Below are 144179 nucleotides of genomic sequence, written 5' to 3'. Positions count from 1 at the left end.
TAACCTACTCGTCAGCGAATTCTTACAATGTTGTTGATCCATCCTCAGTTTTCTCCTTTCACAGCCATTAAACTCTAACTGTTCAAGTTACCATTGGCCTTAAGGTGAAATCTGAGTGGTTTCCTTCCTTTCTGGCAACTAAGTTAGGAAGGACGCCTGTGTCTTTGTAGTGACTGGGTGTATTGATACACCATCCAATGTCTAATTAATAACTTCACCACGCTCAAAGGGACGCTCAAAGGGATAATCAATGTCTGCTTTTTAAAATTCTTTATCTACCAATAGGTGCTCTTCTTTGCAAGTCATTGGAAAACCTCCCTGGTCTTTGTAGTTGAATCTGAATTTAAAGTTCACCGGCTGGGGACTAAGGGACTTTACAGATGTGTGGGGTACAAAGATGAGGATGTCATTCAAAAATCATGTTAAACACTATTATTGCACACAGTGAGTCCATGAAACTTACGGTATCTGACTTGTTTGGCACATTTTTACTCCTGAACATATTTAGGCTTGCCATAACAAAGTGGTTGAAAACTTATTGACTTGACATTTTAGGCTTTTCATTTTGTATTGATTTGTAAACATGACGAAAAACATAATTGCACATCATGGGGTAATGTGTGTAGGCCAGTGACACAACAACATCTCAATGTAATCTATTTAAATCTAGGCTCTAACAGAAGAAAGTGTGAAAAATTCAAGGGGTGTGTATACTTCCTGAACACACTTTATGACCAGTGTAGAGTTTTCCCCATTTCTTACAAGACTCATGATTTTTCCATTTTTAACACTTTTAGCATTAACATTCTTTTGGATGTATAGAGCGAGGTATCGCCCAATTGATTTTCAATACTTTGTTTCATAAGAGCTGTAAGATCTCAAAATAAAAAAAATGTGTCTATTTTCTCTAACATGACACACAGACAGTGTAATTTGACAAATTAAATATGATTGGTTTGCGTCACAGTGCTAGAGGCATCACTACAGACCCGAGTTCGATCCTGGGCTGTATCACAACCGGCTGTATCGCGAGACCCGTAGGGCAGTGCGCAATCGTCGTCCGGGTTAGGTGAGGGTTTGGCCAGGGGGCTTTACTTGGCTCATTGCGCTCTAACAACTCCTTTTAGCGGGCCGGGTGCCTGTAGCCTGACCCTAGGTCGTCAGTTGAACAATGTTTCCTCCGTCTCATTGGTGCGGCTGGATTCCGGGTTACGCAGGCGGGTGTTAAGAAACACTGTTTGGCGGGTCATGTTTCAGGGGACGGCAAAGTGCACCTGTGTATTTATCTTTAATCAGCTTCTTGATATGCCACACCTGTCAGTTGGATGGATTATCTTGACAAAGAAGGAATGCTCACTAAAATGTTTGTTTGTGCCAAAAACAAAAATGGAGAAATAAGCTTTTTGTGCTTAAGGAAAACTTCTGAGATCTTTTATTTCAGCTCATGAAACATGAAGTGGAACCAACACTTTACATGTTAAGTTTATATTTTTGTTCAGTGTAAGTCTCATAACCCACATAACCAAAGCTATTTTACTAAAGCTGGGGTCTAGAACGTATGTTTATTACTTCTACCAAAGCCACATAGGCCATTTTCAACCAGAAAATGTAAATTAAATAAATCATAGAATATGTTAATGAAATAATAAATAATTCAATAATCATCAAAAATGTAAATGCAATAATACATAATTCAATAATGGTTTAAAAAACCATGAAATACATAATTAAATAGTGTAAAACCATTCAAATATTTAATCATTCGTTTTAATAATTCGCCACGAATCAAAATGTCACTTTTTTCATAGGGCGGCAGACAACTTAATACATTTTCCTGGGTGGTGTTTTTCTTTCTCAAAACTAATGAGGTGTTTTTGTGGATAGCATCAAGACCTCTGCTGCCACACTTTTAGTTGTGGTTATGTAACAGAGGCTTTTCTACATGAACTGATGAGGCAAGCTTCATCCTGGAAGGTTAGGGATTAAAAACAAGACAGCCTTGATGTTTGGTGTGGTCTTTTTGGCTCAATAAATCCTTTTTGGTTCAATAAGATCCCTTCATACAGTAGAAGTAATTGGGAACTGTCTGCATCAGTGGCGACCTGTCATTCAGGGCAGGTGGGGAAGAGCCCCACCTGTTTTAATTAAGCCCCACATTTTTAGCAATGTTATTTTGCCATTAATACGTGTCACATATCAGTACAATGTAGAAAATGTATACATCATTGAGTTGATAAAGTTGCATACAAACGTGGTCTCTTTTTTGGTTTCTTTAGAAAGGCAGCTCCAAAATGCAGGTGTTTCAGCCTAGCTCGGTGCTTTCTGTTTTGGTGGGGCAAGCCAGCAGAAAATACAGAGCGATGCGCCGTGATTGATTCAGTGTTCTGTCACTCATGGGGACACTACGTCACTGCCAAGTCTAAGGGTAGAGCTAGAACATTCTAGCCCCTTGTGAGCTGCCATAGAGTTACATTATAAGTGCCCATTCAAGAAGGCTCAAAGTCATTGGCCACAGATAAAATGACGTCAAATCACGTTATATGTAGAGTAGCTTTGATTGGACTGATCAACATCGTACTTTTAAAATCTTAGCTAGCAGTCATCATGAATCAAGTCGACAATTTACTGGCATATCATTTTAATCCTTGTTATATGAAGATAAATTATAGATAAAACGTATCTACGCTCACCGGCCATTGGACATAAACATTACAGAACAAGTTGCAAATCGCAAATTCAACAATGGGTGGTTTGGAAGGAATCTGTGACAGTGGCTACCTGCAAGCATTGCAAAGCAATCACTAGCCAGTATTCAGTAGAGTGACTGTGTGGTCCCAAAGCAGGGATTAAGGGGCTCTTTTCCAAGTGAAAAATTATAAACATTCAACACTGTCAATGAAGCATGATTTGTGCCACGCTCAAAACAACTGTCAACTCGGAACTTGACTTCAGTGAGTTCAACATAATTGTGAAGTTAGGATTAAATGAGCTCCGACTGGGAAAATACTTTTTGAATGATCATCCAACTCGAAATTGTAAATCTGGCCTCTTTCTAGCGCTGTGACCTGAAGATCAATGACATCATCATGATTCAACAATGAGGCATGAACTGCTGATATGAGGTTGGTAGACAGCATCAGGGGAATCCATCCCAACCATCCGCCCTCCGATCAGATTTTGGAGTGATTCATCATATCTGTCTTTCCAGAGAAGGTCCTCATGCCTACCTGCTCAATGAGGTAATCTGTAGAAATATTTCTGGAGTTAGGAAGAGAGAGAGAGAGACTAGTGATTAGAAAACATTGCAGCTTTGGGTGTGACGCAAGAGAACGGCTCACTTTGGCCTCTCTGTCCTAATTTTATATTTACATTGTAGCAATTTAAAAAGAAGCTCTTATCCAGAGCAACTGCATACATGCTGTTTCATGCTGGCCCACTGTGGGAATTGAACCCACAGCCCTGGCTTGGATGCACCATGCGCTAACAACTGAGCCACACTCTACCTTCTGCAGCCCTCGGATGGATTATGAGTGTTAGATTACAATCACTATCAGAGGTATACAGGAAGAAAGTGGGCTTGAGTTTCTCTGCTGAACAAAATCTGTAAAAATCATTAAACACCCAAATTTCTCCAAGAGAATCTCGTCCCTCTCACCTTGATGGTAAAAGGTGAAAAAGATTGAGCAAAGCAGGTATGATAAATAAGTGCCAAAAGGACTAAGGTTCTGGGCATTGATACACAGAGAAATGTGAGTGTCTTTGGAGCGTTGTGGGGCCCTGCATGGCAGGCCGGCACAGATGGCTCATTCCACAGGTTCAGATGCTCCATTTGGCCTGTGCTGCCATGCCTTCTATTACTGAGATTGGTTCTGCATGCTGAGGTCACGTCAATGCAACCTGCTCCCAGATCTGTTTGTACTCTTGCCAACTATAAGACAGCAGAAACCGACTCGCGCCCAGGCTAACATCAGTTCAGCCATCACCGCCTTCCAAGGCAACGTAGTGTCTGCATATGGGTGCCAGGAGGATTGGGAAGCGCCATATGGAGCTGGGCACCGGCTGCTGTGATGGGTCAACTTGTCACATGGATGGCACTGGCACCCTGCTCACTGTCAGTGTAGTTCGTGCTATTCGGTGCCATCCTACTGCATGTAGTGTCAAGGACAGACAGTGCAGTAAAAGGATTTGGTTAAATGGGTAGACAGAGCCCATTGGGCACAGACATCAGTTCAACGTCTATTCTACATTGGTTCAACACAATTTAGTTGAAGTGACATGGAAACAACGTTGATTCAATCAGTGTGTGCTCAGTGGGAGGTTAGAAGTGGGACCGTCAAATACAATTGGTTATCCATCCTCTATGGGTTCTGCCCCCACCTCCTCTTCCATAGTTTACAGTTGATGTTTATCATGGTTGCTTTATATTAAGTCTTTTTTATATATATTTTTTCAGTTTAGTTTATGACATGGAGGAGACCCTTTCATGGAACCCCTGCTGGGCTCTACTGTGTTGACATTCATATAGCTCATATATTAAAACAGAGAATACACATCTACACAGGGTTAGACATCAGGGAGGATCCTGCATGTGATACAAACAAACGTCTGGGCTTGGGGGGCCGCAGGCCGAACAAATATACATTTTGTATTTAGAAATAATAATAATAATAATATATGCCATTTAGCAGACGCTTTTATGGGTCTTTAAACAATAGCTATTGAGAAAAGGTATTGAAAAAAGGTATTGAAAAGTTCAGGAAAACATTAGGGAAGCGCATCAGGTAGAAGCGCTTCTAGCCTTTTTGGGCCCGAAGCGAGACTTTTTTGCAATTCGACCCATTTTCACATGGAGTGTACCGAAACTTTAGCTAATTTTCATGATGCAACGTCCATGTTCATATGAGTGAGAGCAACTAACAAAATCAAATGGGGTCCCCTTGGAGGTCAGAGCACATGGGCACATCCCCTGCATGCCCGGTTGTTAATGTGGTGATGATTAGCCTACCAGAAGGTTTAGATTGCTAGGTAAGGTAGTCTAGACAGCTATCTAAAAACATTCAGCTGACATGGACTAATTGAGTGGTTGTCAGTGACTGACATATGTGAAAAACTACTGATGCACTACCACATTTCGAAATTGCACCTTATGTATTCTAAATTTGTAACTTAACAGTAAATTGAGACCATGACTCAGTTCCTTCTGTAGGGCCAAACCGAATAATGTTGTTGCGGGCCAGGTTTGGCCCATTTTTTGGGGGACCAAAGTATTGGTTTTCAGACACTGCAAACTTTAAGGAGAGGGGCATTCAAGGACTTGGTCTGATGGGAATCCATGATGTCGTCAGCCTCCTCCTTGCTTGATAAACAATAGAGGAGCAATCGAGAAACAAAGAGGAAAACCCACTCCATCGTCTGTGTTATTTCATGACTTACCTGGACCACCTATTGTGGTGGCTTTTGTTATGTAAATCAGGTTTTAAATGAGGTGGAAAGGAGATTCGAGTGCCACTTTAAAGAAAAGTTTATTTACCGCAAGTTAAAAAGGCTTCCCAAATAGTGGTGAATCTGTTGCTATGGCAACTGAGGTTACTATCACCAACAGTATAGTTTTCTTGTCCATTGAACTTCTTTGTCTCCAGTGCAATCTATTATGTCTGCCTTGTTCTTGTGGTGTAACATTTGCATATAGAGTATATTATTAGTGTGATTTAGATGTTAGTGCTGACATTTAAACAAAATGTTATTTCTTTCCTTATTGGAACTCTTCCTTAAGGCTAATGCAGGAAACAACTTGTTTTTCAACCACTCCACAAATGTCTTGTTATTAACAAACTATAGTTTTGGCAAGTCGGTTAGGACATCTACTTTGTGCATGACACAAGTAATTTTTCCAACAATTGTTTACAGGCAGATTATTTCACTTATAATTCACTGTATCACAATTCCAGTGGGTCAGAAGTTTACACACACTAAGTTGACTGTGCCTTTAAACAGCTTGGAAAATTCCCGAAAATAATGTCATGGCTTTAGAAGCATCTGAGGTGTAGCTGTGGATGTATTTCAAGGCCTTACCTTCAAACTCAGTGCCTCTTTGCTTGACATCATGGGAAAATCTAAATAAATCCGTTAAGACATTAGAAGAAAAATTGTAGACCTCCACAAGTCTGGTCCATCCTTAGTAGCAATTTACAAATACATGAAGGTACCACCTTCATCTGTACAAACAATATTACGCAAGTATAAACTCCTAGAGATAAACGTACTTTGGTGCAAAAAGTGCAAATCAATCCCAGAACAACATTAAAAGGACCTTGTGAAGATGCTGGAGGAAACAGATACAAAAGTATCTATATCCACAGTAAAACGAGTCCTTTATCGTCATAGCCTGAAAGGCCGCTCAGCATGGAAGAAGCCACTACTCCAAAACCGCCATAAAAAAGCCAGTCTACGGTTTGCAACTGCACATGGGGACAAAGATTATACTTTTTGGAGAAATGTCCTCTGGTCTGATGAAACAAAAATATAACTGTTTGGCCATAACGACCATCGTTATGTTTGGAGGAAAAAGGGGGAGGCTTGCAAGCCGAAGAACACCATCCCAACTGTGAAGCAAGGGGGTGGGAGCATCATGTTGTGGGGGTGCTTTGCTGCAGGAGGGACTGGTGAACTTCACAAAATAGATGGCATCATGAGGGGGAAAATTACATGGATATATTGAAGCAACATCTCAAGACATCAGTCAGGAAGTTAAAGCTTTGTTGCAAATGGGTATTCCATTTGCAAGGTTTGATAGTGTAGCTGAAAGACTACTCAATTTAACTGACTGAAACCCCATACAGTACATTATGTTCCTATGTAAAATAACTGTGACAACTGTGATTTAGAAAATGTTTTATTTTTACTTCCAAAGTTGTGGAAAAATGGCTTAAGGACAACAAAGTCAATGTATTGGAGTGTCTATCACAAGTCCCTGACCTCAATCATATAAAAACTTTGTGGGCAGAACTGAAAAAGCCTGTGCGAGCAAGGAGGCCTACAAATCTGACTCAGTTACACTAGCTCTGTCAGGAGGAATGGTCCAAAATTCACCCAAATTATTGTGGGAAGCTTGTGGAAGACTACCCAAAACATTTTACCCAAGTTAAGCAATTTAAAGGCAATGCTACCAAATACTAATTGAGTGTTTCCACTTTTCCAGAGTCCAGTGGTGGCGAGCTTCACACCGCTCCAGCTGACGCTTGGCATTGTCCATGGTGATCTTAGGCTTGAGTGCTCGGCCATGGAAACCCGTTTCATGAAGCTCACGACTAACAGTTATTGTGATGATTTTGCTTGCAGAGGCAGTTTGGAACAAGGTAGTGAGTGCTGCAACTAAGAACAGACAAGTTTGACACGCTATGCGCTTCAGCACTCAGTGATCCCATTCTGTGAGCTTGTGTGGCCTACCATTTTGAGGCTGAGACGTTGTTGCTCCTAGATGTTTCCACTCCAGAATAATAGCACTTACACTTGACCGGGGCAACTCTAGCAGGGCAGAAATGTGACGAACTGACTTGTCCTATGACAGTACCATATTGAAAGTCACTGAGCTCTTTAGTAAGGCCATTCTACTGCCAACATTTGCCTATGGAGATTGCATGGCAATGTGCTCGATTTTATACACCTGTCAGAAATGGTTGTGACTGAAATAGCCGAATCCACTAATTTGAAGGGGTTTCCACATAGTTATGTTTAAATAGTATATGTTTTGAATTAAGTATTGCACTTCGCTACCTTTTAAAGCCATCCTACCTATCCTTATCCTTCTCCTCCTCTGTTCCTCTGGTAATGTAGAGGTGAATCCAGGCCCTGCAGTGCCTAGCTCCACTGCTATTCCACAGGCGCTCTCTTTTGATGACTTCTGTAACCGTAAAAGCCTTGGTTTCATGCATGTTAACATTAGAAGCCTCCTCCCTAACTTTGTTTTATTCACTGCTTTAGCACACTCTGCCAATCCGGATGTCTTAGCCGGGTCTGGATCCTGGCTGAGGAAGACCACCAAAAACTCTGAAATCTCCATCCCTAACATTTTTTAGACCAGATAGAATGGCCAAAGGGGGAGGTGTTGCAATCTACTGCAGATATAGCCTGCAGAGTTCTTTCCTACTATCCAGGTCTGCACCCAAACAATTTGAACTTCTACTTTTAAAATTTCACCTCTCTAAAAACAAGTCTCCGTTGCCGCCTGCTATAGACCACCCTCTGCCCCCAGCTGTGCTCTGGATACCATATGTGAACTGATTGCCCCTATCTATCTTCAGAGCTTGTGCTGCTAGGTGACCTAAACTGTGACATGCTTTACACCCCGGCCATCCTACAATCTAAGCTTGATGCCCTCAATCTCACACAAATGATCAATGAACCTACCAGGTACAACCCCAATGCCATAAACACGGGCACCTTCATAGATATCATCCTAACCAAGTTGCCCTCTAAATACACCTCTGCTGTTTTCAACCAAGATCTCAGCGATCACTGCCTCATTGCCTGCATCCGTAATGGGTCAGCGGTCAAACGACCTCCACTCATTACTATCAAATGCTCCCTGAAACACTTCAGCGAGCAGGCCTTTCTAATCGACCTGGCCCGGGAATCCTGGAAGGATATGGACCTCATCCCGTCAGTAGAGGATGCCTGGTTATTTAAAAGAAAATGCCTTCCTCACCATCTTAAATAAGCATGCCCCTTTCAAGAAATTTAGAACCAGGAACAGATAAACCCCTTGGTTCTCTCCAGACCTGACTGCCCTTAACCAACACAAACACATCCTGTGGCGTTCTGCATTAGCGTCGAACAGCCCCCATGAAATGCAACTTTCTAGGGAAGTTGGAAACCAGTATACACAGGCAGTTATAAAAGCCAAGGCTAGTTTTCTCAAGCAGAAATTTTCTTCCTGCAACACAAACTCAAAAAAGTTCTGGGACATTGTAAAGTCCATGGAGAATAAGAGCGCCTCCTCCCAGCTGCCCACTACACTGAGGATAGGAAACTGTCACCACCGATAAATCCACTATAATTGAGAATTTCAATAAGCATTTTTCTACGGCTGGCCATGCTTTCCACCTGGCCACGCCTACCCCGGTCAACAGCACTGCACCCCCCACAGCAACTCACCCAAGCCTTCCCCATTTCTCCATCTCCCAAATACAGTCAGCTGATGTTCTGAAAGAGCTGCAAAATCTGGACCCCCACAAATCAGCCAGGCTAGACAATCTGGACCCTTTCTATCTATAATTATCTGCTGAAATTGTTGCAAATCCTATTACTAGCCAGTTCAACGTCTCTTTTGTGTCGTCTGAGATTCCCAAAGATTGGAAAGCAGCTGCGGTCATCCCCCTCTTCAAAGGGGGGGACACTCTTGACCCAAACTGCTACAGACCTATATGTATCCTACCCTGACTTTCTAAGGTCTAGGAAAGCCAAGCTAAAAAAAACAGATCACCGACCAGACCATTTCGAATCCCACCGTACCTTCTCCGCTATGCAATCTGGTTTTAGAGCTGGTCATGGGTGCACCTCAGCCAAGCTCAAGGTTCTAAACGATATCTTAACCGCCATCGTTAAGACAAAGTACTGTGCAGCACTATTCATTGAGGCCCGGCCTGTTGTCCGGGCCTCTGGCAGTCTCTATGGGGGTGCCACATGGTTAAATTCTTGGGCTTACTTTCTTCTCTGTATATATCAATGATGTCGCTCTTGCTGCTGGTGAGTCTCTGATCCACCTCTACGCAGATGACACCGTTCTGTATACTTCTGGCACTTCTTTGGACACTGTGTTAACAACCCTCCAGACGAGCTTCATTGCCATACAACTCTCCTTCCGTGGCCTCCAACTGCTCTTAAATACAAGTAAAACTAAATGCATGCTCTTCAACCGATCGCTGCCTGCACCTGCCCGCCCGCCCAGCATCACTTCTCTGGACGGTTCTGACTTAGAATATGTTGACAACTACAAATACCTAGGTGTCTGGTTAGACTGTAAACTCTCCTTCCAGACTCACGTTAAACATCTCCAATCCAAAATGAAATCTAGAATTGGCTTCCTATTTCTCAACAAAGCATCCTTCACTCATGCTGCCAAACATACCCTCGTATCTTACCGATCGTTGACTTTGGCGATGTTATTTACAAAATAGTCTCCAACACCCTACTCAACAAATTGGATGCAGTCTATCACAGTGCCATCCGTTTTGTCACCAAAGCCCCATATACTAACCACCACTGCAACCTGTACGCTCTCGTTGGTTGGCCCTCGCTTCATACTTGTCACCAAACCCACTGGCTCCAGGTCATCTACAAGACCCTGCTAGGAAAAGTCCCGCCTTATCTCTGCTCCCTGGTCACCATAGCTGCACCCACCCATAGCACGCGTTCCAGCAGGTATATCTCACTTGTCACCCCCAAAGCCAATTCCTCCTTTGGCCGCCTTTCCTTCCAGTTCTCTGCTGCCAATGACTGGAACGAACTACAAAAATCTCTGAAACTGGAAACACTTATCTCCCTCACTAGCTTTAAGCACCAGCTGTCAGAGCAGCTCACATATCACTGCACCTATACATAGCCCATCTATAAATATCCCAAACAACCACCTCTTTCCCTACTGTATTTATTTATTTTGTTCCTTTGCACCCCAGTATTTCTACTTGGCACACTAATCTACTGTCAAATCTACCATTCCAGTGTTTTAATTGCTATATTGTATTTACTTCGCCACCATGGCCTATTTATTGCCTTTACCTCCCTTATCTCACCTCATTTGCTCACATTGTATATAGACTTATTTTTCTACTGTATTATTGACTGTGTTTGTTTTACTCCACGTGTAACTGTGTTGTTACATGTGTCAAACTGCTTTGCTTTATCTTGGCCAGGTCACAGTTGTAAATGAGAACTTGTTCTAAACCTGCCTACCTGGTTAAATAAATGTAAAATTTAATAAATAAAAAAATCCATTACAGAGTTCAAATTTGTATCTAATACCTAATAGTAGATCATGATGGCACGGAACGTTTTCGGTCGTAGCCAGCAAAAACTGCCCATATGGCTGAAGTGGCAGAGACCCCAGTGGATTAACCCCCTTTTTTCTACCCAATTTCATGGTATTCAATTGTTAGTAGCTACTATCTTGTCTCATCGCTACAACTCCCGTACAGGCTCGGGAGAGACGAAGGTTGAAAGTCATGCGTCCTCTGATACACAACCCAAACAAGCCGCACTCCTTCTTAAACAGCGTATCCAATCCGGAAGCCAGCTGCACCAATGTGTCAGAGGAAACACAGTGTACCTGGCAACCTTGGTTAGCGATGAGACAAGGATATCCCTCCTGGTCAAACTCTCCCTAACCCGGACAAAGCTAGGCCAATTGTGCGTCACCCCACAGACCTCCTGGTCGTGGCCGGTTACAACAGAGCCTGGGCGCGAACCCAGAGTCTCTGGTGGCACAGCTGGCGCTGCAGTACAGCACCCTTAGCCACCCGGGAGGCCTTAGCACATACATTGTTATTGATTTCTACACTTAGGGATGGTACATTTCATGCTAATACCATGCTTTTATTTGTGTTTGGAGCTCATTATCAGTTTATAAATTAGAATATTAAAAAGCAACATCTCTTACCTTGGGCTAAGAGCTCATGGGGGAGCTAAGCCCTCATGAGGCATTTAAGTTCTGAACAAGCCTGACCTGTGTTCCACCCCCAAGACCAGAGCGAATCGCACGCAAGCAGCAACACAGATAACTTTGCTGGTCTTGTTAGCTAAGTAGTCTTGTTAGCTAGATAGCTAGCTAGTTATCTATGTTGATTGTTAGCTTGCACAACTGATATGTGTATAATTGTAAGGGACACATCTACAGAGTGCCGTGAGCTACATTCCTGACAAGCTGATCAGATTCAATTTCAGCCTCAGAGGCTAACAAGTCAGGATGCTGCCTTGTAGGCTTTCTGCAAGGAACCTTACATATGGAACAGCCTACAAAGCAGCATCCTGATTTATCAGCCTCTGAGGCTGCTATTGAATCTGATCAGCTGGTCTGAAATGGAGCTCACCAACTGTAAATCAATTTAATAAAAAAAAAAATACAAATAAAAGTAACACATAATTAAATAGCAGCAGTAAAATAACAGAAGTGGCTATATACAGGGGATACCGGTACAGAGTCAATCAATGTGCGGGGTCACTGGTTAGTTGAGGTAATATGTACATGTAGGTAGAGTTAAAGTGACTATGCATAGATAATAGAGTAGCACCAGCGTAAAAGGGGGGGGGTCATTGTAAATAGTCTGGGTAGCCATTTGATTAGCTATTTAGGAGTCTTATGGCTTGGAGTTAGAAGCTGTTAAGAAGCCTTTTGGATCTAAACTTGGCGCTCCGGTACCACTTGCCATGCGGTAGCAGAGAGAACCCTATCACTAGGGTGGCTGGAGTCTGACTATTTTTAGGGCCTTCCTCTGACACCGCCTGGTATAAAGGTTCGGGATGGCAGGAAGCTTGGCCCCAGTGATGTACTGCACTGTATGCACTACTCTCTTGTGGTCAGAGCCCGAGGAGTTGCCATACAAGGTAGTGGCCACGTTGTCTCCTAGCTCATAACTGTGTGCAGCAGTATGTAAATGTTTTTAATAAACTCCAACACATATGAAGATGCAACTGATTGAACCATCGAATTAGAAAGCGACAATCTCCTATTCTCCTTATTCACAGCCACAGTATCATGAAGATGATGATACTTTATTAACGATTTGTAATCCGGTGCTTATTAGTCTGGTGATATTAAATGTGGGTCACGCCAGCCAGGCTAAGTGCTTAAAAGGCAGAGAGGGAAAATTTAAACTGCAGTGATGATCTACATTTCAGAGGATCCATTGAGAGCGAAAAGAGAGGGATAGAGTAAAATCTCAGCTATGAATGTTATTTCCAATCTCTGAAACTGGAAACACTTATCTCCCTCACTAGCTTTAAGCACCAACTGTCAGAGCATCTTACAGATTACTGCACCTGTACATAGCCCACCTATAATTTAGCCCAAACAACTAACTCTTTCCCAACTGTATTTAATTAATTTATTTATTTTGCTCCTTTGCACCCCATTATTTTTATGTCTACTTTGCACATTCTTCCATTGCAAAACTACCATTCCAGTGTTTTACTTGCTATATTGTATTTATTTTGCCACCACGGCCTTTTTTGCCTTTACCTCCCTTCTCACCTCATTTGCTCACATTGTATATAGACTTGTTTATACTGTATTATTGACTGTATGTTTGTTTTACTCCATGTGTAACTCTGTGTCGTTGTATCTGTCGAACTGCTTTGCTTTATCTTGGCCAGGTCGCAATTGTAAATGAGAACTTGTTCTCAACTTGCCTACCTGGTTAAATAAAGGTGAAATAAAAATAAAAAATAAAAAATTGTAAATTGAAAAGAAATCCTGAATACATCTCCCTGTTATTGTCTCAGATCACCACCGGTCAAATCATAGTAAGGAATTTGACTTTGTGGGATGGAGTGAGTTACACAACCAGAATATTATGCAAAGTATTCAATGGTATACTGCACTTCCCAAGAACCTGACTTGAGGGGAGAGTGTGAGCTGCCTGAAACCATTAATTTTGGGGGGAACTTGGCATACCGTCAAGCAGCTCACAGTAAGCTTCTGTGTTTGAGAATTTATCAATATACTGCAAACACAGTCTCATCCATAAAACTTTAAGTTCAGCACCCATGTATCTAAAAAAAATGTTTTTTTTAAAGATTAGCTGAAGAATAAGCAACTCCACTTGAGATCAATGTGTATTCTTAGAAGCAGAAAACCACTGAACTGTGGCAGACGAGTCTCATTCTAGATGCTTGACGTTATCTCGTCTGTTCCTGTTGTCTCAATGCTGAAATAAATTGAGTATTTACCTTGGGGTCTTTCGTTGCCTTGCACCTGGGTTTGTTGTGTGCATGCAATGAAGGGGGCAATGGAATATAGATGTACTATAGATGTACTTGAGGATAGAAAATATGGTCACGTCCTACTTAATAACTTAATTGAAATTATTTAAATATCTGTACAAATTATTCAACACTGTAAAGGGGTTGCCGTCAATTTGACAGTCACTTACAGGCAGCTAGTGAGGTATTATATTTCATAATGCAGTACAGCTACTGTAATCTAAATACAGTATCAAAGCAAGTACTGTGTAATGACACAGTACAGTATCATAAAATGTAATTTATTATACTATACAAAAAAGTACTGTAAATGCTACTGTACTTGTAATGAATGGATTAATTAATTAATGGAATTCATTGAGAGAAATGGTGTTTGTATTTCACAGTATTTTACTTTAATTACATGGGATTGGTGAAAGCATGTTGACTGCGAGGTATTGTGCTTACACATTACAGCATCTCAATGAATATTTGGTGTTTAATATCACTTGCACTTCTAGAGGCCTTAACGAAGGCTTCCAAACTGACAGTGTCCTACTTAGCAAAATGATCAACCATCAATGGGTTATTAAGACTTGCTGCCACTCCAATCTGTCCCCTATACATTTAAAGTGGATGGGGCACAACTACCACATAACAGCTAAATTGGTAAAGCACTCTCACCAACGGGGGCACCAAATATAACCTCCAACAAGGCGCAGGAAAAACAATACCATGCCCACGGTAGTGATCCAAAGTTTTTGGCACTTCCCAAAATATGGCATGGCACTGTATTCTGAAGGATGGAATGACAGTACCATTCAAAATGTTACTGTCGATAATACCCCAAATTACTATATCAATGACAGGCTTCCGTTGCAGTGAAGTTCATTCAAGTTTATTCAAGTTCACAGAAGTTTATTTTAGTCTTTATTTTCCAGAGGAGATTCTTTTTCTTATCAATTGTATGTCCTTGAGGATTAGACTTTGAATGTGGCCTAATTAGAATAACATTTGAATTCCCATTGAAAATGATGGAGGCTGACATTTGCTAACTGTTTAGAACACACACACACACACACACACACACACACACACACACACACACACACACACACACACACACACACACACACACACACACACACACACACACACACACACACACACACACACACGGAGAGAGAAAGAAAGATGCTACTAGAAGAAGCTCTATATGCCTTATAATTACTCTCTCTGTCCTGAATGGTTATTGAGGCAATAACATCTAGATCGGCCATACGTTCAGCCCGCATTGATGATTCTGGCTATGCTGGCTCCGTGCTGCCATCTACAGTTGTTTTTGTCCCCAACTATATTTATTATTGTCAAACACTGTAGCAGATCCAGCATGAACAGATTGTGGACTGAAGGACATTTCCAGAAGAATTTAACCAATCACACAATATCACACACATAGAGACATTTGTTGTTGAACCTTACATGGTCAAAACTGACCTGACTGATCAGAGAATCTTACAGTACTTGTAATTGATACATCTGCCACATTAACAGGTCTGTGGTCAGTGCCAATGAGGCAAACTACCCACTGGGTTGAAACTGGTTGAATCAACGTTGTTCCACATAATTTCAACCCAAAAAAACCTATGTAATGACTTTAAATCAACATGGAAAACTGATTGGATTTGCTAAAAGTCATCAACGTCAGGGCATTTTGTCTTTTAACCTAAATCCAGTGAAATGTTTTTTTGTTGATTTCATGTTGAATTCACGTTAATTGACAACTCAAACAAATGTAAATCAAAACTAGACATTGAACTGACACCTGTTCCCAGTGGGCAAGTCCTTGATAATCTAGGATGAACTCCTACATTTTAATGTATGTCAAGCAATCAGTTCTCTGACATTTATTTTTCCTCAGATTTCATCCTGTGAAAACACCCATATGACATGCCAAACAGTAGCAATCTGCAGCAGTTCAAACCAATTAAGGAAGTGAAGACCGGTAATGTGATCGATCTCTATTAAATAAAGTAAACACGAACATCGTGCCCCGATTAGAACACCAACTACACAGAGATTTAATGACATTAGCAAATAGGAATGACAATAAAAGTATATGACAGAGAGGCAAAGAGGGTCCATTTGATTGTGAAGGTTGCCGCTGACATCATAGCTCATCGGTTCCGTGAAGGGGGTCAATATTGTCCAGGGCTACATAAGGCGCCCGCTCAAAGGGACCCTGCATTCTCTCTGAGGTGAAGGTCACTTTTCTGCTCCACTTCGCTCCAGCCCAGGGTGAGTAGCTTACTGCCCTCATTCCTCTCTGTTAGATCTGGAGAGCCACCACCACCACTTCAGCTGAATGGAGCAGCTCAAGGTACTTCTAAGGCGTTGAGACTCTTAGTGCTAGTCTGGCGACTCTGGCCGCTAGGAACCGGGTGAATCGCATCTGGGATTGTTCGTGTTTCACTGCTGTGTTTGTGCTCAAATCTGGTGAAAAAGGTCTCATGTAGGCCTACAGTATGATTCATTAGACAACATCTTTGGTCAGATTATGGGACTTGAAGACTTGATATACTGTAGGACACAGGTGATTTTCTTGTTAGTCCCAAACTATTGAAGGATTGTATTTTTCCAAGGTAAAACCATGGCCTTTCTCATCACCTTGGGACAGATGCTACTGCTCACAACAGTTATCTTCCACCACACAGGATCCCTTCCTCTGTGGGAGAGGTAAGATTCTCTTTTCCACTAATTTAGAGATCACCTTCACTCCATTTGGTCCTCTGCAACTACATAATTTCAACCAGTTTTGCCCGCTGGGATCATACATAGGTAATATAATAATTGATTTGATTTAGCAGACACTTTTAACTTGGTGGTTCCGGGAATCAAACCCACTATCCTGGCGATGCAAGTGCCATGTTCTAGCAACTAACCTATAGAGGACCATGTGTAGTGGGTGTACGTAGCTGGTGTATGTTATCCGACAACATAATATCATATCATCTCATCACCACAGTAACCAAGGGGATCTGGAGGGGATCATCGGGAATGAGATCAGTCGTTTAAACACCCAGTCCCTGTTCGCCAGGAACTATGTGAATGCCCTGGTTGAAGCAAGACTGAGGTAAGTTACATGCTCCTCATATCAACCAGTCTCTCTTACTATGGGGGCTTCATGTGTGACATATAACTGCATTAGTTAAGTATCCTAATAAGAACATATGGGCAATATAAGCACGAGTACTCACGTTTTCACCATTTCAATTATCCCCGTTATTCCACTCAATCCAGATCGGGCCCACAGACGAGACAGTTGGGGGACATTGAGTTTTCCAACCGATACGCTGAGTACTTGAGGTCCAAAGCTAAGCACAGCTCAATCTGCGCGTTCCTCCGACGCATGCAGAGTGCTAAGAAAAGGTAACGTCAGTGTCACCCATAGAAATAGAACTACTATCACAGAACGCTGACTTGAGTGTGGATGTCAGTTGTATAGGTTCTAGTTCTGATGACGTCGCCAGGGTCATCATAGTGTCTCTCTCTCTCTCTCTCTCTCTCTGTAACAGAACATGAACTAAGTAACAGACATCTTCATGACCATGATGCGTTGGTGTTTCCTGCTGTACGCATCACAACTCGTAATAGTTTAACACAGGGATGGGCAACATGCCCTTTTTGTAGGCCCGCTGATCCCCCCCCCAACGCATCATGGTTCTTAACCAATCTTTTGAATTGGTAGGGTAAGTCTAGTCAGCCATCTAAACTTGTAGAAATCCTAGTCGAATTACTGACCGGGGGTTCACATTGAGTTTGTCACTCTCATTCAGATATCAACATTTCACTTAGGGCCCCCAAATGGCTAGGTCTGGCTCTGACTGCATGTGTGGGTGCAGATGTGGGTAAGCAGACCGGGCCGTGAGCCACTGTGGCTCCTCATGATTGGTTGATTTTTTTTTGTGGCCCCCACGACCATCAAAAGTTCCCCATCCCTGATTTAATATATCACTCTGTATGCTTGTCCACAGTGGGTTAGGAGGAGATACAGAGAAGGTCAACCTGCTGTTGAAGCAGTACATGTGTCCCAATGTCTACCACTGGGCAGCTGAGTTATAACTGGAGGACAACAGGGCTGGAAATGTGGGAAACGACTGAAGTCTCCAACCTGGACTACTATGGAAGCCTGACTGCCTAATGTTACAGTAGTAACCAGTGGGTTGTTTGAACATTTTAAGATACTATTCTATTAGATTATGTTTAATCAGTCATGGAAGGTTATGACATTTGGAGGTCTCAGAGGGTAATAAATATGGTTTATTAATTTGACTAATCTGTAGTTATTTGAATGACTTTATTCTTCCAGAAGGAACTTCAGTTGTGGCAAGTTGGATAAGATAAATCTAACGATATATAGTGAACATATAAACAGCAACATTCATACATGACAGATATAAAACGCTTACAAGGTAAATGTAAGTTACACAACTCTATTTAATTAAAGAGCTGTGCTCTACAAGACAAACACAAGTCACACAAATAAAATGTTCACTTAAAAGATGTACTGATATCGGTACAAAACTGTAGTGGCTCTCTTGGTTTAAAGTGGCTAAGAACCTGAGTCTGTGCCCTGATGGCAGTACCGTATATTGTCTGTTCAGTGGATGTGTAAGATCCAAAACTATTTCTTTACCCCTCTTACATGTGCACTCTTTGTAAACGTCTCAGAAAGCCATATCTATCTATCTCCTACCTGTACCACCAGTGTCAGTACCACTTTACAAATAATGACGTTCATGATTAAGCATTAACAAACTATTCATAACTATGTACTTTATTATCTGTAAGCATATGAAAACATTTATAAGCATGATTATTTATGAGTATTTAACACTTTTAAAAGTAATGGCTAATTTATGAAAGTTATTTAAAAAAACTTTACCCAAGAATCTATAGACTGGGTAGATAAAATGATACCCGAACCTGATACTACACTCTTACAAAAAAGGGTTCCAAAAGGGTTCTTTGGCTATCCTACATATGAGAACCCTTTTTGGTTACAGGCAGAACTCTTTTGGGTTCCATGGAGAATACCTGTGGAAATGGTTCTACATGGAACACAAAAGTGTTCTTCTACCTGGAACCAAAAAGGGTTCTTCAAAGGGTTCTCCTATGGCAGGGGTGTCAAAGTCAAATGGACGGAGGGCCAAATAAAAAATGTAGCTACAAGCCGAGGGCCGGACTGTTCGAATGTTCATTGAAAAATTTTTAAATGACGCATATAGTCTAGTGAACCTAATTGAACCTACTGAAAACCTAACAAATATATTCCAATATGATCAGATAAATAAAGCAATATTTTCTTATGGCTCTGTCAGTAATCTTTAATTTTCAACAGACACAAAAGACAAATTTCCTTTATATAAAAATCCCCATAACATGAACATTAAATGAAAGAAACCGGTATTCAAGGCACCATCAGTAGCCTATATTTTCTATTTTAGCAAAAGTGGGCTAAATTTACTTCAAAGAAAAAAACAATAATAGCAATTTTCTATCATCCACTCAACTTGGTTTTAAATGCCTTCACTGTACTGTACATATCAGAGATGACACGATCCCGACCCTGCAGCTGCAAGTTCATTGCATTCAGATGACTTTAATGTCACACAGAAAAGCCATTTCACACAGAAACATTTCGTCTCGGAGTTGTGTTGTGTCTTTCCCTTTGCTGTCCAAGAACAGACAAATCTCCTCACGAAGCTCAAACATCTTTGAAGCACCTTTCCCTGGCTTAGCCATCGCACCTCTGTGTGATAAGGCAAATCACCATGCTCCGTTTCTAACTCCGTCAGAAATGCCTTGAACTGGCGGTGATTCAAACCTTTGGCTCTGATAAAGTTAACTGTGCGCGTGATGATGCTCATTACATGCTCCATTTTCAAGGCTTTACCGCACAACGCTTCCTGGTGTATGATACAATGATAAGCTGTCAGCTCACCTGTCGCGTTTTCCTCTTGCATCTTTTCCCGTATCTTCCCCACCAGTCCGCTCCTGTGTCCACACATCGCAGGTGCTCCGTCGGTTGTCAAATAGTTTTTCCCAAGGCAGCTCCATCTCATTTACACATCTTGACACCTCTTCATACAAATCATGCCCCGTAGTTGTGCCATGCATAGGACGTAAAGCCAAAAACTCCTCTGTCACGCTTAGGCTGGAGTCCACTCCGCGGATGAAAATTGACAACTGGGCAATGTCAGAAATGTCGGTGCTCATCCACAGCCAAGGAATATGCAATGAAATCTTTTCCCTTTTTCACAAGCTGCTCTTTTAGATTGATGGACAACTGGTCTACTCTCTCGGCAATGGTGTTTCTGCTCAGACTCACATTTAAAAAGAGTTGCCTTTTTTCTGGGCAAAGTCACAAACTTTAATCATGCAGTTTTTGATGAAATCCCCCTCCGTAAATGGCCGGGCTGATTTAGCGATCTCTTCTGCCAAAATAAAACTGGCCTTGACAGCAGCCTGGCCTTGTGATTTGGCTTTTTGAACAGAGCCTGTCGAGATTTGAGGCCTGTTTTAATTCCTCTGCCTTTTGTAGCCTTTGTTCCATGTCCATATTCTTGTTTTTGTCCGCGTGTTTCGTTTCATAATGTCGTCTCAGATTATACTCTTTCAGTACCGCCACACTTTCTCCACACAGAAGACACACAGGTTTTCCAGCTACCTCCGTGAACAAATACTCCGACTCCCACCTTGTTTGAAACCCCGGTTCTCAGTGTCCACCTTCCGTTTTGCCATTTTTGATGGGTATCTGAAAGTTAATTTTACTGTGATGCTGACAACTGCTGTGCCAATAAATATTGAAATGAAGCAGCCTACTTCACCGTTGCATTGTGGGAAATGTAGTATTGGTGCGTGTAAAAGATCTGCGGGCTGCCGGCTTGCTGCGGTCTGCGGGCCGGTTCTAATAACAAATCAAGATCATCCCAGGGGCCGTAAAAAACCTTCTCGCGGGCCGGATGTGGCAGCACAGAGTTGTAAGTTACACAAATGTACAGTCAATAACACAATATAAAAATCTATGTACAGTGTGTGCAAATGTAGAAGAGTAGGGAGGTAAGGCAATAAATAGGTCATAGAGGCAAAAAAAAATACAATTTAGCATTAACACTGGAGTGATAGATGTGCAGATGATGATGTGCAAGTAGAGATAATGGGGTGCAAAAGAGCAAAAGGTTAAGTAACAATACGGGGATGAGATAGTTGGGTATGCTATTTACAGATTGGCTGTGTACAGGTACAGTGATCGGGAAGGTGCTCTGACAGCTGATGCTTAAAATTAGAGAGGGAGATACACCTGCATTGCTTGCAGTTTGGGGTTTTAGGCTTGGTTTCTGTACAGCACTTTGTGACATCAGCTGATGTAAGAAGGGCTTTATAAATACATTTGATTGATTGAGATATAGGACTCCAGCTTCAGTGATTTTTGCAATTATTTCCAGTCATTGGCAGCAGAGAACTGGAAGCCAAAGGAAGTGTTGGCTTTGGGGGTGACCAGTAAAATACACCTGCTGGAGCGAGTGCTATGGGTGGGTGTTGCTATGGTGACCAGTGAGCTGAGATAAGGCAGGGCTTTCCCTAGCATAGACTTATAGATTACCTGGAGCCAGTGAGTTTGGCGACGGATATGTATTGAGGGCAAGCCAACGAGAGCATACAGGTCGCAGTGGTGGGTAGTATATGGGGCTTTGGTGACAAAACGGATTGCACTGTGATAGACTACATCCAATTTGCTGAGTAGAGTGTTGGAGGCTATTGTAAATGACATTGCCGAAGTCAACGATCGGTAGGATATTCAGTTTTACAAGGGTATGTTTGGTAGTATGAGTGAAGGAGGCTTTGTTGCGAAATAGGAAGCCAATTCGAGTCTAACCAGACACCTAGGTATTTGTAGTTGTCCACATATTCTAAGTCAGAACCGTCCAGAGAAGTGATGCTAGTTGTGCGGGAGGGTGCAGGCAGCAATCAGTTAAAGAGCATGCACTTAGTTTTACTTGCATTTAAATCCATTTATGGGTGTTATATGGATGTAATTTATCCCAAATCATTTGTAGAGCCTGCTATACACTGTATAAAAAAGTGTTTTAAAAGTTGTATAATGCTGTAAAAACTAACACTAAAGTACTGTATGCATTATTTACACCAAAGTGTTGTAAATGGCTAAGCATTCTGGGTGGTTTTAGGCATAAAAAGGTAAATATTGGACCAGGTCTCTCTTGGAAAAGAGATGTTAACTCAATGAGGAAAACCTGTATAAATAAAAGGTAAAATAAAAAAAATGTATAATAACAATATTGTTAATTCCAAAGAACTGTTGGTTTAACAGCACATTACCATAACCGCACAGTATTGTTGAATTGGTAAGTAGCAACTTTTTCAAACAACTCTGACTGGATTGAGAGACATCAAGGTCTGAAGTGAACCAACCAAACAAAGTGCATACAACATACGTTTCATTTTTTTTTATCATACCGAATACTACACTGTAATGGAACACTGATTTATATGATAAATGTTTACATTCATCACCAGTAAAATACTGTGAAGCATTATACAGCAGCATACTGCAAATTATGGTGCATTGTGGGATGTTGTTGAGGGCGGGGAAAGAATTGCTGCGTTTAAAATGGTACTGTAATTCCACTCCACAGAATACAGTTCCGTACCGTATTTTTGGAGCCCCCAACACCTTGAAAGGCATGCCTTGAAAGAGGCTAAATTTGTGGTATCCGTTAATGTGAGTGCTGTACCAATTTAACAGATATGTGGTAGTACAATGTCTTGCAAAAGTATTCATCCCCCTTGACATTTTTCCTGTTTTGTTGCATTACAACCTGTAATTTAAAATGGATTTTTATTTGGTTTTCATGTAACGGACATACACAATATAGTCCAAATTGGTGAAGATGAAATGAAAAAGAAAATCTAAAAAATAAATAAATAATGGAAAAGTGGTGTGTGCATATGTATTCACCCCCTTTGCTATGAAGCCCCTAAATAAGATCTGGTGCAACCAATTACCTTCACAAGTCACACAATTAGTTAAAGAAAGTCCAAAGTTGTGCAATCTAAGTGTCATATCATCTGTCACATGATCTCAGTATACACACACACACACACACACACACACACACACACACACACACACACACACACACACACACACACACACACACACACACACACACACACACACACACACACACACACACACACACACACACCTGTTCTGAAAGGCCCCAGAGTCGGCACCGTCAAGCAAGCAGCAACATTAAGACCAAGGAGCTCTCCAAACAGGTCAGGGACAAAGTTGTGGAGAAGTAGAGATCAGGGTTGGGTTATTAAAAATATCCGAAACTCAGAACATCCCACGGAGCACCATTAAATCATTACAAAAAGAATGAAAGAATGTGGCACCACAACAAACCTGCCAAGAGAGGGCTGCCCACCAAAACTCACAGACCAGGCAACAAAGAGACCACAGATAACTCTGAAGGAGCTGCGAAGCTCCACAGTGGAGATTGGAGTATCTGTCCATAGGACCACTTTAAGCTGTACACTCCACAGGGCTGGGCTTTACCTAAGAGTGCCCAGAAAAATTTCATTTTGGCTCTAAAAAGTATTGACTTTGGGGTGGTGAATAGGTTTGCATGCTCTAGTTAATTTTGTTTTGTCTTATTTCTTGGTTGTTTCACAATAAAAAAAAGAAATCATCTTCAAAGTGGTAGGCATGTTGTGTAAATCAAATGATACAAACACCTCAAAAATATATTTTAATTCCAGGTTGTAAGGCAACAAAAGAGGAAAAATGCCAAGGGGGGGTGAATACTTTCGCAAGCCACTGTAATACTCCAAAAATGTGTATTGGAGGCAGATTGGAGTAGCAGCCAGTTGACACCTTTGTTAATTAAGGCCTATAGAAGTGCTACTGATCTGAAAAAATAAAAATAATGTAATTTCAACACATTACTTTGCAGCCAACCTGCTTGCAACAATCCCATGCAATTATAGTAAAATACATACCCCATTTCCCCTCAATTAATTTCATTAATTACAATTATTGTAAAAAGATTACAGTAACGCACTATACTCTTATGGTAAATTACAAGCAGCCAGATAATGTAAAAGCAACGGTAAAACATAATACAGTAACAGTATTGGCTACAGTAAGATTCAGTATGGTAACATACTGTACCTTTTTTTTACTGTAACTTACAGACAACTCACTGCATGTACAGTAAGTTACCGTAAAAACAACAGGAAATGTGTTACGGTGTAGTTAACAGTGATGCTTACATAGTCAGTAATATAGGCCTATCTGTCTCCTGCTTCTGTTCCCTCCTTATACGAGGCAGACTCCCACTGGCCAACGGTTTCCTGTTCTCTGTGTGCTTGGTTTGTGTGCGGTGCCACAGTAAAATCATATTGTGCAATCATTCGTCATGCTGTCCCTTTTCACAAAGTTAAAGCAACAAAAAAAACAGAAGATTTCTTGTAACTTTTGTTATTTGTTGTCTGGCTCATGGGGATGGTTGTTGTAGATTTACAGCACACAGGCATGACGTCTATAGCCACTGACTAAACGTGCCTCCACACATTCCTGTTTTCCATTATCCTTCAGAACTTGTGTCCTAGTCGTTCCATAATAGAACCATATATGGCCTTATTCCTCGTATTTTAGGAAGGTTATGCCTTACATCATTTCTTCATACAAGTTATTCACTCTACTTTAACACATGTTGGTTCAATTCCCTGTATGCTATAGCCTATAGGACTGGATACAGTATGCTCCCATACTGCCCTCAAAACGTGCACATTTCTCAAATAATGATCAGACAAATAGATCTCATCTCAATCTCAAAAACAGATCTGCTTTCATTAACTTTTTTGCAAATGAAACGGGAGTCATGCGGCTTGCATTATTGTCTGACGTCTCCAGAACAAATGTGTGTGTTTTATGAGTGGAAAGTCCACCATAGACATGCTCCTCTCCTCTGATCATAAAATAACAGATAAGCCCTATAGTTACAAAGGTTGGGACTGAAGTCAGTTCTCTCTCCTCAGGCCAGACTGACACTGCAGACAAGTACGAAGGCCACACTAGTCCTACCCATTTTCATTAGGATTGATAGTACAATTGAACAGGGCAATAGAGCAGGGCATGTTTTAATCTTGGATGTAGTATTACTCAGTTTAGTAATACTTACTCTGTTGAGCTTGAGTTGATCTGTGAAGCAAAAACACAAGCAGAAAGCTCAACATGGTCCTCAAAGAGAATTGTGGATATTTGACCAAAAGTACAGTATGTGGAGACCTGCTCGTCAAACATCAAATTCCAAAACCATGGCCATTAATATGGAGTTGGTCCCCCCTTTGCTGCTGTAACAGCCTCCACTCTTCTGAGAAGGCTTTCCACTAGATGTTGGAACATTACTGTGGGGACATTACTGCCACAAGAGCATTAGTGAGGTCAGGCACTGATGTTGGCCGACTAGGTCTGGCTCCAGTCTGCGTTCCAATTCATCCCAAAGGTATTTGATGGGGTGGAGATCAGGGCTCTGTGCAGGCCAGTCAAGTTCTTCCACACCGATCTCAACAAACCATTTCTGTATGGACCTTGCTTTGTGCATGGGTGCATTGTCATGCTGTAACAGGAAAGGGCCTTTCCCAAACTGTTGCCACAAAGTTGGATGCACAGAATCATCTAGATTGTCATTGTACGCTGTAGCATTAAGATTTCCCTTCACTGGAACTAAGGGGCTGAGCCCGAACCATGAAAAACAGCCCCAGACCATTATTCCTCATCCACCAAACTTTACAGTGGCCCCTATGCATTTGGGCAGGTAGCGTTCTCCTGGCATCCGCCAAACCCAGATTCGTCCATCAGACCGCCAGATGGCGAAGCGTGATTCATCACTCAGGAGAACACGTTGCCACTGCTCCAGAGTCCAATGGTGGCATCTTTAACCACTCCAGCCAACGCTTGACATTGTGCATGGTGATCTTAGGCTTGTGTGAAACTGCTCGGCCATGGAAACCCATTTAATGAAGCTCCCAATGAGCAGCTCGTGCTGACGTTGCTTCCAGATTCAGTTTTTGAATTCTGTAGTGAGTTTTGCAACCACAGACAGACAATTTTTACGTTCTTCAGCGGGCCCACTAGACATTTTCACTTCACAATAACAGCCCTTACAGTTGATCGGGGCAGCTGTAGCAGGACAGAAATTTGACAAACTGACTTGGACGGTGCATCCTAGGACAGTGCCGCATTGAAAGTCACTGAGCTCTTCAGTAAGGCCATTCTACTGACAATGTTTGTCTATGGAGATTTCATGGCTGTGTGCTCAATTTTATACACCCGTCAGCAACACGTATGGCTGAAATAGCAGAATCCACTGATTTGAACGGGTGTCCACATACACTATATACACAAAAGTATCTTTGAGGACCGTGTTGAGTTTTCTGCTTGTATTTTTGCATCACAGATCAACTCAAGCTCAACAGGGTAAATATTACGAAACAGATTATTATTGGTCATTGACAGGGACACAGCTTCTGAAATATGTTTCAGGTTGGTTGTCCAATTACTTTTGATACTCATGGATATATTAATATGTTGTGTTTTTTTTGTTGTGAGGTGTGTGTGTATATATATATATATATATATATATACACACACACACACACACAAAACTGTAATTTTACCCATAGAAACCCCATATTCATGGTAAAATACAGCATTTTTCATCAATCCTGTCATTACCAATTAAAGAAAGGCTATAGCCCACATGTATTTTCTCTCTATAATGTGTTACTTTATATCACTTTATACCAATTTCAGAAACACTTAGGGATCTGTTTTTTAGGTTCTATTTTCTGCTGGCATTATGCCAGCGCAATTGTCAAACTCGCGCTCATTTGCAATTTCGAACTGTTGAAAGCCAGCTCTCTTCTGTTTTCAAATCCTAGTGCCAGGATTGGTCAATTACTTGTCATTTACTTGTCACTGAGATCCACCTGCAACATCCCCTGTTCCCTCAACTCCTGAAACTAACCCCATTCCGCTTCGCCAGATATCCATCTCCCGCTGTATCTTCCACCCATATTCCTACCATACACATGACTGGATAGTGATCGCTATCCACTGTAGGTTCCTCCCATACTTGCCAACTACATGTTCCTGCCGTTGAACTTGAGATCAGAGTAAGATCCAGAGCCGATTGGATCGTGTATATATACTGTCGTTCTGCCCCTGAACAGGCAGTTAACCCACTGTTCCTAGGCCGTCATTGAAAATAAGAATTTGTTCTTAACTGACTTGCCTAGTTAAATAAAGGTAATAAAGAAGAAGAAAAAATATGAATTTCCGGTTACTGGGTCAACTCTGTTTCCCCGGGGCCGTCATTAAGACTCACAAGCCCTTTCTCATCCAGGAGTTCCTCCAACATTTGTCCATTTACACCAGTCTGTGACCCTCCCCAGAGCATATTGTGGGCATTAAAAAATCTTTGCCCGTCTCCTATCTTGACCTTCTACATTCCCAAGGGCCACCAACTATAGTCTTAAAACGGGATGTAGAATATCACTATTACCAGATTCCCCCCTCCCAACTTCTACCACTACAAACTCCTGCACAACTCCCTTTCCCACAAGGTATGCAGACCACTTCTCCACATTCCCCGTATGCCTGTTCTCCCCCACACTTCACACACACACACACATCTCCTTTTGCCTTTACACACTGTTGCCACATGTCCAAACATTTGACGGTTATAGCAACGCAATGGTTTTCAGGAACATAAGCTCGCACATATTAAATCATATACCCAATCCTAACTTTTTCTGGCAGTACCAGATCCTCAAAGTTTAGTAGTACTGAAAGGTTATCCACTTTCTTCCTATTTCGTGTCATCTGGAGGCTCTTATCCTCAATAAGAGAGCCTCCCTTCAAGTGTTCCTTTATTTATTTTCCCTGTTAACAATTTCTGGAACTCCTGTAATAACCCACTGCCACGCGGTTTTATCCGGCACTCTATCAACCACACCTTTACATACCTGCTTGAGTTGGAGCGCCTTCTCACGCTGTTTGGCATCGACACACAATGCCACCAAACTTCCATTACGAAAAATGTACTCTTCAAATCACTAGTCAATTTGATCGGACTCACTGCCGTGACTCCACCAACACCTTGAATTCAAGTTCTCTCCGTACAACACTGCAAACCAAAACTCTGTCAACCCTACTCTCCCCTGACGCGACCTGCAGCCACAATGATGTCCAATTTCTTTGATTTCCATGCTACGTGAGCCATGGAGTTTATCACAGTTGCAATGAACGCCACAGAATCCACTTTCTTCACGTACAGTATGTCTGGTTCTTGGTTGACAAATAGGCCTATCACTATGGGCTGTGCCCCATCCACTACTATTTCTTCAACTTCACTTGCTACCTCAATTTCTTTGATTGCTTCCCGATTGGAGATCCGATGGACCACCATATATTTTGCCACCTCAACCTCCTTCACTCTTACAGGGCACTCGACAAACTCTGAGTCATGATCCCCACCACAATTGCAACATGGCCGTTCTTCATTCCAATCTTGTGTATACTCCAGCTGTCAGCACACCCTTGAAACATGGCCAAATACTTTACAATTTCCTTTACAAACCACACCTGGGATTTTCGTCAGGAGGTTTTCTTCCTTAAATTCCACCGACACCCTTGTGAGGCCCACTGCCATCTTCCTTTGTTCCTCAGACACACCATTTATCAGGATAAGCCCACTGCTGGACTTTCCCAACATACGATACACCATCTTTGAGACCCCAAACGGATCTCCCGGGTAAACAGCCTCATCGAAAAAATAATTACAATAAATAAAACAATTATAATAAATCGCACCCCATCAAGAAACAAATCCTTGTTTGAAATACACTTGACATCCCCTTCAATTATAGACAATTCTATTTCATTCCATTCTTCGATGTCTGTTCATCTTCTCCAACTCCACTCGACACACATCTCGTTTCAAACTTGGCATTCACTTCCGCCAATATTGGAGGCCCACTAGGACTTCTTTCAGCTGTTTTCTTTTCACAAGCATATCTACAGCCTCACATGAGTCTCTCTGAGCCAATGAACATTTAGCAGGGACTGTTACAAAAATAGGTCATGTAGTACCACTTACATCCACTGTATGGCAGTATGATGCACACCATTGGGAGCACAGCGGAGAGCTGAAAACCAACCATGTCATGTTCATGTTAGACTTTTCAGTTTTACTCAATACATTTTATTTTATTTATTTACACAGCCTAGAACCTGTTTTTGAGGACTAGGATTTTTTGTCAGCTCAAGAGGTACCCATGACCAGTGGTGTAAAGTACTTGAGTAAAAATATTTTTACGTTTTTTGAGTATCTGTACTTTACTGTTTCCCTGACACCCAAAAGTACTCATTACATTTTGAACGCTTAACAGCACAGAGAAACGGTCCAATTGGCACTCTTATCAAGAGAATATCCCTGGTCATCCTCACTGCCTCTGATCTGGCTGACTCACTAAAGACACATGTTGTATTTATAAGTGTGCCCCTGGCAATCCATAAATGAAAAAACAAACAAGACAATCATGCTGTCTGGTTGGCTTGAGATAAGGAATAAGACATTATTTATACTTTTAATGCTTAAGTATATTTAAAACCAAATACTTTTAATCAAGTAGTATTTTACTGGGTGACTTTTACTTGAGTCATTTTCTAGTCAGGTATTTTTACTTTCACGCAAGTATGACAATTTTAGTGCTTATTCCACCACTGCCCATGACATACCATGGGGTCAAAAAGTCTACTTCTCGAGCCAGTCAATAGCACAGACTTAATTACATTTGTTGCTGTTATTTATCACTACAGTGTTTGTCAAATTGTCATCGAATTGTAATTGCAGGTAGCATAGCTATTAACGTTGCTGGTTCGAATACCTGAGCTGACAAGGTGAAAAATCTTAGCAAGGCATGTGACAATAATATGTGACAATAAAACATATTTTGTACATTTGTGTACTCGGTCTTGGACAGTGAGGACTCAATTTTCAGCTTCCATTCAGTCAGGGCAATATAACCACTTTGCCAGGACAAATATATAAAGTATTTTCTTTAAGCACTAAGTTCTTAAAGGGCTTTATATCTATTATAGACATGTTTGCGCAATGGCAAACCTATAGGACTTGAGTGTGTGACAGGTTTGTGATACTGAAAGGACAGCAACCGTAATACCAGCACACTCATGTAGGAGAGTGCACTTTCTTTTTTGCTGCGTCCATTCGGGATGCACTGTTTCAGTTTCAATATTCTGGGCACAAACAGACAAATGTAACTAAGGCTGGGATTGTCAATTACAATCAAACTAGCTAGGGCAATGATCACAAGTCAGTCAAAACTTGGCCAATAGGCTAGAATATCTAATTATGTATCATGCAACAAAAAAAAAATGGAGCTTAATGTTAGCTGATAGATGAATGTCATGTCATGCCATATGAGGAGTGGGTGAGTGACTGACTCTTCCCACTCATATCGTTTTTCGGTGGCTACACAGCTAGAGATGCAGGTGTTATTTGGTTAGCTAGCAAGAACTTGAATGACTTATGCAGTTAGCATATCTCTTGCGGTCGCAAATTCACTCTGGCTATCTACTCCGATTTCAAAGCACTCTTGTCTGAGTGTGCCAGAGAACAGAACAACTGATGAATTTATTAACGCTCAACACCTTATGAATATGACTGGTGTCAGTAAACTTAGGCAAAAAAATGAATAGTTTGTAAAGAACACTCTAGATAACATGTAAACAGCCTAACCAGCTTTGCTATGGTGAGTAAAATGGTCAAAGGGAGGTGTTCTCTCATTTGTGTCTGGAATTACCTAGCTAGCAAGCTAGCCAACTTTAGCCAGTTAGCTCGGGTGCTTGGTTGGGACAAGCATACATAGGCAGGCAAGCTGCAGAAGGACAATGAGGCTATAATTCCCCATTGTTTATCAGTGCAATTTTGACAGCCAACTGAAAAAGTTGGAGGGTTTATCTAATGTTCCTTCGTTAGATTTTAGCTCATTTCGCTCTGGCTAGCATTAGTTGTTGATCTTGTTGTTGATGTGCATAACTGAAGGAGAGAGAGCCTACCTTTTCAATAGGACTGTAAAGTTCCCAAATGTGTGAGGACACCTATGGTTACATATTTGCAGAAATTCATTCAGGTGCATTTTGTGGTGAACACATTCTAATGATCTAAAGGTGCGCTGTTGCAACTGCCTGTAAACACACAGTCCAGTTCAAAGTGAATAATGGCAGGCCCTTGTGGCATACGGCATGTTTGTATAAAGGCCTACTGTAGCTCTGATTGGCTATAGTGCACATGTCTGTGTAGACTCCGGTCCTGGACAAGACAGATTTACATTTAAGTCATTTAGCAGACGCTCTTATCCAGAGCGACTTACAAATTGGTGCATTCACCTTATGACATCCAGTGGAACAGCCACTTTACAATAGTGCATCTACATATTTTAAGGGGGGGGGGGGGGTGAGAAGGATTACTTTAGCCTATCCTAGGTATTCCTTAAAGAGGTGGGGTTTCAGGTGTCTCCGGAAGGTGGTGATTGACTCCGCTGTCCTGGCGTCGTGAGGGAGTTTGTTCCACCATTGGGGAGCCAGAGCAGCGAACAGTTTTGACTGGGCTGAGCGGGAACTGTACTTCCTCAGTGGTAGGGAGGCGAGCAGGCCAGAGGTGGATGAACGCAGTGCCCTTATTTGGGTGTAGGGCCTGATCAGAGCCTGGAGGTACTGAGGTGCCGTTCCCCTCACAGCTCCGTAGGCAAGCACCATGGTCTTGTAGCGGATGCGAGCTTCAACTGGAAGCCAGTGGAGAGAGCGGAGGAGCGGGGTGACGTGTGAGAACTTGGGAAGATTGAACACTAGACGGGCTGCGGCGTTCTGGATGAGTTGTAGGGGTTTAATGGCACAGGCAGGGAGCCCAGCCAACAGCGAGTTGCAGTAATCCAGACGGGAGATGACAAGTGCCTGGATTAGGACCTGCGCCGCTTCCTGTGTGAGGCAGGGTCGTACTCTGCGGATGTTGTAGAGCATGAACCTACAGGAACGGGCCACCGCCTTGATGTTAGTTGAGAACGACAGGGTGTTGTCCAGGATCACGCCAAGGTTCTTAGCGCTCTGGGAGGAGGACACAATGGAGTTGTCAACCGTGATGGCGAGATCATGGAACGGGCAGTCCTTCCCCGGGAGGAAGAGCAGCTCCGTCTTGCCGAAGTTCAGCTTGAGGTGGTGATCCGTCATCCACACTGATATGTCTGCCAGACATGCAGAGATGCGATTCGCCACCTGGTCATCAGAAGGGGGAAAGGAGAAGATTAATTGTGTGTCGTCTGCATAGCAATGATAGGAGAGACCATGTGAGGTTATGACAGAGCCAAGTGACTTGGTGTATAGCGAGAATAGGAGAGGGCCTAGAACAGAGCCCTGGGGGACACCAGTGGTGAGAGCGCATGGTGAGGAGACAGATTCTCGCCACGCCACCTGGTAGGAGCGACCTGTCAGGTAGGACGCAATCCAAGCGTGGGCCACGCCGGAGATGCCCAACTCGGAGAGGGTGGAGAGGAGGATCTGATGGTTCACAGTATCGAAGGCAGCCGATAGGTCTAGAAGGATGAGAGCAGAGGAGAGAGAGTTAGCTTTAGCGGTGCGGAGCGCCTCCGTGATACAGAGAAGAGCAGTCTCAGTTGAATGACTAGTCTTGAAACCTGACTGATTTGGATCAAGAAGGTCATTCTGAGAGAGATAGCGGGAGAGCTGACCAAGGACGGCACGTTCAAGAGTTTTGGAGAGAAAAGAAAGAAGGGATACTGGTCTGTAGTTGTTGACATCGGAGGGATTGAGTGTAGGTTTTTTCAGAAGGGGTGCAACTCTCGCTCTCTTGAAGACGGAAGGGACGTAGCCAGCGGTCAGGGATAAGTTGATGAGCGAGGTGAGGTAAGGGAGAAGGTCTCCGGAAATGGTCTGGAGAAGAGAGGAGGGGATAGGGTCGAGCGGGCAGGTTGTTTGGCGGCCGGCCATCACAAGACGCGAGATTTCATCTGGAGAGAGAGGGGAGAAAGAGGTCAGAGCACAGGGTAGGGCAGTGTGAGCAGAACCAGCGGTGTCGTTTGACTTAGCAAACGAGGATCGGATGTCGTCGACCTTCTTTTCAAAATGGTTGACGAAGTCATCTGCAGAGAGGGAGGAGGGGGGAGGGGGAGGAGGATTCAGGAGGGAGGAGAAGGTGGCAAAGAGCTTCCTAGGGTTAGAGGCAGATGCTTGGAATTTAGAGTGGTAGAAAGTGGCTTTAGCAGCAGAGACAGAGGAGGAAAATGTAGAGAGGAGGGAGTGAAAGGATGCCAGGTCCGCAGGGAGGCGAGTTTTCCTCCATTTCCGCTCGGCTGCCCGGAGCCCTGTTCTGTGAGCTCGCAATGAGTCGTCAAGCCACGGAGCAGGAGGGGAGGACCGAGCTGGCCTGGAAGATAGGGGACATAGAGAGTCAAAGGATGCAGAAAGGGAGGAGAGGAGGGTTGAGGAGGCAGAATCAGGAGATAGGTTGGAGAAGGTTTGAGCAGAGGGAAGAGATGATAGGATGGAAGAGGAGAGAGTAGCGGGGGAGAGAGAGCGAAGGTTGGGACGGCGCGATACCATCCGAGTAGGGGCAGTGTGGGAAGTGTTGGATGAGAGCGAGAGGGAAAAGGATACAAGGTAGTGGTCGGAGACTTGGAGGGGAGTTGCAATGGGGTTAGTGGAAAAACAGCATCTAGTAAAGATGAGGTTGAGCGTATTGCCTGCCTTGTGAGTAGGGGGGGAAGGTGAGAGGGTGAGGTCAAAAGAGGAGAGGAGTGGAAAGAAGGAGGCAGAGAGGAATGAGTCAAAGGTAGACGTGGGGAGGTTAAAGTCGCCCAGAACTGTGAGAGGTGAGCCGTCCTCAGGAAAGGAGCTTATCAAGGCATCAAGCTCATTGATGAACTCTCCGAGGGGACCTGGAGGGCGATAAATGATAAGGATGTTAAGCTTGAAAGGGCTGGTAACTGTGACAGCATGAAATTCAAAGGAGGCGATAGACAGATGGGTAAGGGGAGAAAGAGAGAATGACCACTTGGGAGAGATAAGGATCCCGATGCCACCACCCCGCTGACCAGAAGCTCTCGGGGTGTGCGAGAACACGTGGGCGGACGAAGAGAGAGCAGTAGGAGTAGCAGTGTTATCTGTGGTGATCCATGTTTCTGTCAGTGCTAAGAAGTCGAGGGACTGGAGGGAGGCATAGGCTGAGATGAACTCTGCCTTGTTGGCTGCAGATCGGCAGTTCCAGAGGCTACCGGAGACCTGGAACTCCACGTGGGTCGTGCGCGCTGGGACCACCAGATTAGGGTGGCAGCGGCCACGCGGTGTGGAGCGTTTTTATGGTCTGTGCAGAGAGGAGAGAACAGGGATAGACAGACACATAGTTGACAGGCTACAGAAGAGGCTACGCTAATGCAAGGAGATTGGAATGACAAGTGGACTACACGTCTCAAATGTTCAGAAAGTTAAGCTTACGTAGCAAGAATCTTATTGACTAAAATGATTAAAATGATACAGTACTGCTGAAGTAGGCTAGCTGGCAGTGGCTGCATTGTTGACTTTGTAGGCTAGCTGGCAGTGGCTGCGTTATTGACACTACACTAATCAAGTCGTTCCGTTGAGTGTAATAGTTTCTACAGTGCTGCTATTCGGGGGCTAGCTGGCTAGCTAGCAGTGTTGATTACGTTACGTTGCGTTAAAAGAACGACAATAGCTGGCTAGCTAACCTAGAAAATCGCTCTAGACTACACAATTATCTTTGATACACAGACGGCTATGTAGCTAGCTATGTAGCTAGCTACGATCAAACAAATCAAACCGTTGTGCTGTAAATGAAATGAAATGAAAAATGTGATACTACCTGTGGAGCAAAGCGGAATGCGACCGGGTTGTTGAGTGCGGAAGTTCTATTCAGTAGACGTTGGCTAGCTGTTGGCTAGCTAGCAGTGTCTCCTACGTTAAGGACGACAAATAGCTGGCTAGCTAACCTCGGTAAATTAAGATAATCACTCTAAGACTACACGCTCTAAACTACACAATTATCTTGGATACGAAGACAGCAAAGACAACTATGTAGCTAGCTAACACTACACTAATCAAGTCGTTCAGTTGAGTGTAATAGTTTCTACAGTGCTGCTATTCGGTAGACGGTGGACGTATGCTAGCTGGCTAGCTGCTGGGCAGATAGCAGTGTAGACTACGTTAGGACGACGAAATACGTAGTTGCAATAGAAGTGCTGACTGTTTCACTTTGTTGTCCTCTTTCTTTTCCTTTTTCTTCTGTCCTTCTTTTGTCCTTATTTTGTCTTCCTTTCTTCTGTTAACTAGATATATTTTGTTGTTATTCTTTGTAAGCTAGCTAGCTTCTTCCAGGAGAGTCCCTAGCAACTGCTTAGCAACAAGTAAACAATTCTGCTAGCAATTCAGCTAGCTAAGATAACTGTACAATTTTATGAAAAATAGTTCATTTTTCAAAAGCCTGTCTTTTTTGGTTTGTTCCTTGTTTTGTCTTCTATTGAGTCTTGCAGTTTTCTCTTGATTTTTTTGATGTACTTCACTCTAAAAAACATTTAAATCTCAATATATACAGGAGCTCATTTTTCAGCAGCTGCTCAATTTAGAACTCCGGAACACATTTAATTAAGTAATTGACATGCTGACTGCTGGAATGTCCAACAGAGTCGTTGCCAGAGAACGTAATGTTAATTTCTTTACTATAAGCCGCCTCCAATATCGTTTTATAAAATTGTGCAGTAAGTCCAACCGGCCTCACAACCGCAGACCACGTGTAACCACGCCAGCCCAGGACCTCCACATCCGGCTTCTTCACCTGCGGGATCGTTAAGCCAAGCAACCCGGACAGCTGATGAAACTGAGGAATATTTCCGCCTGTAATAAAGCTCTTGTGGGGAAAAACTCATTCTGATTTGCTATGCCTGGCTCCCAAGTGGGTTGGCATATGCCCTCCCAAGCCCATCCATGGCAGTGCCCCTAGCCAGTCATGTGAAATCCATAGATTAGGGCTAATGAATTGATTTAAATTGACTGATATGAACTGTAACTCAGAAAAATCTATGAAACTTTTGCATTTATATTTTGGTTCAGGATAGTTCCTTTACTGGGCTCACCTTCATCGTCGTCAAAGGTGTTGCTGTAGGAATCAAGGAATAGATGACAGAAATCCCTTTCTGAGTCAAACATAGATTGCCTCAAGGTCTTGAACTTTGTGAAGAGAAAACTGGATAGCAAAACAAACAGAAATGGTACACAGGATGCTATAAGGATCTCCTCAGTGCCCCTAGGACCTGTCGAGCCTTACGAACAAAAAAGGTCCTTAAACTACTAATAATGGTTCAAGCAGTATCATTTTACCATGATCTGCAGAAATCTTATCTTTGTCACTACATAATTCATATATAATTCCTGCATAATATAGGCACTGTCCAGTTGCTAACCAGACATGACTAATGCAGTTAATAGTACACTCCACCAATGTTTTATGAATTAACTAGTATTTTATTTTTTAACCTTTATTTAACTACAAGTCAGTTAAGAACAAATTCTTATTTACAATGACAGCCTACACCGGCCAAACAAGGGCCAATTGTGTGCCGCCCTATGGGGCTCCCAATCACGGCCGGATGTGATACAGCCTGGATTCGAACCACGGACTGTAACATATCTACTTTGTATCTTACTGTAAACGAGTGACTCAGACATCAAGCTGCTAATACACAGAGATTTCAAATCTTTATTTTTAATTTATTTATTTGTTTGTTGTTTATGCAAGTTCCGATGGCTTCTCTACCACTACTGTGGTGTTCGACTGTAAAGGATCCATACACTGGACACAGTCTCTCCTGAGAGGTGTTCATTGCACATCATTGGTTACTTGTTGCTATTTACCTGTCATTCCTGACACGCATCACATGACTTATCTGAGGCTAATTCACAGGTTCAAATATTGGAGTTATGGTCATCCTTATTTACGAAGGCTATATGCACCGCACCACCTGAGGAAAATTGTGTCAATCAGAATGCATTATGTGCTGCTCTTGGAGTTTATTCACTTTTTGTAGTTTGTAAAAATGAAATAATCAAGATTAAAGGAATATTTAAATATTTATTTACACAACAATCTGTTCAAGCAGTTGGTTTATTGACATACTGAAGGTGGCAGCTGTTGTATGAATGATAAAAATGCTGGTGAGGTAAAATAAAACTCGAGACAAAAAGCATACAAGAAAGCTTTCATCCAAAAATGTAACAGAAAAATACCCAAACATACATCTTCTTCCCATCGGTCTGCCATCCATCATGACATTGCAGTGAACCCCTCCATGTGATACAGGCCATCGAGGCAGAGGATGTGCGGCCGTACCAAGTTAAGGATGAGGCTACGTGGGGCTCCGGCCAGGCAAAAGGCCTCATCCACAAGCAGTCCCCAGCCTCGTAGAGTCTTCAGGGCGCTGGCACACACATCCCTGGAGCTCCATACTGTCATCAGTCCGGTGCAGAGGGGGCTTCCCTCCAACCCAAACCTCCTCCTCATCTCTCCCATCAATATGGCAAACTCTTTCACGGAACCCTTGAGTACAAACAGCAATACTTTAATTTAGTGAAAGCGAGTAATTAATCCAACTCACATATAGTAAGTGCATTATCAATGGAAACCCATACAGTATTATATACACTGCTAAAAATAAAAGTGTTTTGCAGTTCTAAATAGAACATTTTTAAAGGCCATATGAAGTAAGCCATTGAACCCGTTTTGGTTCTACGTAGTCATGTCTTCTAGAAGGATAGGACAGGTATGTTGTTATAGGACGACTACTGTACCTTTGCAGTTTTGAAGCCCTGCAGCTGGGTCTCGGTGAAGCCCTGTTCTCTTAAGCCATGCAGCATCTCCTCTGAGGATCCAATCACGTCTCCCGAGAACACCACTTTGAGCTGATCCTCTGTTTGATGATGTGGGTCTGTCTGACGGTACAGTAGGGCTGCTGGAACACCTGACGCAATGTCCAAAGAAACAGGCAAATTTAACAGTTGGTCTGAGGGAAAGATTGTGTGTGTGTGTATGTGAGAGTGAGTGAGTGAGGGCGGTATTTAATTCAAACCTTTACGATAACAAATGCTCACCAAATTAAGGTTAGTTTCTGAGTTAATGTAAGACTTCGAAACACCATACCTTTTTGTAAGGCCTTGCACACATCATTAGTATCCGTTGACAGGAACAGTTTCACGTTGTTTGATTGCAGGCTCTCAATGGAATCCTCCTTGTTGCAGAAGCAAAATCTGCCAATATCAAGACCTTTTGGGGAGTACAAGAAATACAAAATAGTGATTAATCTTACATACAGTACATACCCCTTATTGTAGGCCTAATTCGGAGTGTATGCCGTACCATAATGTTTTGCACTGGCAATGATCCGTGAGTGTTTTTCTTCGCTATCATTGGACAGCAGAATCACATCGAACAGCAATGTCTCATCAGAGTTCAAGGTCAGCAGTCTTTCATTCACTACCTGGATGGCCTGATGAGGAAAGCATACAAAACCATAAACATATTAGTAAGGCCAACTATATTTCTGTAAAGACTGTAATTCCATTTCTATGTGCAGAACACTTTTAACTGACACTTTGTAATACTGCTACCTGTGCATACATTATGGGTGCTTAAAACAACGAATATTCACCTTCATGAAAGAAAAAGCATCTCCCTTTCTCAAAGGTTCTGTTGCTCCATGGACTTGCTCAACTTCTGGGTCAAAAATTGCGTCTGATGACACTGCAACAACCACAGCCTGAGCTGCGTCTCTCTAGAGACAGACATAAACATTCAACAGCAGTGCTCAAACATAGACGTATACAAGTCGTTTTTTCTGTTGACGATTATGAAAATACAGTTTTGCCGCAGGATATCTGACATGTCTCACCTGCTTGACATCCGGGTTGCGCACCATTGAATCCATCTTGCTTGATAAAGCAGTTTGAAAGATAATAGTTTGAAAAATAATGACGCAAACAATCTCCAAACTCTAAAGTTTCTTCACCATGAAAACGAAAGTACAAAGCCAATTGACTTTCAGGAATACTTTAGAATGCATTTGGTCTTGCAAAATGGTCTATTTAAATAGGCTATAATGACAAACTTCCACATATGTTGAACAGATTATACAGCATAAAGAACCATTTGAAACCAGTAGCCTAAGAGTGCTTCCGAGTGCCTAAGCAAGTACCGTAAAATTGCCCTCCCTTTCTACAGTGTTTTTCCGTAAAAAAAACATCTCAGATATTTATCCAATACTGCCACCCGCTGTACAGGAGTAGTAGGACTAGCAAAACTCCACAAATTGAGATTATGTTGTTTATTTGTCATGGCAACCATATTTATAAATTGCATATTTATAAAACCAAGAGGACTCAAAAACTTGCAGCATAAATACAAAGTAGTCAGATGTGTGTAATTTGAATATAGGAACGTAATGGGATAAATATAAATAGTTAATGAGATGATAGGAGCAGTGACTATTCACTCATGGAGGGACGGACGGTTGTCACTTTGCACAGTGGTGTAACAGAACCGTTGATTCATATGTAAATGAAAATGCTTCTGTTTACTCTTGCTTTCCAACCAAGATGTTATTTGATACTATTACCCCATGTGTATAAAACACTTCCAGACTATTGTACTATATCTTAGTCAATCGAATGTCTCTCCTCTTCTAATCCTGAGATGGAGCCAAGCATTCCAATGTTGTGTGACACACAATCACCCGCATGCGTGCCCGTACGCACACACACACAAGCACACTGTGTGGTGTCACTGTGTGTACATGAGTTGTTGTAGTCACTGCCTCTGTTACATGTGTTAGGGTATACATCAAAGTGTCCTACAGTGGAGGCTGGTGGGAGGAGCTACAGGAGGACCCGGCTCATTGTAATGGCTGGAATAGAATCAATCGAACGGAATCAAACACAGGTTTTGATACGTTTGACGTGTTTGATACCGTTCCGTCGATTCCATTCCAGTCATTACAATGAGCCCGTCCTCCTATAGCTCCTCCCATCAGCCTCCACTGGTTTCCTACCGTACCTATCTACAAGTTGAAACAAAATAGAGGAAAGGGATGATTGGGATCAGCACACATCATTGGAATAACAAGTTCTGGAAACAAATGTATCTTTTATTATTGCACAAAAAGTTAAGTCAAGCAATATACCAGTGTAATATTTACACATTTAAAAGAAACCCACTCAAGCCTCTCCAAAATGTGCTTATCACGTGACTGTCTAACGGACATGATTTTTTGAGTAAAGTAATATAGTCAAAACCACGGGTGGTTCATTCTGGAAACGTCTTTGTTGTGTTACCCATTAGGTATACTGACACATGCATCAACTCTGTCAATAGATTACCTAAATGTGTGTTTTTAATGTGCAAACACTATATGGCTGAAGATTGAGTACTTAAACACTACAGAAAGATGTGTTTAAACCAGAATACACAGCTTATTGTGTTGTTTAATACTAGTAATACGCACACCTGTAACTTTGGTTACTCAACATTTTTATTCTAAATGAAACTGTGATACTGTAGTTGGAACAATATCAAAGGCTACAGCCTAACTTAGTTGGCCTTTATCTACTTAGCAATGAACTATGCAAAATGCATAATGGTATAATATTTATCTTGCCCATGTGATCACGTCTTCTTCTCACTGATCAACACTTCATACAGAACATTTATGGGCTGGTCCAGCCACTTTCAGACTTTCAGGGCAAAGTGACTTCCTTCCCCTCATTTGTTGTTATCCTGTAACTCCCTTTTACTGGAGAACTGCATGGATGAAGGATAGAGTAATACAGTCTTCAAGTAGGCTACGGTAATAAAGGTACAAACTGCACTGGTCCTGAAAGTGAGTGTTAACTCTGTGCTTACATATTCCTTTTCCTATATTGTAAAACTTGAATCTGTCAGAATATAGGTATCTTTTGATAATGTGTTTTTTTGGGGATATTGTATGGTTGTTGGTTGTGTTCATGGGAACAAAGACTCAAGCTCTTGTGGTACTTTGTCTTTCCACTTTTGTTCTAACGCTCAAATAATGTGAACTGTATTAACTGCACGGCAAATTCTCCAGGGTTAAATAAACACTGAGAGTATTACATTTAACACTGTTCCAGTGTCTATACGGGTCCACACTTTTCAGTGTTAAATTAACACACTGCTTAGTTTGAAGCCTAATTTGCATATTTCCCAAAGTGCTTTTCAATCAATTGTAGAGTTACCACTCGTGACTGTATTGCTTACTGAAGGAGGCATGTTTGCTGCATTCATTCAGTTTCAGTTGTGTGGACTTCACCAAGTAAGATCCTAAGTAAATATGTTATATCAAATGTAATTCCTTAAAACAATATAATATGTATTTGATAAGGCCTTATTTTGAGGGCCTAATTTTAACCTAGTTTTAACCTCAAACTCATGGTTTACAGGTCACATTGGCAACCTGCATTCAGAATGATTGCCAGGGTCAGGAAGACTAAGATATGAGACTACCTAAAGCATCTAAACTGGAACAACCATTTTAGTAATGGTGCAATAAATTAAGTAACACATTGGTTTATCAATCAATCCCTGCAAAAACATAGATATTGAAACAAACAATTCGAAAAATCAACCCACAAAAGAGCATTCTGGGATATATGATACTGATGGGTGTGGTTTTGGTTCAACACTGGTTGTTAACACCAACACGGGGGTTAACACCAATGAGTGTTAATTTAAAACGTACATAGTTAATTTCACTCCTGAATCAAATCTAGAAATGTTACACTGAAAAATCAACACTAGGTAATACTGGCCAATTTGCCATGTACATGTAAAGAAAAGTAATTCCCTGTGCTTTGGCCATTTTGTCTCACATAATGTTATCAGGGTGTGCAGCACACCCTCTTTTGATGGGCTACTGCCTGTGTGGAGCTGTCAGCACTCAACTCTGCAGTTGTTTAACAATGGTTATGGCTAAGTATCCGCTCTCTGTCACAGCAACCAAGTTTTTGCATGCAGAGGCACAATGTTTTTAAAGAATGGATGTTAAGAAAGAATGGGTGGGGGCTTAACTTGAGTTTGAAAATAGTTTCAACATCAAAGCTATGAAAATGATTAGTGCTTTATGTCACCAGAAGAGGCTGCTGTGGAGCAACAGTACAGTAGCTGTGTTAAAGTAGCAGTTGCTGTCAGCAGACACAGTAACAACCTGAGCTATGAATTACCCAAATTGCTTTTCCTCATAGCCTGTTTTTGCTGTTTCCTCTTGATTCTAGGTCTCAGCTATTCACCCTATACCTATACCATGTTTCCTTAAACCCCATTAGCAAACGGCAAAATAACCCCTACCGCGACTTAATAACAAAGCTACTGCCAGCCCCACTAACGCCGCTGCTGCACAAGATTCACTGTAAGTAACCACCTAACTGCCCACACCTCTTCCACCACTCCCCCACCCCCACCACATCTCTCCCTCCATCTATCCCCCCTCTCTTCTTCTGACACTCCCCCTCCACACACACTCTGTCATGAGTGGGCACCCCTACGCTGCCCCCCATCTGTCCCACTTTCAACAGACATAGCCGAGTAGAGCAGCCTGCCTGCCTGGGCACCTGTTTCTATGTGACATATCTAATTCCAAATTCCACTTCAAGCGCACATTTTTAGCTCTCAATTTTCACTTGTTATATACGTTCATATCTCCTGCTGGCTGTGCTCTTTGCTGCATGATTCAGATGTGTGAGACTGCTTGACTACACTGACTCCCAGGACTTGGCAGCTAGGGGCTGCTGCTGTCAAATAAATGCAGGCAAATGTTTTCAAAAAGCTCTCCATTTCAACTTGTTTACAAGTTGATCTCTCCTTAATCTTTCTGGCTGTGCTCTTGCCTCATGCTTCAGAAGTGTGTCATAATGAGACAAACTGCTGTCTTTTTCTATCTCACGCAGTGCCAAGATGGGCCATTTACACCATCTTTGCCGTCATCGTCTTGCTGTTTTTGGTGTATATTATTTGGGTCTTTGTGAAATACTGCTGCAAGAGCAAGAAAAAGAGAAAGAACAACCCAGACCATCAGATCAATCTACAAGGGGTGACTGGTTCCACGACTACATCGCTAGTAAGTAAAGGTAGTAGTACTAGTACTAGCTTGGTGTTCGTGGGATAACTCAGAGCGTCTGCTCCATTCTATCCATTTCTTCTTGCTTGGATTGGTCGTCGTTGTGGAGGAGTGAAGTAGAGGTGTAGCATTAGCTCCTTATGTACAGTACCAGTCAAAAGTTCTACTCATTCAAGAGTTTCTCTTTATTCTTTTCACTATTTTCTACATTGTAGAATAATAGTGAAGGCATCAAAACTATGAAATAACACATATGGAATCATGTAGTATCCAAAAAAGTATTAAACAAATCAAAATACTGTATATTTTAGATTCTTCAAAGTAACCACCCTTTGCCTTGATGACAGCTTTGCACACTCTTGGCATTCTCTCAGACAGCTTCATGAGGAATGCTTTTTCAACAGTCTTGAAGGAGTTCCCACATATGCTGCGCACTTCTTGGCTGCTTTTCCTTCATTCTGTGGTCCAAGTCATCCTAAAGCAATTGGGTTGAGGTTGGGTGATTGTGGAGACCAGGGCATCTGATGCTACACCATCACTCTCCTTCTTGGTCCAATAGCCCTTACACAGCCTGGATGTGTGTTTTATGTCATTGTCCTGTTGAAAACAAACAATATTCCCACTAAGCGCAAACCAGATAGGATGGTGTATCGCTGCAGAATGCTGTGGTAGCCATGCTGGTTAAGTGTGCATTGAATTCTAAATAAATCACAGACAGTGTCACCAACAAAGCACCCCCTACGCCATCACACCTCCTCCTCCATGCTTCACGGTGGGAACCACACTTGCAGATATTATCCAAAAATCTCAAATTTAGATTTATCAGACCAAAGGACAGATTTCCACCGGTCTAATGTCCATTGTTTGTGCTTATTGGCCTAAGCAAGTCTCTTCTTGTTATTGGTGTCCTTTAGTAGTGGTTCCTTTGCAGCAATTTGATCATGAAGGCCTGATTCAGTCTCCTTTGAACAGTTGATGTTGAGATGTGAATGTTACTTGAACTCTGTGAAGTAAGGGCTGCAATCTGAGGTAGAGTTAACTCTAATGAACTTATCCTCTGCAGCAGAGGTAACTCTGAGTCTTTCTTTCCTGTGGCGGTCCTCATGAGAGCTAGTTTCATCATAGTGCGAGACGGTCTTTGCGACTGACTTTCATGTCTTAAAGTAATGATAGACTGTCGTTTCTCTTTGCTTAGTTGAGCTGCTCTTGCCATAATATGGACTTGGTCTTTTACCAAATAGGGCAATCTTCTGTACACCACCACTTGTCACAACACAACTGATTGGCTCAAATGCATTAAGAAGGAAAGAAATTCCACAAATTCCCATTAAAAAGGCACACCTGTTAATTGAAATGCATTCCAGGTAACTTCCTCATGAAGCTGTTTGAGAGAATGCCAATAGTGTGCTAAGCTGTCATCACGGCAAAGGGTGGCTACTTTGAAGGTCATATATACAATATATTTTGATTTGTTCAAGTCTTACTACATGATTCTGCTTACTACTTTATTCCCTATGTGTTATTTCATAGTTATGATGTCTTCACTTTTATTCTACAATGTAGGAAACAGGACAAATAAAGAAAAACCCTTGAATGCGTAGGTGTATCCAAACCTTTGACTGTCACTGTATGTTAGGATGGGCCACTGCTTGAGGGATTGTGTAGCCGATGAATGTGATTGGCTGGTTCGAGCTATGACAGTGTTCTTGATTGGCAGGTTCAACCTGCCTCGGATGATGCAAACTACGGCTCAGCTAAAAACCGTGGAAGACTACTCTACTCTCTGGAATACAAGGCACAAGAGGTTAGTTAGTCTTTTGAACTTGTAACTTTATCAAAACACCCTAGCCACCGCAAGTCAACATCTCATTCCAAAATCATGGGCAATAATTTGGACTTAGTCCCCACTTTTCTGCTATAAAAGCCTTTGCTCTTCTGGGAAGGCTTTCCACTAGATGTTGGAACATTGCTGCGGGAACTTGCTTCCATTCAGCCACAAGCGCATTAGTGAGGTCAGTCACTGATGTTGGGAGATTAGGCCTGGCTTGCAGAGAACACGTTCTCGCAGAGAATCAACGCTTGGCATTGCTCATCATGATCTTAGGCTTGTGTGCGGCTTCTTTGCTATGGAAACCCATTTCATGAAGCTCCCGATTAACAGTTAATGTGCTGACATTGCTTCCAGAAGCAGTTTGGAAGTCGGTAGAGTGTTGCAAACGAGGACAGACAATTTTTACGCGCTTCAGCACTCAGCATTCCCGTTCTATGAGCTTGTGAGGCCTACCACTTCAACGGCTGACCCCGTTGTTGCTCCTAGAGGTTTCCACTTTACAATAACACTATTTACAATGGACCGGGGCAGCCTTAACAGGGCAGACATTTGATGAACTGGCTTGTTGGAAAGGTAGCATCCTATGACAGTGCCACATTGAAAGTCACTGAGCTCTACAATAAGGCCATTTTACTGCCAATGTTTGTCTATGGAGATTGCATGGCTGTGTGTTAGATTTTATACACCTGTCAGCAACGAGTGTGGCTGAAATAGCCGAGTCCACTAATTTGAAGGGGTTTCCACATACTTTTTTATATACAGTATATTGTATGAATTATTAGACATTACAAGAGAGAAATGTCTGATTTTTCAAAATGTCACTTAAGTATACTTCAGTGTGTCTTTATGTTTATACCATACAGCAATTGGAATTACAGTGATCTTGCATGTGTGTGTGGCCCATGTGTGTCTTCCCCTACTGTCTTTGACTCTCCTGCCATCACTCAACCCCTGCAGCTGACAGTGGGGATTAAACAGGCTACAGCACTGCCAGCTATGGACCTGGGAGGCACCTCTGACCCCTATGTTAAAGTCTACATCACCCCCAACAAGTCAAAGACATTCGAGACTAAGGTCTACAGGAAAACCCTTACCCCCATTTTCAATGAACACTTCACATTTGAGGTATTAGATTGATATTCCTATTGTATGTTTTATATGTTTAAGAGTTTTTTAGCCAGGCTATTGTTTCATACACAATGTTAGTGAGTCTGTGTCTCTGCCCCACTCTTCAATCTCATCTGACTGTCTTGTGTCCAGATTGACAAAGCTGAGCTCAATGAGTCCACCCTAGTCATGAAGGTGTTCGACTTCGATAGGTTCTCCAAACATGACATCATCGGGGAGCTGAGGCTGCAGCTCGGAACCATCGACTGGAATCATGTGATCGAGGAGTGGAAAAACCTTAGTGAACCCTCCAAGTCTGAGGTTAGGATGTGACTTGATTTTTGGACCGGTCATAATGCTGATACAAGAACAGGAAGCAAGATGTGTAATTGTAGTCTACCTCTTTAGTCTACCTCTACCTAATTTTCCTTGAGATAATATTGGCTTACATACTGTATTTCCACCTGGTTGTTCATGTCGTTTCTGGTTACCTTCTGTGATTACAGGATATCATTCTGGGGGAGATCTGCTTCTCATTGCGTTACGTCCCGTCCACCAGCAAACTGACTGTTGTCATCCTGGAAGCCAAGAACCTAAAGAGTATGGATTTAGGGGGCTCATCAGGTAGGTCCAAGCCCTGGCTCTCTGAGAGGAAGACTGAATGGTTGTTTTTGTGAAGAGTTATGATTAGCCTGGAATCCAGACCGGTTTTGTGCTGAAATTCCACTCCTTGTACTAATCGTCACATGCCAAACATATAACATGGAGTAACAAGGAGTGGACTGTTACAAAACAGGTCTGGATTCCAGGATAAATTATGAATATTACAAATAATACTACAGGATTATTGTGGCCAGTTTCGATTATTACAAATAATACTTGATGCTCAAACTACATTCTACTGTCATTCATGTACACTGTAGATCCCTATGTAAAAGTACAGCTAGCTCTGGACAAGAAGAAGTGGAAGAGAAAGAAGACATCTGTTAAAAAGTGCACACAAAATCCCTACTTCAACGAATCTTTTACATTTGTGGTGTCATTTGAACAAATTCAAGTAAGTATGATCGTATCTCAGGATATGGCTAAGATGAGGCATTTTTGGCTCTCATTTATATGGTAATTTATGGTATTATCAACAGTTATATACTCAGAAACGTTTACCGAAGCATACTGTAAATGATGGTGCATTGTGGGAAAATGTTATAGGCTGGGACATAATTGCTGTATTTAGAATGGAATTCCATTCCACCCCATAGAATACAGTACTCTACTGGACCTTTGGGGGGTCAAAAACCTTTTGACCACTAGTGGGTGCATGGTATTGCTGTTTCTGATTCATTATTCTATTTTGAGTTGTGCCTTGTAAGAGGCTAACCTCTTGCACCCATGAGTGAGAATGCTGTACAAATTCAGCTGATATGTGGTTATGGTGCCCCATCAATTTAAAATGTCTAGGGGTCAGATTGGAGTTGCAGCAAGTCTTAAACCTTAAAAGGGGGCTGAACTTCCTGTTTGAGCCTCGGTTTCAATTCTCCTCATTATGTAATTTGACTCAGAACGAGATTTGTGTCATGGAAGAGTGCTTTGATATGTGTATCTCTGATGTGGGTATCTCGTGAGAAGCGTCTGTTCTTTCACTCTACAAAACAGTGCACAGTTACAGTCACTCACATTTCCAGATAACTTGAAACAGTTTAACCAGGTCTTGTGTTTGGAAGTAGCCTAGACTAGCTAGCAAACTAGCCAACTTCTTTAGCCGGCTGGTGTGCGACCTGTGGAAAAATTGGTTTGACTTTGGATTGCCTATCTGTGGGAATAGTTGACTGATCGTCCCTAACACAGGAGGTTGGTGGTACCTTAAATGGGGAGGACGGGCTCATAGTAATGGCTGGAATGGAGTCAATGGAATGGTATCGAATTCATCAAACACATGGTTTCCATGTGTTTGATACCATTCCCTTCACTACATTCCAGCCATTATTATGAGCAGTCCTCCCATCAACAGCCTCCTGTGGTCCCTAACTTACCCATAGGGATATTGAATGTCAAACCAAATTGACCATGGGCATTCATGATCGGGACTGGTGCAGCTGCGCTCCGAATTGACGATTACTTAGGCGCTGCCAGCTGTGGGCATGTGGGCACGATTGAAATAAATGAAACCCAAGGAAAACACCACTGAATAACGTAAGGTGACATTTAGTTTTTCCTGTCGTAACACATCGTGGTTTAACAGGTACCCCTCATTCCGTGACATACACTTTTTTTCTAATTATCTCACAAATCTGTATTTTAGACAATACTGACTTTATGACCAAAATTATCCTATTTATACTTTGTGGTCTATTGTGACAGTAGAATAAATGTTTCGGACTAATATCGATGCCACATAGGCCGTTATTGCCTTCAGTTGCTCTTTAAATGTTTGAGCATTTTGCCATTTCCTTTTGGTCCGTTTTGCAGTAACTCCCATTTTGGAAGCCTATAAAGGTCCAATCCATCTGTTTTTCTGTCAATATCAAATAATTTCTGAGTAACAATTGTGTACCTTACTGTGATTCTTAACAATTAAAATGGTTTAAAAAAAAGACACAACAATAGCTTCTTAGCAAATAGCAATTTCTCAAGCAAGAATTTTGCGAGAACTGTCTGGGAGTGGTCTGAGTGGGGAGTGGAAAATTGAAAACCAGCTGTTATTGGGGTTTGAGTGGGGAGGGGTTTGGAACTTTGTTTCTTATTGGTCTATTAACTAATTTACCACCTGGCGATGTCACTATGCAAGACAAAACTCCCTCCCACCAAAACAAGCAGAGATTTTCAGGTGGTCTTTTCAAACAGCTTTTACACTAAAAGGGCATCATCATAATTTTCACGATTTCACAGTATTATTCCAACCTAGTTAGGAAATATATACAAAACACAGAAAAAGTGTTTGACTGCACTGGACCTTTAAGGCCTCTAGAAGTACAAGTGATATAAAACACAAAAATGCATTAATATGCTGTAATGTTTAACACTTTACCTAGCAGCCAACCTGCTTGTACCAATCCTTTACAATTACAGTAAAATACTGTGAAATACAAACCCCTCCCTTCAATGAATTTCCTTCATCCATTCATTCCTTCAGATTATGGTAACATGTACTTTTTCCTACAGTAAAGTACGGTCAACTTTACAGTATTGTAACGTATGTCTATCAAAGTACTTGGTTTGATAATTTATTTATAGTAGAGTAGGTGTACTGTAAATATATCATTTTACTTGCCACTGAGCTGCCTGTAAATTACTGTCAAATTAGCAGCAACCCCTTTACAGTGCGATATAAACAAATACACTTTTAAAGTATATAACTTGCCTCGAGCTGAGTTGAACTGTTGTACCCCAATCAGAACCCAAAATACACTGAGTAAACAAAATATGAGTATTGAGTTTCACCCCCTTTCACCCCCTTTTTCCCTCAGAACAGCCTCAATTCATCGGGGCATGGACTCTATAAGGTGTCGAAAGCGTTCCATAGGGATGCTGGCCCATGTTTACTCCAATGCTTCCCACACTTGTGTCAAGTTGGCTGGATGTCCTTTGGGTAGTGGACCATTCTTGATACACATGTGAAACTGTTTTAAAAAACCTAGCAGCATTGCACTTCTTTACGCGCTTAAACCTGGATTCACCTGGTCAGTATATGTCACGGAAAGACCAGGTGTTGCTAATGTTTTGTACACAGTGTATAAGCTTGTTTTACTCCACAATTTGTAAACGATTTAATTGTAAACAAACACCGTATAGCATCAAAGCATGGTTAAACTATAATTTTGGTATAATGGATGGTCAGTCATTGCATCCATAGCTCTGTCTATAAATTTGAGAGTGGTTATATATATTCAACCCCATTCCTCAGCTGTTAACCAAAACCAATATTGTTTGTACTGCAGATTGCCCCTTTAAACAAAAAGGTGACGGGACCTCCTCTGTAGTACAGTTTGCAGTGACTGTTGTCTGCTATTGCTCCCTCCAGAGGCTTCAGCTGGTGATTTCCGTGTGGGACCATGACAAGTTTACCAGGAACGATGCTATTGGGAAGATCTTCCTGGGTTGTGATGCTACAGGGAACCAGCAGAGGCACTGGGCAGACATGCTGTCCAACCCCCGTAAGCCTGTGGCCCAGTGGCACAACCTGTTTTCCAGTGAACAGGTGGACTCCATTCTCGAACTCAAACACTCAGTCAGGATCCCCTTCATTAATAAGAACTTTTGAGAAAACTTAGACTTGCTTGCCAGACTCATGGCACTCCAGCGACTGTGGGAAGAGGCTAGAAATAACCAACTTCCGCCCTCTACTTATAGCAGCTTGGAGGCTCGAGCACTTTTAAATGCTGATAAAATATTCCAATATGCATGCTGGACATCCGGATTTAAATAGTTGCAATTTTTATAGACATGTTATGAAATACATACGTGATAGGTCCAGTTAAGAATAGGAAAATAATCTATCTATTTTCTATGTAGCCCATTGTTTATTGGTTTTATACTCAAGTTGAATATAGCATTACAGTCAAACCTAAATGTTACACAGACAGTATGACTAGCATACACAAAAGACTCCATGGCCTGGGAGAGCATACTGTAGGCCCACCCACTTGGGAGCGAGGCACACACACTGGGAAGTCAGGCCCAGCCAATCAGATTACGTTTTTCCCAACAAAAGGGCTTTATTATCAGCTGTCCTGGTGGCTGGTCTCCGATGATCCCGCAGATAAAGAAGAAAAAATGTATGGAGGTCCTGGGCTGGTGCGTTACACGTGGTCTGCGGTTGTGAGGCCAGTTGAATGTACCCCCAAATCTTTGAAAACAACGTTGGAGGGGACTTATGGTAGAGAAATTTACATAAGATTCTCTGGCAACAACTCTGGTGGACATTCCTGCAGTCAGCATGCCAATTGCACGCTCCCTCAAAGTTTGTGGCATTGTGTTGTGTGACAAAACTGCACATTCTAGAATGGCCTTTTCTTGTCCCCAGCACAAGGTGCAGCTGTTTAATCAGCTTCTTGATATGCTACACTTGTCAGGTAGATGGATTATCTTGGCAAAGGAGAAATTATTACAAACAGGGATGTAAACATGTGTGCATAACATTTGAGAGAAGTAAGCTTTTTGTGCATATGGACAATTTCTGGGATCTTTTATTTCAGCTCATGAAATAACGAACAAATACTTTACATGTTGTATATATACTCTTAATTGATGGAAATATGCAATAAATCCATGTATGGCTTCTCATTTCCACAACCGTCTAACTGACTGTGTCTGATTGAATTTCAGGTGATAATATCATGTGCCTTACCGTGGCTCAATTAGCCTGAGTTCAGCAGCCTCCTCTCTCCCAAGTGACACAGGGTTGGGGCAGTGGGAAATCAGGGAGCCACAGCAGTGTCAGCCTATAGGACCTTATGATACCTCATTAACAGGGATGAAAACAACAGATCAAGGGCTTGGAGTCTCAGCCAGAGATGGTTTATAATGTTTCTACTGGCTTTGTCTCAGTGTCATCACTGGGATATTGCTTACAGCTCTCACCGGTGGTCTGGTGTAGTATCACATTAAATGGTATGACAGAAGTAAATACATTTATTTTATCATTTGAGGGCATGTTGTCAGACATACCCTCAATACAAATAATATTCCAACACATTTTGCAATATTGCAACAAATATGAAAACTTGGGTGTAACTCAGAAAGGTTTTTGACTTTGAATGACGGTATTTTATTTGACCCCGATTGTAGTCATGCTAGGTTTCACAGAGTTGGTCGGACAGTCGAAGTCGAAGAAGAAGCTATGACTTTAAGAGGAAATATAACTCAATAAGGATTTAAAGAAAATGTCCTCAATTTCCAAACATTTTTTCTATTGGAAATCAAATGGAGTTTCTCCCGTTTCCATTTCAAATGCTTCGTTGGAAATCAAATATATATATTTTTCTGAATCCTCTGAATGATTCTGGTGAATTGTTGCTACTTTCTGGAAAGAGATGAATGGATCACAAGTGTGTGTGAGTGCAGAACTGCAGATGAGTTCCCAGAACCTGAGTATGTAAGTGATCCAGCATCAGAGCCAAAACCAAAGCTCTGATCCTGTTTCTGATCCGCTCTGGCCCATCCATGTTCACGGTCCTTTAACACATGGCTTCCCGCTGGGTGACCTGGCCTGTGGAAAGCCTCCCAAGGCTGGGCACAGTTACATCAGATAACCATGAAACCTCTGTTTTCTGATCGTGACTACGGGCCTAATCAATAAACCATGGATGGCATACTCCCTGGTAAAGTATCAGATACATCACATGACACCAAGAGCCATTTGACATGAGGCCAATGGACAGCAAACAAGCAGATTATCTGTCAATGGGGCTCCATCTAAATTCATAATGTTGGTGTTAGCTGCCCAAGCCACGCTGCACGCTCAAAGTCTTTGAAGTCTGTTTGTCGTTAATGTTTTCGTAACTGGCGTTGAATAATAGGCAGGGTGGAGAGAGAAAGGCCTTTTGGGGGGCAGGTGTCTTGACAACAGGCAGGTGGGGCCTTCCCTGTTCGTCTGGCGATGTTCTTATCGACGCACGTCATGCACCTGAAAATGACGAGCCGAGGAGATTAAGGGGGCTCTTTGAAATGTAAAATATGCCCACCCATCCTGTGGATGCTGTGTGTCTGTCTCCATGCAATCATAAAAGTCCAACACTGCACCAACACTTCGTTCACACCGACACCGCAAATGCCCTGGACATTTCACAACGGCACCTCAGTCATGATATTTGTCAGTAAATGTGCAGTATGACACAATGCTGATGGACTCTTCTGTCGTCAATACAATAAATACCTTTTGAGTTGACCTATTGGTATCAAATACATCGAACACATGGTTTCCATTCCATTGACTCCGTTTCAGCCATTATTATGAGCCGTCCTCCACTGGTTTCAAAGACGTAATTACAACATCTGGCCTGTACTCTCTCCCTATCCCACACCCTATCGCTTGAGTTCCCTCTGTCCTCCATAGGCCATTATATCTATTATGTCTCTACGGGCTATGTGCTCAGCTCCTCGGTATACAGCAGGGTGACATCGTAGGACTAGCGTTTCCAGGATACCTGGAGTGCGGCTAAGCTGTCCAATTAAAGCGTGCCTTGAAATCATTGCCTCCTAAGTGAGTGATTGCTCTTAGTGAGGGTTTGCTTCTTGCAGATTTCAACCAGTGCATGATAAGAAGGATCTGTTGTCATTTCAGAGACGACGAGAGCGAATCCAACTAATTCATAGGCTACCACTAGACACGGTGAGTGTTTTAAACTTTTTTGAATGCGAATTAGGCATGCAACTGATTTCAGGAACAGATCTGTGATACTATGCTGTTCAATGGCCATTTAATGTAATGATATGCTCATCTGATTCTTGAATAACATAAACATGCTATTAGCCTACTCTATCCTAATACAAAATATAAGGTTGTTTTATACCATGTTTTTGTTATCTGAGGTCTTTAAAAACACACACATAGCTTCAAAATATGTTTAAAACAAATATCATGTCATTCTCATGGGCTGCCAGTCCCTTGCATCCATAGCCCCGTCTATGAAATTGAGTTTGCCTAATTTCCCCAGCCCAGCAGATTTATACCAAACCAATTGGTTAAACTGGATTACTTTAGGCTGTTTAAAGTTTTATGTTTTATTATTTTATCAAATAATCATTTATTACATTTGGATACGACTAATTCAGCCAATGTTGAGCTTCTTTTTTTTTTTCTCTCACGAGCTCTTCAAACCAGAATGTTGAATAAAATTATATTTTACTGTACTTGACTGGTTGTCCATGTGGTTGGTCCTTTTGGCGGTAGGAATGTGAGACATTATATCCACAGGAATGTAGAATTACATCAACTTTTGAAAGCACTGGTAGTGCTACGTGTTCAGATTTTCAGCATTCACAAGATAAAAATAAAAAGTCATGCATACTTGCCGAGCTCGTGAACGTGTTTACATGTTTTATGCAAGCTTCAGGTGATTGAAATCTGAACGCACTATTTCCTGTGGATATAATGTCTCACATTTCTACCGGCAAAAAGGACCAACTGCATGGACAACCAGTAAAGAACATTAAAATATAATTTTATTCAACACTTTGGCTTGTAGAGGTCGTGAGAGGAAACGTTCCTGATTCAAATGCTAATTTCTGCCAGATGTAGAATTCAACATCGGGTATCCAGGCAACTGATGCTGCTGCTGCTCGTCTTTCATTTTATCTTTATGCAGGGAGGTAAGTTCTCTACAATGACAATGAATATCTTTAGCCAGCTACCTAGACAATGTTGATTGATAGACACAGGGTTTCAGCTGCCATTATCAACACTGATATTGGATAGCTTTGGAAAATGTTGAGACCAATGTTGATCCTCAGCATCCTCTTTAGTTAATCTGTTTGTCTCTCTCACCAGGAGGCAGAAAATGGAAAATCTGGAAAAATGGAACAAAGGCCTAATGTCACCTAAGTTGTTTGATGGAAAAGTATTTCCCAAACAGAATGGAAAGACAGGTAGGTATTCTTCATGGATTGCACTAGGTCTCAAATACACTCCTCCATTTGTAGGATTTTCAGCCATTACATTCGCCCACAATTGGCTACATGTCAACTACAATTCCTATGTGGTTGTAACACTTAGAAACGTCAATAATCATCGCATATGCTGATATGCCCCTTATCTTTCATGTCAGTGAGAAAAATCTTTAAAATGAAAAAGATACAGTAACTGTAGCAGTTTTGCACAGACCCATTTGATGAACAGCACTTCCTTCCCAGTTACTTGTTCAGAACATGCTAGAAAGCGGATTAGCACAGGTAGCGGCCTATCTCTTCCGTCCGTCTTGACTTCCGTAAACAAGCGCTGTAGCATGGAGATGTGGCCGTGTGGGAACACAAACCTTATAAAGGTGTGTATCAATGTAACCTTTTGCTTTTTGAAAATGATTTCTCGCTGATATGAAAGAAAAGGTCCTTATGCTTCAAAACCGTACCGCAAGCAATGCGTGTTAATGTTCAGACCTAGCATCGGGGCTCTTAACAATACTCCCCCGTACAGAAGACGTCTTTGTCCAATGACTCTTATGTGCAATGTAATGGAACTGAGTGTCATCATGATCAAGGGTTGCACTTGTAGTAATGTACACACATAATGTTGTCTAGCTGGTCAATGTGTATGAATGAATTGTAAATAACACAGATGGAACTGCAAAGATCAATGTTCCTTCATTCACAGGAATGGTTGCTAAGCATCTTCACAGCACATTCAGACTTCAACATAGTTTGCATACACAGTCCATCACTTGCTCAGAATATGCCACTGGTAAGAAAACATTTGACTTTTTACCCTTTCTTATCCTGGTAATATTTCAATGTTGAATCATGTTTGAGCACTGCATCATAAATGTTGGGTTTTAGCCTTTAGTTTGATAACAATCTCTTTTACAACTATGTATTAGCTACAGCATATATAGTCCCTAATGTGTGTACAGCATAGCCATGCACATTTACATAGAAAGGACTCTGCCGATTGTCATCGGGTTGGGTCCTTCAGCTCATCGAAATTTGAGACAAAATATCCACCAAAGGGTTTAATTAAACTGACTTCAAACCGTGGGTCTCTGTGTGTGGCAATCAAGATGTTTGCTCATGACCTAAGGCGCGTACACAAGACGGAAGTACATGCATGCGTATCAGGGGAGAATGCCTGCCCCCTCTCATTGTAACCACAGGAATTCAAAGCCGACCGCGGTACTGCAGGCCTTGTTAGCAGAAAACAGGGTCCCCCATTATAGTGCATGAAAAGGTGGAAATCTTCATGGTCAATCTGTGTGTAATAAATCATTCGAAGACAACCATGGAACCAATAATTGCTTCTAATACACCAGATGTAAGTCCTTAAGTGTAGTTATTCTGCAATTACTGTGTCCAAAATACCACAGTCGACTTCAGTTACTGCACTTTTGCTGCAGTTTCAAAACTGCTATCATTTTTTGGAAGGGTTGTTTCAGACTGTATAAAAAGTATTAGTAGTATCAGTCTGATTTACATTTACATTTACATTTAAGTCATTTAGCAGACGCTCTTATCCAGAGCGACTTACAAATTGGTGCATTCACCTTATGACATCCAGTGGGACAGTCACTTAACAATAGTGCATCTAAAACTTAGGGGGTGGGGTGAGAGGGATTACTTAACCTATCCAAGGTATTCCTTAAAGAGGTGGGGTTTCAGGTGTCTCCGGAAGGTGGTGATTGACTCCGCTGTCCTGGCGTCGTGAGGGAGTTTGTTCCACCATTGGGGGGCCAGAGCAGCGAACAGTTTTGACTGGGCTGAGGCGGGAACTGTACTTCCTCAGTGGTAGGGAGGCGAGCAGGCCAGAGGTGGATGAACGCAGTGCCCTTGTTTGGGTGTAGGGCCTGATCAGAGCCTGGAGGTACTGATGTCGTTCCCTCACAGCTCCGTAGGCAAGCACCATGGTCTTGTAGCGGATGCGCTCAACTGGAAGCCAGTGGATGAGAACGGAGGAGCGGGGTGCACGTGAGAGAACTTGGGAAGGTTGAACACCCGGGCCGTTCTGGATGAGTTGAAGGGGTTTAATGGCACAGGCAGGAGCCCAGCCAACAGCGAGTTGCAGTAATCCAGACGGGAGATGACAAGTGCCTGGATTAGGACCTGCGCCGCTTCCTGTGTGAGGCAGGGTCGTACTCTGCGGATGTTGTAGAGCATGAACCTACAGGAACGGGCCACCGTGATGTTAGTTGAGAACGACAGGGTGTTGTCCAGGATCACGCCAAGGTTCTTGGCGCTCTGGGAGGAGGACACAATGGAGTTGTCGACCGTGATGGCGAGATCATGGAACGGGCAGTCCTTCCCCGGGAGGAAGAGCAGCTCCGTCTTGCCGAGGTTCAGCTTGAGGTGGTGATCCATCATCCACACTGATATGTCTGCCAGACATGCAGAGATGCGGTCGCCACCTGGTCATCAGAAGGGGGAAAGGAGAAGATTAATTGTGTGTCGTCTGTGTTAGCAATGATAAGAGAGACCATGTGAGGTTATGACAGAGCCAAGTGACTTGGTTAGCGAGAATAGAAGAGGGCCAAGAACAGAGCCCTGGGGGACACCAGTGGTGAGAGCGCGTGGTGAGGAGACAGATTCTCGCCCCGCCACCTGGTAGGAGCGACCTGTCAGGTAGGACGCAATCCAAGCGTGGGCCGCGCCGGAGATGCCCAACTCGGAGAGGGTGGAGAGGAGGATCTGATGGTTCACAGTATCGAAGGCAGCCGATAGATCTAGAAGGATGAGAGCAGAGGAGAGAGAGTTAGCTTTAGCAGTGCGGAGCGCCTCCGTGATACAGAGAGCAGTCTCAGTTGAATGACTAGTCTTGAAACCTGACTGATTTGGATCAAGAAGGTCATTCAGAGAGAGATAGCGGGAGAGCTGGCCAAGGACGGCACGTTCAAGAGTTTTGGAGAGAAAAGAAAGAAGGGATACTGGTCTGTAATTGTTGACATCGGAGGGATCGAGTGTAGGTTTTTTCAGAAGGGGTGCAACTCTCGCTCTCTTGAAGACGGAAGGGGTAGACGGTCAGGGATGAGTTGATGGGAGGTGAGGTAAGGGAGAAGGTCTCCGGAAATGGTCTGGAGAAGAGAGGAGGGGATAGGGTCAAGCGGGCAGGTTGTTGGGCGGCCAGCCGTCACAAAAGATTTCATCTGGAGAGAGAGGGGAGAAAGAGGTCAGAGCACAGGGTAGGGCAGTGTGAGCAGAACCAGCGGTGTCGTTTGACTTAGCAAACGAGGATCGGATGTCGTCGACCTTCTTTCAAAATGGTTGAGCAGTCATCTGCAGAGAGGAGGAGGGGGGAGGGGGCGGAGGATTCAGGAGGGAGGAGAAGGTGGCAAAGAGCTTCCTAGGGTTAGAGGCAGATGCTTGGAATCCAGCGTGGTAGAAAGTGGCTTTAGCAGCAGAGACAGAGGAGGAAAATGTAGAGAGGAGGGAGTGAAAGGATGCCAGGTCCGCAGGGAGGCGAGTTTTCCTCCATTTCCTTTCGGCTGCCCTGGAGCCCTGTTCTGTGAGCTCGCAATGAGTCATCGAGCCACGGAGCGGGAGGGAGGACCGAGCCGGCCTGGAGGATAGGGGACATAGAGAGTCAAGGGATGCAGAGAGGGAGGAGAGGAGGGTTGAGGAGGCAGAATCAGGAGATAGGTGGGAGAAGGTTTGAGCGGAGGGAAGAGATGATAGGATGGAAGAGGGAGGTAGCGGGGGAGTGAGGCGAAGGTTGGGACGGCGCAGATACCATCCAGTAGGGGCAGTGTGGGAGGTGTTGGATGAGAGCGAGAGGGAAAAGGATACAAGGCAGTGGTCGGAGACTTGGAGGGAGTTGCAGTGAGGTTAGTGGAAGAACAGCATCTAGTAAAGATGAGGTCGAGCGTATTGCCTGCCTTGTGAGTAGGGGGAAGGTGAGAGGGTGAGGTCAAAAGAGGAGAGGAGTGGAAAGAAGGAGGCAGAGAGGAAAGAGTCAAAGGTAGACGTGGGGAGGTTAAAGTCGCCCAGAACTGTGAGGTGAGCCGTCCTCAGGAAAGGAGCTTATCAAGGCATCAAGCTCATTGATGAACTCTCCGAGGGAACCTGGAGGGCGATAAATGATAAGGATGTTAAGCTTGAAAGGGCTAGTAACTGTGACAGCATGGAATTCAAAGGAGGCGATAGACAGATGGGTAAGGGGAGAAAAGAGAATGACCACTTGGGAGAGATGAGGATCCCGGTGCCACCACCCCGCTGACCAGACGCTCTCGGGGTGTGCGAGAACACGTGGGCGGACGAAGAGAGAGCAGTAGGAGTAGCAGTGTTGTCTGTGGTGATCCATGTTTCCGTCAGTGCCAAGAAGTCGAGGGACTGGAGGGAGGCAGAGGCTGAGATGAACTCTGCCTTGTTGACCGAGATTGGCAGTTCCAGAGGCTACCGGAGACCTGGAACTCCACGTGGGTCGTGCGCGCTGGGACCACCAGAGTGTGGTGGTGACCCTGTGTGGAGCGTTTGTATGGTCTGTGCAGAGAGGAGAGAACAGGGATAAACAGACACATAGTTGACAGGCTACAGAAGAGGCTACGCTAATGCAAAGGAGATTGGAATGACAAGTGGACTACACGTCTCGAATGTTCAGAAAGTTAAGCTCGTAGCAAGAATCTTATTGACTAAAATGATTAAAATGATACAGTACTGCTGAAGTAGGCCAGCTGGCAGTGGGTGCGTTGTTGACACTACACTAATCAAGTCGTTCCGTTGAGTGTAATAGTTTCTGCAGTGTTGCTATTCGGGGCTAGCAGGCTAGCTAGCAGTGTTGTTTACGTTACGTTGCGTTGTCGACAATAGATGGCTAGCGAACCTAGAAAATCGCTCTAGACTACACAATTATCTTTGATACAAAGACATGCTATGTAGCTAGCTATGTAGCAAGCTACGATCAAACAAATCAAACCGTTGTACTGTAATGAAATGAAGTGAAAAAGTGATACAACCTGTGAATGCGACCGGGTAGTTGAGTTCTATACAGAAGACGTTGGCTAGCGTTGGCTAGCGTTGGCTAGCTGTTGGCTAGCTAGCAGAGTTGGCTAGCTAGCAGAGTCACCTACGTTAAGGACGACAAATAGCTGGCTAGCTAACCTCGGTAAGTTAAGATAATCACTCTAAGACTACACACTCTAAACCTAAACAACACAATTATCTTGGAAACGATGATACGAAGACAGCAAAGACAGCTATGTAGGTAGCTAACACTAAACTAATCAAGTCGTTCAGTTGAGTGTAATAGTAATAGTTTCTCAGTGCAGCTAATCAGTGGACGTTAGCTAGCTGGCTAGTGAAGACTACGTTAGGACGGCGAAATACGATAATTACGCAATTATCTTTGATACAAAGACGGCTATGTAGCTAGCTGAGAAGAAATTGCTAAGATAAGACAAATCAAACCGTTGTGATATAATGAAATATAATGAAAAAGTTATACTACCCGTTGGAGCGACGTGCAGATGCGACCACTCGCTCCAACCGGAACCATGTGTTTTATTAGGCAACAGCACATCTCTAGGGTTCATGGGGTTCATAACTAATAACATTTGACACATCCCTTGTCCTTTGTAAATCAGGGATGTCTGTGTTAACAGAAATGTCAATGTTCACGCAGTGGTTAAGCTATAGATGAAATCATCAGAGTCGTCTTTTTGCATGTGAGATCCACTATGCTGTTGAGGCCTTTCTCCTAGTTTTTAAGAAACTGTGCAAAGTTACAGAAAACCTGGATGTCTTCCCCTGTGTGTGTAATGCAGGCTCCTGTCCAAATTTGATGATGAGTAGGACTGAGCACCGTGAGCCTTGGCCTGTCCCCATGGCCTTTGCCCCCAAGTTGTCCCCAAGGGCCCACCGCCCCCTCTGCCTTTCCATCTCCTCAGACATCAATGGCCGCTTCAAAGCTCTGGAGACCCAGGAGTGGAAGAACAACCTCAAAGCCCAGGTCTGTCTGTTAGGCCTACACATACTGGTGGATTTTCTCCTCAGTGACTGCCGTTAGCTATGTGGGTGGCTGTAGTACTTACATTGTAACACTTTAGGTCCACTATGCGCATGGTGTTGCTTTGCCATCAGAGTTGTGTCAATGTGACGTTCTACGTGCTACACAGAGCGCACTGTTTTGAGAGCTGAGAGGAGCAGAGACGAAGAGCTTCTTTATTCTATTTTTCCCTACTGTAATGTACCGTATTCATTGATTATTGCTTTGGTACAGTCGGTGAGTCGGCTCGCAGTTAAGAACAATTATATTGTGGGTCGAACAATGTTTTAAATCAAGATAATAATTGATTTTAGAAACCCAGGAGCTTGTTGTGTTGCATTGTGTTGCGAATTATTTGGTGGGTAATAGCTCGGCTCTCGGAACAATTCTATGTGGGTGGGTCGGGTTGCAGAGAAAAATATGTCCTGATGGGACTCGGAAGTGATGGGACTCAGGTGGGGCTCGGAATTGATATGGACAGCGCGGGTGGGTGCAGCTCCAAAAAACCCATGCAGGACTCTATATCAGTGTGTTGTGTGTGTGTGTGTTTGATATTGTTTGCGTCTTCCTACAAATGGAGCAGGCCCACAGTGCAGGAGCAGCTGGCAGCACAGGCTCTCTGGAGAGGGACTCGTTTTTTTGTGCCTCTGGTTCCACCACGGCCTCCAGCTCTGGCCTGTCCAGCCCCGTGGAGAACCTCACCAAGATCACCAGTCGCTTCTCCCTATTCTTTCCTCCCTGGAACAGCAGCTCAGAGTCCAACTCCAACCCCCCCTCCTGCTCCGGCTCCAAGAAGCTGCGTAACTACAGCATTAGGGCGGCCACAGGTCCGGCCGGGGTAGGCATGGGGTCAGTGGGCAGGGTGGGTCCTCCAGACACCCCAGACATGCACAAACAGAATGGACAGGAACAATTCCAGTACTCTGTGCCCGTCATATCGAAAGTGACGGACTACATCTTCGTGGGCAACCTGAACACTGCGTACAATGGGCGCGTGCTGTGCCGCAACAACATCGACAGTATCATCGACATGAGCAGTCTGCCGGGGGACCCTGGCCCAAGCCTCTGCCTTATCCCCTGCACCTGCTCCCAGGGCGCCCGCCACAGCTGGTCCCGCCTCAAGGTGGACATCTGCGATGTGCCGGACGAGCTGGGCGAGGGCAGCACCACCCTAAAGCAGCGCTATTTCGAGGACATCAACGAATGCATCGAGGCGTCCAAGGAAAAAAGGAAACGTGTGCTGGTCCACTGTCGTGACGGGCACTCCCTGGCACCGACCTGTATCATCCAGTACCTCATGGTGAAACAGAATATGCATCTGATCGCTGCCTATGAGCTGCTGAGGGCCAAGTATCCTGTCAACATCAGGGAGTGTCACCAGAATGTGCTGGTGACCCTGGAGAGAGCTCTGCGGCCTGGAGGAGACGGGGACCCAGAGTGCTTCAAGCAGGCCATCTCAAGGAAAGTGGCTTGGACTTGACTGGACTCCCTCCCCCTCCTCTTCACTCCCTCCTCTCCCTGCAGTTCGGCCATCTTTATTTTTCAAATCTAATCATGGCATTCAACGGATCATTTGTTATGGAATTTTTTTTAAAGGCAGCATTTCTTTCTGTCATTGTCAACTGGATATATTGATGTTGCACCTACTTGCGGAACATGCAAGTTGATGTAAACTCAGCAAAAAAAAGAAACATCTCTTTTTCAGGACCCTGTCTTTCAAAGATGATTTGTAAAAATCCAAATAACTTCACAGATCTTCATTGTAAAGGGTTTAAACACTCTTTCCCAAGCTTGTTCAATGAACCATAAACAATTAATGAACATGCACCTGTGGAACAGTCGTTAAGACACTAACAGCCTACAGATGGTGGGCAATTAAGGTCACAGTTCTGAAAATTTAGTTCACTAAAGAGGCCGTTTTACTAACTCTGGAAAACACCAAAAGAAAGATGCCCAGGGTCCCTGCTCATCTGCGTGAACGTGCCTTAGGCATGCTGCAAGGAGGCATGAGGATTGCAGATGTGGCCAGGGCAATAAATTGCAATGTCCGTACTGTGAGACGCCTAAGACAGCACTACAGGGAGACAGGACGGACAGCTGATTGTCCTCGCAGTGGCAGACCTCGTGTAACAACACCGGCACAGGATCGGTACATCCGAACATCATACCTGCGGGACAGGTACAGGATGGCAACAACAACTACCCGAGTTACACCAGGAACACACAATCCCTCCATTAGTGCTCAGACTGTCCGCAATAGGCTGCGAGAGGCTGGACTGAGGGCTTGTAGGCCGGTTGTAAGGCAGGTTCTTACCAGACATCACCGGCAACAGCGTTGCCTATGGGCACAAACCCAACGTCGCTGGACCAGACAGGACTGGCAAAAAGTATAATTCGCTGACGAGTCACGGTTTTGTCTCACCAGGGGTGATGGTTTGATTTGCGTTTATCGTGAAAGGAATGAGCGAGGCCTGTACTCTGGAGCAGGATCGATTTGGAGGTGGAGTGTCCGTCATGGTCTGGGGTGGTGTGTCACAGCATCATCGGACTGAGCTTGTTGTCATTGCAAGCAATCTCAACACTGTGCGTTACAGGGAAGATATCCTCCTCCCTCATGCGGTACCCTTCCTGCAGGCTCATCCTGACATGACCCTCCAGCATGACAATGCCACTAGCCATACTGCTTGTTCTGTGCATGATTTCCTGCAAGACAGGAACATCAGTGTTCTGCCATGGCCAGCGAAGAGCCCGGATCTCTATCCCGTTGAGCACGTCTGGGACCTGTTGGATCGGAGGGTGAGGGATAGGGCCATTCCCCCCAGAATTGTCCAGGTACTGGCAGGTGCTTTGGTGGAAGAGTGGGGTAACATCTCACAGCAAGAACTGGCAAATCTGGTGCAGTCCATGAGGAGGAGATGCACTGCCACCCCAGAGACTAACTGTTACTTTTGATTTTGACCCCCCTCTTTGTTCAGGGAAACATTATTCAATTTCTGTTAGTCACACGTCTGTGGAACTTGTTCAGTATATGTCTCAGTTGTTGGATCTTGTTTTGTTCAAACAAACATTTACGCATGCTAAGCTTGCTGAAAATAAACGCAGTTGACAGTGAGAGGACGTTTCTTTTTTTGCTGAGTTTATTTGCCCACTTATAACCCTTTGAATGTATTACTCAGTGATGTTTCTCAGAAGAGGAAAGTGTACTGTATACAGGAAACTGTACTGTATACAGGTGTTAAATATGGAGGAAAAATATGTTCTAGACCGTGTCTTCAATCTGAAGAAGCTCTGTGTCAGGTTGGTTTTATTGCGCACGTGCACGTTAGAAAGCCAGTGTCCCGGAGTCGCTTCTTCACTGATGACATTGAGACTGTTGTTTTGCGGGTACTATTTAATGAAGCTGCTAGTTGAGGACTTGTGAGGTGCCTGTTTCTCAAACTATACACTCTAATGTACTTGTCCACTTGTTCAGTTGTGCACCAGAGCCTCCCACTCCTCTTTATATTCTGGTTAGAGCCAGTTTGAGTTGTTCTGTGGACGGAGTAGTACACAGCATAGCCTTCATTTCTCAGAACAAGAATAGACTGACGAGTTTCAGAAGAAAGTCTTTGTTTCTGGCCATTTTGAGCCTGTGTTCGAACCCACAATGTTGATGCTCCAGGTAATCAACTAGTCTAAAGAAGGCCAGTTTTATAGCTTATTTAATCAGAACAACAGTTTCCAGCTGTGCTAACATAATTGCAAAGGTGTTTTCTAATGATCAATTAGCCTTTTAAAATTATAAACTTGGATTAGCTAACACAACGTGCCATTGGAACACAGGAGTGATGGTTGTTGATAATGGACCTCTGTACACCTATGTAGATATTCCATTTAAAAAATCAGCTGTTTCCAGCTGCAATAGTCATTTAAATCATTATCATGTCTACACTGTATTTCTGATCAATTTGCTGTTATTTTAATGGACAATTATTATTATTTTTCAACAACAAGGACATTTCTAAGTGACCTCAAACTTTTGAACGGTAGTGTACATGGGACTTTGCACATGGATACCGATTGTAGTTGTTGTAAATCCCTCCCTGCTATTTTCTCTGACAGAGATATAGTATTAGAATGACTTATTTTCGTCGGCCGTGGTTGTAATACACTTTTGTTCCTTTGTGGCCCGTATGGGTGGAAGGATAGCTATCAGAGTACTTACTGTACGGTGACACTTGCACACATCAATAAAAAAAATGTATGCTATACAATGCTGTCTATTAATTGATGCTATCAATGTTTTAATTGGAATACATGATGTAATGAAATATGAAATAATACAGTTATGTAAATTGGTTATTTCTGTATTGCTGTAACTGTTTTGGACCCTTAACATATTTTTTAAGCTACCCTGGATGTGGTCATTGAACATTTTGTGCACTTCTGCACACCATATAATTTAGGCCATGATATACCTAGACAGGAACATGCTATATTAAAAAATAAACTGTTATTGAAGGTTAATTTGACCCTTGTGGTGAGTGTTTGGGTCGTCTCTCAACTTGTTTGGTTTTACAACTTGTTCTTAGGTGAACTGTATAATCATGGCCCAGAATGTTCTGACTGAGCTGAATTTAAAACCAGACTATGTGAAATGTAATTCCTGTGTCATGTTTTTAAGAGTCAAATGTCTCTTATGACCAAAAAGAGCTTCTGTATATCAGAACAGCAATTACTGGACAAAGATTTATTTCTTTAATGAGTCTGACGCAAAGGATATAATGCTGCTCCCAGACAAGGCCCAAATCCCTGTCATTCGCATGAAGAAAATAAGAAATACAGGGGCGCATATCAGGGTGCCTTGTCAGAATTAGTCGGCGAGTGGGTAACCCGCCTTTACCATCCGTTCTATTGGCCAACTTGCATTCACTGGAGAATAAACTGAGCTCCGTTCAAGACTATTCTATCAAGGGACATTAAAAACTGTAATATCTTATGTTTCACTGAGTCGGGACTAAACAACGACACAGACAACATACAGTTGACTGGGTCTTCTTACCAGCTACGTCTGGTAAGAAGAGGGGTGGGGTTGTGTCTATTTGTCAATAACAGCTCGTGCGTGATGTCTAATATTATGGTAGTCTCGAGTTATTGCTCGACTGAGGTAAAGTACCTCATGATACATTGTAGACCACACTATCTATCAAGACAATCTATATTTTTTGTCTATTTACCACTACCAACCGACCCTGGCACTAAGACTGCACTCAACAAGCCGTATAAGGCCATAAGTGAACAAGAAAATGCTCATCCAGAAGCGGCGCTCCTAGTGGCCGAGGAATTTAATGCAGGCAAATTTAAATATATTTTACCTCATTTCTACAAGCATGTCACGTGCAACCAGAGGAAAAACAACTATAGACCACCTTTACTCCACACACAAAGACGCTTACAAGGCTTTCCCTCTTCCTCCATTTGGTAAATGTTACCATAATTCTATCCTCTTGATTCATACATACAAGCAAAAACTAAAGCAGGAAGTACAAGTGACTCGCTCAATACGGAGGTGGTCAGATGACGCAGACTCCACGCTACAGGACTATTTTGCTAGCACAGACTGGAATATTTTCCGGGATTCATCCAATGGCATTGAGGAGTATACCACCTCAGTCTCCGGCTTCATTAATAAGTGCATCGACAACGTCGTCCCCACAGTGACCATACATACATATCCCAACCAGAGCCATGGATTACCGGCAACATCAGCACTGAGCTGAAGGCTAGAGCTGCCGCTTACAAGAGTGGAGCACTAATCCGGATGCTTATAAGAAATCCAGCTATGCCCTCAGACGAACCATCAAACAGGCAAAGCGACAATAAAGGACTAAGATTGAATCCTACTACACCAGCTCTGATGCTCGTTGGATGTGGCAGGGCTTGAAAACGGATAAGGACAACAAAGGGAAACCCGTCCACGAGCTGCCCAGTCATGCGACCCTAGCAGGTGGGCTATATGCTTTTTTGCTCACTTCGAGGCGAGCAACATTGAAGCATGCATGAGAGCACCAGCTGTTCCGGATGACTGTGTGATCACGCTGTCCGTAGACAATGTGAGTAAGACCTTTAAACAGGTCAACATTCACAAGGCCGCAGGGCCAGACGGATTTACCAGGACGCGTATTCAGAGCATGCTCTGGGATAGGCCCGCTTGCTATGGGATAGGCTCTGGGATAGGCCCGCTTGACCCTATCCCCTCCTCTCTTCTCCTATCCCCTCCTCTCTTCTCCAGACCATTTCCGGAGACCTTCTCCCTTACCTCACCTCGCTCATCAACTCATCCCTGACCGCTGGCTACGTCCCTTCCGTCTTCAAGAGAGCGAGAGTTGCACCCCTTCTGAAAAAACCTACACTCGATCCCTCCGATGTCAACAATTACAGACCAGTATCCCTTCTTTCTTTTCTCTCCAAAACTCTTGAACGTGCCGTCCTCTCCACCCTTTCCGAGTTGGGCATCTCCGGCGCGGCCCACGCTTGGATTGCGTCCTACCTGACAGGTCGCTCCTACCAGGTGGCGTGGCGAGAATCTGTCTCCTCACCACGCGCTCTCACCACTGGTGTCCCCCAGGGCTCTGTTCTAGGCCCTCTCCTACTCTCGCTATACACCAAGTCACTTGGCTCTGTCATAACCTCACATGGTCTCTCCATTGCTATGCAGACGACACACAATTAATCTTCTCCTTTCCCCCTTCTGATGACCAGGTGGCGAATCGCATCTCTGCATGTCTGGCAGACATATCAGTGTGGATGATGGATCACCACCTCAAGCTGAACCTCGGCAAGACGGAGCTGCTCTTCCTCCCGGGGAAGGACTACCCGTTCCATGATCTCGCCATCACGGTTGACAACTCCATTGTGTCCTCCTCCCAAAGCGCTAAGAACCTTGGCGTGATCCTGGACAACACCCTGTCGTTCTCAACCAACATCAAGGCGGTGGCCCGTTCCTGTAGGTTCATGCTCTACAACATCCGCAGAGTACGACCCTGCCTCACACAGGAAGCGGCGCAGGTCCTAATCCAGGCACTTGTCATCTCCCGTCTGGATTACTGCAACTCGCAGTTGGCTGGGCTCCCTGCCTGTGCCATTAAACCCCTTCAACTCATCCAGAACGCCGCAGCCCGTCTGGTGTTCAACCTTCCCAAGTTCTCTCACGTCACCCCGCTCCTCCGTTCTCTCCACTGGCTTCCAGTTGAAGCTCGCATCCGCTACAAGACCATGGTTCTTGCCTACGGAGCTGTGAGGGGAACGGCACCTCAGTACCTCCAGGCTCTGATCAGGCCCTACACCCAAACAAGGGCACTGCGTTCATCCACTTCTGGCCTGCTCGCCTCCCTACCACTGAGGAAGTACAGCTCCCGCTCAGCCCAGTCAAAACTGTTCGCTGCTCTGGCCCCCCAATGGTGGAACAAACTCCCTCACGACGCCAGGACAGCGGAGTCAATCACCACCTTCCGGAGACACCTGAAACCCCACCTCTTTAAGGAATACCTAGGATAGGATAAGTAATCCCTCTCACCCCTCCGCCCCTTTAAGATTTAGATGCACTATTGTAAAGTGACTGTTCCACTGGATGTCATAAGGTGAATGCACCAATTTGTAAGTCGCTCTGGATAAGAGCGTCTGCTAAATGTCTTAAATGTAAATGTATTGATGTAAATGCTCGGACCAGTGTCTTCACTGACATTTTCAACCTCTCCCTGACCGAGTCTGTAATACCAACATGTTTCAAGCAGATCACCATAGTTCATGTGCCCAAGGAAGAAAAGGTAACCTGCCTAAATGACTACCGCCCCGTAGCACACACACGTCATATAGTGCTTTGAAAGGCTGGTCATGGCTCAAATGTCAACATGTCATCCAGGAAACTCTAGTCCCACTCCAATTTACATACCGCCCTAACAGATCCTTAGGTGACGCAATCTCAATCCCACTCCACACTACCCGTTCCCATCTAGACAAAAGGTACACCTACATGAGAATGCTGTTTATGAATAAAGCTCATCGTTCAACAACATAGTGCCCTCAAAGCTCATCACTAAGCTAAGGACAGTGGGATTAAACACCTCCCTCTGCAACTGGATCCTAGAATTCCTGATGGGCCGCCGCCAGATGGTAAGGGTAGGTAACAACACATCTGGCACGCTGATCCTCAACACGGGGGCCCCTCAGGGATGTGTGCTTAGTCCCCTGTTGGAGTCGCCAAGCACGACTCCAACACCATCATTAAGCTTGCATATGACACAACACTGGTAGGCCTGATTACCAACAATGAAGAGACAGCCTATAGGGAGGAGGTCAGAGATCTGGCATTGTTGTGGCAGGAGAAAAACCTCTCCCTTAACGTAGGCAAGACAAAGGAGATTATCGTGGACTACAGGAAAAGAAGGACTGAACACACACCCCATTCACATCGACGGGGATGTAGTGGAGCGGGTCGAAAGTTTCAAGTTCCTTGATGTCCACATCACCAACAAACTATCATAGTCCAAACACACCAAGAAAGTAATGAAAAGGACACGACAATACCCTTTAACCCTCAGGAGACTTAAAATATTTGACAGGGGTCCCCAGATCCTCAAAAAGTTCTGTAGCTGCACCATCTAGAGCATCCTGACCAGTTGCATTATCTCCTGGTATTGCAAATGCTCGGCATCCGACTGTAAGCCACTACAGAGGGTAGTGAGTACAGCCCAGTACATCACTGGGACCAAGCTTCCTGCTATCCAGGACCTATATACTAGGCGGTGTCAGAGGAAGGCCCAAAAAATTGCCAAAGTCTCCAGTCACCCAAGTCATAGACTTTCTCTCTGCTACCGCACTGCAAGATGTACCAGAGTGCCAAGTTTAGGTCCAAAAGGCACCTTAACAGCTTCTAGCCCCAAGCCATTTGACTGCTGAACAATTAATCAAATGGCCACCCGGACTATTTGCATTGACATTCCCATCCCTTTGTTTTTACACTGCAGTTACTCGCCATGCATAGTCACTTTACCCCTACCTACATTTACAAATTACCTTGACTAACCTGTATCCCCGCACAATGACTCGGTACCGGTACAGAGTTAATGTAGCCTCATTATTGTTATTTTATGATGTTACTTTTTTTTCTTCTTCTTTAGTTCATGTAGTAAATATTTTTTCTTAACTATATTTTCTCAAAACTTCCTTTTTGGTTAAGGGATTGTAAGGAAGCATTTCATGGTAAGGTCTAAACCTTCGGCGTGTGTGACAAATACATTTGATTTATTTTGAAATTGCATCTTGATGACATCACACATTTCTGTAGAGGGGGGGGTTCCTAACCTTGACTCTATCACAGTATTATTAGCCTTATCCCACACACTCAGGGATAACACAACCTCTGCTGTGGCCTGTCTGTCACCAGCCTCCATGACTTCTATAACCGGCATGACTTCAGCTCTCCCTTTCATCATTCCACCACCCCGGGGTCCTCCCTTTCTGGCGCTCAGTGGTGCTACATTTCCCTTACGGTTTTCCTTTCTTCTCCTCCTTCCCTTCTATCTCCCCCATACCCGGATTGCATGCTGAGGCTGCTGTCTTCACTAACTCGTCTGTCCAACCCATTAGCGACGTGACGTCTGCAAAAAGCCCTTTTTTACATACAATCGGGGATTTGTATTCCGAAGTGTAGAACTGAACAGTACATGAGGTCACCAATCCCATATTTCTACTCATTGATTAATGAATCACTTTAAGACTGCAGGACATGATTGATTTACATTTATTCTTATTTTTTATATATATTTTTTACCCATTATTATTTTGTATGCACATTGTACTCAGTTTGTATTGACTGCTATATTCCCATTGCAACACAGTGTTGGATTCAACGTAGTCTGGCTGTCTAAAAGAAACAGCTCCTTAGCTAACATCATACACTTTATCAAATCATACAATACTGTATGACGAACTACAACACTACTTTCTTCTGTTCAGATGTACCCTTTTTCTCAGTGCTGGTCTCTGTTTAGGATGAACACTGCTCAGCGCCACCTCAACACGGTAAGTTCTGGAAGAAAAGCCCAAGCACGATGCTGTTATATACTGAACAAAAATATAAATGCAACATGCAACACTTTTATAAGATTTTACTGAGTTTACAGCTCATAGAAGAAAATCAGTCAATTAAAATGAATTCATTAGGCCCTAATGACTGGAAGGGGGCACAGCCATGGGTGGACCTGGGAGGGCATACTGTAGGCTCACCCAGTTGGGGGACAGGCCCACCCACTGGGGAGCCAGGCCCAGCTTATCAGAATGATTTTTTTCCTCCACAAAAGGGCTTTATTACAGACAGAAATACTCCTCCACATCCCTTCAGACAATCCCACAGGTGAAGAAGCCTGGACTGGCATGGTTACAGTTGGTCTGCAGTTGTGAGGCCGGTTGGACGTACTGACAAATTCTATAAAACGACGGCTGCGGCTTATAGTTGAGAAATGAACATTTTCTGCTGATAGCTCTGGTGGACATTCCTGCATTCAACATGCCAATTGCACGCTCCCAAAATATGAGACATCTGTAGCATTGTGTTGTGTGACAAAACTGCACATTTTAGAGTTGCCTTTTATTGTCTTCAGCACAAGGTGCACCTGTGCAGTGATCATGCTTTTAATCAGCTTCTTGCTATGCCACACCTGTCAGGTGGCTGGATTATCTTGGCGAAGGAGAAATGCTCACTAACAGGGATGTAAACAAATTTGTGCTTAACATTTGAGAGAAAATAAGCTTTTTGCATGTATGGAACTTTTCTGGGATCTTTTATTTCAGCTCATGAAACATGGGACCAACCCTTTACATGTTGGGTTCATATTTTTCTTCAGTATATATTGCATCACCATTAACTGCTCACTGTAGGCCACAATGTTGTCAGTTCTTGATAATTATAGGTCTATGGTCACTTGATTAACAGCTTCCTGAACAGTCTCCTTCACTTTGCAGACAAAACAAATTCACTGGGACCTTTTATCACGTCACACTTACACCTGCCGTCTCCTTAACTTTCATCACTGAGTGTTCCCTCCTTTCCCTCTTTTCTTCTCCCTGCTTAAACGGGTGGTGGTGGTACACTTCCACATCACACCGCCACTTCTTTGTTGACATGTTATTCTAAATCTCCCTATCAAACACACTAGCAACTCTAAACCGATCTCTCAATTCTTCACACTTTCTAAGCGAAGGTGCCTATCTAACTGGCAGTAGTAAACCAAGATACCCACAACCAATCAAAAAGGAAGTACTAAATAAGGCTGTTGTCTAAAGGAAAGTGTGAAGGAGGGGGTTCTTGCTTGCCAGTCTATTGGCCCGTGGATGAATTTGCTTCCATAAACAGAAAGATTGGATTTCCTTGGCCATTGGGGAATGCAATATATACCATCTTATAATTCCATCTGCTGCTGTAGCCACTAGCCAGTCTCACCTATCCCTTTGCCAAAATCTGTCGCTCTCCTCTTCCTACTTCGCTCTTAGGTAAGAACTGCTATTCTTTCAGCCTGCTCTGCTGGATCTATTCATTTAGTCGTTTTCTGTTTCCTAGTCTTAAATCTGCTGGTGCTGGTTTATGTTAGCTTTATGTTGGGGGTTTTGGACTTAATGCATCTGTTTGGACCTGGAGGTTTTTGTGGTGTTGCTTTCTTGAATTCTGTCAGAGTTGTTGTTTCAAGCAGATTTATTGCCCAAATGTTTATGATTACTGCATGTTTTTATTGAAGTACCTTGCAAACATTTGTGAAAGAGATATGCAGCACTTTCTACATTACAGTAAGGTGTGTCTCAGCTATTCTCGACTTAGATGCTGTTTATGGGGGCCGTTTGACATTGCTAATATCAACACCATGTCCATTTCTGAGGTAAAGAGGTAAACAAGAGGTAATCCAACCAATATTGCGGAGATATAGGAGGGCTATGTTCATACAGTCACCTGCCTTGATATGCGGTCCGACAAAGTGTTGAAACGTGACACCTTTAATTGATGGATAATAGTGTTTATCTTGGTGTCAACACAAACTATTTTGATTTAACTAATACTTTAAAGATGAAGGCTCAGGCTGGAGTATCTCAAACTTGAGGATGGTTATGTTGATGGTGGGGATGTGAAGGCATGTAAAGCAGTTACCTCAGGTTGATGAATTGGGTTCGCATAATAAAGAAGATCATCGAGGATTATACTACGTTATCACAGAGGTGATATCAGTTAAGACTTTTGTCCTGCCACTGCAATGTGATACAGTGATTGTCAGCTTTCTAAACATGTCTTTGTGCACTGAATGAAGTCACTGCATTTGTATATCAGTGTTTAATCAAGTGTGAAGTTAATTTCAAGCATTGAAGGCTGCATGTTGATATTCCATGGTTTTATGTATATGCAATGATACCAACACTCATGTCACAGAAATCTTTTTTATCACATGCGTTGATACGTTTTAGTATGCAATATCCTCAAATAATGTCTTTCTAAAGATGTGTACATATCCAAAGTACGACAAGAAGAGTTCCCTTTTGGTCAGGAGTGTAACACCTGCTTCCAAATCACACCCTCAAACACGTAGATCCCCTGAACGCAGCTCACTCTCCAGATCCCAATCACCTGAATTCTAATCACCTGTTCACACACCTGTATGTCATTATCACACACTATTTAGTTCAGTTCTTTGCACCCCGTCACTGTGAGGTATTGTTTGTTTTGTGACACATGTCGTTCAGCGATCTAGGTTGCCCATGATGCACACCTCACGTGTATGATAGTTTTTGCCTATTCCCTGCCTGTACTTTAGCTGGATATCCTGTTCTCTACCCATTGCCTGATCTCCCGGACTACTTTACTAGCCTTTTCCCTGCCTGTACTGTTGCCCTTTTGGACCCCCTGTGTATGACATTCTACCTGTTCCTGGACCCAGCTACCTGCATCCTCCTGTGGTCCTTTGCAAAAAACATTTGCTGTGCACTGTGCTTGAAACCAGCCCTCTGTCTTCCCTTGTGTTCATTACAATGAGAACACAGATCTACTTTTTATGTCTATTTTGAGGAATTAGAAATGTTTTTCACTGATATCAATGTCACCGATGATGACCATCTTTGAAAGCGGTTTCCTTTTCAAACTTACCCAGCTGATAAGCCTCTTTGATTTTTACTGGGGATAGTCACTGTCCATGGCACCATCTGCCAAAGAAGAGGAGCCAAAGGCACATCTAATAATTTACGAAAGCACTGGGATTATCAAATTCACAATACATGTTTATAGGATATTTAGGTTTAGCAGATTTATCCAGGGGCTTTTATTGTGGTATTTGACATCAGTTCTGACCACAGGTGTTTAAACGCCAGCTCAAAGTAGTTATGTAAGTCTTGAAGCACTGGAGTTGTCTCATTGGTCTGTTGCAGGCAGGGGAACCTTTATGTCAGATGGTGTGGAACATCTCTGCCATCCCAGGGATGTTCTAGAGGGTAAGGTAGGCATCAACAGAGGTGGTATCAGGTTGTTGATAATCTCTCAGCCTTCCATTACGGCACTTCTCATGGATAACAGCTGGTTCTCATATATTTAGCCTAATTTAGACCCTGCTGCTTTTTTCCAGGGCCAAATGGCCCTCACTTGCATTGGTAGGCTATAGTGTTTCCCCTTAGCAGAACACTTATGGCAGAATCCACTGTATAGGGACATTCCTGGGTGACTCAACTTGGCACGACTACTGCACAATCCTCCTTAAGAGATTCTGGGAGAGGTTAATTGGTACATCTGTTTAGGTTAGGTGAACGTTCCATCAACGTTAATCTGAACAGGATTGGAAAACACAAACAATTTGATAGTTTGATACTCATTAGAATATGTGAAAAGTTAAGACCTTTAACCATTGTAGGTACATCACATAAGTTGACATAACGGTGAATTGTAATTCTTATTTTTTTCCACTGTAAAACAAAACCAGGTAGTTTATAACAAAAAGTTGCCAAGGAAATCTAAAACTAATTCATGATACAAACAAGATTTGAAATGTCCCACTTTCAAGTACAAAAATGTGAAACATTTCTGCAGCAATGGGAAAAAACAGGTAATTTCTCATTGGCAAGTAATGTACTAAATGAGTTGGAAATGTATATGAAATAATTTGTGGTGGGCACCAATATCAATAATTCGATATAATATTGGTATATTGGTAATATTGACCTCCTCCTCCATGCTTCACGGTGGGAACCACACATGCGAGATCATCCATTCATCTCATCTTATTATTGGTGTCCTTTAGTATTGGTTTCTTTACAGCAGGCCTGATTCACACAGTCTCCTCTGAACAGTTGATGTTGAGATGTCTGTTTACTTAAACTCTGTGAAAAATGATTTTGGGCTGCAATTTCTGAGGCTGGTAATTCTAATGAACGTATCCTCTGGGTCTTCCTTTCCTGTGGTGGTCCTCCAGTTGAAGAAACGTTCGAAGCCACTAAGACAATTTTGAAGTTCTTGAAATGTTCCATATTGTCTGACCTTCATGCCTTAAAGTAATGTTGGACTGTTGTTTCTCTTTGCTTATTTGAGCTGTTTTTGCCATAATGTGGACTTTTATCAAATCGGGCTATCTTCTGTATACCACCACCAACCTTGTCACAACACAACTGATTGGCTCAAACACATTAAGAAGGAAAGAAATTCCACAAATTAACTTTCAGCCATGCACACCTGTTAATTTAAATGAATTCCAGGTGACTTAAATAAAGGTTAAATAAAAATAAAATAAAAAAGACTACCTCATGAAGCTGGTTGAGAGAATGGCAAGAGTGTGCAAAGGCAAGCGGTGGCTACTTTGAAGATTCTCAAATATAAAATATATTTTGATTTATTTAACACTTTTTTGGTAACTACATGATTCCATATGTGTTATGGAATTATGTGTTATGTCAGTTTTGGTGTCTGAATTAGTATTCTACAATGTAGAACATAGTAAAAACATAGAAAAACCCTTGAATGAGTAGGTGTGCCCATACTTTTGACTGGAACTGTATGTAAATGAGATATTTCATTTGCAAACATTTCTAAAAGCATGTTTTCACTTTGTCATAATTTTTTAAAATACAAGCTAGCTACACTTGCTACACTAGCTAGCTGGCTGCTAGTGTAGTTTGAAAACAACAATCAAAACAAGTAATCCATAGTAGCTATAACACACGCATACATATTTTTAACAACATAGCAAACACAACATATCACTTTATTTTTTATATCTCTTACCTTTTCAGCCATCCGGTATTGAATCCCTTAGCTAGCTAGCAAGTAAACTCTCTCCACTTTGTGAAAGCAAATACAAGGTTCACTCTTGACACTAACACAAAGTTATTTCCATTCCTTACGTCCACAAAGTAAAAGTAAATGTGAAAGATGTGTAAAAGTCTGGGTAACAAGTTTTAAATGGTAATGACATTTCAGACAAATTGTCACGTCCTGACCTTAGTTCCTTTTTTATGTCTCTATTTTAGTTTGGTCAGGGCGTGAGTTGGGGTGGGCATTGTGTGTTTTAGTTCTGTGTGTTATATTTCTAGGTGTTTGGCCTGGTATGGGTCCCAATCAGAGGCAGCTGTCAATCGTTGTCTCTGATGGAGAACCATACTTAGGCAGCCTGTTTTCCCACTATGGTTTGTGGGTAGTTGTTTTCCGTTTCAGTGTTCACACAATACGGGACTGTTTCGGTTTTCGTGTATTCGCTTGTTCTTTTGTATTTAGTGGTCAGTTTATTAAAGGAAATATGAACACGTACCACGCTGCACCTTGGTCCTCACCTTCTTCCACCACAGACAGCCGTTACACAAATGGACAGTCCAGTTCTCACTCTGTTCACCTGCCAACAGCTAGCAGTGAAGGAGATGGTGTCATGGTGGTTGCCTCTGGACAGCATACTCCAGGGCAAAACCCAGACAACATGTTGATGCAATATGCATCTCAAAAAATGTAATCGTCTCGATTTAAGCTACTTCAAGCAAGGCAAAGCAGTGATGCCCATGCTGACCCTGTCTATTAACAGTGACTGGAGTCAGATAAGATCTCGCGTCAAGGATTCTAATGGATTTGAATGAATGGATAGAAAGGCATGAATACCCTGGTGCAGTTTTAGACAATTTTGAGATTTTGAGCATAAAATCACCAGAATCATTGAGAAAAAACATTAAATAGCAAAAAACAAAAATCATAGCAGCTTTTTGTATTTGATTATCACACGGGTACGCCCTGCCTACCCTGAATGCATGTCACTATTGCAATGTTATTTATAAATCAAATCAAATCAAATCAAATCAAATCAAATTTTATTTGTCACATACACATGGTTAGCAGATGTTAATGCGAGTGTAGCGAAATGCTTGTGCTTCTAGTTCCGACAATGCAGTGATAACCAACAAGTAATCTAACTAACAATTCCAAAACTACTGTCTTATACACAGTGTAAGGGGATAAGGAACATGTACATAAGGATATATGAATGAGTGATGGTACAGAGCAGCATACAGTAGATGGTATCGAGTACAGTATATACATATGAGATGAGTGTGTAGACAAAGTAAACAAAGTGGCATAGTTAAAGTGGCTAGTGATACATGTGTTACATAAGGATGCAGTCGATGATGTAGAGTACAGTATATACATATGCATATGAGATGAATAATGTAGGGTAAGTAACATTATTACATTACATTTACATTTAAGTCATTTAGCATAAGGTAGCATTGTTTAAAGTGGCTAGTGATATATTTACATCATTTCCCATCAATTCCCATTATTAAAATGGCTGGAGTTGGGTCAGTGTCAATGACAGTGTGTTGGCAGCAGCCACTCAGTGTTAGTGGTGGCTGTTTAACAGTCTGATGGCCTTGAGATAGAAGCTGTTTTTCAGTCTCTCGGTCCCAGCTTTGATGCACCTGTACTGACCTCGCCTTCTGGATGATAGCGGGGTGAACAGGCAGTGGTTCGGGTGGTTGATGTCCTTGATGATCTTTATGGCCTTCCTGTAACAACGGGTGGTGTAGGTGTCCTGGAGGGCAGGTAGTTAAATGTAGTTTGCCCCCGGTGATGCGTTGTGCAGTCCTCACTACCCTCTGGAGAGCCTTACGGTTGAGGGCGGAGCAGTTGCCGTACCAGGCGGTGATACAGCCCGCCAGGATGCTCTCGATTGTGCATCTGTAGAAGTTTGTGAGTGCTTTTGGTGACAAGCCGAATTTCTTCAGCCTCCTGAGGTTGAATAGGCGCTGCTGCGCCTTCTTCACGACGCTGTCAGTGTGAGTGGACCAATTCAGTTTGTCTGTGATGTGTATGCCGAGGAACTTAAAACTAGCTACCCTCTCCACTACTGTTCCATCGATGTGGATAGGGGGGTGTTCCCTCTGCTGTTTCCTGAAGTCCACAATCATCTCCTTAGTTTTGTTGACGTTGAGTGTGAGGTTATTTTCCTGACACCACACTCCGAGGGCCCTCACCTCCTCCCTGTAGGCCGTCTCGTCGTTGTTGGTAATCAAGCCTACCACTGTTGTGTCGTCCGCAAACTTGATGATTGAGTTGGAGGCGTGCGTGGCCACGCAGTCGTGGGTGAACAGGGAGTACAGGAGAGGGCTCAGAACGCACCCTTGTGGGGCCCCCGTGTTGAGGATCAGCGGGGAGGAGATGTTGTTGCCTACCCTCACCACCTGGGGGCGGCCCGTCAGGAAGTCCAGTACCCAGTTGCACAGGGCGGGGTCGAGACCCAGGGTCTCGAGCTTGATGACGAGCTTGGAGGGTACTATGGTGTTGAATGCCGAGCTGTAGTCGATGAACAGCATTCTCACATAGGTATTCCTCTTGTCCAGGTGGGTTAGGGCAGTGTGCAGTGTGGTTGAGATTGCATCGTCTGTGGACCTATTTGGGCGGTAAGCAAATTGGAGTGGGTCTAGGGTGTCAGGTAGGGTGGAGGTGATATGGTCCTTGACTAGTCTCTCAAAGCACTTCATGATGACGGAAGTGAGTGCTACGGGGCGGTAGTCGTTTAGCTCAGTTACCTTAGCTTTCTTGGGAACAGGAACAATGGTGGCCCTCTTGAAGCATGTGGGAACAGCAGACTGGTATAGGGATTGATTGAATATGTCCGTAAACACACCGGCCAGCTGGTCTGCGCATGCTCTGAGGGCGCGGCTGGGGATGCCGTCTGGGCCTGCAGCCTTGCGAGGGTTAACACGTTTAAATGTCTTACTCACCTCGGCTGCAGTGAAGGAGAGACCGCATGTTTCCGTTGCAGGCCGTGTCAGTGGCACTGTATTGTCCTCAAAGCGGGCAAAAAGTTATTTAGTCTGCCTGGGAGCAAGACATCCTGGTCCGTGACTGGGCTGGATTTCATCTTGTAGTCCGTGATTGACTGTAGACCCTGCCACGTGCCTCTTGTGTCTGAGCCATTGAATTGAGATTCCACTTTGTCTCTGTACTGACGCTTAGCTTGTTTGATAGCCTTACGGAGGGAATAGCTGCACTGTTTGTATTCAGTCATGTTGCCAGACACCTTGCCCTGATTAAAAGCAGTGGTTCGCGCTTTCAGTTTCACGCGAATGCTGCCATCAATCCACGGTTTCTGGTTAGGGAATGTTTTTATCGTTGCTATGGGAACGACATCTTCGACGCACGTTCTAATGAACTCGCACACCGAATCAGCGTATTCGTCAATATTCCCATCTGACGCAATACGAAACATATCCCAGTCCACGTGATGGAAGCAGTCTTGGAGTGTAGAGTCAGCTTGGTCTGACCAGCGTTGGACAGACCTCAGCGTGGGAGCCTCTTGTTTTAATTTCTGCCTGTAGGCAGGGATCAGCAAAATGGAGTCGTGGTCAGCTTTTCCGAAAGGGGGGCGGGGCAGGGCCTTATATGCATCGCGGAAGTTAGAGTAACAATGATCCAAGGTTTTACCACCCCTGGTTGCGCAATCGATATGCTGATAAAATTTAGGGAGTCTTGTTTTCAGATTGGCTTTGTTAAAATCCCCAGCTACAATGAATGCAGCCTCCGGATAAATGTTTTACAGTTTGCAAAGAGTTAAATAAAGTTCGTTCAGAGCCATCGATGTGTCTGCTTGGGGGGGGATATATACGGCTGTGATTATAATCGAAGAGAATTCTCTTGGAAGATAATGCGGTCTACATTTGATTGTGAGGAATTCTAAATCAGGTGAACAGAAAGATTTGAGTTCCTGTATGTTTCCTTCATCACACCATGTCCCGTTAGTCATGAGGCATACGCCCCCGCCACTCTTCTTACCAGAGAGATGTTTGTTTCTGTCGGCGCGATGCGTGGAGAAACCCGTTGGCTGCACCGCCCTGGATAGCGTTTTCCCAGTAAGCCATGTCTCCGTAAAGCAAAGAACGTTGCAGTCTCTGATGTCCCTCTGGAATGCCACCCTTGCTCGGATTTCATCAACCTTGTTGTCGAGAGACTGGACATTGGCAAGAAGAATACTGGGAAGTGGTGCGCGATGTGCCCTTTTTCGGAGTCTGACCAGAACACCGCCGCGTTTCCCTCTTTTTCGGAGTCGTTTCCTTGGGTCGCTGCATGCGATCCATTCCGTTGACCTGTTTGTAAGGCAGAACACAGGATCCGCGTCGCGGAAAACATATTCTTGGTCGTACTGATGGTGAGTTGACGCTGATCTTATATTCAGTAGTTCTTCTCGACTGTATGTAATGAAACCTAAGATGACCTGGGGTACTAATGTAAGAAATAACACGTAAAAAAACAAAAAACTGCATAGTTTCCTAGGAACGCGAAGCGAGGCGGCCATCTCAGTCGGCGCCGGAATCTGATATGATATAATTTAAAAAACTGCAACTTACAGTACATTCGGAAAGTATTCAGACCGTTTGACTATTTACACATTTTGTCACGTTACAGCCTTATTCTAATGGATTAAATCATTTCCACACAATCAATCTGCACACAATACCGAATAATGACAAAGCGAAAATCATATTTTTTTAAAACAAAAACTGATATACCTTATTTACATAAGTATTCAGACCCTTTGCTATGAGACATGAAATTGAGCGCAGGTGCATCCTGTTTCCATTGATCATCCTTGAGATTTTTTCTACAACTTGATTGGAGTCCACCTGTGGTAAAGTCAATTGAATGGACATGATTTGATAAGGCACACACCTGTCTATATAAGGTCCCACAGTTGACAGTCCGCGTCAGAGCAAAAAAACAAACCATGAGGTCGAAGGAATTGTCCGTAGAGCTCCGTGACAGGATTATGTGGAGGCACAGATCTGGGGAAGGGTACCAAAAAATGTCTGCAGCAGTGAGGAAACCTAACACCATCCCTATGGTGAAGCATGGTGGTGGCAGCATCATGCTGTGGGGATGTTTTTCATCAGCAGGGATTGGGAGACTAGTCAGGATCGAGGGAAAGATGAACGGAGCAAAGTACAGAGAGATCCTTGATGAAAACTTGCTCCATAGTGCTCCGGACCTCAGACTGGGGCGAAGATTCACCTTTCAACAGGACAACAACCAAGACTATGCAGAAGTGGCTTAGGGAGTGGCCCAGCCCGGACTTGAACCCGTTTGAACATCTCTGGAGAGATCTAAAAATAGTTGCAGTGACGCTCCCCAGCCGACCTGACAGAGCTTGAGAGGCTCTGCAGAGATGAATGGGAGGAAGTCCCCAAATACAAGTGTGCCAAGCTTGTAGAATCATACCCAAGAAGACTTAAAGGCTGTAATCGCTGCCAAAGGTGCTTGAACAAAGTACTGAGTAAAGGGTCTGGATACTTATGTAAAGGTGATATTTCAATTTAAATGTCTTATGAATTTGCATAATATTCTTAACCTGTTTTTGCTTTGTCATTATGAGGTATGTGTAGATTGATGAGTGGAAAAAAACTATATAATACATTTTAAAATAAGGATGTAACCTAACAAAATGTGGAAAATCAAGGGGTCTGAATACTCTCCAAAGGCACTGTATATCAATACAAATATTCCATATCAGTGCCCATCACTATAAATAATTGACCTCTCTTTTTTCACAGGGTGTGAAATTAAAGAAACGCCAAGATGTCAGAGTGAGTAACTTAGAACGAACAAAGATTATGATCAAACATTTATTATGACGTAGATGACCCAGTCCAAGTTTTCCCTTAACCTTTTTAAAAAAATCAAACAATATATTATACCTCCACAGGAAAAAGATGTCTTCGAGTCGGAGGCATTACCTGAAGGTAAACATTTTCAAATATCTGATGTTAATCATTGTTTCATTATTTTTTATATTTTTTTTTACTGCAGTAGCAACCATGGGAACATGCTTTGAGTTGGGGATGCTGGTGGGGGGAGGGGGAGAGAGTGAAAAAAACTCCTTTATCAATAAATTACATTTGCAATTTATAATAAATTGCAAATACAGTTAAGGTGTTTTTTTGTCTGAAAAAAAGGCCTTTTATAAACTAATTCCATGCAATTCTACGTCATTTACATGACATTACCAGAATATTTTTGTATGTTTTTTATATTTTTTAATACTCTGAACTGTGACAAACTGAGAGTAATAAAAACGACCGGGTCTTAAATTCAAACAATAGCTCTGGCCAATGAAGAGACCCTAGGCTAGAAAACAAACTTTCCAGTGGCAGTGACTCACCCAATGGTGAATATGAAGCCTAGGCTACTCACCGGTGATGTATGATGCGCTCGTGCCTATAGCCTGACAATGGCAACAAACCATAGAAATATAATCCGTAGAAAGCAGTTCCCATTCAAGTCAGGACTGACAGCCATTGCTAGCTCACCCATGAGTTTAACCGTCAAATTTCCAGGGTTAGAGGTTCCAAAACCCTCCTATGGATTATATGTTTATGGCCACAATGTAATAATGTGTTCCATATTAGGTGTGCGTGCTGCCCAAATTGCGGCCTTCCCGACTGTAAATCCTTGTGATAAAACTTAATCCACAGTTATTTGTAGAAGCTTTTGATCTTTTTGCTCTTAACTGACTTGCCTAATAAAATAAACAAATCTGGAGAATCTCCTCTTTGTATGTCTGGGCAGCGAGCTTGTTTGTCATTGATCGCTAGACCAGAAATAGTCATAAGATTTTATTTTTCCCCTACTTTTTCATTCCACAGAAATAAGTACAGTTGACACCATGGAGGTGTGGATGTTAACTTTCTACACAAATTGTTTTTTTCCCAGTTTTGTCCGACGGACAGATAGTAGTGGTAAAATAAAAAGGGATACATTTTGAAATGGAATTCTAAGCATCACTCCAAAACAGGCGCTGCGTACGTTCAATTCCACTAATTTGCTATGGGCTCGCGCTAGTATTCCAGTTTAGCCAACGTTCTTAAGCCGTTTTGACCCGTTCTATTGTCCAGCCTATAGATAGCCAGAGCGAATTTACGAAAGCACCCGAATGTCCATTGAGAAAGCACAACGACTATACAATTTAGCTAAGCTAAGAATTACGGGAATAATCAAGTCAATAAACGTTGGGTAGTTAGATAGCCTATAGTTAATATACTGGCAAGTTTGATGCATAACTACTAACGATAGGTAGCTGGCTAACATACCGGTACATACTGCTGTAATGATATGCTATGTGGTTCGTAAGGACAGCGTAGCTAACAAATTGTCAGCCAACATAACGTGTAATGTAACTTATTTGAAAAGTCATTACTTTATTACATTGAGTAGCAAGCTACCCCTTGGTCATTAGGGAAAATCTGGCCTGTGATAGGAGGGGTATTTTTTCACACCTCGCTCAGCTATTAGACTATTCTTTAGTAAAGGTTGAATAGTCTATTGTTCAGCTATTAGACCTTCTCCCCAAATTGCAACAAATTTCTGTTCCCATCTCATTCCATTCCCTCTTCCTCGCATCATCACTCCTGAGTGGCTCGCTTGTGGGCGTGCTGGTAGGATAAACAGCATCTTCGGTTTGGCGTTTTCATTTTTTTCAATGAATCAGGGAGTGATGCAGCACCTCCAGCACCCCTGCTTCCTGCGGCTATGTCAGCAACCATAAATACAAGGGTTATACTGGAGAACACAAGTACATCATATCTTACGGTTAAGTTTTACATGAAAGCATGGTTACAAAAAAGTCTACTTGATTCCGGGCGGGCTTTTCATAAGTGTAACCTGCATGCTTTTCATTGTCTCCAGAGCTTGATGCTCTCCATTGCTAAAGGCTTACTGGAAGAAGAGGCAAAGGAGAATGAGCAGGAGAGAATAAGATGGATGGAAGAGAACTGCCCTCCCCTGTCCCTGCCAGGGGGTACTCAACAGTTAATGGTAAACCAAACAACTAATCTAATAATGACATTATATTCCTCAAGCTAGGGGGGTGGCCGATGCCATCACATCAGACAAACTCCTTGAATGCCCTACTCATTGAAGTTTGCAGTTGTGTCATGAAAATATACTTGGGTTATTGTTTTCAACGGGAAAGATTCAAAGATATCTGGAGTGCATCTTTAATTTGGTACTTCACTCCACAATCAAAGTTTGGTCTAACCCAAAATACATTTGGAGTGGGGTGTGGATGGATGTGCCTTTGTATAAAGATGATTACAACATTTGTTGCTGTATTCAAACGTGTTGAATAACGTTTTCACTATTAGATAAGAAAAATAATAATATTAGTAGTTGTATTATCATTATGATGATGATGCTGATTATTATGATTATTATTATTATTAATGTCTGATATTTGTTGATATCACCTCAGGAGTTCTTGAAAGAGTTACACCATAAGATTGACGTGATAGATGAGGAGAGATATGATCTGGAGAACAAAGTGAACAAATCCACCAAGGAGGTATATCGAAATTCACTCTCCCTCACACCTCCTAAAACTTGAAATCCATTCCATCAGTAGAAACAATGTGTTGACAGTTGTTGTTCTCTTCTTCCATTGACCAGATTGAAGATTTGAACATTAAAGTTATTGACTTGAAGGGCAAGTTCAAGAAGCCAACTTTGAGGAAAGTGCGTATGTCTGCTGATGCTATGCTCCAGGCTCTGCTGGGCTCCAAGCACAAGGTGTCCATGGATCTGAGAGCCAACCTGAAACAAGTAAAGAAGGAGGTGAAAGAAGAGGTGTGTAACTGTTCAATAACAGAACAATTCTATTCTAGAGTTGTCTCATCGGCTAACTTTGTTCTGGTGCACTTATTCTGAGTCACTGATCATTTAGACAAATCACAATTTCGGAAGTCTTTCGAATTTCAGAAGGGGAGGGAACATTTGGACCATAGACTTGCCGTAAATTGTCTGAGAGTTTCCGTTTAGAGGGGTGGAGACTTAACTTGTCTCATTAGCACATTTTCTAACACGTCTCCCCCAGAACTCAATCGAGCATCTGACGCAATTACACAAGATTTTAGTTCTGGGTGTCCAAGGTGACCCATTGGGAGACTTTGTTATTGTTATTGTCAAACCTGAGGCCTTGTTATTTTGTTCTATTGTAAGAGGTTGGTCTTACTGAAATGAGTTCATAGATAAGCTCAGCAGAGGGTGCCTATGTTAATAAGGCTGATTGATTTTATATAGAGTTGCCCCAAACCACTAAGATATATTAGTGAGATATATTTTTATCCCCCTACTGTAAGTAGGATTGGGGGAAGGGTCAAGGGTCATCTACAGTAGATCTGTGGTTAAGGGATAACTTCTACTGCAAGCCTTAAAATTGGCCATAGAACTGCAGCAAAAAACAACTTATGCTGGAACGATTATTTGACGTGACAAACAAGCCTCCTTATTTGCCTTTACCACGATATCTCAAGGTTTCATGGACACCATTTAGTGAATTCTAAACTCTGAACCTTTGACTATGTTGCTATTGCAGGATAAGGAACTGCGTAATGTTGGAGACTGGCGTCAGAACATTGAAGACAAGTCTGGCATGGATGGCAGGAAGAAGATGTTTGAGTCCGAGAGTTAAATTAGTCCACATATAGATCCCGATAAGCCAAAGTTATTTGTTCGACCGAATGGGAAAACATTTGTGTGAGCATCTTTAATGGCTGATGCTAGAAATGGCTGATAAGCAACACATAGCTCAGAGTTTTCCATATTCATCACCATGGTATAATTTGCACCAGTGTATGTTTCTGTAAAACAAAAGTACAAATGAATTTTATTAGTGGAACAGAAAAGTATGAATACATTTTTTTCAGATTGCCAAAGATACTCAAAAGATACATGTCAAATAACACTATTTTACAAGTCAAAAAAACATTTTAATTTGACACCTCAACAAACACAAGTCTATTATAGAATGTTGTGTGCACTGAATTTGCATGCACAATCCATTGAAGTCAAGCGCCACCACTATGGTCAGTAGCACTGTCAAAGCTGTAAAAAATAAATACTCTGCAAACAAGCACACACACCGGACACGATTGTGATTACAATACCGCGTTTGTAATAAGACAAAGTTATTTGTTCGACCGAATGGGAAAACGTTTGTGTGATCATATTTCATGGCTGATGCTAGCAATGGAGCATTGGGACAGAAACTTATTAATAAATGATTTTCAGTTGGCCACAATTTCTTGTCCCTGTGTGATCAAGTCTATGTTTTGTTTATGACTTGTCTATGTCTTCTCTACACTCTAAAGCATGCGGGTTAAAAACAACCCAATTTGGATTATTTGGTAACCCAGTGCTGGGTGAATGTAGAACAGAACACACGTTGGGTTGTTTTGACCCAGCCAGTTGGGTTGCGTGAATAACCCAACATGTTGGGTTGTTAGGATTTCCCAAACAAGGGTTTATTTAACCATCATTTGGATATGATTTACTTTCATGCCAGGTTAACCTAGCAGCTGGTTCTTTTTATATTAATCCTCAGGTTATTTTCAGGAGGCGTGGCTTAGTAGAGGCATGGCTTTCAGGCCTTATTGGCCACCCGTGAGAGTACATGTAATTCCTGTTCATCATGTCAAGTTTACATACTGCACATAACATTTTTCTTTGTGTGCATTTGACACATTCTCCTATAATATTAAAACTCTGCAAACAGGCACACACACCGGACACGATGTGTTTACAATGCCGCGTTTGTAATAAGCCAAAGTTATTTGTTTCTCTGAATGGGAAAACGTTTGAGTGAGCATTTGACCTAAGATCAGATCAAACTATCAGGATAAAAAATGTTAGCTAGTTAGTCCATAAGGTTCCTGACATCCATCCCAGAGTCAGAGAAGAACGGATAGTGATCCCGTTGCTTTGAAAGTCCCTGCTGCTTCATCCTAGCTAGTCATCCTAGCTAGTCAAAATACAGAATAATATTGCATTGTGTCAACATTGATGACAGTTTAGAAACTGGAGGTAGGCCGTCTCCCTACTACATTGACTTTGGTTTTCATTATGACAAAATCAATCACAAATATCTTTGATGTAATTAGAAACTTCTGGGGGTAGCTAGCTAGCAAGCTTTAGCTTGGTACTTAGCTACTGTAGCTAGAACCAATGCAACCAGCCTGAAAACAATGACCAGATAAACTGCAATTATTTTCCAAATTCTTAGCAATTATTTAGAAATCCATGGCAATAAGTTCTAGCTAGGCAGCCACTTTTTGTCCTATTGAAAATAACAAACTAAACAAGCAAGCCAGCTAGCCAGGCCTCTTGCTACAAGCTAATATTTATAAGCAGCTACTAAGTAGCTATCTTCATCTGGCTAGTGGGGCTTGACCGCACCGGGTCCAACCGTCATCAACCAAATACGGAAACTGTTTTATAAATTAAGTTTTTTTTTAGATGACGACACCTAGCTAGTGAAACAGATGATGTAATTTTGATTTGTTTTTGGGGGGAGAACATTGTTTGCATCCATCAGCTAGTTAACTTTTTTTCTAACCAGCACTGTCCTACAGCCTACAGTCTAGCTGTGTCTAGGGTTGCCAGGTCTAGGAAAAAAATAATAGCCTTTTTTCCCATAACATAAAGAAGGAATATCGATGTAACTTATAATGAGAAGCTAAATTTGGTTTTCATAAAAATAATAATTGCAAACTATGACATGAAGTAATACACAATTTTGAATATAATATATAATATATAATATATAATATATATAATATAATATATAATATATATTGAATATAATATATATAATTTGCCCTTATTCAACTCTCCAGATCATTTTCCATCAATGGAGGTTGATTTAACTAATTTGACTGCTATGATTAAGCAAAAAGATATAGCACGACTTTCAGCCAATCAGCATTCAGGGCTCGAACCCAGTTTATAATCATGAATAAATATCTTTTGAGAATTTGAATAACTATAGATTAATTCGATAGGAAAATTTGAGTGATGAAAGTTGGACAGAGTATCTTGAAATCTCTGAGCAGGAAACACTTGGCAAAATAAAATAAAACAAATGTTAGGCTATCTTCTGTCACGTCTACCAGCGCTTGATATTGCCCGTCTACTAAACACCGATCCTGGCAACCCATCATTACACACACCTGGCATTCTTCATTACGCACACCTGCGCCTCATCATTAGACACACCTGGTCTTCATCACTTCCATGACTCCTTCCCCTTTATTTAGGCTCTGTTGTCATCAGTCCGTACAGTGGTTCATCCTTTAAAAGTTGCGAGCTTGCACCGCGGGACATAGAGGTACCCAGTGTCACGGCTTCATTGCTCCAGACCACCACAAGGGGGAGTTAGAGCACTCATTATGCATTTGCGACCCAAGGTTTTTATATGACCAATCATATCAAGTGGTTCCAATGATGAATTTTGACCTGAGCCACCCTTGCCTTGTGGCGTTCTTCAACAAAGATGGCTGACAAAACATTACGGTGGATCCAGATGTAAGTTGTTATAACGTCATAACAAGTGAAGCAAAAAATGCACAATTGAGAGGAATACATTTTTTAATGTAGAGACAAACATTTGTCCATGTTTTTTATGTCAAGGTTAATTTTCTATTTAGCAAGTTATCTAACTAGCTAACATTAGCCAGCTAACTAGTGTTAGGAGAATGAATGTGTAATTTGTGTTGTTTCATAATTTAGGGACTCCTAATAAAACCAGGCTGTCTTGTGAAACAGGATGTAATGAATCTAGCTAGCTAAAGTATTTCCTGCAAATTGAATGTACAATTGTGTAAGCTTGCCTTGCAATGCAACTGAAGTAACATAGCTAGCTAACTATCTACTTGCTTATTGTGTAGAGGCAGGCAGAGATGGGAAAAAAGAACACAGGACAGTTGAATTACCTCTGGTTATGGACACTTTTGCCAGCAATAAAGCTTCCACAGCCTGTTTCCTCGGACAGTGGACATGTGGCAATATCTACATTTTCGACCCCTTGGTCAGCTCGCTCTCTGAAATGAAAAAACAACTTATTTTTTATAGATATGAAAACAATAACTGAGATATGACCTTTCAATCTAAAGCAGCAGATGTAATTTTTACGATACGTCAATACAGCCCAGTGCTGCTCACCTGAGATGCCATCTTCTTCGGTGTCCGCTTTGACTTCCTTTGTGTTGGAAAAAAAGTTGCTTTCAGAAATGATTTTTGATTGAAAATAAAAAAGGTTTTGCTCTCGACAAAAAGACACAAATGTACCTCCGTAGCATATAACAATTTGCCTGTGAATAACCACACCTTCATACAAACATGTTACTGTATGCAGAATTCTTGACGCCAAACCGAAGATGCTGTTTATCCTACCAGCACGCCCACAAGCGAGCCACTCAGGAGTGATGATGCGAGGAAGAGGAAATGGAATGAGATGGGAACAGAAATTTGTTGCAAGTTGGGGAGGAGGGCTAATAGCTGAACAATAGACTATTCAACCTTTACTAAAGAATAGTCTAATAGCTGAGCGAGGTGTGAAAAAATACCCCTCCTATCACAGGCCAGATTTGCCCTAATGACCAAGGGGTAGCTTGCTACTCAATGTAATAAAGTAATGACTTTTCAAATAAGTTACATTACACGTTATGTTGGCTGACAATTTGTTAGCTACGCTGTCCTTACGAACCACATAGCATATCATTACAGCAGTATGTACCGGTATGTTAGCCAGCTACCTATCGTTAGTAGTTATGCATCAAACTTGCCAGTATATTAACTATAGGCTATCTAACTACCCAACGTTTATTGACTTGATTATTCCCGTAATTCTTAGCTTAGCTAAATTGTATAGTCGTTGTGCTTTCTCAATGGACATTCGGGTGCTTTCGTAAATTCGCTCTGGCTATCTATAGGCTGGACAATAGAACGGGTCAAAACGGCTTAAGAACGTTGGCTAAACTGGAATACTAGCACGAGCCCATAGCAAATTAGTGGAATTGAACGTACGCAGCGCCTGTTTTGGAGTGATGCTTAGAATTCCATTTCAAAATGTATCCCTTTTTATTTTACCACTACTATCTGTCCGTCGGACAAAACTGGGAAAAAAACAATTTGTGTAGAAAGTTAACATCCACACCTCCATGGTGTCAACTGTACTTATTTCTGTGGAATGAAAAAGTAGGGGAAAATAAAATCTTATGACTATTTCTGGTCTAGCGATCAATGACAAACAAGCTCGCTGCCCAGACATACAAAGAGGAGATTCTCCAGATTTGTTTATTTTATTAGGCAAGTCAGTTAAGAGCAAAATCTTATTTTCAACAACAGCCTAGGAAGAGTGGGTTAACTGCCTAGTTCAGGGGCAGAATGACAGTGTTTTACCTTGTCAGCTCTGGGATTTGACCTTGCAACCTTTTAGTTTCTAGTCCAATGCCCTAACCACTAGGCTACCTGCCTTGTGATTAAATGGTGCCTGTGTAAAAGTTTTACTTGCGTCCCTCTCCTCGCCACAACCTTGGCTCCTCTGCACACATAGACAACTGCCACCCTCGAAGCATCGTTACCCATCTCTCCACAAAGGCCGTGGCCCTTGCAAAGCAAGGGGAAAAACTACTTTGTTGAACAATAAGCTGGGAATAGAACGTTCAGAAGGAGGAGCTGGCAGGGTCTATGCACTAAAATAAGGCCTGTTTTTTTCGTGATTACTTCTAAATGATGACAAGCAGCTGGGAAATATGGTCTTATTATGAAACTGGGCTCCACTGCGGATGTAGAAAGTGAACATGCGCACCTCGATGGTGTCAACTGTGCTTATGTCTGCCTAATGAAAAAGTAGGGAAAAAATAAAAACATTCAGACTATTTCTGGTCTAGCAATGACAAACGAGCTCGTTGCCCAGACTTACATAATTACAAAGAGGAGATTCTACTGATTTAAAAATGGTGCCTGTGTAACAGTTTTGGTTCCTCTCCTTGCCCCTACCTGGGCTCAAACCAGGGACCCTTTGCATATATAGACAACAGCTACCCTCAAAGCATTGTTACCCATCCCTCCACAAAAGCCACAGCCCTCTGCAAGGGGAACAACTACTTCAAGGTCTCAGAGCAAGTGACGTCCGATTGAAACGTTATAATATTAATCAACTTAATTAAGCCAAATTTCTTAAAATCATTCCCATATACTATGTTAATACAAAAAAGGTTTTAAGTTCTCTGGTAAAGTCAATACGGAATACTATCAAATGCTTCTCAAAGATGCCCTCAATTCAAACTAGCAATAACAGAAGAAATGTCATAGAATTAAATGACGTGCCACAGAATGCTGCAGCAGCATGCAGGGTGTGCCGCGGTATGAAGCAACTTTTAATGGAGGAACAACTAAGTAAGGGTTTTCTCTCACGTTCAGAACGCTTCCCAAGTTGTTTTTTGCTGTTGTATCTGTTCAGTATTAAAACTCACCTTCTGCACCTGTTTTCTGACTCCTGGTGTATACATTATAGAATAACACATCACAATATGGAAGCAGTAGAAGGTTCAACCCTCTTCCAGACAGTTAATTAACAAGATCATCTACTCCATCATGACTACGACCAGCTGACGAAATTGAGTCCGGCCACGGAAGAGGTCCTCCGTGTTCTACACCACCTCGACACCAGTGATGTTCTCCATACTGACATCAGAAGGCCTCCTACCACGTTACAGTTACAGTGAGCCAGGCCACCAGCCATCCGCCCAGGTCAGCGGTGCCCGACTGTCCCTTCCTGAAGAAATATGACAGTACTCCATCGAAATGCAGTGGCTTCCTACTCCAGTGCTACCTCTATTTCGTCTATCAAATGGGAGCCTCCATCACCGAGAGGTCCAAGGTTGCTACGGTCATTTCCCTGCTGACCGGATGGGCTTTGGAGTGGACAACAGTTGTCTGGGAGAGAGGAGGAGCTGGGTTCGTACGAGAGGTTCATTGCTCTGTTCAGGGTGGTCTTCGACCATCATTCAGAGGGCAGAGAGGGAGCTGAGCGACTTTTCCAGCTCCAGCAGGGTGCCCAGACTGCTGCGAATTACGGCCTCATCTTTCGCACTGTGGTAGTCTCCAGCGGATGGAATGAGCCGGCTCGTCGTACTCTTTTCCGTAGTGGTCTGCGTGAGGAGGTCTAGACGGAGTTGGCATGTCAGGATGAAAACATATCTTTGGATGCTCTCCTCTATGGCCATCTGTCTAGATAACTTTCGTGAGCACCAGTGTCCACCTTGCCAGTCGCCTCCCTCCTTTGGCTGTCCTGAGGTAGAGCCTGAACCCGTGGAGGAAGGGGCCACACCTCTCTGCGGCAGAGCGGCGTTGCTGGAGACAGCTGAGGCTCTGTTCCTATTGCGGCCAGGAGGGGCTTCAGCGGTGTCCGGTATGCCCTAACCCGGGGTCCACTAGAGTAGAGAGGTGGCCTCATGACCTTCCATCTAGAGTATTCCAGTATCATTGTTTTCTCCCAAACCCTTTATGGTTCCTATTTCACTGGCTGGCTGTCCCTCAAGGCCCTAGCCTCCTCACTGAACTTAGCCTTGTACCCGCTCTCCTTTTCCTTTCCAAGTCCTAGATACGTGGCCTTTGGGATCCGGGACTATTATCCACATCATAGCACCACTCACCCTCACCATACACCAGGAAAGTCTTCCATTCTTCATCACCACTGCAAGCGAACACAAGGCCATTACCTTTATTTAACCAAGCAAGTCAGTTAAGAACAAATTCTTATTTTCAATGATGGCCTAGCACATTAGAGGCTGCTGCCCTATATACAGTGCCTTGCGAAAGTATACGGCCCCCTTGAACTTTGCAACCTTTTGCCACATTTCAGGCTTCAAACATAAAGATATAAAACTGTATTTTTCTGTGAAGAATCAACAACAAGTGGGACACAATCATGAAGTGGAATGACATTTATTGGATATTTCAAACTTTTTTAACAAATCAAAAACTGAAAAATTGGGCATGCAAAATTTTTCAGCCCCCTTAAGTTAATACTTTGTAGAGCCGCCTTTTGCTGCGATTACAGCTGTAAGTCGCTTGGGGTATGTCTCTATCAGTTTTGCACATCGAGAGACTGAAATTTTTTCCCATTCCTCCTTGCAAAACAGCTCGAGCTCAGTGAGGTTGGATGGAGAGCATTTGTGTACAGCAGTTTTCAGTTCTTTCCACAGATTCTCGATTGGATTCAGGTCTGGACTTTGACTTGGCCATTCTAACACCTGCATATGTTTATTTTTGAACCATTCCATTGTAGATATTGCTTTATGTTTTGGATCATTGTCTTGTTGGAAGACATCTCCGTCCCAGTCTCAGGTCTTTTGCAGACTCCATCAGATTTTCTTCCAGAATGGTCCTGTATTTGGCTCCATCCATCTTCCCATCAATTTTAACCATCTTCCCTGTCCCTGCTGAAGAAAAGCAGGCCCAAACCATGATGCTGCCACCACCATGTTTGACAGTGGGGATGGTATGTTCAGGGTGATGAGCTGTGTTGCTTTTACGCCAAACATAACGTTTTGCATTGTTGCCAAAAAGTTCAATTTTGGTTTCATCTGACCAGAGCACCTTCTTCCAGATGTTTGGTGTGTCTCCCAGGTGGCTTGTGGCAAACTTTAAACGACACTTTTTATGGATATCTTTAAGAAATGGCTTTCTTCTTGCCACTCTTCCATAAAGGCCAGATTTGTGCAATATACGACTGATTGTTGTCTTATGGACAGAGTGTCCCACCTCAGCTGTAGATCTCTGCAGTTCATCCAGAGTGATCATGGGCCTCTTGGCTGCATCTCTGATCAGTCTTCTCCTTGTATGATCTGAAAGTTTAGAGGGACGGCCAGGTCTTGGTAGATTTGCAGTGGTCTGATACTCCTTCCATTTCAATATTATTGCTTGCACAGTGCTCCTTGGGATGTTTAAAGCTTGGGAAATCTTTTTCTATCCAAATCCGGCTTTAAACTTCTTCACAACAGTATATCGGACCTGCCTGGTGTGTTCCTTGTTCTTCATGATGCTCTCTGCGCTTTTAACGGACCTCTGAGACTATCACAGTGCAGGTGCATTTATACGGAGACTTGATTACACACAGGTGGATTGTATTTATCATCATTAGTCATTTAGGTCAACATTGGATCATTCAGAGATCCTCACTGAACTTCTGGAGAGAGTTTGCTGCACTGAAAGTAAAGGGGCTGAATAATTTTGCACGCCCAATCTTTCAGTTTTTGATTTGTTAAAAAAGTTTGAAATATCCAATAAATGTCGTTCCACTTCATGTTTATGTCCCACTTGTTGTTGATTCTTCACAAAAAAATACAGTTTTATATCTTTATGTTTGAAGCCTGAAATGTGGAAAAAGGTTGGAAAGTTCAAGGGGGCCGCAAGGCACTGTACATAGACTTGAAATCACTGACCACTTTTATAATGGAACACTAGTCACTTGAATACATTTGACATATTTTGCGTTACTCATCTCATATGTACAGTATATACTGTATTCTATCCTATTCTACTGTGTCTTAGTCTATGCCGCTCTGACACTGCACGCCCAAATATTTATGTATTCTTAATTCCAATCCTTTACTTTAGATTAATGCACCTCATCATTAGGCACATCTGTACTTCACCTTTACAGTTGAAGTTGGAAGTTTACCTAAACTTAGGTTGGAGTCATTAAAAATCGTTTTTCAACCACTCCACAATTTTCTTGCAAACAAACTATAGTTTTGGCAAGTCGGTTAGGACATCTACTTCGTGCATGACACAAGTAATTTTTTCAACAATTGTTTACAGACAGATTATTTCACCTATAATTCACTGTATCACAATTCCAGTGGGTCAGAGGTTTACATACACTAAGTTGACTGTGCCTTTAAACATCTTTGAAAATTCCAGAAAATTATGTCATGGCTTTAGAAGTTTCTTATAGGCTAATTGACATCATTTGAGTCAATTGGTGGTGCACATGTGGATGTATTTCAAGGACTACCTTCAAACTCAGTGCCTCTTTGCTTGACATCATGGGAAAATCTAAAGAAATCAGTCAAGACCTCAGAAAAAACTGTAGACCTGTAGTACCTAACAATATGTACATACATACATGCATACATACATACATGCATACAGGGCACATTTGTAAAGGAGACTTAGGACTTCCGTCTTAAAATAAATATCAACATTTGCCTTTTTCATATGGCATTGGTTCCACACATTGCGGTGATGCAATTCAAAATATGCCATTCTATTCTTTTGAAAATACATTTTTATAATGTTTCTTAGGACCTGCAGAAAACAAATGTAATAATATATTTATTTGTGATAATGTATATTCAATGTATTTATTAAAATAGAAGTTCGCCCACATCAGGCCACCTCAACTCCCACTACTAAACTTGCCGGCATGTGCACAAATATACAAAAGTCTCATCTTGCCAATAATGTGGTTGAAATGGGACTGTATGAATTGGGCTCTAAAAAACATGGACTTTTTTTTACAGGTGACATACAGTAAGGTCAGTCTGTAAAGGCTATATGTAGGCTATTACATTATCAACCCCTGTTATTATTTTGGATGTGCGTAAAAAGAAATGTCCATGTAGGCTACAGTATATGTCATGGAAGGAGAAATGCGATAATCTGGTGACATTTGTATTTATAAACATTTAAGTTATTTTCCAACAATTGCCTGTTTTCCGTTTACTTTCATTAAAAAAACACGCCCTTAGTACCTTACCCTACTATAACGAAAGCTGGTTCAACAGTAATTAGCCAAGTAGCTTATCCATAATATGTTTCTATTCACAATTCACATAGGCCTACCTACAGTGCTTACTCCATTCGTGTGTATCCATCCCCATTTCCAAAGTGTGCCTCTTGTCCAGTTAACAAAGACGCGCTCCTACGAATATAGGCTATTCAAATTTGTCAGTACTACACTCTGAAAATTAGGGGTTCAACAAGGGTTCTTCAAAGATTCTCAAAGTTCTTTGAAAAACCTTATGGTTCTTGGCACTGAAAATTGCCCCCAAGAGGTTCTTCCGAGAACACCATAGGAGACAGGGTTCATTGAGGAACCTCCTTAGTTAGTGTTTTTTTTTCAGGAACCTAACTGCCCAAGAGAAACATTTGGATTTGAATTTGAAAGGACAGCAGGAGTAGTCACTTAACTGAAAAAATGTAAAGATCTCCTCAATTTAAGATACGGTTTGTCAACTGTATGATCTAAATTGATATTGATTTATGATGATAACATCTATCTTTTCATATTTGTACAAACATTTCCAAAGCAGAAATTGGACGCAATTCAATGGATATCAATCAACAAAGAGGTAAGAATATGTAGGCTATAACAATATGTTGAAGTCTAGCTGTATTGGGTGCAGATGACTGAACTGCTCACTTTTGTGTCTGTGTCTGCAGGCATACAGAAGAGGAGGCATGCAAAGGTATGTCAATTGGTATTGGTATGTTATGCAGATCACATTTAACTCCCTCACCTCTTCAATGAATATCGCATAGGCCTCTACATTATGGACAAGGAATGCGTATGAAAACAATTATTTTCATTCACATTTACTACGAAAACCAAGGTATGAATACTGCCGTGTGCATGTTTTGTTAATCAGCTGTATAATGACTATTTTGGGGATTTGCAGAGTTCACGCACCTGTGATGAATATAACCGGGAAACATGTTCGATCACCACTCACTGCAAAATTATTCTGGCTATGTATACAGAGAACATCAACACATTAACATCTACATGCCAAAATGTATAAACATGGGACCATAATAAACATTGAAAACTATAATATTGTTTTTGTTACGCTTATTATGATAATTAATAACAATGGGAGGGGGGGTAGTTAAAAAATGTACCCCAAAAGGTTCTTCCAAAGGTTCCTCGAGGACCCAAAAAAAGGGATTCTTTGAAGAACCCTTTTCAAAGGTTCATCGAAGAACTTATAGGGGATCCCTCACAATTTGAAGAACCCCTAAATAATACTCCAGGAACCTTTTTCTTTTTAGAGCGTATAACCCCATACAACGGTAGGCCGAGGCTATATCTTGCTAATTGAGAACGTGCCTCACACATACAATTCAATTTACGGGAGCCTATTTTTGTTTTATGTGACGAGAAGTGCGATGCGTAAAGGCCTATACTCATTGAAACCAATTACAACAATGTTGACTGTCAACACTCCAAACCAGTGCAGGCTGCTGAGGGGAGGACGGCTCGTAATAATGGACGGTATCCACTGATTCCACACCCTAGCCATTACCACGAGCCTGTCCTCCCCAATTAAGGTGCCACCAACCTCCGGTGCTCCAAATATATTGAGCAAACACTGCATGTTTGTTTTCTGTTGCTGTCACTTGTCACTGTTGCCTATGCTATTTAATAAACGATATTAGCCTATCAATCCACAATGGAGTAGGACGAGAATATTTCGTGCCCCCAGGCGATTTGGAGTTGATGACAACGCAAAGACTGTCAATAACATGTGTGTATCATCATGAACAACATTAGCCTCAGCAACAATAGTGTAATCGGCGGGTTGCTTTCAAAATAAAAGTCCCCACATTAAATCTGATGCAAACGGATAAAAATTGTGAAAATGACAAAATTGTACTCGATAATGCTAAACAAGTTTGAATTGTTGTTATATAAATTAAACAAAATAAGATTTTTTTTTACATTGGACCAAATCTTGTTATTGCATTGTGGATGTTTTTGAATTCCGAATTGTATTGGGGGCATACAATCCATAGATTAGGCTGTACATTGCAATAGGAATGTATTTGATGGCGCCGACAGAGATAGTTTCCTAAGAACACGAAGTAAGGCGACTATGTAGTATTTAGTTGTTTTAGTGTATTATTTCTTACACTCTTACCCCAGGAATTCTTATTACATACAGCTGTGAGGAACTATTAGATATAAGAGCAACTTCAACTTACCAACATTACGACTAGGAATACAAATTTCCTGAAGTGGATCCTCTGTTTGGACCACCACCCAGGACAAAGGATCGGATCCCAGTAGGTGACCCAGAACAACTGCGCCACAGAAGGGGCAGATGGCGCGATCTTCTGGTCAGGCTCCGTAGATGGGCACGTTGCTCACCGCTCCCAAGTATACTACTCGCCAATGTCCAGTTTCTTGACAACGAGGTAGACGAAATTTGAGCAAGGGTTGCCTTCCAGAGAGACATCAGAGAATGTATCATTCTCTGTTTCACGGAAACATGGCTCACTCGAGATATGTTATCAGAGTCGGTACAACCACCTGGTTTCTTCACGCATTGCGCTGACAGAAACAAACAAGGTGTATGCCTTATGATTAACAAGTTGTGGTGTGATCATAACAACATACAGGAACTTAAGCCATTTTGTTCACCTGACCTAGAAGTCCTTACAATCAAATGCCGACCGCATTATCTACCAAGAGAATTCTCTTCGATTATAATCACAGCCGTGTATATCCCCCCTAAGCAGACACCCCGACAGCCTTGAAAGAACCTCATTGGAGTCTATGTAAACTGGAAGCCACATAGGCTGCATTTATTGTAGCTGGGGATTTTATCAAGAGTAATCTGAAAACAAGGCTTCCTAAATTTTATCAGCATATTGAACGCGTAACTTGGGATGGCAAAATTCTGGGTCATTGCTACTCTAACTTCTGCGATGCGATGCCCTCCCTTGCCCTCCCTTTGGCAAATCTGACCACAACCCCATTTTGTTGCTCTCAGCCTATAGACAGAAACTTAAACAGGAAACACCCGTGCTCAGGTCTATTCAACACTGGTCTGACAAATCTGATTCCATGCTTCAAGATTGCTTCGATCACGTGGACTGGGATACGTTCCAGATAGCATCGGACAACAACGTTGATGTATACGCTGATTCTGTGAGCGAGTTTATTAGCAAGTGCATCGGTGATGTTGTACCCACGGTGACTATTAAAACTGTCCCCAACCAGAAGCCGCGGATTGATGGCATCATTTGCGCAAAACTGAAAGCGCGAACCGCTACTTTTAATCATGGCAAGGTGACCGGAAACATGACCGATTACAAACAGTGTAGCTATTCCCTCTGCAAGGCAATCAAACAAGCTAAGCGTCAGTATAGAGACAAAGTAGAGTCGCAATTCAACGATGGAGGGTCTACAGTCAATCACGGATTACAAAAAGATGACCAGCCCCGTCGTGGACACCAATGTCTTGCTATCAGACAAACTAAACAACTTCTTTGCTCGCTTTGAGGATAATGCAGTGCCTCTGACACACCCCGCTTCCAAAACCTGTGGGCTCTCCTTCCCCGCAGCCAACGTGAGTAAAACCAGTTGGCTGGTGTGTTTACGGACATATTCAACCTATCCCAGTCCCACAATCGTAAGGCTCTCCAGAGGGTAGTGAGGTCTGCACAACGCATCAGCGGGGGCAAACAGGAAGGCCAAAAAGATCATCAAGGACAACAACCACCCAAGCCACTGCATGTTCACCCCGCTATTATCCAGAAGGCGAGGTCAGTACAGGTGCATCAAAGCTGGGACCGAGAGACTGAAAAACAGCTTCTATCTCAAGACCATCAGACTGTTAAACAGCCATCACTAACATTGAGTAACTAACATTCATTCCTTTACACTTGTGTGTATACGGTAGTTGTTGTGAAATTGTTAGGTAACTTGTTAGATTTTACTGCACAGTCGGAACTAGAAACACAAGCATTTCGATACACTCGCATTAACATCTGCTTACCATGTGTATGTGACCAATACAATGTATTTGATTTGACTGGTGAGCTTAATGTTGCTTATTTCACAGCGGTTTCAGAGTACCGCAATAAGAGCGACGATGCCAATATTTGAGTAAACTCTTCACAGCTGTGTTCTGTGAGTGTCAATGAGTTGGCTGATACACCATTTCCTGGGTGTGCAATATGAATGTCAATATGCACAACATTGGCTGAATAGTGAGGTGAATTCCCACATTCAAAGTCCTGCAATAACAGCTAAGATTCTAATACCAGGGCCTGACAGTTGAAGCAGACTGTGTTTGCCTATTGTTGTGACTTAGATGAAGGTCAGATAAAATGTTATGACCAATTTGTGCAGAAGTCCTAAGGGTTCACATACTTTTTCTTGCCACGAAGTATGCCCCCAATGCAATGTAAATTCAACTAACAGATTGTATTTGGTTTAATTTATATAACAACACTCCAACCTTGTGTAGTATTATTTAGTCCATTTTTTCCCCATTTCTATAGGTTTGCATGAGTTGTAATGGGGGGCTTTTATTTTGAATTCCATTATTGCTGCTTCTGCAAATGTTGTTCATGACACACTGGTGTCAACAAAATTTGAAACAAATTAATGTAGTATTAAGCCATGGAATGCCATGAGTGGACAAACCCGTGACACACCTCCAACTTGTTTATTGATCAAAACCCAGCCCTTTTGCACCACCTCCAGCTATTGCACTCATGGTAATGGCTGTGGAAATAGCCAGAATATTGTACATACACCCAGACCTATAGTGCTACTGTGATCGCATATATTTACCATTATATTAGGTTTGTTAAAATAGAGCTCTCAATGTGAGAACTGATTACAAATGTTAGTATTTAGGTAGTGCTGATTAATGTTTCCAAGTAGCACTCAATATGTTTCCAAGGTTAATTATTTCATCCATAATGAAAACTTGAGTTTGTAGTAAAATAAATATCCATAAACCATCCTTGAAATCCTTGTCTATCTTACTTTTCTTTCAGTATGAGATCCGAAAGTGACAGAACTGTCATCAGGTCCTTTGGGCGCCTCAGGAGGCACAGACATCAATCCCAGACACATGACGCCTCAGAGGTATGACCAGTTTAATAGTTTGTCATCCTTTTACAATATACAACATGGATGCCAGACAGTTGCACGTTTGGTGTTCTGAACATACTGCATGTGTGTGAATTACAGCATTCTCAATTACTGTTGATGTGAGTGGCCTTTAAAGTTCTACCCCTCTCTGCTTCTTATGGGTGATGGCATATGCTAAATAAAATATAATGAAATAAGAACAACAATCTTGAAGGACGGGTTATTTATAATGGAGACGCTGGGGAGGGGAGCGAACAGGGAAACACTGTACTGTATTTCATGACCTTGTCAGCCCATTGGTTTGGTCTGTAATCCGCTTCCATAATGAGAATGTAGGATTATAGAGAGTGATCAGAGAATGCAATATATACCTTCTTAACACTTGAGCTGCCTGCAGTCAGTCAGTCAGTTGGACATCCCTTAACAAGCCTGTGCCGCTCTCCTCAGTTCCAAGGTGAGAACCATCCAGTCTGTCTCTGTTCTGTGCTTCTATCTAGTTAGACACTATCCAGAGGAATAGTGTCTTAATTACTATATAGTAGCATGACGCCTTTCCGCCAACTTATTCATGAGTACTTGTAGTATTATAGAGATATGCCTGTTGGTTGAGGAAAAAAATATTTTAGCGTGTGAAATGCATTTGAATATGTGAAATGTTTGAGAATTGTATTGTGCATTGGAATTGTATTTGAATGTGATTACTCTTTTTTTATTGAGTGTTAGAGTGTCCATGATTGTTAGAATGTTTTGGAAATATTGATTTATTTCCTATAATCATAAATTAAGGTTTTTGGTCGTTGCTTCACATGGTAATGCTCTCTGTCTATTACATTTTATTCCCATTTAAACAAATGTAATATATTACACTAATACATATTTTCACAGTCGGCTGAATTGCAATAAATGATCCATGTTCAAATGACTCAAATACAAATGATAAAATATTGACATCAGTGTTTTAAAGAGGAAACAACAATTTCTTAATTACTTGGTTTATTACAATACATTTGATATTTCAGTTGTTTTGTGCAGTATTTCTTGATTTATGTTGTTGATGGATCTTAATGTGTAACATTTCAATAGTAGTATTTGCATAAAGAAAAGTTTCTCAGGTTCCAGTAGTGTATTAAATATGCTTTAGTGAGCAGACATCAACTGTATAATTATCCATGGGGTGGTAAATGATTGATATATGGACTGATGACTTGACATGCTGAAAGGGTACACCACCACAAGACATGAATCTGAAAGTGATCTACAAATGTTTTCCTTCCTGTCAACATATTTTGGAGATAACTAAACAGCCTGTTACAACATCGTAGACATCTCTAATACACCGCCTAATTCGCCATCTGAACATACACTGAGTGTACTAAATATTAGGAACACTTTCCTAATATTGAGTTGCGCCCACTTTTGCCCTCAGAACAGCCTCAATTTGTTTGGGGATGGACTCTACAAGGTGTCGAAAGCATTCCACAGTGATGTTGGCCCAAGTTGACTCCAATGATTCCCACAGTTGTATCAAGTTGGCTGGATGTCCTTTGGGTGGGGGATCATTTTTGATATACACAGGAAATTGTTGAGTGTGAAAAACCCAACAGTGGTGCAGTTCTTGACAAACTCAAACCGGTGTACCTGGCACCTACCACACCCCATTTCAAAGGCACTTAAATAGTTTGGCTTGCCCATTCACCCTCTGAATGGCACACATACACAATCCATGTCCCCGAAATCCTTCTTCAACCTGTCTCCACTCCATCTACACTGATTGAAGTGGATTTAACAAGTGACATCAATAAGGGATCATAACTTTCACCTGGATTCACCTGGTCAGTCTATGTCATGGAAAGAGCAGGTGTTCCTAATGTTTAGTACACCCAGTGTATAACCTAATTCACAGTATTGGCTCCACTGCATTTTCAGAGCCGCAAAAATGTCCTGCGTTTTGATTTTCGATATGACCAAAGCACTTGAGTTACTGTACTGGAGTTCATGGGCATAGTGAGGATACGCTTTTGTCAATAGATGACTTCATACCACGGCAAGTTGAACAGCTGACCTGTCAGCACACAAGGGTTTATGTATACCTCTATGCCTGTGTCATTGAGCTTATTGAAGCCGGAGTGATACTATTCCAATGTTAAAAGTACTGTGCAGCTCTGTGAAGCAGCCGCTCTTCTGCAGGTCTGAAATGTACTGTCTAGGACTGTAGTTTTTGAGAACTCTACTCCTTTAAATAGCATTATGAGACATTCATGGCTCTGGTTTATTACACAGTAAACTAATCTCAATTTGAATCTGAACAATATATACCCTCGAAAGCAAAAGAGATGCTTATAAACTTATTTTGACAATACATCTATTCAGTGTATGAAATCATGAAGAGTGGAGACAGTTGAGTTAGTGGACTGAACAGACCTGATAGAGCAGAAGCAGTTATTTTTGGCCTAACGTGGCCTAACGTCTTGGTCATCTAAGGGATGTTCTAGAAGGCACCACCAGCTGTCGTGTTGGCTTACTGTGACCTCTCGGAGACAAGTCTGCCATAAAGTAGAGCCACTTAAGACAAGATCTAGGACCAATTTAGATATCCTCCACTCAACTCAAGATAACGTTCCCATCTCCGGGGACACCCTGAGCCCAGACCAAAGATTGAGTCGGCTGAGTTTAAGGGATTCAGAATGTATTCTAATTACTTGTCTCCATTACAAACCCAAGTCTTTCTGGCTGCATGGCCCCTGTTGGACGTATGGGAGAGTGGGGACAATTATAAGAAGGGACAGACTCAATAACAAATTAGAAACAATCTAGAGTGTTGTTATTCCATGTGCTTGAATAAAGTGTAACTGTTTTGTACTGACCTGTCTAACATTCTCAATTTATCCAAACCTACATTACCAGTCAAACTTTGGACACACCTACTCATTCCAGGGCTTTTCTTCATGCTAACTATTTTCTACATTGTAGAATAATAGTGAAGACATCACAACTATGAAATAACACATATGGAAACAGAAAGTAACTGTAAGTGTTTAGCAAATTAAAATATATTTGGTATTTTAGATTCTTCAAAGTAGCCACTCTTTTTCCTTGATGACATCTTTGCACACTCTTGGTAATCTCTCAACCAGCTTTCAATTAACAGGTGTGCCTTGGAATTCAATTAACAGGTGTGCCTTGGAATGTCTTTCCTTCTTAATGCGTTTGAGCCAATCAGTTGTTTGTGACAAGGTAGGGGTGGTATATAGAAGACAGCCATATTTGGTAAAATACCAAATCAATATTATGGGAAGAACAGCTAAAATAAGCAAAGAGAAACGTAGCCACCTTTTGCCTTGATGACAGCTTTGCATTCTCTCAACCAGCTTCATGAGGAATGCTTTTCCACAGTCTTGAAGGAGTTCCCACATATGCTGAACACATGTTGGCTGCATTTCCTTCACTCTGTGGTTCAACTCATCCCAAACCATCTCAACTGGGTTGAGATCGGGTGATTGTGGAGGCCAGGTCATCTGATGCAGCACTCGATCACTCTCCTTCTTGGTCAAATAGCCCTTACACAGTGTGAAGGGGTGTTTTGGGTCATTGTCCTGTTGATAAATAAATTATAGTCCCATTAAGCGCAAACCAGATGGAATGGCCTGTCACTGCAGAATGCTGTGGTAGACATGCTGGTTAAATGTGCCTTGAATTGTAAATCAATTACTGACAGTGTCACCAGCAAAGTGACACGTTGGGAACCACACATGTGGAGATCGTCCATTCACTGACTCCGCTGCGTCTCACAAAGACAAAGGCGGTTGGAACCAAAAATCTCAAATTTAGACCAAAGGACAGATTTCCACCAGTTTAATCTCTATTGCTTGTGTTTCTTGGCCCAAGCAAGTCTCTTCTTCTTATTGGTTGGTGTCCTTTAGTCGTGGTTGCTTTCCAGCAATTCGACCATGAAAGCCTGATTCGCACTGTTGTCTATGAACAGTTGATGTTGATGTGTCTGTTACTTGAACTCCATGAAGCATTTATTTGGGCTGCAATCTGATGTGCAATTAACTCTCATGAACTTATCCTCTGCAGCAGAGTTAACTCTGGGTCTTCCTTTCCTTTGGCGGTCCTCATGAGAGCCAGTTTCATCATAGCGCTTGATGGTTTTTGCAACTGCACTTGAAGAAACTTTCAAAGTTCTTGAAATGTTCCGGATTGACTGACCTTCAAGTCTTAAAGTAATGATGGGCGTTCGTTTTGTCTTTGCTTATTTCAAATCAAATCAAACTTTATTTGTCACGTGTCGAATACAAGAAGTGTAGACCTTACCGTGAAATGCTTACTTACAGGCCCTTAACCAACAATGCAGTTCAAGAAGAGTTAATAAAATATTTACCAAATTAATTAAAGTAATAAAATATATAAAAAGTAAAACAATAATATATCAATAAAAAGGCTATATACAGGGGGTACCGGTACCGGGTCAGTGTGAGGAGGTAGAGGTTAGAGGTAATTTGTACATGTAGGAAGGGGTGAAGTGACTATGCATAGATAATAACAGCAAGTAGCCGCAGTGTACAAAACAAATGGAGGGAGGGGTCAATGTAATAGTCCAGTGACCATTTGATTAATTGTTCAGCCGTCTTATGGCTTGGCGGTAGAAGCTGTTAAGGAGCATTTTGGTCCTAGACTTGGCGCTCCGGTACCGCTTTCCGTGCTGTAGCAGAGAAAACAGTCCGCTCGTCACGACTGGCTTGGTGTGTATGGACCATGATAGATCGTTGGTGATGTGGAGACCAAGGAACTTGAAACGTTCTACCTGCTCTACTAAAGCCCCGTTGATGTTAATGGGGGCCTGTTCCTGTAGTACACGATCAGCTTCTTCATCTTGCTCACATTGAGGGAGAGGTTGTTGTCCTGGCACCACACTGACAGTTCCCTGACCTCCTCCCTATAGGCTGTCTCATCATAGTTGGTGATCAGGCCTACCAGTGTTGTGTCATCAGCAAACTTAATGATGATGTTGGATTTGTGTTTGGCTACGCAGTCATAGGTGAACCGGGTGTACAGGAGGGGACTAAGTCCACACCCCTGAGAGGCCCCAGTGTTGAGGATCAGCGTGGCAGACATGTTGTTGCCTACCCTTTCCACCTGAGGGCAGCCAATCAGGAAGTCCAGGATCCAGTTGTAGAGTGAGGTGTTTAGTCCTGTGGTCTTTAGCTTAGTGATGAGCTTCATGGGCACTATGGTGTTGAGCGCTGAGCTGTAGTCAATGAACAGCATTCTCACATAGGTGTTCCTTTTGTCCAGGTGGGAAAGGGCAGTGTGGATTAAGATTGAGTCATCTGTTCTTGACATAATATGGACTTTGTGTTTTACCAAATAGGGCTATCTTCAGTATACCACCCCAGGGCAGCAGGTAGCCTTGTGGTTAGAGTGTTGGACTAGTAACCGAAAGGTTGTGAGATTGGATCCCGAGCTGGCAAGATAAATATCTGTCCTTCTACCCCTGAACAAGGCAGTTAACCCACTGTTACTAGGCCATTGTTGAAAAAAAGAATTTGTTCTCAACTGACTTGCCTAGCTAAATAAATTGTCACAATACAACTGATTGGCTCAAATGCATTAATAAGAAATTCCACAAATGAACTTTTAAGAAGGCACACATGCTAATTGAAATGTTTCCAGGTGCCTACCTCATGAAGCTGGTTGTGAGAATGCCAAGAGTGTGCAAATCTGTCATCAAGGCAAAGGGTGGCATACTTTGAATAATTTGGTTACTACATGATTCCATATGTGTTATTTCCTAGTGTTGTTGTATTCACTATTATTCTACAATATAGGAAATAGTAAAAATTAAGAACAACCCTGGAATAAGTATGTGTGTTCAAACTTTTGACAGGAACTGTATATAGTTGTATCAGTAATCGTATTGGTATAGTTTTTATTTATTTGTATAGCTGATGGAGTATATACAAGTATTGTTGGTAAAATGTTGGCTGTTTTTAAGGACACATTTCATAATAATTATTGTTTTTCATTTTTTGGAATAGAAGACACCAAACACTTAAGATGGCTGAGTAAGTATATGCCAATTCGTTTGCATGTTGTGTTTCAAAAGGGTCGCTCACTCATTTTTATATGGCCTTATTTTCACTCTCTGGGCTCGTAGTTGATCCCCCAAACCATTGTTTTATATCTTCTTCCTTACAGAGAAAATTGGTTGTCACATTTTGCCATTGACTACAATGCATTATGAAAATGTGTCTAAAGCAAGTTGGAAAACGGTCCAAACCAACTCATATTAAATCAGAATCCCATTCTGAATAGTCTCTGCACCAAATAAATAAAACATGTGTCCACTGTGCCGTAAATCCATGTTTGAATGATGCTTTTTATAGCAACAACAAACGTATGAACGTATGGACAGTGGAACACTTTAAAAGTGAAATTGTGCAGAGACATCATTCAGAATTGGATTATGATTTAATATGAGTTGGTTTGGAGTGTTACTAAACCTGACTTTCTCTCCTTTGTCCAATAGCAAGAAAGGCAATGTGTCCTCAAGCCGTAAGCATACTCTGAAGGTAAGGAATCCCACTCAGCCCTTCCTTTAATGTTTTTTTATTTTTATGTAATAAAACTTTTTTATAAAGTAGCAAACCAACGGGAGATATTGGTCAATCAATCGTCTTATCAACTGTCAAAATATAAGTTGTCATAAATTTGTCTCCAGAGTTGTATGCTGGCAGTTGCTAAGGATTTGCTCGAAGCTGAAGCATTAGAGAAAGTTAAAGAGCGGGAGAGATACATGGACGAGAACTGCCCTCTTCTGGAGATTCCCCACTCCAAGGATGATTTGGTGGTATGATATTCAGATATTCACAGATATTATGAAAACATATCATACCTGCTTGATACAGTGTGCTGTATGAGCAGTGCTTCTATCAGGTTCAGCTGTACCAAGGAGGTTAAGGCATAAAATAAGGTATTATATGCTGGTAGTAACATTTTTCTTTGTTGTATTCTTTCATTAGGACCTTTGCACAAAGTTGTACGACAAAATTAATGTGATTGATGAGGAGAGATACAACTTAGAATACAAAGCAGTCATGGTTTGCAATGAGGTAAGCAACCATCTTTTAATTGATTTATGTTTCAATGTAAAAATATTTACAGTGCCTTCAAAGTATTCACACCCCAACAAACATTTTAACAGATTAAAATGGATTTAATTGTCATGTTTTGGTCTATGATCTACACACTGTAATGTCAAAGTGGAAGAAAAATTTGAACATATTTTTTTAAACAAATACACATAAAACACACTAATATCTAATTAACATAAGTATACACACATTAGAATCACCTTTGTGTCACGCCTTGGTCTTAGTATTTTGTGTTTTCGTTATATATTTGGTCAGGCCAGGGTGTGACATGGGTTTATTTTGTTGTGTTTCGTATTGGGGTTTTGTACACATTGGGATTGCGGCTGAGTAGGGGTGTCTAGCATAGGCTTGGCTGCCTGAGGCGGTTCTCAATCAGAGTCATGTGATTCTCGTTGTCTCTGATTGGGAACCATATTTAGGTAGCCTAGGTTTCACTGTGTGTTTTGTGGGTGATTGTTCCTGTCTTTGTGTCTGCACCAGATAGGGCTGTTTCGGTTTTCATTATTTCAGTTAGTTATTTTTGTAGTTTCTGTATGTATAGTTTTCCTTTATTAAAATATCATGAATCATCATCACGCTGCATTTTGGTCCGATCCTTGTTCTACCTCTTCGTCAGAGGAGGAGATAGAAGAGAGCCGTTACAGAATCACCCACCACACATGGACCAAGCATCGTGGTAACAGACAACAGCGGCAGCAGGAGCAGCGCGACAAGAATTTCTGGACTTGGGAGGAAATCCTCGACGGGAGAGGACCCTGGGCTAAACCAGGGGAGTGTAGCCGCACCAAGGTGCAGCGAGAGAGGGACTGGACATGGGAGGACAAACTGGACGGTGAAGGACCTTGGGCTCAGCCTGGAGAATATCGCCGCCCCAAGGAAGAACTGGAGGCGTGGAAGCGGAGAGGCGCTGGTATGAGGAGGCAGCACAGCGACGCGGATGGAAGCCTGGAAGTCGGCCCCAAAAATGTATTGGGGGGAGGCTTACCGGGGGGTTAGAGAGACCGGGCAGGCACCGTGTTATGCCGTGTTATGTTATACGGTGTTTCCAGTGCGGGTGCATAGCCCGGTGCATTTCATACCAGCTCTTCGTATTGGCCGGGCTAGAGTGGGCACCGAGCCAGGTAAGGTTGGGCAGGCTCGGTGCTCAAGAGCTCCAGTACGCCTGCACGGTCCGGTCTATCCAGAGCCACCTCCATACACCAGTCCTCCGGTGGCAGCGCCCCGCACCAGGCTTCCTGTGCGTGTTCTCTATCCAGTTCCACCAGTGCCAGCACCACGCATCAGGCCTACAGTGCGCCTCTCCTCTCCAGCGCTGCCAGAGTCTCCCGCCTGTTCAGCTCTGTCAGAGCCTTTCTCCTCTCCTGCGCTGCCGGAGTCTCCCGCTTGTTTAGCGCTGCCAGAGCCTTCCTTCTCTCCAGCGCTGCCGGAGTCTCCTGCCTGTTCAGCGCAGCTTGAGCTGTCAGTCTGCATGGAGCAGCCAGAGCTGCCAGTCTGCATGGAGCAGCCAGAGCTGCCAGTCTGCATGGAGCAGCCAGAGCTGCCAGTCTGCATGGAGCAGCCAGAGCTGTCAGTCTGCATGGAGCAGCCAGAGCTGTCAGTCTGCATGGAGCAGTCAGAGCTGCCAGATTGCATGGAGCAGCCAGATCTGCCAGTCTGCATGGAGCTGCCAGTCTGCATAGAGCAGCCAGAGCTGTCAGTCTGCATAGAGCAGCCAGAGTTGCCAGTCTGCATAGAACAGCCAGAGCTGCCAGTCTGCATGGAGCAGCCAGAGCTGCCAGTCTGCATGGAGCAGCCAGAGCAGCTAAATCCGCCAGTCAGCCAGACTCTTCCAGATCTGCCAGTCAGCCAGACTCTTCCAGATCTGCCAGTCAGCCAGACTCTTCCATATCTGCCAGTCAGCCAGACTCTTCCAGATCTGCCAGTCAATCAGACTCTTCCAGATCTGCCAGTCAACCAGAATCTTCCAGATCTGCCAGTCAACCAGACTCTTCCAGATCTGCCAGTCAACCAGACTCTTCCAGATTTGCCAGTCAACCAGACTCTTCCAGATCCGCCAGCCAGCCAGGATCTGCCAGAGCCAACTACCTGCCTGAGCTTCCTCTCAGTGCTGAGCTTCCTCTCAGTGCTGAGCTTCCTCTCAGTGCTGGGCTTTCCCTCAGTGCTGGGCTTCCCCTCAGTGCTGGGCTTCCCCTCAGTCCCGAGCTGCCCTTCAGTCCCGAGCTTCCCCTCAGTCCCGAGCTTCCCCTCAGTCCCAAGCTACCCCTCAGTCCCGAGCTGCCTCAGTCCCGAGCTGCCCCTCAGTCCTGAGCTGCCCCTCAGTCCCGAGCTGCCCCTCAGTCCAGTGGGGTTCTGGGTGAGGACTATTAGGCCATGGTCGGCGGCGAGGGTGGATTATCCCAGGACGCGAGGGGGAGGAACTATGACATTTATGGAGTGGGGTCCACGTCCCGAGCCGGAGCCACCACCATGGACAGACGCCCACCCGGACCCTCCCTATGGTTTTGAGGTGCGTCCGGGAGTCCGCACCTTAGGGGGGGGTTTCTGTCACGCCTTGGTCTTAGTATTTTGTGTTTTCGTTATATATTTGGTCAGGCCAGGGTGTGACGTGGGTTTATTTTGTTGTGTTTCGTATTAGGGTTTTGTAGGCATTGGGATTGCGGCTGAGTAGGGGTGTCTAGCATAGGCTTGGCTGCCTGAGGCGGTTCTCAATCAGAGTCAGGTGATTCTCATTGTCTCTGATTGGGAACCATATTTAGGTAGCCTAGGTTTCACTGTGTGTTTTGTGGGTGATTGTTCCTGTCTTTGTGTTTGCACCAGATAGGGCTGTTTCGGTTTGCATTATATCATTTAGTTATTTTTGTAGTTTCTGTATGTATAGTTTTCCTTCATTAAAATATCATGAATCATCATCACGCTGCATTTTGGTCCAATCCTTGTTCTACCTCTTCGTCAGAGGAGGAGATAGAAGAGAGCTGTTACACTTTGGCAGTAATTACAGCTGTGAGTCTTTCTTTGTAAGTCTCTGAGAGCTTAGCAAACCTGGATTGTACAATATTAGCACATTATTATTATTTTTTAAATTCTTCAAGCTGTATCAAGTTAGCTTATTGTCTTGCTGAAAAGTTCATTTGTCTGTGTCTGTTGGAAGGGGGACGGAACCAGGTTTTCCTCTAGGGTTTTGCCTCTGGTTAGCTCTTTTCCATTTATTATTTTATTTATAAAAAAACTCCTTAGTACTTGCCAATGACAAGCATACCTATACATGATGCAGCCACCACCATGCTTGAAAATATGAAGAGTGGTACTCAATGAGATGTTGTGTTGGACCCCACCTTACAGTGGGGTTAAAAATGATTGACACCCTTGATAAAGAAGAGCAATACTGACTGTATGAAATATATCATTAAAATATTGAGCTATATTTTATGCAAAGAAAACAAGGAAATTATATAGTTTTATACTAATACAATTGCTCAGAGAAAGAAATATTGTTTATCAAGTAATATCATTTTTTCTCAAAGGTAGGGGACAAAATTATAAATGATACATGAAGTACTCAAAGGTTAAGCATTTGGTCCCATATTCCTAGCACGCAATGACTACATCAAGTTTGGGAACATACAATCTTGTTGGATGCATTTTCAGTTCGTTTTCATTGTATTTCAGATTATTTTGTGCCAAATATAAATTAATGTTAAATCATGTATTCTGTCATTTTGGAGTCACTTTTATTGTAAATAAGAATATATGCTTCTAAACATTGCTACGATAATGTGGATGCTTCCATGGTTACGGACATTCCTGGATGAATTGTTACTGGTAATGGGGAGAGATTAGCATGTCTTGGGAGTATGATCTTTGACCAACCTTTCTCACTCATAATTTTTCACTATTCATTGAGGATTATCTGTAATCATGGTAGCATCCACATTAATCTAGAAATGTTGAGATACATATTATATTCTTATTTACAAATAAGTGTTTGTGTATATACTGCAAAAGGCAAAAGTTTGGACACACCTACTCATTCCTGGGTTTTTCTTTATTTTTACTATTTTCTACATTTTAAAATAATAGTGAAGACATCAAAACTATGAAACAACACATATGGAATCATATAGTAACCAAAAAACTGTTAAAAACATCTAAATATATTTGAGATTCTTCAAAGTAGCCAAATCTGTGCGCAAAGCTGTTATCAAGGCAAAGGGTGGCTACTTTGAAAAATAAAATATATTTTAATTTGTTTAACACTTTTTTGGTTACAACATGATTCCATATGTGTTTTATATATATATATATTCCGGACATGGACATTGCTCGTTCTGATTTTTCTTAATTTGTTAATAAAAGTTTTGGGAGATATGTGTTTATTGTTTTGTATTGTTAGTTATTATTGCACTGTTGCAGCTGGAAACATAGGCATTTTGCTGCACCTGAAATAACATCTGCAAAATATGTTTACACGACCAATACAATTAGATTTTTTTTTATTTGATATTGTATTCTCAGAAATATTGAAAAATTGTATTTTAACAAATGGTCAGAGAATGAGATCTTGTTTAACTAACAAGTCATCTTTTTCCCCTCCAAACGGTAAAGGTCAAAATGATTGACACAGATGGCCTTTGCAAAATGTTGACTTTGTGTCCAATTAACCATTTATTTGTTTATTTTGAGGTGTGTTTGGGGTTATTGTCTTTCTGGAAGCTCCACACAAGGCCAAGCTTCAGCCTCCTGGCAGAGGCAACCACAACATCAAAGATACACCACCGGATTTTACTGTACAGGGTTCTGTTCTGCATATGATTCCTCTTTTCGACAAAAAAAAAACATGTCACCCAACAAATGTAAATGCATTGAGTTTGCTAAAAAGCATTGGAACTGGTGCTATGGTCAGATGACATAAAAAAGCATCAATTTTCTTCCCACCAACACTAGTGGTGGGTTGGTTGTTGAAAATGCAAATTATATGCAGAAAATAACCCTATAACTACTATAAAATATGGTTGTGGATCTTTGATGTTATGGAGCTATTTTGCTTCAACTGATGCTTGGGCCCTTGTTATTAAGGTTAACCGTTTCATCTACAATAGTCATTTACAAAATTAACCATGTCTACAATGTTTTTCTGATCAATTTGATGTTATTTTAATGGACATAAATATGCTTTTCTTTTCAAAACAATGACATTTCTAAGTGACCCCACACTTTTGAATGGTAGTGTGTGTGTGTGTGTGTGTGTGTGTGTGTGTGTGTGTGTGTGTGTGTGTGTGTGTGTGTGTGTGTGTGTGTGTGTGTGTGTGTGTGTGTGTGTGTGTGTGTGTGTGTGTGTGTGTGTGTGTACAGTATATACAGTTGAAGTCGGAAGTTTACATACACCTTAGCCAAATACATTTAAACTTGTTTTTCACAATTCCTGACATTTAATCCTAGTAAATATTCCCTGTTTTAAGTCAGATAAGATTTCAATTTTATTTTAAGAATGTGAAAAGTCAGAATAATAGTAGAGAGAATGATTTCAGCTTTTATTACTATCAACACATTCCCAGTGGGTCAGAAGTTTACATACACTCAATTAGTATTTGGTAGCATTGCCTTTAAATTGTTTCACTTGGATCAAACGTTTGGGTAGCCTTCCACAAGCTTCCCACAATAAGTTGGGTGAATTTTGGCTCATTCCTCCTGACAGAACTGAGTCAGGTTTTTAGGCCTCCTTGCTCACACACACTTTTTCAGTTCTGCCCACACATTTTCTATAGAACGAGGTCAGGCCTTTGTGATGACCACTTCAATACCTTGACTTTGTTGTCCTTAAGTTTTGGAAGCATGCTTGGGATCACTGTCCATAAGGAAGACCCATTTGCAAACAAGCTTTAACTTCCTGACTGATGTCTTGAGATGTTGCTTCAAAATATCCACATCATTTTCCTTTCTCATGAAGCCATCTATTTTGTGAAGTGCTCCAGTCCCTCCTGCAGCACACCCACAACATGATGCTTCACGGTTGGTATGGTGTTCTTCACCTTGCAAGCATCCCCCTTTTTCCTCTAAACATAACAATGGTAATTATGGCCAAACAATTATATTTTGTTTCATCAGACCAGAGGACATTTCTCCAAAAGTACGATCTTTGTCCCCATGTACAAAGTCTGGCTTTTTTTCTGGCAGTTTTGGTGCAGTGGCTTCTTCCTTGCTGAGCGGCCTTTCAGGTTATGACAATATATTACTCGTTTCACTGTTGATATTTTGATTATTTTGTACGTGTTTCCCCCAGCTTCTTCACAAGGTCCTTTGCTGTTGTTCTGGGATTTATTTGCACTTTTTGCACCAAAGTACGTTCATCTCTAGGAGACAGAATGCGCCTCCTTCCTGAGCAGTATGACGGCTGCTTGGTCCCATGTTGTTTATACTTGCATACTATTGTTTGTACAGATGAACGTGGTACCTTCAGGCATTTGGAAATTGCTCCCAATGATGAACCAGACTTGTGGAGGTCTACAATTTATTTTCTGGGGTCTTGGCTGATTTCTTTTGATTTATTTTCCCATGATGTCAAGCAAAGAGGCACCGAGTTTGAAGGTAGGCCTGTGGAATACATCCACAGATATAACTCCAATTGACTCAAATTATGTCAATTAGCCTTTCAGAAGCTTCTAAAGCCACGCCATCATTTTCTGGAATTTTCCAAGCTGTTTAAAGGCACAGTCAACTTAGTGTATGTAAACTTCTGACCCACTGGAATTGTGATACAGTGAATTGTAGGTGAAATTTCTGTAAACAATTGTTGTAAAAATTACTTGTGTCATGCACAAAGTAGATGTCCTAGCCAAAACTATAGTTTGTTAGCAAGAAATTGTGGAGAGGTTGAAAAGAAGGTTTTAATGACTCCTAAGTGTATGTAAACTTCTGACTTCAAGTGTGTGTGTGTGTGTGTGTGTGTGTGTGTGTGTGTGTGTGTGTGTGTGTGTGTGTGTGTGTGTGTGTGTGTGTGTGTGTGTGTGTGTGTGTGTGTGTGTGTGTGTGTGTGTGTGTGTGTATACAGTATATATGAGTCTAGAAAACATTAGGAACACCTTCCTAGTATTGCATTCCCTTTTGCCCTCAGAAAAGTCTCAATTCGTCTGGCCATGGACTCTACAAGGTGTCGAAAGCTTTCCACAGGGATGCTGGCGGATGTTGACTCCAATGCTTCCCACAGTTGTGCCAAGTTGGCTGGATGTCCTTTGGGTGTTGGACCATCCTTGTTACACATGGGAGATTGTTAAGCATGAAAAACCCGCCAGCGTTGCAGTTCTTTACACACTCAAACCGCGCCTGGCATCAACTACCATAGCCCGTTCAAAGGCGCTTACATTTTTTGTCTTGTCTCTCAAGACTTAAAAATCATTTTTTTGTCCTGTCTCCTCCCCATCATCTACACTGCTTGAATGTACTGTGTATACGGTATATAAAGTAACAGTCAAAAGTTTGGACACACCTACTCATTCAAGGTTGTTTCTTTATTTGGACTATTTTCTACATTGCATAATAATATTGAAGAAATCAAAACCATGAAATAACACATGGAATCATGTAGTAATATAAAAAGTGTTCAACAAATCAAATTATATTTTAGAATCTTCTAAGTAGCCACCCTTAGCCTAGGCAAGTCAGTTAAGAACAAATTATTATCTTCAATGACGGCCTAGGAACGATGGGTTAACTGCCGTGTTAAGAGGCAGAACAACAGAGTTTTACCTTGTCAGCTCAGGGATTTGATCTTGCAACCTTTCATTTACTAGTCCAACGCTCCAACCACCAGCCTTGATGACAACTTTGCACACTTGGCATTCTCTCAACCAGCTTCACCTGGAATGCTATTCCAACAGTTTCGAAGTAGTTCTCACATATGCTGAGCACTTGTTGGCTGCTTTTCCTTCACTCTGTGGGCCAACTCATCCCAAACCATCTTAATTAGGTTGAGGTCTGGTGATTGTGGAGGCCAGACCATCTGATGCAAAACTCCATCACTCTCCTTCTTGGTCAAATAGCCCTTACACAGCCTGGAGGTGTGTTGGGTCATTGTCCTGTTGAAAAATAAATGATAGTTGCACTAAGCTCAAACCAGATGGGATGGCGTATCACTGCAGAAAGCAGTTATCATGACAAAACGGTTGCTACTTTGAAGAATCTGAAATATAAAATATATTGGTTACTACATACTGTAATTCCATATGTGTTATTTCATAGTTTTGATGTCTGAACTATTATTCTACAATGTAGAAAATAGTGAAAATAAAGACAAACCCTGCAATGAGTAGGTGTGTCCAAACTTTGCATATGTTTCCTCCGTTGAGCCCTCCTGAATCACTGATTTTCCTGTATAAAAATTCCACCCACCAGGTTATAGACCTAAACATAAAAATCGTTGACATGAGGGGCAAGTTCAAGAAGCCAGCCCTGAAGAAAGTGCGTATGTCTGCTGATGCTATGCTCCAGGCTCTGCTGGGCTCCAAGCACAAGGTGACCATGGATCTGAGATCCAACCTAAAACAAGTGAAGAAAGACGAGAAGAAAGAGGTGAGTATCTGTCCATTAGGCTAACACAATATATTACATAGATATCGCATCGGGAGACATTGTCAATGTTGAATGAACTTTAGGCCTTAATATTCCACCCTTCATTGTCTTCTCACCCTTTCTATCATCACAGGATAAGGATTTGCGTGACGTTGGTGACTGGCGTAAGAACATTGACGACAAGGCTGGCATGGACGGCAGGAAGAAGATGTTTCAGGGAGATTCTTAGATCATTGGGATGTGTTTGTGTGATGTGGCTGACTACTCCCCTGTTATGTCTAGTTGTCAACCACATACTGATATGCATTACAACTAATATCATAACTATGTAATACATCTTTGTTTCTTTTGAAGACAGAAAGAAACAGAAGGTAACAGAAACAAGATGTGTGTAATTGTTTGACAGTTGGTTTACTGGAGTAGAGGTAAAAGTGGACAACTTTTCTAATAAATTGCCTTTAAAGGAAATCTTTCTTAGTTTGTATAATTTATATTTTGTCATGCTGATACACGAAGAGAACTAAAATGCTATATCTCGAAACCACTACCATGTACTATTACAGTATAGGGTGGACCCTTGGTAATGTTCTACACTAGAGTGCTGAGCTGCCCATCTCTCTTTCAAACATGCAAACCACTGCTATAGTTGATACTCATCTTAATTGAGTCTAAATGGAGCAACATGTAACAAGTTTCTAGAGGTTTTGAAATCAATGCTTTCTGCCATGTTATATAACGGTATTGTTATTCATTTACTGTTGGATTCAGATCACTTCCGAAGACATGTTAAGTAAAACCATGAGGTTTGTTTTAGAGATTTTGTATGTATTCTAAGAGCTTGAAAAGTTGGGCGCAGCTTTTTTCTGTTGCATTTCTGTACCAGTTTCTACTTTTTGAGGTCTTTGTAGTTTTCCCCATAGAGATCCTGCTATTCTGCATATTCTAATACCTAATTATGTTGTTGTTTTTTTACCACTAGGGCAACTGAAAATAAGGTGAGTTTCTTTCTTCGTTTTTCTTTGTTGTTGCATCACAAAGTTATCAAGTATATTAGTAGTCCTTTGTTGAATTGTTTTAAAAGTAACACATTGACTAAGCAATTTTATGTTTTCAACATCAGAGTTCAATTGTTTCAAATGATCTTTCCCGTCTACGTTGCCATTTACTGTAATTTCTCAACAGAAACAGTCACTTAAACATCAGATGGAGTCTTCAGTGGTAAGTGTCTATATATTGAGGATATTTATTTATTCTCCAACCATCACGTCTCCCACCATCTCACCATCATCATTTGGGGCGGCAGGTAGCCTAGTGGTTAGAACTTCGAGCCAGTAACCAAAAGGTTGCTAGATCAAATCCCTGAGCTGACACGGAGTAAATCTGTTGTTCTGCCCCTGAACAAGGCAGTTAACACACTGTTCCTATGCCATCATTGTAAATAAAAATCTGTTCTGAACTGACTTGCCTAGTTAAACAAAGGTTAAATCAATTTTTAAAAATCACATAAATATGTTTTACATTTAGCAGACGCTGTTATCCAGAGCGATTTACAGGAGCAATTAGCGTTAACTGCTCAAGGGAAAATCTATGTCATTTTTTATCTCGCCTAGTCAGCTCTAGGATTCGACCCAACAACCTTGTAGTTACTGGCCCAATACTCTTAACCGTTAGGCTGCCCGCCACTCTGTCAGTTATGTCAGTTCACATGCATATTATATTCTCAGAAAGAGTTGTTTAATATTAGGCCAATGCTGATCTCTTCATCAAGATTGTACAAAGATGTAGAGTTGAACTATCCGATCTGCACTGTAAATTTGCAACTCGTCATAGCTTAAATAAATAAGCAATAAAACTAGAATAACAATCTTGAAGGGTTGGTTATTTATATGCATGGAGGTTAGGTTGTGGCTAGAGTTTCAGCAGCTTGCTGAACCATTGGTCTGGAGTGGGACTCCGTTCCAATTTCATAAAGAGAAATGCAGAGTTTTGCTGACCCATCATAGAAACCCATTAAAACCCCCAGAGCATTTCAGTTGCCTGTCCCAGTCCCAAGCGTGCGTCCTGCTTGATCACCAGCTCTCTCTAATAGGTGAGAACCTCTCACCTGTCTATCCTGACTCTGTCTGCTCTCTGTTCTCGGCTTGGTTAAGCATGATAGGATTTCAGCAACTCCACCGGCTCTCCCGTTCTGGATTAGCACTACTTTTTCTATTTGGAAACCCTGCAATCAGCTGCACACGTGAGATCAGACCATGTGTCTCTCTATGTGCAAAATGATGCTATGATGTTTTTGTTTTTTAATTGAAAGGTGGCATGACTGCAATAGCTATGTATTTTATATTGAGCATGTCCTATTAGTATTCCACATTTACCATGTGTGGAGGGCATTAAGAAGTATTGACCCTAACAAGCAAATTGCTCTTCCTACCATATGCAGCATTATACACTCCATAAATAATCAAAATGTGTAAGCACATTTTAAAACATGTGTCTCTACTTTCCAGTATTTTGGATTTGAGGTACAATGTTTCATTTGAGAGTATTTTCATAAATATATATTTTATCATTTAGAAATAAAAGCACTTTATGTATCTAGTCCCCCCCCAACTGAATACGTAGGTTTTTTTCATAAGTATTTGAACAAATTCACTTACAGTGTATTAAAGTAGTTAAACGTTTAGTATTTGGTCCCATATTCCGAGCATGCAATGAAGCTTGTTTCTCTACAACCTTTTTGGATATATTTGCAGTTTGTTTTGGTTGTGTTTCAGATTATGTTTTGCCCAATAGGATTATTGTAAATTAGAATAGAAGATGTTTCTGAACACTTCTATATTAATGTTGATGCTACCATGAATATGGATAATCCTGAATAAATAGTGAATAATGATGAGTGAGAAAGTTAAAGGGAACAAAGATTATACCCACCCAAAAATACTAACCTGTTATCAATAACCAAGAAAGTTAGCATGTTTTTAACTTTCTCAATCATCATTATTCATTATTCATTTATGATTATCTGTAATCGTGGTAGCATCCACACTAATGTAGAAGTGTTCAGAAACAACTTATATTGTTAAAAGTGACAATAAAAGTTACTCCAAAATGCATTTATATTGGGCACAACGAAATCCAAAACTCAACCAAACAAACTTCAAATGCATCCAAAAAGTTTGTAGAGTCACAGGCTTGATGTAGACATTGTGTGCTAGGAATATATTACCAAATAATACACTTTGACTACATTTAATACACTATAAGTGAATTTCTCCAAATACTTATGACACCTTCAAATGGGGGGACTAGACATATTCATTTCTATGAAAATACAAGTTGATATTCTCTACTTTCACCTCAAAAAACATATTATCAAAAACCAAAATGCCTGAGTATAGAGCGTAATGAAAAGTGTCAAATTAAGTGTGAAAATTAAGTGTGAAAATTAAATCAAACAGGGGGAAAAAACTGCTGGGTAAAACATGGTGATCTCATTTAATAGGTTTGTTTGAGTTCCATATACTCTGGAATATAATGTTACATGTATCATATTCTTTCCAATTTTGTGACTGACGTGACCGGAATCAGATTCCAATTCTGGAGAACATCGCTGTCTGATGAAGTGTAGCTAATTCTTGGGGACATTGCCAGCTATTTGATATATGAACTGTTGATGTGACATTCGGAAACCAGACTCCTACACAAGCAATTTGTTTAGAAAGCTACAGTGCCTTCAGAAAGTATTCATACCCCTTGACTTTTTCCACGTTTTGCTGTGTTACAGCCTGCATTTAAAGGGGATTAAATGTAGATTTTGTGTCACTGGTTTACCACAACCATAATGTGAAAGTGGAATTATGTTTTTCATTTTCATATTTTTATTAATTGAAAATAAAAAGCTAAAATGTCTTGAGTCATTAAGGATTCAACCACATTGTTGTGGCAAGCCTATATACAGTATGTTCAGAAGTAAAAATGCACTTATCAAGTCACATAATAAGTTGCATGGACTCACTCTGTGTGAAACCTTAGAGTTTAACATGATTTTTGATTGACTACCTCGTCTCTGTACCCCACACAAACAATGATCTGTAAGGTGCTTCAGTCACGTAGTGAATTTCCAACACAGATTTAACCACAAAGACCTGGGAAAAGGTGCCAAAGCCTTGCAAAGAAGAGCACCTATTAGTAGATGGGTAAAAAAAGAGACATTGAATATCCTCTTGACCATGGTTAAGTTTTTAATTACACTTTAGATGGTTTATCAATACACCCAGTCACTACAAAGATAGAGCCGTCCTTCCTAACTCCGTTTCCGGAGAGGAAGGAAAGCTCTCAGGGATTTCACCATGAGGCCAATAGTGACTTTAAAACAGTTAAGGAGTTTAATGGCTGTGATAGGAGAAAACTGAGGATGGATCAACAGCATTGTAGTTATTCCACAATACTAACCTAAATGTCAGAGTGAAAAGATAGAAGCCTCTTCAGAATATTCCAAAACATGCATCCTGTTTGCAATAAGGTACTAAAGTACTAAACATCTAGTCAAATAGCTACCCAGACTATTCACATTACCCTCCCCTCTCCACACCACTGACACTCTTTGTTGTCATCTATGCATAGTCACTTTAATGAACTCTACGTACATGTACATACTACCTCAACTAACCGGTGCCCCCTCACATTGACTCTGTACCGGCACCTCCCTGTATATATTGTTATTTGTTACTACTCCTCTTAGCCTGGGATTGAGCCTTGGTGTACTCCCTTGGTGACAGGCAGTGGCTGAGACAGCAGATTTTCTGCAGGCTTTATACACTGCACTCTTTGAGAAAGGTAGTTAGAAAACCAGGTCAAAGACACCAATAATCCTTAGCCGGCCCACACGAATGGAATGGTCTTCAGTATCAAATGTTTTGGCAAAGTCTATAAAAATAGCAGCACAACTTTTCTTAGAATCAACAGCAATTGTGACATCATTGAGGACTTTAAAGGCTGGAGTGACACATCCATTACCTGAAGTGAAACCAGATTGCATACCAGAGAGAATACTGTAAAACATCAAGAAAGCCAGTCAGTTGATTATTGACAAATTTTTCCAACACTTTTGATAAACATTTCCTTCATTGAAGTCAATTATTTTTGGTCAAAGATTGCTATTGGTATTCAAATGCAATTCGACTAAAGAAAAGGTTGTCAACAGTGCAAAATTATTTGCAAGTGAAATGTATATTCTGTGAGTTTTTTACATTGTTGTATTGTTTGCTTCAGACCCCTTTGGAAAGAAACAAGAGTCCAAGATGTCTGAGTAAGTTTCAACATGTTTTTATGATATCAGTATATAGTTGTAGTCGGACGTTTACATACACCTTAGCCAAATACATTTAAACTCAGTATTTCTCAAGTGCTGACATTTAATCCTAGTACAAATTCCATGTTTTAGGTCAGTTAGGACCACCGCTTTATTTTAAGAATGTGAAATGTCAGAATAATTTTAGAGAATGATTTATTTAAGTTTTTATTTCTTTCATCACATTCCCAGTGTGTCAGAAGTTTAATACACTCAATTAGTATTTGGTAGCATTGCCTTTAAATTGTTCAACTTGGGTCAAACGTTTCGGGGATCCTTCCACAAGCTTCCCACAATAAGTTGGGTGAAAATTTGACCCATTCCTACAGACAGAGCTGGTATAACCGAGTCAGGTTTCTAGGCCTCCTTGCTCGCACACGCTTTTTCAGTTCTGCCCACACATTTTCTAAAGGACTGAGGTCAGCACTTTGTGAGTCCCTCCTGCAGCAAAGCACCCACACAAAATGATATGGCCCCCCTTGTTCTTCGGCTTACAAGCCTCCCCCTTTTTCCTCCAAACATAATGACGTCATCTTGGCCAAACAATTCTATTTTTGTTTCATCAGACTAGAGGACATTTAAAGGACATCTCCAATAAGTATGATCTTTGTCCCCATGTGCAGTTGCAAACCGTAGTATGGCTTTTTTAGGTCATTTTTGGAGCAGTGGCTTCTTCCTTGCTGAGCGGCCTTTCAGGTAATGTTGATATAGGACTCATTCTGCTGTGGATATAGATACTTTTGAACCTGTTTCCTCCAGCATCTTTACAAGGTCCTTTGACGTTAATATGCGATTGCTTTGCACTTTTCGCACCAAAGTACGTTCTTTTCTAGGAGACAGAAGTGTCTCCTTCGTGAGCGGTATGAAGGCTGCTTGGTCCCTTGGTGTTTATACTTGTGTACTATTGTTTGTACAGATGAATGTGGTACCTTCAGGTGTTTGTAAATTGCTCCCAAGGATTAACCAGACTTGTGGAGGTCTACAATTGTTTTTCTTAGATCTTGGCAGATTTCTTTAGATTTTCCCATGATGTCAACCAAAGAGGCACTGAGTTTGAAGGTAGTCCTTGAAATACATCCACATGTACACCACCAATTGACTCAAATGATGTCAATTAGCCTATCAGAAACTTCTAAAGCCATGACATAATTTTCTGGAATTTTCCAAGCTGTTTAAAGGCACATTCAACTTAGTGTATGTGAACTTCTGACCCACTGAAATTGTGATACAGTGAGTTATAAGTGAAATAATCTTTCTGTAAACAATTGTTGGAAAAATTACTTGTGTCATGCACAAAGTAGATGTCCTAACCGACTTGCCAAAACTATAGTTTGTTTACAAAAAATGTATGGTGTGGTTGACCAACTAGTTTTAATGACTCCAACCTAAGTGTATGTACATTTTCGACTTCAACTGTATATTTTATGCCCTGTTTGAATTATATTAACATCACCTTTATATTGGTGTTCATCTGTGTACTATCCTCCTATTAGAGGAGAGATGCTCATTGTGGAAATATAGTATTCACTCTATTATGATATCATCTTCAGGATCTTGGGCATCCATGGAAATAAAAAAAAATCATTTTTTTATTAATGGTTAGAATCTTATCTTGACCTCACCAGTGCCCCATGTCAAAACATGATATGTGTCAGAAATGTGTACCTTTCTGGAAAATTCCCACATCTTTTCATGAACTATTTTAGGAAGAAAATGTCATCGAGTCGCAAGCATCATCTGAAGGTAAATGGTTACTAGTAACATTGAATTGTTATTTTTGGAATGAAACTTAAACGTGAGCAAAATATATTATGTTATTATAATTATAATGGTCTCTGTGTGTTGTGTATTCCCTGTTAACCATAATCCAGTTGTGTCACTATTTATGCTTCTCTCTCCTCCAGAGCATGATGCTCCAGATTGCTAAGGACTTGCTGGAGGCAGAGGCCATAGAGGCAGTGGAAGAGAAAAAAAGGTACATGGATGAGAGCTGCCCCGCATTGGACCTGCCTGGGTCATTGGTGGAACTGCAGGTACAGTATCACTAATAGTTGATATCACCTGTGTTTAACATAGCTTCACAGAGCAGTGCTTAAACAGCCATTCATAATGGTCCAATTCAGGCATAATTTATGGGTAATAATTTAGTACCTTACTGTGATTGTTTTCAAATAAAATGGTCAAAAGGAAACAAAAATAGCTTCTTAGCAAAGAGCAATTTCTCAAGCAAGAATTTTGCGAGAACTGTCTTGGAGTGGTCTGAGTGGGGAGGGGAAAACTGAAATCCTTATACTTAAGGATTAGCCTCTTTTTTTTCAATTTTCCCCTAAAATGACATACCCATATCTAACTGTATGTAGCTCAGGCCCTGAAGCAGTATACATATTATTGGTACCATTTGAAAGGAAAACCTTTGAAGTTTATGGAAATGTGAAAGGAATGTAGTAGAATATAACACAATAGATCTGGTAAAAGATAATACAAAGAAAAAACTACCGTTCTTTTGTATTTTTTTATACAATCATCTTTGAAATGCAATAGAAAGGCCATAATGTACTATTACAGCTTAGGTGCTATTTAGATTTTGGGCACTAGATGGCATCACTGTTTATGCAAAGTTTTAGACTAATCCAATGACACATTGCATTTCTGTTAAAAATGTTGTATCAAGACTGCCCAAATGTGCCTAATTTGTTTATTAATAACTTTTCATTTTCAACATTTTGCACTCTCCTCAAACAATAGCATGGTGTACAGTAATAGCTACTGTAAATTGGACAGTGCAGTTAGATTAACAAGACTTTAAGTTTCCTGCCAATATCAGATGCCCTGGGAAATGTTCTTGTTACGTACAACCTCATGCTAATCGCATTAGCCTACATTAGCTCAACCGTCCCGAGGAGAGGACGTCGATCCCAAAGAAGTTTTAAAGGGAATTATCATAATTTTCACAATTTCACAGTTTTACGAGTGTACACAACATTAGGAACACTTGCTCTTTCCATGACATGGACTGACCAGGTGAATGCTAGGATTCCTTATTGATGTCACTTATTAAATCCACTTCAATCAGTGTAGATGAAGTAAATCATGTTTTGACTGCACTGGGCCTTTAAACTGGATTTTCAATCTACGCTGTCAGGAAATTCACTGTAACCCTACAGTACAGTTGTTGAAGATTATTTTTGTTGATAACCAACTGCAGGAAATGTGCAAGACAATCCATCACCAGCTTGATAAAGTGGACGAGGAGAGATACGACCTGGCAGGCAAAGTGGGCAAGTGTGACAAAGAGGTATTGTCATCCAGTTGAGGTCGATTCCATTTGTTGATTTTCTCTCTTGTTTAGATTGAAGACCTGAAGATAAAAGAGCATATCTTGCATTTTTCCTGATCTTCTCTCTTTACAGATTGATGATTTGAGGATTAAAGTGGTTGAGATCCAGGGCATTAAGAAGCCAGCTCTGAAGAAAGTGCGTATGTCTGCTGATGCTATGCTCCAGGCTTTGTTGGGCTCCAAGCACAAGGTGACCATGGATCTGAGATCCAATCTGAAACAAGTGAAGAAGGAAGTCAAAGAGGATGTGAGTAACATGGAGGCATAATAATGTTCAAAAATATATATGTACTATGGATTGATATCAGTGCTGGATATTTGTGCTGTCCAAATTGTAGCAGGATTCCTGACCGTATGCGCTTGTGATTACACACAATCCACAGCTAAAGAAGCTATTGAGTCTCTCTGGCTAAATTACGCTCTCTGGTGTAGTAATTGAATGATTTGATTATATTTCTGTACAGACAGGAGTAGTTTTATAATTTTGGTAAACTGTAATTTAATTTATCAGAGGGTGCTGCAGAAACTCCAGCACCCTTACTTCCCGAGGCTATGTATCAGTGCCAATATACAGTACATTACATTTGTAGTCAATAATTTTACTCATATCCAATTATTTTGGCACAAATATCACTTCATATTGACTAATATCATCCTATGTATTTATTTTCCTTTTCGTGAGCTTTACTTAAAGCTCAAAACATCTAATTTCCTTGACCTAAACAAATAGCTTATAGTCTCTCTTGGCCTGATATCTCTGCTGTAACACCCACTCTCCATTAAAGGACAAAGATACAGTTGGTGACTGGCGTAAGAACATTGACGACAAGGCCGGCATGGACGGCAGGAAGAAGATGTTTGAGGCCGCATAAACGCTATGGCAAGACCATTTCCCCCTGCTTTTCTCTGCGTCTTCATAAATCAGTTGGTAGCCATGGCTGTCTTTTGTGTTGGATATATAAGGTGGTATTGTGGTTAAGTCCCAGGTGGATTTGTATGACCTTGTTATCGATTTCACTGCTTCCTTTTTGTCTGTATACCCCAGACCCGGGTAATCACCTCACAGCAACTTGAACACATTTTGAAAGGCACGTATTGTATATGAAATAAATATTTCAACACTTACAACTGGAATAGCAGTTTTATTTTGCTTGCACGTCTTCATAATGTGTGAGATTAAAAAATTCAAAACTACTTATGCAGTAGTCTACTTGATTTGGGTAGGATTAGTATACTATTCAATGTTATTCAATAGAAGATAATGGGCATGAAAAGCTAGGTGTAAAAAACAAACGGAATAACTAAAGGACTGTAAACCTAGGACTTGATTTATTGGAACATATCACACACACCAAAAGGAATATTCTCTGTGCATGTACTCTTTTGCTCTCCTGTTATAAATATTAATTTCATGAATTAATCATTGCATAACTTTTTAAATAGTATAACAATAAACTATTTATATGTATTAACCAAAACCACAAGATGTCAGTGGAACACCTGTTCTCCTTGCCTCCCCTCTGCCCCTGTCTCTCTCTCTCTCTGTGTCAATCTGCTGACCTAGTGAACTTGAGGTAATTACGACTCCTATAACTGGTATGGTATATTTTTATTGTGTCAGCATGTTGTGCATTAAAACTGATAGAAACATATTTAAGCTAGGATTTAATCAATTGTTGATGTTTTATCTGTACTGACACTAAACTACAACACTCATTTGATATAAGTAATGAAGAATGAACATAACATGAACATAACATGTTATAACACATTTTATGAATGTCTTAATTAATTATTTGCAATCTATCATTTGTAAACATTTATAAACTTTTACAAGCAGAAATAGCATTACAGTTCATAAGCATTTATAACATGAATGATCATATAGGCCTATACAGTTTTGTAAGCATTTGTAATGGCTTATTCATGAGAGTCATTTTAAAGGGGCAATCTTGGAATCCTAAATGAATGATATATACCCATTTACTCTTGAAGAATAATACTTATAAATGCCTCATGAGCTTAGTTCAAGTGTCGTGCCCCATCAGAACCCAAAATACAAGCTTGCTTTACTCCAATGTTTGTAAACAAATTACATTTAATACATGCTATAAAGCTTAATAAAGAGTTAAAATTTAGGATTGTTAGTATTTCTCACGCAAAAATCAGCATGCATGTGTTGACCAGGGTAGTTGAGTATTCATGATGACAAACGTATGTTTTGTTTTGTCTTGTGAAACATTAGGTTGGTGCTGTGAGAGCGGGGCAGTGGAGGACTAGCATGGATATGATGCCCTCTACTGCCCCACCATAGCTCACACAACTGCAGGTAAGGAAGAAATAAGAAACCTGTTTGCTGGACGATGTAAGAACGAATCAATACATCGACCATCCGTGTAGTACACCTATCTTTACCTTTCACTTACAACACTTACAATGTGATTTATTGACAAGTGCCTTGGTTTTATTGTCAATTACAGTGCAGAATTCAGTCTGGGAACATGAACAATTGAGACGTCTAATGGAAAAAGGACATTTGGGTGAGTGATGTAAGTACTGTTTAGATCATGGTGCTTTATGAGGTGAAAAGGAAATGGTTGTGTGATGGCATTGTTGAAGCCTACAGGATCATAACTCTGTGTAAGCAATGTGTGACAATATCTTCTATATATAAGCTGATAAACCATAGGGTGCATGATTCCCCTGTTTACGTCTCGGTGTCTGTCTTGGTCTCTGTCTCTACATCTTGGTGTCTGTCTTGGTCCCTGTCTCTATGTCTTGGTGTCTGTCTTGGTCTCTGTCTCTACATCTTGGTGTCTGTCTTGGTCCCTGTCTCTACGTCTTGGTGTCTGTCTTGGTCCCTGTCTCTACGTCTTGGTGTCTGTCTTGGTCCCTGTCTCTACGTCTTGGTGTCTGTCTTGGTCTCTGTCTCTACGTCTTGGTGTCTGTCTTGGTCTCTGTCTCTACGTCTTGGTGTCTGTCTTGGTCTCTGTCTCTACGTCTTGGTGTCTGTCTTGGTCTCTGTCTCTACGTCTTGGTGTCTGTCTTGGTCTCTGTCTCTACGTCTTGGTGTCTGTCTTGGTCTCTGTCTCTACATCTTGGTGTCTGTCTTGGTCTCTGTCTCTACATCTTGGTGTCTGTCTTGGTCTCTGTCTCTACGTCTTGGTGTCTGTCTTGGTCTCTGTCTCTACGTCTTGGTGTCTGTCTTGGTCTCTGTCTCTATGTCTTGGTGTCTGTCTTGGTCTCTGTCTCTACGTCTTGGTGTCTGTCTTGGTCTCTGTCTCTACATCTTGGTGTCTGTCTTGGTCCCTGTCTCTACGTCTTGGTGTCTGTCTTGGTCTCTGTCTCTACGTCTTGGTGTCTGTCTTGGTCTCTGCCTCTATTTCTTGGTGTCTGTCTTGGTCTCTGTCTCTACATCTTGGTGTCTGTCTTGGTCTCTGCCTCTATTTCTTGGTTGCTGCAAGGCCCATTTGCAAAATCGTCCCTGTTACTTTTCACCGTGACACTTCTCTGGATATCAAATTTAACCGACTGTGTCTTTAACGGACAGATTCTCTTACAGTTTCACATTAGGCAAACGTTGCATTCCAAGTTTGCGTGTCACTAATACAGGAGGAGCCCTTCTCCCCAAATTAGAGGACGCCTACAATATCCAATGAAGAGCCGCGGAAATATTTGCCACCACATATTCCAATACATGTGTCTAGTAGGGACCATTACATTTTGGCAGATGATTTATGCCTTTAGTTACATGGCTGGGGAATACAGGACTAGGCCTACATGTTTAGCAAGCTAATTCTGGCACCAAATTACCCACAGTAAATAAACAGTATAGATGTGGTCAACGTATGGATCAGACCCCCTACCTATCCTACCATCAGATCCTGAAGCACCGCCGCAATACATAATACGTTACAGTGAAGGGTGTCAGCGACTCTAAATAGTAAGATTTACTATTTCCAAGAAGTATAACATCTGGCCCTGTAACGTAAGCCTACTATGACCACATTATTTAGCATTAATTGATTAAAACTCAATCACAACAAGAAAGCTATAGAGGGATATATATATATATATATATATATATATATATATATATATATATATATATATATATATATATATATATATATATATAGAGAGAGAGAGAGAGAGAGAGAGAGAGAGAGAGAGAGAGAGAGAGAGAGAGGGATGAAATTGTGACAAGCAGTTGCATGTTGTTTTTTTATTGTTTACGTTACAGAGCAAGACGTGCAAATTGTATTGATACTGTAGTTATCTGGTTGGTCGGTGTGGAGCCTATATTAAGCTTGGGGCCCAGACTGACCCTCATGACATGTGTCACCTCTCATGATGTAGAATAATGCAAGAGCCAACCTTCGCTTGCGGATGTTAGGATATGATGATATTACAGGGCATGAGAGGGCAGTATATCAGGCTGACAGGGGGCCGGCAGCATCCTTTTCTATTACCATAAAGATCGTAGGAAAGAATACCAAGTAGAGGGAGGGATAGACAACTGACATCCACTATTAGCATTTAATACAGTGTACTGCCTCGCTCATCTGCCAGTGGCTTGCCATCCTCTCACAGCTGCTCTTCATTTCTCATCATTGTTTCTCTCATAGGTGAGGATTATAGTGGGATCTGATAGTGCTCCAGCATCCAGAATGTGCTCCTGTCTCTTGACTGTTTTGAACTGTGTCTAGTATTGCAGTTGTGTATTAACTGTTGGTTTCTGCATATTGTGAGGTATTACGATCTCAGTTGAAGTGTGGTGCTTTATGGCTCAGTTTGTAGAGCACAGCACTTGCAACGATAGGCTTGTGGGTTAAATTCCCAGGGCCAGCCGTGCAAAAAATCTATGCATGAATGACAGCTAAGTTGCTTTTGGTTAAAAGCATCTGTTAAATGGCATACAGTATAATTATGGAGGTAAATATAGGTCTGTATCCACACTGTAGTTAGTTTTGTATGTAAAATATGTTATTTGTAATGATTCATTATGTGCACATGATTGACAGATATTAAGGAATTTAAGGAAGATATTAAGGAATTTAAATGCTTAAATTGCTTTTATTTCATTGCTGGAATGTTTTGCGTCACCAAATGTGAATTTAGCTATTCAGGAGGTATAGTTAGCTCAATAGTTTGAGCCGTCTAGGTCAATAGTTTACTTCGTAGACAGATTGCATGCATGAAGATGCTCAAGGGAGCCTCGTCTTCTAGATGTCAGGAATGCATAGAAATGAAGTATAAACAATGATCAGAATATGAAACCTTTTTATTTCATGAATTATTAAAACAAGTTGCATTTTGTTTGAGTAAGATTGTAGCATTCTTTACAAAAAATAAGTGATATTGAACTTTTTTGAACTATTCGCTTATTTTTTAGTGTTGTCATTTCTCCAAACTCTATGTAAATTGTATACACTATAAGTAAAAAGTTTTAGAACACCTACTCATTCAAAAGTTTTTCTTTATTTTACTATTTTCTACATTGTACATGGAATCATGTAGTAACCAAAAAAGTGCTAAACAAAACAAAATATATTTTATATTTGAGATTCTTCAAATAGTCACCCTTTGCGTTAATGACAGCTTTACACAATCTTGGCATTCTCTTAACCAGCTTCACCTGGAATGCTTTTCCAACAGTCTTGAAGGAGTTCCCACATATGCTGAGCATTTGTTGGCTGCTTTTCCTTCACTCTGCCGTCAAACTCATCCCAAACCATCCCAACTTGGTTGGTCGGGAGATTGTGGAGGCCAGGTCATCTTATATGGGGTGGCAGGTAGCCTAGTGGTTGGAGTGTTGGAATAGTAACCGAATGACTGCAAGATCGAATCCCCGAGCTGACAAGGTACAAATCTGTCGTTCTGCCCCTGAACAAGGCAGTTAACCCACTGTTTCTAGGCCATCATTGAAAATAAGAATTTGTTCTTAACTGAACGTCCTCTCACTGTCATCTGCATTTATTGTCAGCAAACATAACATGTGTAAATATTTTTATGAACATAACAAGATTCAACAACTGAGACATAAACTGAACAAGTTCCATGGACATGTGGCTATCAGAAATTGAATAATGTGTCCCTGAACAAAGGGGGATCAAAATCAAAAGTAACAGTCAGTATCTGGTGTGGCCACCAGCTGCATTAAGTACTGCAGTGTATCTCCTCCTCATGGACTACACCAGATTTGCCAGTTCTTTCTGTGAGATGTTACCCCACTCTTCCACCAAGGCACCTGCAAGTTCCCGGGCCCTAGCCCTCCCTCTCCGGTCCAACAGGTCCCAGACGTGCTCAATGGGATTGAGATCCGGGCTCTTCGCTGGCCATGGCAGAACACTGACATCCCCCTCTTGCAGGAAATCATGCACAGAACGAGCAGTATGGCTGGTGGCATTGTCATGCTGAAGTGTCATGTCAGGATGAGCCTGCAGGAAGAGTACCACATGAGGGAGGAGGATGTCTCTGTAGGATGTCCCTGTAACGCACAACGTTGACATTGCCTGCAATGACAACAAGCTCAGTCAGATGATGCTGTGACACACCACCCCAGACCATGATGGACCCTCCACCTCCAAATCGATCCCGCTCCAGAGTACAGGACTCAGTGTAACGCTCATTCCTTTGACTATAAACGTGAATCTGACCATCACCCCTGGTGAGACAAAACCGCAACTCGTCAGTGAAGAGCACTTTTTGCCAGTCCAGGCTGTTCCAGTGATGTCTAGTGAGGACCTGCCTTACAACAGGCCTACAAGCCCTCAGTCCTGCCTCTCTCAGCCTATTGCGGACAGTCTGAGCACTGATGGAGGGATTGTGCATTCCTGGTGTAACTCGGGGAGTTGTTGTTGTCATCCTGTGCCTGTCCCGCAGGTGTGATGTTCGGATGTACCGATCCTGTGCAGGTGTTGTTACACGTGGTATGCCACTGCGCGGACGATCAGCTGTCCGTCCTGTCTCCCTGTAGCGCTGTCTTAGGCGTCTCATAGTACAGACATTGCCATTCTTCCCCCTGACCATATCCACAGTCCTCATGCCTCCTTGCAGCATGCCTAATGAGCAGGGACCCTGGGCATCGTTCGTTTGGTGTTTTTCAGAGTCAGTAGAAAGGCCTCTTTAGTGTCCTAAGTTTTCATAACTGTGACTTTAATTGCCTACTGTCTGTGAGCTGTTAGTGTCTTAACGACCGTTCCACAGAGGCATGTTCATTAATTGTTTAATATTGATTGAACAAGCATGGGAAACAGTGTTTAAACACTTTACAATGAAGATCTGTGAAGTTATTTTGATTTTTACGAATTCTCTTTGAAAGAGGGTACTGAAAAAGGGACGTTTCTTTTTTTGCTGAGTTTAGTACCCGCAAAACACCAGTCTCAACGTCAACAGTGAAGAGGCGACTCCGGGATGCTGACCTTCTTGGCAGAGGTCCTCTGTCCAGTGGCTGTGTTCTTTTGCCCATTTTAATCTTTTCTTTTAATTTGCCAGTCTGAGATATGGCTTTTTCTTTGCAGCTCTTTTTCTTTTCAAGTCTGGACAAAAAAATGATTTTCTTTAAAACCAAGGATATTTATAAGTTACAGACTTTTGAACGGTACTGTATATATATGAAGTCTTAACCTTTGTGGCTCCCAGCCAAACTGATCAATCGTGGGAGAAGGGCCTTGGTCAGGGAGGTGACCAAGAACCTGATGGTCATTCTGACAGAGCTTCAGAGTTCTTCTGTGGAGATGGGAGAAGCTTTCAGAAGGACAACCCACCCTGCAGCACAGAATCAGGCTTTTATGGTAGAGTGACTAAACGGAAGCAACTCCTCCGTAAAAAGCACATGACAGCCCGCTTGGAGTTTGCCAAAAGGTACCTAAAGGACTCTCAGTATATGACAAACAAGATTATCTGGTCTGATGATGCCTTAATGCCAAGCGTTACGTCTGGAGGAGACCTGGCACTATACGGTGAAGCATGATGCTGGCAGTGACTGTGAGACTAGTCAGGATCGAGGCAAAGATGAACGGAGCAAAGGACAGAGAGATCCTTGATGAAAACCTGCTCTAGAGCACTCAGGACCTCAGACTGGGGCAAAGGTTCACCTTTCAACAGGACAACGACCCTAAGCACACAGCAAAGACTAAGCAGGTGTGGCTTCGGATCAAGTCTCTGAATGTCCTTGAGTGGTCCAGCCAGAGCCCGGACTTGAACCCGATCGAACATCTCGGGAAAGACCCTGAAAATAGCTGTGCAGCAACGTTCCCCATCCAACCTGACAGAGATTGAGAGGATCTACAGAGAAGAATGGGAGAAACTCCCCAAATAGTCACAGACTATTCTCTCTGCTACCGCATGGCAAGCTAATCGAATGGCTGCCCAGACTATTTGCACCGCCCTCCCACGCTGCTGCAACTCTATTATCAATGTATAGCCACTTTAATAACCCCATCTCCATGTACATAATTACCTCAATTACCTCGACATCGGTACCCCCGCACATTGACACATTACATTTACATTTACATTTAAGTCATTTAGCAGACGCTCTTATCCAGAGCGACTTACAAATTGGTGCATTCACCTTATGACATCCAGTGGAACAGTCACTTTACAATAGTGCATCTAAATCTTGAGGGGGGGGTGAGAGGGATTACTTATCCTATCCTAGGTATTCCTTAAAGAGGTGGGGTTTAAGGTGTCTCCGGAAGGTGGTGATTGACTCCGCTGTCCTGGCGTCGTGAGGGAGTTTGTTCCACCATTGGGGGGCCAGGGCAGCGAACAGTTTTGACTGGGCTGAGCGGGAGCTGTACTTCCTCAGTGGTAGGGAGGCGAGCAGGCCAGAGGTGGATGAACACAGTGCCCTTGTTTGGGTGTAGGGCCTGATCAGAGCCTGGAGGTACTGAGGTGCCGTTCCCCTCACAGCTCTGTAGGCAAGCACCATGGTCTTGTAGCGGATGCGAGCTTCAACTGGAAGCCAGTGGAGAGAACGGAGGAGCGGGGTGACGTGAGAGAACTTGGGAAGGTTGAACACCAGACGGGCTGCGGCGTTCTGGATGAGTTGAAGGGGTTTAATGGCACAGGCAGGGAGCCCAGCCAACAGCGAGTTGCAGTAATCCAGACGGGAGATGACAAGTGCCTGGATTAGGACCTGCGCCGCTTCCTGTGTGAGGCAGGGTCGTACTCTGCGGATGTTGTAGAGCATGAACCTACAGGAACGGGCCACCGCCTTGATGTTGGTTGAGAACGACAGGGTGTTGTCCAGGATCACGCCAAGGTTCTTGGCGCTCTGGGAGGAGGACACAATGGAGTTGTCAACCGTGACGGCGAGATCATGGAACGGGCAGTCCTTCCCCGGGAGGAAGAGCAGCTCCGTCTTGCCGAGGTTCAGCTTGAGGTGGTGATCCGTCATCCACACTGATATGTCTGCCAGACATGCAGAGATGCGATTCGCCACCTGGTCATCAGAAGGGGGAAAGGAGAAGATTAATTGTGTGTCGTCTGCATAGCAATGATAAGAGAGACCATGTGAGGTTATGACAGAGCCAAGTGACTTGATGTATAGCGAGAATAGGAGAGGGCCAAGAACAGAGCCCTGGGGGACACCAGTGGTGAGAGCGCGTGGTGAGGAGACAGATTCTCGCCACGCCACCTGGAAGGAGCGACCTGTCAGGTAGGACGCAATCCAAGCGTGGGCCGCGCCGGAGATGCCCAACTCGGAGAGGGTGGAGAGGAGGATCTGATGGTTCACAGTATCGAAGGCAGCCGATAGATCTAGAAGGATGAGAGCAGAGGAGAGAGAGTTAGCTTTAGCAGTGCGGAGTGCCTCCGTGATACAGAGGAGAGCCGTCTCAGTTGAATGACTAGTCTTGAAACCTGACTGATTTGGATCAAGAAGGTCATTCAGAGAGAGATAGCGGGAGAGCTGGCCAAGGACGGCACGTTCAAGAGTTTTGGAGAGAAAAGAAAGAAGGGATACTGGTCTGTAATTGTTGACATCGGAGGGATCGAGTGTAGGTTTTTTCAGAAGGGGTGCAACTCTCGCTCTCTTGAAGATGGAAGGGACGTAGCCAGCGGTCAGGGATGAGTTGATGAGCGAGGTGAGGTAAGGGAGAAGGTCTCCGGAAATGGTCTGGAGAAGAGAGGTGGGGATAGGGTCAAGCGGGCAGGTTGTTGGGCGGCCGGCCGTCACAAGACGCGAGATTTCATCTGGAGAGAGAGGGGAGAAAGAGGTCAGAGCACAGGGTAGGGCAGTGTGAGCAGAACCAGCGGTGTCGTTTGACTTAGCAAACGAGGATCGGATGTCATCGACCTTCTTTTCAAAATGGTTGACGAAGTCATCTGCAGAGAGGGAGGAGGGGGGGGGGGGAGGAGGATTCAGGAGGGAGGAGAAGGTGGCAAAGAGCTTCCTAGGGTTAGAGGCAGATGCTTGGAATTTAGCGTGGTAGAAAGTGGCTTTAGCAGCAGAGACAGAGGAGGAAAATGTAGAGAGGAGGGAGTGAAAGGATGCCAGGTCCGCAGGGAGGCGAGTTGTCCTCCATTTCCGCTCGGCTGCCCGGAGCTCTGTTCTGTGAGCTCGCAATGAGTCATCGAGCCACGGAGCGGGAGGGGAGGACCGAGCCGGCCTGGAGGATAGGGGACATAGAGAGTCAAGGGATGCAGAGAGGGAGGAGAGGAGGGTTGAGGAGGCAGAATCAGGAGATAGGTGGGAAAAGGTTTGAGCGGAGGGAAGAGATGATAGGATGGAAGAGGAGAGAGTAGCTGGGGAGAGAGAGCGAAGGTTGGGACGGCGCGATACCATCCGAGTAGGGGCAGTGTGGGAGGTGTTGGATGAGAGCGAGAGGGAAAAGGATACAAGGTAGTGGTCGGAGACTTGGAGGAGTTGCAATGAGGTTAGTGGAAGAACAGCATCTAGTAAAGATGAGGTCGAGCGTATTGCCTGCCTTGTGAGTAGGGGGGAAGGTGAGAGGGTGAGGTCAAAAGAGGAGAGGAGTGGAAAGAAGGAGGCAGAGAGGAAAGAGTCAAAGGTAGACGTGGGGAGGTTAAAGTCGCCCAGAACTGTGAGAGGTGAGCTGTCCTCAGGAAAGGAGCTTATCAAGGCATCAAGCTCATTGATGAACTCTCCGAGGGAACCTGGAGGGCGATAAATGATAAGGATGTTAAGCTTGAAAGGGCTAGTAACTGTGACAGCATGGAATTCAAAGGAGGCGATAGACAGATGGGTAAGGGGAGAAAGAGAGAATGACCACTTGGGAGAGATGAGGATCCCGGTGCCACCACCCCGCTGACCAGAAGCTCTCGGGGTGTGCGAGAACACGTGGGCGGACGAAGAGAGAGCAGTAGGAGTAGCAGTGTTGTCTGTGGTGATCCATGTTTCCGTCAGTGCCAAGAAGTCGAGGGACTGGAGGGAGGCATAGGCTGAGATGAACTCTGCCTTGTTGACCGCAGATTGGCAGTTCCAGAGGCTACCGGAGACCTGGAACTCCACGTGGGTCGTGCGCGCTGGGACCACCAGAGTAGGGTGGCCGCGGCCACGCGGTGTGGAGCGTTTGTATGGTCTGTGCAGAGAGGAGAGAACAGGGATAAACAGACACATAGTTGACAGGCTACAGAAGAGGCTACGCTAATGCAAAGGAGATTGGAATGACAAGTGGACTACACGTCTCGAATGTTCAGAAAGTTAAGCTTACGTTGCAAGAATCTTATTGACTAAAATGATTAAAATGATACAGTACTGCTGAAGTAGGCTAGCTGGCAGTGGGTGCGTTGTTGACACTACACTAATCAAGTCGTTCCGTTGAGTGTAATAGTTTCGACAGTGCTGCTATTCGGGGGCTAGCTGGCTAGCTAGCAGTGTTGTTTACGTTACGTTGCGTTAAAAGAACGACAATAGCTGGCTAGCGAACCTAGAAAATCGCTCTAGACAACACAATTATCTTTGATACAAAGACGGCTATGTAGCTAGCTATGTAGCTAGCTACGATGAAACAAATCAAACCGTTGTACTGTAATGAAATGAAGTGAAAATGTGATACTACCTGTGAATGCGACCGGGTTGTTGAGTTCTATTCAGAAGACGTTGGCTAGCGTTGGCTAGCTGTTGGCTAGCTAGCAGAGTCTCCTACGTTAAGGACGACAAATAGCTGGCTAGCTAACCTCGGTAAATTAAGATAATCACTCTAAGACTACACACTCTAAACCTAAACAACACAATTATCTTGGATACGATGATATGAAGACAGCAAAGACAGCTATGTAGCTAGCTAACACTACACTAATCAAGTCGTTCAGTTGAGTGTAATAGTTTCTCCAGTGCAGCTAATCAGTGGACGTTAGCTAGCTGGCTAGTGAAGACTACGTTAGGACGGCGAAATACGATAATTACGCAATTATCTTTGATACAAAGACGGCTATGTAGCTAGCTGAGAAGAAATTGCTAAGATTAGACAAATCAAACCGTTGTGTTATAATGAAATATAATGAAAAAGTTATACTACCCGCGGGAGCGAAGTGCAGATGCGACCACTCGCTCCAACCGGAAGTACTGTAGTACTGTAGTTGACTGTACCCCCAGTACAGTATATGACCCTGCACATTGACACATTGACTGTTCCAGTATCCCCTGTACAGTATATGACCCTGCACATTGACACGTTGACTGTTCCAGTATCCCCTGTACAGTATATGACCCTGCACATTGACACGTTGACTGTTCCAGTATCCCCTGTACAGTATATGACCCTGCACATTGACACATTGACTTTCCAGTATCCCTTCATTTCTCATCATTGTTTCTCTCATAGGTGAGAATTATAGTGGGATCTGATAGTGCTCCAGCATCCAGAATGTGCTCCTGTCTCTTGACTGTTTTGAACTGTGTCTAGTATTGCAGTTGTGTATTAACTGTTGGTTTCTGCATATTGTGAGGTATTACGATCTCAGTTGAAGTGTGGTGCTTTATGGCTCAGTTCTTAGAGCACAGCACTTGCAACGATAGGCTTGTGGGTTAAATTCCCAGGGCCAGCCGTGCAAAAAATCTATGCATGAATGACAGCTAAGTTGCTTTTAACCCCTGTACAGTATATGACCCTGCACATTGACACATTGACTGTTCCAGTACCCCCTGTACAGTATATGACCCTGCACATTGACACATTGACTGTTCCAGTACCCCCTGTACAGTATATGACCCTGCACATTGACACATTGACTGTTCCAGTATCCCCTGTACAGTATATGACCCTGCACATTGACACATTGACTGTTCCAGTATCCCCTGTACAGTATATGACCCTGCACATTGACACATTGACTGTTCCAGTATCCCCTGTACAGTATATGACCCTGCACATTGACACATTGACTGTTCCAGTACCCCCTGCCTCTCACCCCACCCCCCCTAAGTTTTAGATGCACTATTGTTAAGTGACTGTCCCACTGGATGTCTTAAGGTGAATGCACCAATTTGTAAGTCGCTCTGGATAAGAGCGTCTGCTAAATGACTTAAATGTAATGTAAATGTATATGACCCTGCACATTGACACATTGACTGTTCCAGTATCCCCTGTACAGTATATGACCCTGCACATTGACACATTGACTGTTCCAGTACCCCCTGTACAGTATATGACCCTGCACATTGACACATTGAGTGTTCCAGTATCCCCTGTACAGTATATGACCCTGCACATTGACACATTGACTGTTCCAGTACCCCCTGTACAGTATATGACCCTGCACATTGACACATTGAGTGTTCCAGTATCCCCTGTACAGTATATGACCCTGCACATTGACACATTGACTGTTCCAGTACCCCCTGTACAGTATATGACCCTGCACATTGACACATTGACTGTTTCAGTATCCCCTGTACAGTATATGACCCTGCACATTGACTGTTCCAGTATCCCCTGTACAGTATATGACCCTGCACATTGACTGTTCCAGTACCCCCTGTACAGTATATGACCCTGCACATTGACACATTGACTGTTCCAGTATCCCCTGTACAGTATATGACCCTGCACATTGACACATTGACTGTTCCAGTATCCCCCGTACAGTATATGACCCTGCACATTGACTGTTCCAGTATCCCCCGTACAGTATATGACCCTGCACATTGACACATTGACTGTTCCAGTACCCCCTGTACAGTATATGACCCTGCACATTGACACATTGACTGTTCCAGTACCCCCTGTACAGTATATGACCCTGCACATTGACACATTGACTGTTCCAGTACCCCCTGTACAGTATATGACCCTGCTATTGTTATTTACTGCTGCTCCTTAATTATTTGTTTTTCTTATCTCTTACTTTTTGGGGGGTATTTCCACAAAACTGCTTTGTTGGTTAAGGGCTTGTAAGTAAGCATTTCACTGTAAGTTCTACTCCTGTTGTATCCGGTGCATGTGACAAATAAAATTGGATTTGATTGTCAGATCTATATCATGTCACAATTTGTCTACATCTTCATCTCACAGGAAAAAGATGACATCGAGTCGCAGTGGTCATCTGATGGTAAATATACTGATCTAATCCAATTTTCCCCTCCAATATGGAAAGCTGTTTTGTTCTTGCTCTCTTTTTATTTGACTTTTATCTATACAAGTAAGTCAATTATTTACACAGCAGCGATATAAGATACAAATATCTTTCCTTATCTAATCAAATAACCACAGAGTAACTATGTTTACAAATGGTAGCACAAGATGGTATCAAGAGAAATACAAACTCTGCACTAAGCCACCTTGTTTCCATTGGTGAGTCACATGTTTTTGCCTAGTCTTGGTCTGTGTTAGCTGCTCTAACACCCGTTCTCCCCCTGTTCTCTAGAGCTTGATGCTTTTGATTGCCCTGCTGGAGGAAGAAGCAGTAAAGGAAAAGGCGGCGTATATAGAAGATAACTGCTCTGCTCCCGGATATGCCTGGGGGTCTTCTTGAGCTGCAGGTATCGTACCACTCTGACCAATTTATTCTCATTTGGTCTGCTTTGAATACCTGACATGTGAAATCACCCATACAGCCATACAAAATCCTAACTTAATTATCTTCTGTGCTACATATTGATTTTGCAGTATGTGTTAAAGCTTATTTTGGATGGATTTGATTTGCATGGAAACTCAATGAATTGAAGGAAATGAATCAATCTTAAACTTCCTCCTTGGAATCTGTGCAAAACGCTGAATCCGACCATTGAGAGACACACTGTGTAGACACTGGTGCCACATTGCTTAAAAAGTTGGCCCAGACCATCAACGAGTTTGATGAGGACAATATATACACTGCTCAAAAAAATAAAGGGAACACTTAAACAGCACAATGTAACTCCAAGTCAATCACACTTCTGTGAAATCAAACTGTCCACTTAGGAAGCAACACTGATTGACAATAACATTCACATGCTGTTTTGCAAATGGAATAGACAACAGGTGGAAATTATAGGCATTTAGCAAGACACCCCCAATAAAGGAGTGGTTCTGCAGGTGGGGACCACAGACCACTTCTCAGTTCCTATGCTTCCTGGCTGATGTTTTGGTCACTTTTGAATGCTGGTGGTGCTTTCACTCTAGTGGTAGCATGAGACGGAGTCTACAACCCACACAAGTGGCTCAGGTAGTGCAGCTCATCCGGGACGGCACATCAATGCGAGCTGTGGCAAGGTTTGCTGTGTCTGTCAGCGTAGTGTCCAGAGCATGGAGGCGCTACCAGGAGACAGGCCAGTACATCAGGAGACGTGGAGGAGGCCATAGGAGGGCAACAACCCAGCAGCAGGACCGCTACCTCCGCCTTTGTGCAAGGAGGAGCAGGAGAAGCACTGCCAGAGCCCTGCAAAATGACCTCCAGCAGGCCACAAATGTGCATGTGTCTGCTCAAACAGTCAGGAACAGACTTCATGAGGGTGGTATGAGGGCCCGACGTCCACAGGTGGGGATTGTGCTTACGTGCAGGACGTGCAGGACGTTTGGCATTTGCCAGAGAACACCAAGATTGGCAAATTCGCCACTGGCGCCCTGTGCTCTTCAAAGATGAAAGCAGGTTCACACTGAGCACATGTGACATAGTCTGGAGACACCTTGGAGAACGTTCTGCTGCCTGAAACATCCTCCAGCATGACCGGTTTGGCGGTGGTTCAGTCATGGTGTGCGGTGGCATTTCTTTGGGTGGCCGTACAGCCCTCCATGTGCTCGCCAGAGGTAGCCTGACTGCCATTAGGTACCGAGATGAGATCCTCAGACCCCTTGTGAGGCCATATGCTGGTGCGGTTGGCCCTGGGTTCCTCCTAATGCAAGACAATGCTAGACCTCATGTGGCTGGAGTGTGTCAGCAGTTCCTGCAAGAGGAATGCATTGATGCTATGGACTGGCCCGCCCGTTCCCCAGACCTGAATCCAATTGAGCACACCTGGGACATCATGTCTCGCTCCCATCCACCAACGCCACATTGCACCACAGACTGTCCAGGAGTTGGCAGATGCTTTAGTCCAGGTCTGGGAGGAGATCCCTCAGGAGACCATCTGCCACCTCATCAGGAGCATGCCCAGGCATTGTAGGGAAGTCATACAGGCACGTGGAGGCCACACACACTACTGAGCCTCATTTTGACTTGTTTTAAGGACATTACATCAAAGTTGGATCAGCCTGTAGTGTGGTTTTCCACTTTAATTTTGAGTGTGACTCCAAATCCAGACCTCCATGGGATGATAAATTTGATTTCCATTGAACATTTTTGTGTGATTTTGTTGTCAGCACATTCAACTATGTAAAGAAAAAATTATTTAATAAGAATATGTCATTAATTCAGATCCAGGATGTGTTATTTTAGTGTTTCCTTTATTTTTTGAGCAGTGTATATATATTTAACATTTATTTAACCAGGCAAGTCAACACATTTTTTATTTGCAATGATGGCCTACCATGAGGCAAAAAGGCCTCCTGCATGGACAGGGGATCGGATTCCAAATAAAAATGTAGGACAAAACATACATCATGACAAGAGAGACACCACAACACCACATAAACGGAGACCTAATACTACAACACAGCATGGTAACAACACAACATGACAACAACATGGTAGCAACACAACATGACAACAACACGGTAGCAACACAACATGACAGCAGTGCAACATGGTAGCAGCACAAACATGGTACAAACATTATTGGGCAGACAACAGCACAAAGGGCGAAAAGGTAGAGACAACAATACATTACGCGAAGCAGCCACACGTGTCAGTAAGACTGTCCAGTTTGAGTGGGGGTTTTTTGCAGCTCACTCCAGTCGCTTGCTGCAGCGAACTGAAAAAAGGAGTGACCCAGGGAGGTGTGTGCTTTGGAGACGTTTAACAGAATGTGACTGGCAGAAAGGGTGTTGTATGTGCAGGATGAGGGCTGCATTAGGTATATCAGATAGGGGGTAGTGACCTTAAGGGTAGAGACCTTAGAGGGTTTTATAAATAAGCATCAACCAGTGGGTCTTGCATTGGTTATACAGAGATGGCCAGTTTACAGATAAGTATAGAGTGCTGTGATGTGTCGTATAAGGAGCATTGGTGGCAAATTGTGGTCCTTCTGTAGCTCAGTTGGTAGAGCATGGCGCTTGTAACGCCAGGGTAGTGGGTTCGATTCCCGGGACCACCCATACGTAGAATGTATGCACACATGACTGTAAGTCGCTTTGGATAAAAGTGTCCGCTAAATGGCATATATTATTATTATTATATTATAAATCTGATGGCGAATGGTAAAGAACATCTTGCTGCTCGAAAGCACCCTTTCCTGACGATCTATAAATTGCATCTCCATAATCTAGCATGGGTAGGATGGTCATCTGAATCAGGCTTCATTTGGCAGCTGGGTTGAAAGAGGAGTGATTACGATAGAGGAAAACAAGTCTAGATTGAACTTTAGCCGGCAGATTGCATATTTTTTGAGAGCAGGACAGTGTACTGTCTAGCCACACTCCCACATACTCGTATGAGGTAAGTACCTCAAGATTTAAACCCTCAGAGTGAATAATCACAATGGTGGGTAGAAGGTAATTCTTCTTACTGAACCACATGACCTTTGTTTTGTGGGTGTTCAAAATAATGTTAAGGACAGAGAAAAACAACTGAACACTACGAATGCTTTGTTGTAGAACCTTTAACACAAAATCCGGGAATGGGACAGCTGAGTATAAGACTGTATCATCTGCATATAAATGGAAAGGAGAGCTTCCTTACACCAGATGTTTTCTTGGGGTCAAGATTAAGGAAAGCCTTTAGCACCTCGGACTCAGTGACCGACTGCAGGGAGAAACTGTGTACCAGGGCAGGGGAAAAAGAGGGAGGAGCATTGGGGCTAGTTGCATTAGAAGGGCTGAGAAATTAGGAAATGTTGGACGGGCAAGGAGGCATGGCTGAGTCAAATAGGAATCCTGACTTAATGAAGTGGTGATTAAAGAGCTCAGGCATGCACTCCTTGTCAGTAACAACCACATCATCAACATTAAGGGACACAGGCAGCTGTGAGGAGGAGGGTGTGTTTTCCAGGTCTTTCACCGTCTTCCAAAACTTCTTGGGATTAGACCCACAGGGAGAGAACTGCTCCTTAAAGTAACTAACTTTGGCCTTCTGGATCGCCTGAGT

At 42.4% G+C, this 144179-nt stretch overlaps 5 protein-coding genes and 1 long non-coding RNA gene across 11 annotated transcripts; 5 read left to right on the top strand and 1 right to left on the bottom strand.

Annotated features, from left to right (window-relative positions):
- Nucleotides 1–37269: 37269 nt before the first annotated feature.
- LOC124009754 (cytosolic 5'-nucleotidase 1A) lies at nucleotides 37270–39486 on the bottom strand. Its single transcript, XM_046321935.1, has 6 exons — nucleotides 39097–39486; nucleotides 38857–38979; nucleotides 38565–38694; nucleotides 38349–38471; nucleotides 38000–38169; nucleotides 37270–37748 (listed from the first exon to the last, which is right to left on the bottom strand). Exons 1-6 carry the CDS (start codon nucleotides 39130–39132, stop codon nucleotides 37476–37478), a joined length of 855 nt encoding a protein of 284 aa, XP_046177891.1. The 5' UTR covers nucleotides 39133–39486; the 3' UTR covers nucleotides 37270–37475.
- Nucleotides 39487–40994: 1508 nt separating this feature from the next.
- LOC124009696 (synaptotagmin-1-like) lies at nucleotides 40995–51246 on the top strand. The gene is made up of 8 exons (XM_046321819.1): nucleotides 40995–41079; nucleotides 43160–43329; nucleotides 45047–45133; nucleotides 46118–46285; nucleotides 46421–46588; nucleotides 46774–46891; nucleotides 47191–47324; nucleotides 50286–51246. Coding segments are annotated over exons 1-8 (1086 nt in total). The 5' UTR covers nucleotides 40995–41078; the 3' UTR covers nucleotides 50526–51246.
- Nucleotides 51247–72321: 21075 nt separating this feature from the next.
- On the top strand, nucleotides 72322–86485 carry LOC124038942 (troponin I, fast skeletal muscle-like). The gene is made up of 7 exons (XM_046354874.1): nucleotides 72322–72410; nucleotides 81966–81998; nucleotides 82118–82154; nucleotides 84097–84225; nucleotides 84662–84751; nucleotides 84856–85032; nucleotides 85781–86485. The coding sequence occupies exons 2-7, from the start codon at nucleotides 81991–81993 to the stop codon at nucleotides 85874–85876; spliced, it is 537 nt and encodes a 178-aa protein (XP_046210830.1). The 5' UTR covers nucleotides 72322–72410; nucleotides 81966–81990; the 3' UTR covers nucleotides 85877–86485.
- A 14626-nt stretch (nucleotides 86486–101111) lies between these two features.
- LOC124038896 (troponin I, fast skeletal muscle-like) lies at nucleotides 101112–122168 on the top strand. Of its 4 annotated transcripts, XM_046354871.1 has the most exons (10): nucleotides 101112–101140; nucleotides 107185–107211; nucleotides 107676–107718; nucleotides 107868–107996; nucleotides 108169–108258; nucleotides 116686–116862; nucleotides 116996–117665; nucleotides 117842–117857; nucleotides 118045–118080; nucleotides 122131–122168. In XM_046354871.1, exons 1-7 carry the CDS (start codon nucleotides 101127–101129, stop codon nucleotides 117089–117091), a joined length of 576 nt encoding a protein of 191 aa, XP_046210827.1. In that variant the 5' UTR covers nucleotides 101112–101126; the 3' UTR covers nucleotides 117092–117665; nucleotides 117842–117857; nucleotides 118045–118080; nucleotides 122131–122168. The 4 variants fall into 4 exon arrangements, with proteins under 4 accessions (XP_046210827.1, XP_046210826.1, XP_046210828.1 ...); XM_046354870.1 differs by having other exon boundaries at nucleotides 116996–117857; XM_046354872.1 differs by lacking the exon at nucleotides 101112–101140 and adding an exon at nucleotides 101510–101600 and having other exon boundaries at nucleotides 116996–117857.
- LOC124038860 (troponin I, fast skeletal muscle-like) lies at nucleotides 118043–126679 on the top strand. 3 transcript variants are annotated; one of them, XM_046354869.1, is made up of 7 exons: nucleotides 118043–118080; nucleotides 122131–122167; nucleotides 123916–123952; nucleotides 124114–124242; nucleotides 125415–125504; nucleotides 125620–125793; nucleotides 126332–126679. In XM_046354869.1, the coding sequence occupies exons 2-7, from the start codon at nucleotides 122160–122162 to the stop codon at nucleotides 126416–126418; spliced, it is 525 nt and encodes a 174-aa protein (XP_046210825.1). In that variant the 5' UTR covers nucleotides 118043–118080; nucleotides 122131–122159; the 3' UTR covers nucleotides 126419–126679. The 3 variants fall into 3 exon arrangements, with proteins under 3 accessions (XP_046210825.1, XP_046210824.1, XP_046210823.1); XM_046354868.1 differs by lacking the exon at nucleotides 118043–118080 and adding an exon at nucleotides 118891–118951; XM_046354867.1 differs by lacking the exon at nucleotides 118043–118080 and adding an exon at nucleotides 118999–119101.
- Nucleotides 126680–127733: 1054 nt separating this feature from the next.
- LOC124038981 lies at nucleotides 127734–140553 on the top strand. The gene is made up of 4 exons (XR_006839494.1): nucleotides 127734–127875; nucleotides 128027–128086; nucleotides 140033–140069; nucleotides 140385–140553. It is a non-coding gene; the product is annotated as an uncharacterized LOC124038981 (long non-coding RNA).
- Nucleotides 140554–144179: the final 3626 nt, after the last annotated feature.

This window comes from Oncorhynchus gorbuscha, linkage group LG01 (genome assembly GCF_021184085.1).
Source record: "Oncorhynchus gorbuscha isolate QuinsamMale2020 ecotype Even-year linkage group LG01, OgorEven_v1.0, whole genome shotgun sequence".
NCBI classification, from domain to species: Eukaryota; Metazoa; Chordata; class Actinopteri; order Salmoniformes; family Salmonidae; genus Oncorhynchus; species Oncorhynchus gorbuscha.
Note: the sequence above shows the minus strand (reverse complement) of the source record. Positions and strands in the feature narration are given on the sequence as shown.

What these genes read in the sequence shown, in the direction of transcription:
- LOC124009754 (XM_046321935.1), bottom strand. Translation starts at nt 39,132, where the DNA reads ATGGATTCAATGGTGCGCAACCCGGATGTCAAGCAG. An exon ending in TGCCAGTGCAAAACATTATG is followed by an intron (nt 38,472 to 38,564) that starts GTACGGCATACA and finishes ACTCCCCAAAAG; the next exon opens with GTCTTGATATTGGCAGATTT. An exon ending in AGGGCTTCAAAACTGCAAAG is followed by an intron (nt 37,749 to 37,999) that starts GTACAGTAGTCG and finishes TTTGTACTCAAG; the next exon opens with GGTTCCGTGAAAGAGTTTGC.
- LOC124038896 (XM_046354871.1), top strand. An exon ending in GCCGTAAGCATACTCTGAAG is followed by an intron (nt 107,719 to 107,867) that starts GTAAGGAATCCC and finishes ATTTGTCTCCAG; the next exon opens with AGTTGTATGCTGGCAGTTGC. An exon ending in ACTCCAAGGATGATTTGGTG is followed by an intron (nt 107,997 to 108,168) that starts GTATGATATTCA and finishes TTCTTTCATTAG; the next exon opens with GACCTTTGCACAAAGTTGTA.
- LOC124009696 (XM_046321819.1), top strand. An exon ending in GTTCCACGACTACATCGCTA is followed by an intron (nt 43,330 to 45,046) that starts GTAAGTAAAGGT and finishes CTTGATTGGCAG; the next exon opens with GTTCAACCTGCCTCGGATGA. An exon ending in GTGAACCCTCCAAGTCTGAG is followed by an intron (nt 46,589 to 46,773) that starts GTTAGGATGTGA and finishes CTGTGATTACAG; the next exon opens with GATATCATTCTGGGGGAGAT.
- LOC124038942 (XM_046354874.1), top strand. An exon ending in GTCGGAGGCATTACCTGAAG is followed by an intron (nt 82,155 to 84,096) that starts GTAAACATTTTC and finishes CATTGTCTCCAG; the next exon opens with AGCTTGATGCTCTCCATTGC. An exon ending in GGGGTACTCAACAGTTAATG is followed by an intron (nt 84,226 to 84,661) that starts GTAAACCAAACA and finishes ATATCACCTCAG; the next exon opens with GAGTTCTTGAAAGAGTTACA.
- LOC124038860 (XM_046354867.1), top strand. Translation starts at nt 119,014, where the DNA reads ATGATAGGATTTCAGCAACTCCACCGGCTCTCCCGTTCTGGATTAGCA. An exon ending in CCCTGCAATCAGCTGCACAC is followed by an intron (nt 119,102 to 122,130) that starts GTGAGATCAGAC and finishes TGTTTGCTTCAG; the next exon opens with ACCCCTTTGGAAAGAAACAA. An exon ending in TGGGCAAGTGTGACAAAGAG is followed by an intron (nt 125,505 to 125,619) that starts GTATTGTCATCC and finishes CTCTCTTTACAG; the next exon opens with ATTGATGATTTGAGGATTAA.